A 144,179-nucleotide genomic window follows, 5' to 3' on the forward strand; every position below is an offset into this window, starting at 1 on the left:
TATTTTAAGTGAATTGGGCAGCACATGATATAAACTAAATTAAATCCACTTGATTTTCTACAGTAACGGCTGAAGCCTGAATTTTGGGGTCAGTGAAAGTACTTACTACTAACAGCAAAGTCCAATGGCCAAAGATAGTACCTATGACAACAAATTAAAAAGGATTAAGACAAAAGTGCCACGTGTCCCCTTTTTAAATAAACAAGGAACGTATTTTATTTGGCAATTATATTTAATTAATGCATTTTATTTACATAAATCATAAACCATCTCCTTTTAGCATGAAATACAGACCAAATATAAACAGAAACCTGTACTTCAATTACATGCTAAACAAAATAGATAAAATATTTTTTTTTATGGGACAATGCCTAACACATAAAGAAATAAATTAACACTTGCATATACTGCCTGTTGAAAAGTGCATCATGATTCCTGAAAATTAGAAGATTTTTTTTGTAAAGTTTAGTCTAGAAATTCCACTTAAATCAGCCAATAGTGCAACTGAGATTAAAGATTTCCTCTAGTCAGGAAAATATTACCTTGAACAATTGTGCAGATTGTGCTCTTTTTGAATGTGTATCTTCCCACCTGCTTTCAATTCTGTTTTTCAAAACCACATTACTTTGGTTCTGACAATGGGTAAAATCCTGATTGGCAATTAAAAAGAACACACAAAAAAACCCATAGTGAAATCTACATGATAGATACCAACATATTAAGGACTCAGCCAGTCTTAGGGCTTCTGAAGTGGCCATAATGCTCAATTGCTGTAAGGCAAATGTGGTTAGAGTTGACTTTTAAAAAATATATTTCTCCTGCAGGGAAAAAAGGCTTTTAACTATTCTCTGAATATGAAAAACATGGTATAGGATGTTAACTGTATTTTTTTTTCTGCTACTAATGATTTTTGCTACTGAAACCATGTAAGCTGAGCATGCAAATCCATAGGGAATTTAATTTTGTAATGGACCAGACATTTAATTTCTTCTATTAGCCAAGGAACCCGTCCATACTTTTTTTTTCTTAAATACTCATCTCGCCAGCTTTTGGAATTCTCTCCATTTTTAAATAAAGACTTCTATTATGTACAAAACTTTTTACATGAATGTAGAGTGTTCAATCTTGGCAACCTCTTGGCTACAGATCATGTCCTCTTCATCAGCCAAACACTCTGCAGTTTCCTGGGTGGTAGGAACATTGTGCATGAATGACCAAAGATCTTACGGTAGAAGAATTCATTGTTGCTTCTCTGCGGTGGCAGTGCAGTAGCAAAAAGAGGGATTGTTCTTAGGAAGGACCTTATGTTGAAGAAAAGGGGGGGTATAATCCCCGGTGCTTAAGTACGCCGCGGCTCAAGACGGTGTGACATCTGCGATAAAGTCCTCTGGTTATCAATCACATTTAATTGACGGACATAACCCCGGAGATCCTGATGGTTCTTATTTGCTTGAGATGCATCAGGACCTGATGAAACAGGAATGAAGACCTATTGGTATGCTTAGTCAAAGTCAAATGTAAGCCATTTACTACAGGTAGTCCTCTACTTCCAACCATTCATCTAGGAACAGCTCAAAGTTACGACGGCACTGAAAAATGTGACTTATGACTGTTTTTCACACTTACGACCTTTGCAGCAAGGGTGGGCTGCTGGGGGTTCACAGGGATTCGGGAGAACCTCTAGCTAAATTTCTGTGCAGTTCGGAGAACCCCCAAATCCCACTCCTGGCTGGCCCCGCCCATCCCTCCCCTCCCAGGAGTCCCCACGTGGAATATTTTGGATGCAGGTAAGTACAAGGCACGCGCGGAAGCTCAGGGAGAGTGAAAAACGGGCCTACCGGAGATTTGGGAGGTTTTTGGCCTCTAGAGGGTTTCCAAAGCCTGGGAAGGCTGTTTTCACCCTACCGGAGGCTCGAGGAAAGCCCCCGGAGGTCGGGGGGGGGGCAAAAACAGCCCCCTCATGGTGCAGGAAGCCGACTAGGCCATGCCCACCATGGCCACACCCACCCAGCAACTGGGCAGAGAACCCCTTGCTAAAATTTTTGAAGCCCACCCCTGCTTTGCAGCAGGAATCATGTGACTAAAATTCAGATGCTTGGCAACTAGTTCATATTTATGACCATTGCTGTGTCACGAGGCTATGTGATCACTTTTTGTGATCTTCTGACAAGCAAAGTCAATGGGGAAGCAGATTCACTTAACAACTGGGTTACGAACTTATTAACTGCTGTGATTCATCTAACGACTGTGGCAAGAAAGCTCGTAAATTAGGGCAAAATTTACTTAACAAATGTCTCACTTAAGTACAGAAACCTTGGGGTCAACTGCGGTCTTAAATTGAGAACTACCTATGTTACTATTTATCAGACTTATATTTCCACTGAGACTCAAGGCAGTGAGTTACTTTATCTTAAAATTACATTAAAAATTTACACATTTAACATTATTTTGACTGATACTGAAGAATTATGCCTTATTATTTTATTAGCAGAGATAATATTTATGATCTGACAAAATGACCCCATAATTTGAAAGCTACCTTCCTTTCTCTTCTAAAAACCTAGAAAAGCTTATTTCAGTAACATTTGATTCTACTTCTAGTTTTTACTCATTGTTTCCAATCTATGACACTATACACTGATGAAAAATTGTCATTACGACAACAGAAGTATTGCAATACTTACTGAAAGGCAGGCTCCGACAAAATCTCACTGTCTTAATAGTATTTGAAATCATGCGCTGAAAATAGAGAGGGGGAAAGTTATGAAAAGAAAAAAAATGAAGCATCAATTCTATGACATCCTGGATTCCTAAACTGGAGCTCATTGGCACCAATGTGTTTGTGGACATTTCCACTGTTATCTATCACTCTCTTTGCTCCACTTGATACCTACCCAAAAGAAAAATCCCAAAGATTAAACTAGGGATAAACAATAAGAAATGTGGGGGACAACAAGCATGTACAAAAGCCATTTCGTATCTTGTATTCTGATATAACAATTTTGAAATTAGTCCAATTTCCCAAGGTAACTATTTTGAAAAGCACGTACTACATCTTTTCAAAAGTCCGTGTACTCATCACCAGCTCCAAATGTCTGGGAACTTTCCTTGATAAGGAAGACATTATTCATGGGAGATATCATTAATCTACGCTTTCTCTAATAGGTTCAGTTCTTTATGTGCAATTCTCTTAATGGGTCCATCATTCTTGAATGCATATACAGTATACAGTATGTAATATCCTCTTCTTAAGTGTTCTCTTCAGTGGTGGGTTTCAATTTTTTTTAGAACCTCTTCTGTAGGTGTGGCCTGCTTTGAGGGGGGGGCTTGCTGGCCATGTGATCTGGTGGGAGTGGTTTGCCAGGCATGTCACTGGGTGGGCATGGCCAACTTGTAAAATGTGGTGAAGGCTCACTTAAAAATGCTCTTGCTTAGCAACCAAAATGTTGACTCAGAAACTCTGGCATTTGAAGCACGCAAGTCTTAAAGCTGTCAAGTTACAAGACCCTTGCACCCCTAACACTTTAGAAAAAAAACCCCAGGGATGTTCAAACGTGACAGCTTTAAGACTTTAAGGTTTAGATAGGACTCTTAGAGACGGGCAGGGCGATTGGTGAGCCAACCAATCAGTGAGCGGTGGGCGAGGCAAGCGTGGTGCGGACGGGCGGGGGGAGGGAGGGAGCTGGAACCGGTTCTAAACAGCACGGTAGATTTGTGGAACCTCTTCTATAGAAGAGCTTAGAACTGGCAGGAACTCACTCCTGGTTCTCTTCATTCTAAATTCAAATTAGAATGCAGAATGCTGGTCAAAATTTATTTCTAGGAATATTTTTAAAATCTTTTGGATGGACCAGAGCAGGGGTCGGCAAAGTTAAACACTCAAAGAGCCATTTGGACCTGTTTCCCACAGAAAAGAAAACACCAGGAGCCACAAAGGTCCTAACCGGAAGCCCGCTATTCAATTCTGGAGCTGACCAGAAGTTCTGTTCCCCCACCATAGAGTCTCCTCCTAGTGCGACGTACTTTTTCTCCTACCTGTCATAACCGAAAGCCCTATCAATTGTGGAGACAACTGGAAAACAGTCCCCTTGCCATAGAGTTTTTTCCTGGAGCACTGTGTTTCTCCCCCCCCCCTCAGCGGAAGCTCCTCTCAAAATTGTGGTGCCGACAGGTGACAGAGCCACAGCAGAGGGAGGAAAGAGCCACATGCGGCTCCAGAGCCGCACTTTGCTGACCCCTGGACCAGAGCAAGTCCATTTTACCCAGCATTACCCTATAATGATAGCTAGGCCAATGTTTCTGGAAATTCATGGGTATGAAAATAAAAGGTTTTGCTCTGTCCTAAACATTCGATGGCTAAGAAGAAGAACAATATGGTGTTTATAGTCCGTGAGCTGATCAGGTTGACCTACATGTAATGAGGCAATTCCTTTCAAAGCACAGGAAGGGACTAATTTAGGAGCACTCCACAGGCCATGAATACTCATAATTTATTGGTAACAGTCTCTGCCACCCTTAGTAACTGATAGGCAAATATGCAGAATATCCTATGTCCCTGTTAGCGAAACTATGGCATGCGTGCTAGAGGTGGCATGCAGAGCCCTCTATGTGAGCACACGTGCTTTCGCCCCAGCACAGTATGCCATAGGGTGGGCGGGTGTTGGCAAGCCATGGGCTCTTTAGTCCCTCCGCTGCATCTCCTTGTGGGGTGGAGAGAGAGGGGGGGGAGGGAGGGAGGGGGAGGGGAGAGGGAGGAGGAGAGGGAGGGAAGGGGAGGGGGAGAGGGAAAGAGGGGGAGAGAGGGAGGGGGAAGGGAGAGAGAGAGAGAGAGAGAAAGTGTGTGAGAGAGAGACTCGTTTTCCACAGAAAAGAAAACACTGGGAGCCAGGTAGGTGTGGCTGGGGTGTGTGTGTCATATGACTGGGTGAGAGTGAGTGACATTGAGTTGTCACTCAGGTTTCATGACTACCGCCCAGGTTTCGTGGCTCCTGGTGTTTTCTTTTCTGTGGGAAATGGGTCCAAATAGCTCTTTGAGTGTTTAAGGTTGCAGACCCCTGCCATAGGGTTTCCTGCCTGAGAAGAGGTTGGACTAGAAGACCTCCAAGATCTCTTACAACTTTGTTATTCTCACTATTACGGGCGACGTGCTCCCAAGTCAACACGTAATAATGGCAATTAATCATTTCTATGACCCCCTCAGCAAAGTGACTAACACGCCACTTCTATGCTTGGTTGCCCTGCTCACCTCCTTTTCCCGGTTAAATTGCTGTTTTGGCACTTTGTGATAAATAATTGGGTTTTGGGTTGCAGTTTGTGCACGCAGTGTGTAAAAGGTTCGCCATCAATGTCCTATGCTATCAAAGCAAAATGGGCATTCTTCCATGAATACCTTCAGTGAAATGCTTTCTTTACCTCAATACTGAACAGGTTTCTTATTCCCATCTTAGCCCAAGGCAGAGAGCCAAGGTGGCGCAGTGGCTAGAGTGCAGCACTGCAGGCTACTTCAGCTGACTGCAGTTCTGCAGTTCGGCTGTTCAAATCTCACCGGCTCAAGGTTGACTCAGCCTTCCAGCCTTCCGAGGTGGGTAAAATGAGGACCCAGATTGTTGGGGGCAATATGCTGACTCTGTAAACCGCTTAGAGAGGGCTGAAAGCCCTATGAAGCGGTATATAAGTCTAACTGCTATTGCTATAGTTCTGAAAACTATGCTGAATTCAAGTAAACATATGAACAACCTTCTTATAAGCATCTAATAGGAGGCAAATTGCTTTAAATCCAGATTTAGTTATCCTTGCGGTAAATCCATTTAAATCTATGGAATTTAAATGTATTGTCATTTCACTTGCCTTCCTCCTCAGTTAAGTTATCCTTAACATCAAGGAAGAATTTTGATAATTCCTTCCTATCAGTAAAGCAACTTAAGCAAAGGTTAACTTTAAGAAAGCCGAATTCACACATCTGTTGCACGCCATAACAAATAGAGCGGTGCCTCTCAACTCTATTTTAATTATAAGGCTGCTTCTGAAACAGTAATTTGAAGTTGCAGGGGTAGTTCTTGGTATTGATTTATACTGAAGTGATAGTGGGTCTTATGATATCCTATAAGGGACAAGATAATAATAATGGAGGGATTTCTGAAAGAGCAGACAAGTACAGCATTGTATATCCACTGAACATCCATTCACTTTTATGCAGTGTTTTTTGGAAGTCGTATAAGGGAAAACTGAAGATCTAGATTCCTCTAAAACAGAACGGATAGATTAAAGCCATGGTGACTCTGGGTTTGCTTCCCCCTCCAATCATCTCCTACATCTAGCCCTCCACCCACTGTTCCAGTCCAAATCTACAGCCTAGAATCATGGCAACAGGCCAGCCACATTACCTGCTAATCCGTTTCTGGACCAGGCTCCAATATTGTTATAAATATTCATACATATCATACAAAAACTGCTGTTTAAGTCACACTTTTTGCATAATCTCTTATGTTCCAAAAATGAAAGCATGCTTGCCCCTTCCTTTCCCCCCTATAAGGATCAGTATGTGAATTCCTTTTGTTCAGATCCATAAAGCCTGAACACTAATATGCGCACATTCACTAATCCTCATTTCACACCTCAAGGGTGAAGGGCCCCAGTAAATAGGAGAACCAGCAGTTGATGGCACCATTCTGAATTGCCAGTCGGAGGAATTTCGGCACTAAAAGTGCCCTGGGATGGCTTCTGGCTGTTTTCTGCAAAGGAGTATGGCACAGTTTTGGGGGAAGCCCTGAACTGAGACAAACGGTGTCAGCTGGAGAGGAATTTGGGGAACAATTTGGAGAACATACTTCAGCTTCAACCTCAATAATACACGGGCAAACAATAGATACAAACTCAAGGTAAACCACTCCAAACTCAATTGCAGAAAATACGACTTCAGCAACAGAGTGGTCAATGCCTGGAATGCTCTACCTGACTCCATTGTTACAGCCTCAAACCCCCATAGCTTCAACCTTAAACTGTTTACCGTGGACCTCACCCCATTCCTAAGAGGTCTGTAAAGGGGGCGTGCACCAGCATGCCTAAAGTCCTTGTCCTACAGTCCCCATTTATTTGTACTCATTTCCTTTGTTCATGTCCATGTTTATACTTATACCTGTTGTCTTGTACATGTTTGACAAATCAAATCAATAAATAAATTTGAGCCCCTTTTCTGTCACCTCAAGATGTCCATCACTGTTCCAGCCATTTCTAAACATGTCGTTTCTCCTTTCATCTCTGCTGCTGCCTAGGGATATCTGGATTACCCAGTCCATTGAAGTGGCACAAATTTGAACTGCATTTATTTTCCCACTGAGTCAAAAAGATTTGTTGGTGTGCTTTTGCATATCTGTCAAGAATCACAAGAATCTCCTCTGCCTTAAAACAGCATCATTCTTCCTGCAGTGTCTGCCTTTGACAAGTATGGTCTTAAGTCAAAGAAAGCTCACAGTATTTAATCATTTGATCAATTGAAAACTACCTTATGATTTAAGTGCGGCAGAGTCTCCCAATATACAAACACACCACAGATGTAACACAATGCACAGGGCTGTCAAACCTGGAAGCCATCTTTTACACTGGGCCTTCAGGCCTGCCATATTTTCTACTGTGGGAAAATGGGAGGGGGGATTATATGGGGTATGGGTGATATATAGTCAAAATAACGTTCCTTTCTCAGAAAGTCAAGGACACCTTGCCCTGCAGCTGCGATGGTATGACTGGGAGGCATCTCCAGTTTTGGATGGTGCCTGATTGGATCCTGTGATGGACATGTGGGTGCTGGGCAGGGACTTGGACTTTCTTTTGGGTGGGGAAAACCTGGAAACTTTCAGATTTGGGTTTTCCCAGATGTGCCAATATGACATCTTTAATAAAATGGAATTTTGAGGAAACTGAAGCATCGGAGTCTTCTTTCTTTCTTTGGGGGTGTTACTTGGAACCCTGACAAGGGCTTTGATACAAGACACACTACAATAGAGGGCATCAGGTTTTGACATAAGAAATAATACAAGACATTGCATAAAATCTAACCATGGTCAACAACAGCAATGCAGTAAACCTATGCTTGAATATTTTCAGACTATAATAGTGAAGATGAAAATTATTTTATGCGATACTCTCTCTCAGAATTTGCCATATAGGCTAATTTCAAAAAATTCTTCATTAACATTTAGTGAGATCTAGAATGTGTTTTATGTCTTGAATTTTTTTTAAAAAAACAGTAATCGGAAAAAAATTTAGTCATCAGCATTATGAAGTGGTACAGCCTTGAACATTTGCTGCTTTTGAAAAAGATGGAACCTACAACACTCTGGTTAAATCTTGGACACAAATTGGTGACAGAGGAAAATTAAGAGTGATGCCTAATCATGGAAGGGAAATTGCCTCGGCTTCATTCAATGAATAAAGCTAACCTGCAAGAGGAAATGAAGTGTCAAAAAGACATTATTCTGGATCCGTTGAACTAAAATTACTGGTTGATTGATAATGAGAAAGTTTTCTTGGCAATGGGATCTTTTTCAACTTTGAATTAATTTAACATCAGACAGCTTCTTGCTCCAATGCCTGCCCGCTAAGGCTCTTTTTCAACAGCAATAGAAACCCATTTCTATTTGCAACACATTCCAAAATCAAAGCTATTATTTTTCCATTGATTTCAGCACAATAAGGATGTCACTCATCAAAACATTTGCTTTGGGAATATGCATTACCTACCATTTTTTCAAAGTTCACCAGATTGTCAATAAAGGTCTTGTTACCTTCATACGTAAATGTCATGTCTGCAATATAAAAAAATCCATATAAACAGCAGAAATTTAATTTAGGGAATATATATATATATATATATATATATATATATATATATATATTAATTACATATTACATATTACATATTACACCTACTTGAAATATTTTCTTGTAAAAAAACAGTACTGTTTAACATATTTTCATAAATCCTATTTGCTAGATAAGTTAATGTTTAGATATATGGAGATATTTTTCCATCTTTATGAATTGGGAAACTACAGAGACAGGATCACATGTCTAATTTAAAATATCTCATTTTTAAAATTCATCTTTTCTTAACCTTTAGCTCGTTACCTTTGATGAGTAGAGGCATAAAGGGAATAATAGGGGGTTCCAGTTTAGCTACTGTCAGTCTGTAGGCCCTATGGTTTCTTGAAGGGTCCTAAAAAAAAAACAAAAGACAGAAAGAGGTATTGGACAAATTCAAATACATGTAAATTGCAGCCACCTTTTCTAAAAGGAGGTTTAGATTCTGAACTACGTTTTTATTTATTTAAAAAAAAGGGCTAACCATCTACCTGCAGCAAAAGTGGCCCTGTGGGGGTAAAATGTAACATGCTTAATTCTCTCATTTTTTCCCCATTCTTCTTTGTGCATTTGCTGATTCATCTCCATAAGCTATAAAACTAGGGTTCTGTAAAAATAGCGCATGAACAAATTTAAAGTTGGTATATCTAAAGAAGATGAAGTTTTTTAGATTTCCCAGATCGGCTGCAAGTAGGACAGACATTTTCTCAGAACAGGTTCCCTGAGAGTGTAATTTATTAGTCATATATGCTTGTTTTATCAGCACTGTTAACGGGATCATAAATTCTTTAAAGTCACACAAGGACACATCAAATGTAGAAAGTAGAGGGATTTAGAATCAAGTCCGGAAATCAAATGTATCCAGAATGTGCCATGCATAGAATTAAATCTGTATTGCCATTTACCATTAAGCTTTCAAACTCTGCATAGATCTTCTTGAACTTGCTTGGAAGTTTCTGCCAAGTAAAAAACAAAGAAAACATGGAATCCTGTTTCAAATATAGATTGCTTGATTTTTCTGAAAGCACAAAGACAGTTCAGTTGCCAGTTCATATTGTCTATGCCGACACAAAAGCATACCGTCCACCAGACCTGTTTGTAGGTGAGCAGAGTGACTCTGCCCATCTTCACATGAAGGAGCAGAGTGATTTGTTCCCAGTTCTCTAACAGGTCTGAGAGACTGAGATGGCAGAAAATCTTGTTCTTCCATCGCTCATTTACAACAAAGCAGCAGTGAAAAATACAGCAAGTTTCCTAGCAACCAGATTATAAATAGAGAACTCTGAAGCTTGGAGCAGATTTAGTTGCAGACCCCAAAATATCCTGGGAAATGGAGAGCGTTTTGCTCCTTAGTTCACAGAAGTTAAACAGCCGCAAAGGAAATTAAATTCCAGTCTGGATTTTCCCATCAGCCTTCTAAGGAAAGAGCCTCTTTTCCACATTCTTGTCGCTCCCATTTTTAACCACATCCCCACGTACAATAAATCTAGCAACATCGTTTCACAGATCTTCTTGGCAATGTTTACAGGCCTACTGTTTACCACACGGTTGCACATGGTTTCTAGAGATGCTGCAGAGTGCAAGCCTAACTCACGTAATACTCAGATTTATGTTACTACCTAAATGGTGTCACTTTCCAATAATAAGTTCTACAGTAATGTAGAGCGACTAATTTGGAATATGGGATGAAAGTGCCAGCCAAGCAATCAGGAGAGTATGAATGCTAATCCTGGCTTAAGTCAGAAGGTTTACTTTGGGCCTGGAATCATCTTTCAGCCCTAGAAAATGGCAGGGACATGTCCTGACAGTCACCAGAAGTCAAGACTGACTCAAAGGCAATAAAAAACAATCACCACCACCATATAACACACCCACACTCATGTCCCATGCTGACAGAACAGTATTGAACAGCGTTCTAGGTATTTCTCTTGTTGGTTGATTATTTGCGATTAAGAAAATGGTTTCGAAGAAGTCATAGGAAAACAAGACAAGTTACCACTAAATGGCATTGACACTTTCATGCTTGTCAGAATGTAAACCTCAAGGAGGGATGAAGGCAGTGGTGCAATTCAGCCGGTTCTATCCGGTTCAGGCGAACCGATAGTGGCGGCAGTGGGAAGCTCCGCCCACCCACCTGGATGTCATCACGTCTGGTTTTTGACGCTCTGCGCATGCGTGGAAGGTTCCGTTTTTGACACTTTGCGCATGCGCGCTCACGTTTGCGAAGCAGTAACGAAGGTAAGTGAATACCGCCCCTGGATGAAGGGTTAAGGAAAGGTAGATAAAGGAGAGACCGCCTCCTGCTGATTACCTCCCTCAGATCGATTAGATCTCACAGGTTAGGTCTCCTCCGGATTCCATCTGCCAGCCAACGTCGGCTGGCGACCCCCCGGCGGAGAGCCTTCTCTGTTGCAACTCCAGCCCTCTGGAATGATCTCCCTGTCGAGATCCGGACCCTTACTACCCTCCCGGCCTTCCGCAAAGCCACCAAGTCCTGGCTGCTCCAGCTGGCCGGGGGTCCTGTGAAATATCCAGCCCCACGGAAATTGTGAATGTTGTGGTTTTGTTTTTAAAGTGTTGTCTTTGTCTAGTTTTCCCCCTTTCCCTTGTCTATTGTGAGCCACCCGGAGTCCTTCGGGAGTGGGCGGCATACAAGACAAATCAAATCAAATCAAAATCTATGCAGGTTTTACTCTGCTACTCATAGCCGATTTTGGGGTGGTGGTATTCAGCTCTGTTCCTTTAAGCCATTGAGCCAATGCTCCATGATCATGTGACCAGCCTGAGACCACGTCACAGCGCATAGCATGCAGAGAAACATAGCATACTGTCACCTGCCCACCAAAGTGGTAACTATTTATCTACTTGCATTTACATACTTTCAAGCTGCTAGGTTAGCAGGAACGTGCAAGTTATAAATAAATGCCTGATTAATTAAGCTCCCTGAGAGGACTTTAGAACTAACTTCTAAAGAGACACGCAGAGAACAGGAACAGACCACCTAGAAAGGAATTTAGATTTATTTTTACAAGGGACAGTCCTTTGCCTGGCCTCATGGAAATTTGTTTTTGATACTGAGGGGCTTGGCAAAGACTGCCAATTTATGTGGGAGAAAAAGTCCAACATCTAACCCAGAAAAAGTCCCTGGATTTGAGATCTGAATAGGCTGGAGTGATTTTGATTTTTCCCCACTGAAACATCAAGACTCACGGTTAGGATGATCTTATACCAAAGGCACCTGCAGAGAAATCACTCTCAATGATGACAAATGTCATTCATTTGGATACGTGGGAAGAGAAGAATCATTTTGATGCTGTTTGAAACTGCAAATTAGATCTCTTGAATGATCCACTGAAAATATCCAAAGATCCACAAGCAGACTCAAACCTACTGTACCTTTTCTCTAACACCATAAGTATAAAGTACCTATCCTGCCAGCCTCGTCTCCTTTGCTATTCTAAAGAAACAGTAACACACAAGACAGATGAAGAAATTAAATCCTTGTAGAACTGCACTCACCTCCCAGGTCATTGTGAGGCGACTCACTGCAACGTTGCTTAGTCCCATAATCAAAGCAAGGAAAGAATTCAAGTTTTTATATTCCTTACAGCTGAAAGAAAAGAAGAACGCAATTTGAGAAAAGAAAGAATTTGATATGGAAAAAGATAATAGGAAGCCTTACTTCTGTTCTGCAAATGTGTTTGATTTTGGATTGTGTTCTTCTACATCTATCTTAATAATGTACATACATAAACATACTTGAACTCAGTCTGAGAATATAAAGCACTTTTGTTATTGCAACAATAAATAGTTGTCATTGCAGTTTATTAAATTAGGTTGCAATTCCAAGCATATTTACACAGAAGCAAAGGCCGTTTGGAATTGCCAGGAAATAACAATTTAAATTAGACCTTTTGGTGTAAGCAAGTTCTTCAAATTAAACAGCCAGAAATCCTGAACGAAGAAAGGTTCTAGCAATGCAGACACATTTTTTATTTGTATTCTGATGATTTAGTCATTCTGTTTCAGTCAATAACGATCCTTCTGTTATATTATTAAAAACTCAGTCTAGAACTACCAATCACACAGATTCTCATTTGGAAAAAAGGTTCTGTTTTCAATTAAGGATATTTTAGACAATAGCCTAATATGAACATTACTTTTTAGGTATGGCGCTCATATCTCCCTGTCTGCATCAGAACTGGGATGGGTAATTTGTTGCACACGTTGTTTAGCAACACAATTTTTGTTTTGTTTCATTTTAATAAAGGTAGAAATGGATGCAGGATGATTTGGGAGTCAAACATTCCCCTTTCTGGCTTAAAATCAATCTCCACCCTCCTCAAGCATTTGAACCTTTGCTGCCAAATCTGGGCAAGTTTTGAAAATGTTTATGTATGGAAATAAAAATAGTTTGCCTCCAGAGGGGATGTCCCACTACTATTTTCATCCTCAAAAATCTAGAGAAGACCAATAATGGAGTAAAAAAATAATTCACCCCTAGGATGTTGCCTTCCTTCCGGGACCTTCAACTACCTGCAGACCTATCACACCATCTCCCTCCAACCTCTTCCAATTTGTGCCAGGGGATTCCCAAGATAAACCCCATACCCCAAGCTCCTTTCTCTCAATGTTTAAGCACCTAGGCTAGGGTTCGGCAACATGACATGCTCTGGAGCCACATGTGGCTCTTTCATCCCTCTGCTGCAGCTCCCTGTCGCTCAAAATATGTGTCACAACTGCCAATATACAACACCCGCCAGCACATGATTTAGTGAGCTTTTCAACCCCCGGTAGGTTCTGTGGCTCCCGCTGTTTTCTTTTCTGTGGGAAACAGATCCAAAAGGCTCTCTGAGTGTTTAAGGTTGCCGACCCCTGATCTAGTCAGAGAGCAAACAGATTCCCAGAGTGGATTTCCTGTTCTCTCTCCTCATCTTCACTGCAGCTGCCTTAGCATTGTTGGAGTGCATTTAGCACAATGGGTCAGGATGTCACTTCCCTGAGGCATCTTGTTCGCACATCAGATGCTAGATTCCATTGGCTTTGAGTCTAATCCTGCAGGATTCTTCTTAACATCCCGAAGTGAACAAGCCTGTATTTTACTTGCCCCTTATTGCTTATATAGGACGCCACTGCTCCTCTAAGCTTAAGAGATTACATTTACTACATCAATCGCGTAGTAGAAAATAACCTTTACAATTTGAATATGAACAATGCAGGCCTAAATGAGAAAAGAGAAGGGGTTTGCCAGTGTACCTAGTCAACCTAATGAGCAAATGATGAGGGTCTTGAATATATTACCATGCTTTATGAAATAAGACAATCTTACAGCTGTGCAATTTACGAAAGAGTCATCCGATCAGGGCATTTAGACACCTAGATTGAGCCAAACCGGCTTGCCTGTGTGGTACAATCTCAGACTGGGGAAGCTGAAATGGAGGTGAAGAAGAACCTATGGCTATGTCTCCTCACATTTAGGTAGGAGAGAGGCTGAAATGGCAGCCTATCAACTTTGGCCTTGTCTTTCCCTTCATCCCACTCTGTGAAAGAACCTAGGAGCTGACCCAGAACTCTAGGAATGTGCTTTTGTGAGTGCAGGAACTTCTGGGGGCAGAGCATTTGAGCTACTCAATTTGCCAAGGCAAATATATTTTTAAAAAAACATAGAAGCAAACAGAAAGTTGAATTCCAAGACACCAACACAAATAGACTAACTATAGCTCATTGTCTCAATAATAATAATGTATTTTCTATTATTTTTTTCTTATTAAAACACACAGATATATCGGCAGATGGAAGTTGTACCAACGGTTCAGTTGTATAACATTTTCTCCGCGAATTATTAAGAAAAGGAATTCACTTTTCTTCTTTTCGGTATACACTACTGCCCTCTACTGGATATAATAGAGAACAAAAAAAAATCAAGATGTATACAGTAAAAAAAGGTGGCGCAGTGGTTAAATGCAGCACTGCAGGCTACTGCTAGATCAGCAGGTCAGCGGTTCAAATCTCACCGGCTCAGGGTTGACTCAGCCTTCCATCCTTCCGAGGTGGGTAAAATGAGGACCCAGATTGTTGGGGGCAATATGCTGACTCTCTGTAAACCGCTTAGAGAGACCTGAAAGGCCTATGAAGCGGTATATAAGTCCACTGCTATTGCTATTGCTATTGTTTCTATTGTGTTAGCTCTCCGTGCTGAGAAGGACTAAAGACACCTTCTGGCATGTTGGATATGTATTCATTATGTATAGATTTGAACAGAATTGAGAGCCAGCCTGCCACAGTTATGATCAACACATGAACCAATGAAACTAACGTCCAATTGAGAATTTAGAAACTTACCTTTTGTGATTTACTTAAACCACTGTTAATTTAAATTTAAAAGGACATGTGCCGCTATACACATTCCATCCCAAATTATTAAGATAACTAAGGCCAAGCTAATGACTAGTGCAATTTTTCTCAATCTTTCCAACGTTAAGATGTGTGGACTTCAACACCCAGGCTTCCATTTCTATGTATACAGCCTGACAAATTCTGGGAGTTGGACCACACATCTTAAAGTTGCAAAGATTGAGACACGCTGTACCCCTGCAACCTTCCTCATCTTAATATCTCCAGATGTGTTCTCCCACTGATCATCAATCCAAGTCCCTTAAATTGTTAGCTATGGATAATGAGATGTGTAGCCCAATTCATCTAGAACACGGGTTTCAAACTTGCCACATCACATTATGGTCACATGACATATTGCGAATTTCCCCTCCCCTTTGCTAAACCAGGTGTGGGTGTGGCCAGTATGTGACACATTCAGCCAGTGGGCCACAAGTTTGACACCCCTGATCTAGAAGATACAAGGTTGAGAAGAGTGTTCTAGAACATTTAGATATATAAAGTTGAAGCACAGAGTTGTGTAAAACATTTGTGTAATAAAATAAAAGAGCCGAGGTGGCGCAGTGGTTAGAGTGCTGTACTGCAGCCACTTCAGCTGACTGTTATCTGAAGTTCGGCGGTTCAAATCTCACTGACTCAGCCTTCCATCCTTCCGAGGTGGGTAAAATGAGGACCCAGACTGTGGGGCGATATGCTGACTCTGTAAACCGCTTAGAGAGGGCTGAAAGCCCTATGAAGCGGTATATAAGTCTAACTGCTACTGCTATTGCTATAATTAATGTTCTGGGCAAATCCATCCTAACCTCAAACCAGTTCATAGGTTAGGAAGACATTTTCCCTCAAGTAGATTTAGCTTAATAGCTTCATACAAAAGAAAAATAATCCATGCTTGCCAAATTTATTGTGCTTTGATGTCCTTTTTATGGTGAAGGCTCTACTGTCATCCTTGTGAGAGAGTTACCAGGCCTACTGCAATCTATTGGAGTTGGATTATACTCACTGGGCTGCTATTTTAATAAATTTCTTCAGGAGTTGAACCCGTTTGCTGAGCTGGGAGCAAAGACAAATCTCGGTCACAACCCAGAACTGGATTTCATTAAATCTCCGTAAAAATAAATCCAGATTGGCAGTTGTCTTTTTAAAATTGTGCCGCCCAAACGTATGGTAAATCAGTTCCAGCTAGAAAACAGAAAGGAAGGGGAAAACGGAAGTCATTAAAAACTTAAAAAAAAAAAAAAGCAATAGTTAACTTTCAAAATGTTGTGTTTTGGCTGAAAATGGCTGAATTGAATATCTTTTGGTTTGTCTTCCTTCTGGAAGGTTTTGATTCCTTCCTTCTTGATTTGAAATAAATAGGGTTTACCATTATGATTGAACTGGACAAACCTCAATTAGCAAAATTGTATTCAAACCATGATTTGAAACCACGACTTCAAATTAAGGTGTGGACTGCATTTTGGTTTACATTAATTACTGATATGGATGTTAAAACAAATTATAGTTATTTCATACTGTGTGAGTTGCAAAGTGTAGCTTCTGCTATAAAATATAGGTTAGCTTGGAATTTCGTCTTTATTCCCTCACTCTCACATTCTCAATCAAGATGGATATGCCATAACTTAATAAGCTGTACTAGTTTCTCCCCATAACACAAGATAAATGTGCGACTATTGTTTAAATAAAGTAAAATTCCTATATTCAAAAACTTGCAGCATAATACAAGCTTAGCTTCTTCTCTGTACATGATTTTTATGATTAAAAAAGGCATGAAGTCAATTACATTTGAAGATAAATGATTTGCATAATCATTTCACTTGTGAGTTTTTCCCATAGATCCCCCCCCCCCCCAGCTTCATAATTGGCAGAAAATGTACAGATCTTCAATCTATCCTACCACTTTTTGGTATAAATGTAGACAGTTCAAAAGCATATGGACGTTCACTCTTTTTACCTCATGAACGCAGTTGAAAAGTTCCCACTCAAAAATGGTCATTTGGTATGCTAGATCTTTAGAGCTCATGAGTTCAAAAGTTCCCATTGTCCCCGTCGATGGGCCTTCTTGTTCCTGTAGTGGTATCTAGGACAAATAAGAATATAATCCTAAGAACTACAGAACTTTGCTGTTCATCGGAATTCATGCTCCTTTTGAGATTCCCAGTTTAATATGTGACCATCCGTCACAACATCCAAGAACTGAAATGAAAGATTCTCTTCAGAGGAAATAATTTCTTCAAACATGGCAGAAAAAGCATGACCATACTACAATAGAGAAATGCACAACTTATTTTGCTGCATTATCATGTCTGTCTGTCTGTCTGTCTGTCTGTCTGTCTGTCTGTCTGTCTGTCTGTCTGTCTGTCTGTCTGTCTGTCTCTATCTATCTATCTATCTATCTATCTATCTATCTATCTATCTATCTATCTATCTATCTATTCATTCATATACACCAGGGGTGGGTTTCTCGCCCCGTTCCAACTGGTTCAGTTGGAACGGGGCCGGCGGCGTCCTTGTGCACGCGCGCAGCGCACGCATGCGTACTAGCGTCTGTGCGATGCTCCAGCTGCTCCTGGAGGATCGCGCAGGCGCTGTATGCGTCCTGCGCATGCGTGGAAGCACAGAACTCGTCAAAACCGGGTAAGGAGCGCGGGCGGGCGGGTGGGCCAGTCACCGTTCCCCGAAGTTACTTACTTCTGGGTTCGCCGACCAACCGGTTCGCAGGGACCGCCGCGAACCGGTTGAAACCCACCCCTGATATACACAATATAACATACATTTACATTTAGGGGCATGCATATATACAGTACAACAAAAGCATACACATACTTTTAGATACACAACATTTTCATACATCAGTAAGAAAGAAATCTATTTCTATTTGCTACCTAAGTTTAAAACAATATATTTAAAGCAATTAGCTAATGGAAGCATTGTTGAAAGCATTGCCAGTGCTCATGGGAATGAACATAAATCAATACCTTCCGCTTAGTTTTTAAACCATTAGACTGATTGAGGAATGCCACTTCAGCCTCAATTCTCTCTTTAATAGAGGGAAAACATTGCACACTGCTGTTGCAAGGATTACAGAGCTCAATGCATGAAAAATTAAAAACAAACTAAAATCTGTCTTTAATTTCCCTCCAGATCTTCCTCCTCTGCAAAGAAGGCTTCTATTTTCCCATGTCATTCTCAGCACTTCTTGAAACACTTCTTTTTGTTGATGTCTTAAGGCAGAAGGTAGTGCTTCCCCCCCCCCCACCTCCTTCTCCCTTCTTTTATTTTTCTATTGCTCCGCTACCTTTCTGGCTGCTTCTGATTCTTAATTTGAAAAGATTCCTTTGGGGTTTAACAGAAACATAGGAAGCCAAGGACTGCTGGAGAACGATGATTATAGAATGAAAAAAGGAGGCACATCACACGGATTCTCAGCTCCTTTGTAATTAAACCAAATGTAAGAATCAACATCTCGACCTTGAAAATATTTCCAAAATGATCTTACCCATTGGAAAAAGGAAAGAAAATGCAATTTCTTGACAAATGTTAGAAAACAAGAAATGCAATAGCAATAGCAATAGCAGTTAGGCTTATATACCGCTTCATAGGGCTTTCAGCCCTCTCTAAGCGGTTTACAGAGTCAGCATATTGCCCCCAACAACAATCTGGGTCCTCATTTTACCCACCTCGGAAGGATGGAAGGCTGAGTCAACCCTGAGCGGGTGAGATTTGAACCGCTGAGCTGCTGATCTAGCAGTCAGCTGAAGTAGCCTGCAGTGCTGCATTTAACCACTGCGCCACCTCGGCTCAGGTGCACACGAAATGTTTGCCATTTCAGTCTGCAAGCCTTTTTTGGTCTATAAAAGACTGCACACATACTAAATATTCCTATTGAGAGGTCCTTGGTGCTTTCTGAGCTTGGTTGTTTTCTTGCAGACGTTTCATTACCAACCTATTTAACATTATCAGTGCTAGTAAGGAGTGTGATTTGCTGTCAGTTTATATTCTAGTAGCTTTCCCTCACAGTGTTGGTGGGGGTGGTCTTAGAGATTCGTTGGGTGGCCTGTTTACTGTTGGCGTTTCCTTGATTGGGGTATTGTTTACTTGATTGTTGGTCTGATGATAACCTTGGAGTTAATCTATGCTGATTTGGGTGCTGATTGCTGGGTGGAGAGGTGATTGGGTCAGCTGGTTGGTTGTGTCTTCTGCATAGTCTATCGTTGTTAATGTCCATGCGTCTATTGATGGCTAATTTGTCAGACTGCCCAGGCTTCTAGAAATTCCCTGGCTAGTTTTTTGGACTTGGCTTGGTCTACGATTGTCACATTTTCCCAACTGAAACGATAGTTAAGTCTGTCTACATGTTGTGAAATTGAAGAGTTTTCATTGTGTCTTCTGGTGGTTGGTGTTCATGGATGCCACTCTTCTGCCTGTTTGTCCTTCATAGCGGTTGTTGCAGTCATTACATTGTATATTGTATATGACTCCTGTTTTTCTTCTTCTGGGGTTGCTAGATCTTTTAGTTTGCTTAGAATGCTTAAAAAGGCTTCAGTTGGCTTGTCCCAAAGATGCTTTTTCAAGAGGCAACTGGACTTTCTGGCTTTTCTTTGAAGACTTTTCACTTCTCATCCAAGAAGCTTCCTTTGGGACAACCATGACCTGGATGACTGAGAATCTCCATAGACCTTTAGTTATGTGCTATGCTGACTCCATGTGGTTATAGTAGTCGGTTGGTGATTTCTGAGATTTTCTTGATATATGTCAGCGTAATCCTTTTTAAGGTTTATGTTGGCTGTGCTGTATTGGGTTGACTGGTCAGGGACTTTTTGATAAAGATGTGTGGATATCAATTTTCTTGGAATATGTTATATAGATGTATATAAATTTTGGCCCTGGACAATCTGGAATGGCACCGCATGCGGTAGGATCTAAGCATTGTACACAAAATTGTCTGCTACAACGTCCTACCTGTCAATGACCGTGGCACGACAAAACCGCGCTCGACTAAAGCGCGCCCGATTAAACCGCGTCGCTGACGTCATCAACAGGGCGACAACAGCGAGCGCGGAGAAAGAAGGGTGCTTTAAATAGCGCTTTGAAAGCAAGCCGATTCAAGTTAAGGTAAGGGTTAGGTTTAGGGTTAGGTTAAGGGTTAGGGTTAGGTTTAGGGTTAGGTTAAGGGTTAGGGTTAGGTTTAGGATTAGGTTAAGGGTTAGGATTAGGTTTAGCGTTAGGTTAAGGGTTAGGTTTAGGGTTAGGTTAAGGGTTAGGGTTAGGTTTAGGATTAGGTTTAGGGGGGGTTAGGTTTAGGTTTAGGGGTTAATTTTAGGTTTAGCGTTTACAGCGTGCTTTTTTATCCGCGCTGTTGTCGCGCTGTGATGACGTCAGCTACGCGGTTTCGTCGAGCGCCCTTTAGTCGAACGCGGTTTTGTGGTGGAACCGTCAATGACTACTTCAGCTTTAACCACAATAATACACGATCAAACGATAGATACAAATGCAAGATAAACCACTCCAAACTCGATTGCAGAAAATGCAACTTCAGCAACAGAGTGGTCAATGCCTGGAATGCTCTACCTGACTCCATTGTTACAGCCTCAAACCCTCACAGCTTCAACCTTAAACTGTTTACCGTGGACCTCACCCCATTCCTAAGAGGTCCGTAAAGGGGCGTGCATAAGCGCATCAGCGTCCCTACCATCCCTGTCCTACTGTCCCCATTTATTTGTATTCATTTCTTTGGTTGATATCCATGTTCATACTTATACATGCTATCTTGTCCATGTTTGACAAATAAATAATAAATAATAATATAATAAATAAAATTCATTTTTTCTATTGCTTACTATTGCTTTTGCTTACAATAGCAACAGATGATGAGAAGCAGCATTTCTGATTCTTTTTGACTTATGAATTGCACACAGTCACATGACAGCACTTTATATCTAAGTACACTGACCATATTTCTTGGAAAAATAAAGGGCAACCTGAAATCTGAACAAGCTTCCCGAGGATAAAAAACAAGGATAGCTTTCCAAAATAAAGGCCCTTCTTTTATAATAAAAAGATGTACTTATAAGGGATTTCTGAAGGAAAAGGAAGGAAGATGGAAGTTGATATTTCATGTTTCTGTGACTAACATGATTAAAACATTACAATAAAGGTAAAGGTTCCCCTCGCACATATGTGCTCGTCGTTCCCGACTCCAGTGGGTGGTGCTCATCTCCGTTTCAAAGCCAAAGAGCCAGCGCTGTCCGAAAACGTCTCCGTGGTCATGTGGCCGGCATGATTAAACGTTGAAGGTGCACTGAACACTGTTACCTTCCCACCAAAGGTAGTTCCTATTTTTCTACTTGCATTTTTTTACATGCTAGGTTGGCAGAAGTTGGGACAAGTAACGGGAGCTCACTCCATTACATGGTGCTAGGGATTCAAACCACCAAATTGCTGACCTTATGATCGACATAAAAAAACATTAAACAAGTCTGAAAGGGTAATTTATTGCTGACACTTAACAGTAGTTTTAAAATAGGAAGGCTTACAGTTTTACTTTTCTGGGATTATGTTTCTTCCAGAATGATTTTCCTTTTGAAAGTGAACGTAAAAATCGTTCTGTACTCTTATCGTTTTTACTTTTATTTCAATAGTTTCACTTAGTTGGTCAATTCCAGAGGCAGCTACATGTCCAGTTTCTTTTTATTCCACCAGAGGGCAGTGCAATCCATTCACATTTGTTTTCTTCCTCTTCTTCATGTTACTTTAAACAAGCATTGAAATATGGGCTGTTACTATCCAGACGCTCAGTAGAAACAATCCTAGAATATATTTGGAAGAATGGAACCAAACGCTGGCTCAGACCAGACTGCATTTCTTCTCTCCTCTCTTTTCCTAGCTGTGTCATAGAGAAAAGATTGGAAACTTCTTGTTTCTATCTAAGGAGCTTCTCATTCAAGTTTTAAAGAGGCAACTGGACTTCCTTGTTTTTCTCTGAAGACGCTTCTCATCCAAGAAGCTTCTTCAGCTCTGACTGGATCAGTGGTGGGATTTAGCCAGTTTGCAACTATTCTGGAGAACCGGTTGGTAACTTTCTAAGTAGTTCAGAGAACCAGTTGTTGGAAGAAATCTCCTTTTGTTTTTTTCCACTTTACAGGGCTAATCTTGTAAGGAAGGCAGGAAGGAAACATTCTAGTGTTGTTTCTAGCCTAATCTTTATTGACCTGTTTACAGAAACTGCCTCTCTGGTTAATCCTTATTACATTAGAGCTAAGGCGAAGTGCTCATTGACCTGAGTGATCTTGAGTTGGCCACACCCACCCAGTCACATGACCACCGAACCCCACCTACTCAGATGGTCATTAGGGCAGAGAACCGGTTGTTAAATTATTTGAATCCCACCACTGGACTGGATGGAGGGGAATGGAAGGATTTATACACCTTGGAGACAGCTGGTCATTTGCATTCTTTTAGAGAATCATTAAGGCCACTTGGAAGTTTATCTATGTCCTCAGGGTCATCTGAGTAGTGCAAATGGCTGTGAAGCCTTTTTGGAACTGTTGAAAGGTCTGTGTTGTCGACTGGAGATAGATGATCTCCTATCCCTCCTCCCTCTGTGGAGAGAGGGCGGTTCAATTTTGACATAGGATAGCCCCTTTGACCCCTCTTTCAAACCAGTGGTCCCCTCTGTCCAAAATGTGGACTTTGTTGTCTTCAAAAGAGTGGACTTTGTCTTTTAAATGCCGATGGACTGCTGAATCTTGTCCTGATGTGTTTGTTCTCCTATGCTGTGCCCTGCGTTTATGAAGTGGTTGTTTTGTTTCTCCAATGTACAGATCTGCACATGTCTCACTGCATTGTACTGCATATGCTACGTTGCTTAGTTTGTGCCTGGGTGTTTTATCCTTGGGTGGGCAAGCTTCTACCTGCGTGTACTCTTGGGTATAAAGCGTGCACTTATGTTGTGTTGGCTGAAGATCCTCCTGAGCTTTTCAGATATTCTTGTTTGTATTTCTAGTTTAAAACTAAATGGAGTACCTTGAATTATTTAGACAATAAACACTGGGGATGTACCACACTTTAAGTTCCAAGGGGAAAAGGTACTTTGGTGTCTGTAAGAAACTGACACAGCACCCATCTGCAACTCCTTAAACCAGCCACATCTCTTCTCAGAATTGTATTCAAACCTGCAGTGCTATTCTGTCTAAAGATGTTCTTGGGATCAAGAGCCATAGGCAGATACTACTACAGCCACTTGGGTACTGCAAAGAACTGTCTTACCTTTGAATTCAATAGTGCACAGCCCGAGGAAATATATACCATATACTGTATTGCATCTCATGTTACTACTCTATTTTCTAAGGACAAAGTATTAGACAGCCCTCGCAAAGGTAGGGTAGAGAGGAACGCTTGTGGCCCATTCATTGCTATCAGGTGCCCAGAGGAGTAGGCAGAATAATAGGCAATTATTTTGTTCAATACTTCATTTCAATAGAATATTGGGATGAGCCCACCACCTTCCCAGCAGGGTGGTTTTACTTAGGTAGAGGCAGAGATGAGCAAATAGAGCTGAAAACTGCCTTCTCGTACAGGTAGTCCTTGTTTAGTGACTATTTGGTTTAGGAATCATTCACAGTTATGATGGTGGATGAAAAAGTAACTTTGCATTGTGCAAGGTCTGTTGAAATAGGCTCATAAGCATAGCCACAGTTTCACTTAGTGGTCTCTTTGTTTAATGACTGATTTGCCAGTCTCAGTTATGGTCGCTAAACAAGGATCATCTCTACTATCTTCACAGTGCCTGCTTTCAGCCTGACTGCTCAAAGCAAATGGCCCAGTTAAGGTGGGAAGGCCATGACTATGCCTCAAAGTAAGCAGATGTAATAATAGAAAATAAAAACTCTAGCCATTAATGCCAATTATTCCTTCTAAACTGAAAAACTCTATGAATACACTCAAGTTTGGTTTTTCTTAAACTATAGTCATATCTGTTCAGATGATTTCTCTTATATCTTTAAAATTTATACTGTTTCATTTGTTTCCTAGTATGATTTGATTGCTTATTAGTAACCTATGACTATCACTAAGTGCTGTATCTTATGATTCTTTCATTTTTTTCATTTATTTGACATTTATAGGCCGCCCTTTTCCCTGAGGGGACTCAGGGCGGCTTACAATTTGTAGGAAGGGAGTGCAAGACAAAACACAAAAAGAAAATGTGGAATATAATAAAATAAAACAATAAAACACAACATTCATTCAGCATTCGGGTGGGGCGAGATTAGGGTCTTATCCCCAGGCCTGACGGGATAGCCAGATCTTGAGGGCTGTGCGGAAGGTCTGGACGGTGGTGAGGGTACGAATCTCCACGGGGAGATCGTTCCAAAGCGTCGGAGCTGCTACTGAGAAGGCTCTCCTCCGCGTAGTCGCCAGTCGGCACTGACTGGCGGATGGAATTCGGAGGAGGCCTACTCTATGCGATCTGATGGGACGAAGGGAGGTAATCGGCAGAAGGCGGTCTCTCAAATAGTCAGATCCACTACCATGGAGGGCTTTATGAATGGTAAGTAGCACCTTGATGGATGATTATATTCTATTTTATTTTTCTTTAGGTACACTGAGAACATATGCACCAAAGACAAATTCCTTAGTGTCCAATCACACTTTGCCAATAAAGAATTCTATTCTATTATTCTATTCTATTCTATTCTATTCTATTCTATTCTATTCTATTCTATTTTTTAAAAAAAATACTTAGATTGTCTTCTGCTCACTCAAAAATCCTTAAATGCTGATGGAAGATAACATACTGTACATACCTCAAAACTCTCCTTAGAAATATTAGAATCTTTTATATCATACGGAGCTAGTCAGAAATGGATACAACTAAAAAAGATATCTCAAATGTGGTCAACTTTAATAATAAGCCCTATGGTACTATTTCAAAATATTTATTTATTGTATTCCTACAGTTTATTAGAATCCAGGCTATACGGTACTGCTTAAGTCATAACGAACATACATTTTTACAATTATTATACGACCAAAATAATTTTTGTATAGTAAATGTAAAATTATATCTCACTGTCATATTTTCTGCCTTTATCAAATCAAGTCAATCTTTAGTGTAAATCACTAACTAATCACATACTGTTGCCATGTATTCATAGAAAACAGGTTTGGATAGCTAATATGAAACCAGTAAATATTTATAATCTACTTACTTTTTAAAAAATCTGCTCTCCTTTTGCACAGATACAGTTTCTTCAAAGCCTCAAATGATATTTTATTGCAAAGCTACAGCCAGGAGGGGGCTGCTACAGGTTTGGCCGGGTTTGGGAGAATCCGTAGCTAACGTTACGGCCAGTTCGGAGAACCTCCAAATCCTACCCGGCACTGGCCCTGCCCAACCCTTCCCTCCCAGGAGCCTCCACACGGCCCATTTTGGATGAGAGCAGAGGTGGGTTCCTACAGGTTCGCACCAGTTCGGTAGAACTGGTTCATCAAATCTACCGAACCGGTTAGAAGAGGTTCCACCAGTGGACCTGGAAAGCAGGCCACACCTACAGAAGAGGTTCCAAAAATTTTTGAAACCCACCACTGGATGGGAGGTAAGTGTAGGGACTGCAAAGAGGCTCAGGGAGGGGGAAAAATGGGCCTCCCAGAAGGCCTCTGGAGCCTGGGGAAGGCAAAAACCCACGCCCACTCAGTAACTGGGCAGAGAACCCATTTTTTGAAGCCCACCCCTGGCTACACAGAATTGGAGATGCTTATCTTATTTAGCGTAAAGGTAACATGAAAGAATTGTCTCTCATCTGAGAGATGTTTGGAACTGACTGAGCAAAGATACATACCAGGGAGTCAAATTGGTCACGAGGACAAGCAAAGAGACGTCCATTAACACTGAGTGTTGTAAACACTGAAACATTGTGAGGTTTGAGAACCGCCTTCTCTGTAAAAATGAAAAGCAGAAGAAAATTAAACTAGCAGGTATGTTACCAGAACATTACAGAATGGATTTCTCTCCACTGAAATCAACTCTTTTGGGTAAACAAGTGAGCAATCTAGTATTGTGAACAGACCAAACGTGAATAGTGAATAAAAGTGAATAAAACATCCCTGACTTCACCAGCATACTTTATGCTTGCAACAAAGAGCCAGTTTGATGTAGTGGTTAAGGCACAGAGGTGGGTCCTGCCAGTTTGCACCAGTTGGGTAGAACCGGTTCGTCAAATCTACCGAACCGGTTAGAAGAGGTTCTACCAGTGGACCCGGAAAGCAGGCCACACCTACAGAAGAGGTTCCAAAAAATTTTGAAACCCACCACTGACACACACAGACACACACAGACAGACTCACACACAGAGAGAAAGAGAAAGAAAGGAAGAAATAAATAAAGAAAAAAGAAAGAAAAAGTGAGAGAGGGATGAAAGAAAAAAAGGACAGAGAGACAAAAGAAAGGAGAGAGAGAGAGAGAGAGAGAGAGAGAGAGAGAGAGAAAACACATGACCGGCAGGCCACTCCCACAAAGGAGGCCACACCCACAAAGTAGGTTCGAATTTTTTTTGAAACCCACCACTGTTAAGGCACCAGGTTAAAAACCAGGTGACAGGGAGTCTAGTATTACCTTAGTCATGAAGTCAGCTAGGTGATTTTGGGACAGTCCCTCACTATCAAGCCTAGAAGGCAGAAGCAAACTACTTCTGAAAATCTTACCAAGAAAACTACAGGGCCTAGCCCAGGCAGTTGTCAAAGAGTCAACACTGATTTGAAGGCATAAAACACAAAAAGAAAAAATGCATCAAATTCTCTTAATATGTTGCACATGTGTAGAACATGAACAGGAACACACACACACACACACACACACACAAAAACACACATGCTCTTCCCAAGTTGAATTGATATAAAATCTTTTATCACAGATAACAAGATCTGATGTCTATTTGGCAAACTTAAATTCACAGATCAAGGATAAGAAAATCACAGATACAAGGGCGGTCCCTTCAAATGTGGAGAAGAGCTCAAATTATAACAAGAAACTTAATTGGGTAACAGATTCCCATTTTAAAGAACGGATTATAACATTACGGATATGTTTTGGGTGTGGAATTTTAATAGGGAAACAGAATACTAATGTAACAGAAGTAAAGTAACGTAATATATAATTGATAGCAGGTGGAGTCACCTGCTATTTGAGTCTAACTGAACACAAAAAGCTAAGGCGGGTCAGACTTGATGAAAATATGAATGGGAGACATTGGAAATCCTGTGGTTTCAGGCAAATTGGATAGCTGGAAAATCATCACGGTGACAATAAAACGATCAGCCTTTCCTTTAACGCTAAGAAATCTGCCTGGATGTGTCCATATTGCCTCAAGGAATTAGCTCCTCAGCGAAGTTTTATCTTTTATTTAGGAGCTGTAATGGCACAGTGGTTAGACTGCAGTACTGCAGGCTACTTCTGGTTGTCTGCAATTTGGCAGTTCAAATCTCACCAGGCCCAAGGTTGACTCAGCCTTCCATCCTTCCGAGGTGGGTAAAATGAGGACCCAGATTGTTGGGGGAAATAGGCTGACTCTATAAACTACTTAGAGAGGCTATAAAACACTGTGAAGTGGTGTATAAGTCTAAGTGCTATTGCTATTTAACAGATATCACTTAAGGTTGCTTCTTTCATGTTTTCTATGCCTATTTTGACAAGAGCAACCAGCAGATACCATATAGGCCTTAAAAAGGACTAATATATACTTGGTCACACCTTTACTAATAGATCAACTTTTAAGGTGAGCCTTTCCTTGGTGCCTTCAGAGATAATGGACAGCAATTCCTGTTATTTTCAATTTGAGAAATATTGGGAAAATCAGTATATTCATTCCACCATGATTTGCCACCTCAGGATATATTCAGGCAAGTTATCCTGCTGCCTTACCTCCTGCTGAGCTCATCTTGACCAATATCAAGCCATCTCCAGAGCCCAGTTTGTCGGCTATTGCAGAGAGGACTTCTTTAACAGATGACAAAACTGGAATGCGGATGGTGGTGTACGTGTGATCCACACAGTATACCTTGAATAAAACTTGAGACAAAAATAACACATTATGAAAGAGCCCCTAAAAACCTGCCTCATTCTGTGGAACAAGATACTGTTAAGATGCAGTACAGGGGTAAAATGCTCTGAAGTCTGCTATCTATTTGCTTCGCGTGCATGTGTGCCAAATATGCGCTTTGCGCACATACGCACCGCAGGTACTACTGTGCAGTGCTAAAAATTGAGAAATAAGAATCCCTTTCTGAGTCTGCAAAGGTAAGAAGAACAGCGAGGGGGGGACACAGATGTGCCGTGGGATTTAGATTAGCTAGGAAGCAGGATTTCCTGCTTTCTAGCAAATATAAATCACACGGCACAGCTGATTGTTGCACAGCTGATTGTTGGAGCTAACGGTTCACCTGAACTGGTAGGAAAAAAATGCTACCGGAGGATCAGCTGTGTGACAATCAGCTATGCTGCACAATTTCTAATCCCGCGGCACAGCTCATTGTCGCACAGTTCATTGTCGGAACTACCGGTTCGTTCGAACCAGTAGCATTTTTTAACTACCAGTTCAGGCGAACCGGTAGAATTTTTTACTACTAATTCGAGCAAACCGGTCCAAACCAGTAGCATTTCATCCCTGATGCAGTATCATTGTATAATAATTGCCCTCTCATTAAGAATAACAGAGTTGGAAGGGACTTTGGAGGTCCTCTAGCCCAACCCCATGCTCAGGCAGGAAACTCTACAGCATTTCAGACAAATGGTTGTCCAAACTTTTCTTAACAACTTCCAGCGCTGGAGCACCCACACCTTCTGGAGGCAAGTCATTCCACCAATTAATTATTCCAACTGTTAGGAAATTACTCATTACTTCTATGACTAATTTTAAATCTAGGTCTAATATCTAAATTCGAATTAATACCTTAGTTCTAATAGCAATAGCAGTTAGACTTATATACCGCTTCATATGGCTTTCAGCCCTCTCTAAGCGGTTTACAGAGTCAGCATATTGCCCCCAACAATCCGGGTCCTCATTTTACCCACCTCGGAAGGATGGAAGGCTGAGTCAACCCTGAGCCGGTGAGATTTGAACAGCCGAACTGCTGAACTGCAGTCAGCTGAAGTAGCCTGCAGTGCTGCATTTAACCACTGCGCCACCTCGGCTCTATAATATCTTTAGGTATTATATCCACGCTAGCAGTGACAGTTCTTTAGAATGATGGATAGTAGGCCAAAATGCTCTCCTCAGGCTTACTCATTTTTTCATCTTCCCCCTTAACGTGATTAATTTGTTTCTGTCTTTGTGTGCATAGAAGGGTGTCCACAGGAAAGGTGGGTAGTTATTAACTGAGTCATGATATCATCATGCAAATGACATTAATTATGCAACTGGCCTAATTCAAGTCATTAGTAAGGGTATTGTGACATCATTGTGGTTTCTACTGTAGGCCTGCCTTAATGGCCCTGAGTTCTTAAGAGCGTGGATAAGAAAAGAAGATACCAACTTTGAAACCTAAAACAATATGAGCTTACAGTTCTGGATTGTTAATAGGGATTGACATCACTGAGAATTGGGACATGGAATGTTTAGGTCTCAATTCTCAGTTTAAGTCTATCTACTCATATCACATCTACATGTCAACAGCCATCTCTCCACTATTGTTTTTAAGTGCCTTCCTAGACACCGTTGACATGTTTCCATTACAGTTAATGTGTGTCATGACCCCATTGGAGCCTGGTTTGGAAGAGGAGAAGTTGGAATGGGGATCATCTGATGGGGGTGGTACATCTCCCTTGGCATATTTGGAGAGGACGATGCTGCCCCGAGCCCCTCAGGCATTGGGGGAGGTGGTGGACCAGACAGAGAGCTGCCTGCCCTCACAGACACAGGGGAGGATCGGTTGCTGACATGCAGTGGTGTTGATAGCCAGCAGACCCCCTCTGATGAGGAACAGCTGCCTCCCCCACTTGATCCAAGGGCACCGAGAGCGGAGTGTAGGCAAACCCAGAGAATGGCTGCAAGGCTACACGAGAGGAGATCACCCTACCCCTCCTCACAAGGAAAACCTGGAGTACAGTCATTTAAGTGGAAGCCATGGGGAGTTAGTCTTTGCCAAGAACAATTGTTTGCTTTGCCTTACACTCCCCTGGCCTTGATTCGTGCCTGTTGCAGTTTGCCTTGCCTCACTTGGAAGACTGGTCTTTGCCTTCTGTCTTGTCTTGCCCTTAGCCCTTCTCTTCTGGTCCGCTTTTGGACTTTGCTTCTCTGTGCCTTTGGAACTGTTTCTTGTCTTGGATTTTTTTCAACCTGAAGACTGCCATTGTCTTGTGACTGGATTCTGCCTTGTGGACTGGCCTTGGAACCCTGGACCTTGCCCTATGAGCGTGTCCTTACTCTGGGGACGTTATTTGTACTATAGGGGCTGTTTTTTGGGGGGGAGGACTGCGGATGGCTGCCTTTGAGGTAGCATGGTGGAGCCTTACTGGTCTTCAGAGGGACGTTTGCTGGAACATTTGTTGAGAGAAATAAAGGACTTTCTAGAGCAGGGGTCAGCAACCCGTGGCTTTGGAGCTACATGTGGCCCTTTCATCCCTCTGCTGCGGCTCCCTGTCACCAGTTGGTGCCACTATTGATAGGGCTTTCGGTTTGGACAGGTAGTGGAAAAAGGACTTTGCGCTAGGAGGAGACTCTATGATGGGGGAACTGAACTTCTGGTCGGCTCCAGAATTGAACGGGGAGCTTTTGTTTAGGACCTCTGTGGCTCTTTTAAGGTTTTAAGGTTGCCGATCCCTGCTCTAGAGGCCTGCCTTGCCCTGACCACCTGGGTCATAACAACGTGTTTGGGAGATGCTGTATGTCACTAGTGAAGCATTTACTTCTCCCAGCCTAGTTTAGCTATATTTTTTGGCTGTGTTGTGGACGAATAAGATTCCTACTTTTACCATTCTTGTAATCTCTCCTTTGATGACCTGAAAACTTTATTTCTTCCCACCTGGTCCCCCTCCCTAAATGTGCCTGTAATGGGTTTACAATAAATGTTGGGAAACCAGCAAGACAAACAAATTGTTGAAAATCTTTACAGGTTTAAAATTTTTGGATATGAATATACTGTAGTTGACATTGACAGTGTCATAATGCATCTTAATAAAAAAAAGGTCTCTGTTCTTTGGAAGGAATTTCTTAACATATGATAGTTTATCAAGATGTCTCTATTTTAGTATTATAGCTAGTCATCAACTTGCAATTATTCATATAGAGACTGTTCAAAGTTACAACAGCACTGAAAAAAAAGTGACTTTTTTGTGACCGGTCTTCGCACTTACAACCGTCACAGAATTCCAACAGTCACATGAATCAAATTTGGAAGCTGGGCAACAATCAGCCTGTATTTGCAACAGTTGCTGTGAGGCCATTTTCAATCTACCCAGCTGGTTTGTGACAAGCAACGTCAATTGGGGAGGAAGCCAGATTCATGGAACAACTGCATGTTTCCCTTAACAACTGCACTGATTCACTTAACAACCAGCAAAATAAGGGTGTACAATCAGGTGAGACTCACTTAACAACCACCTTGATTAGCAATGAAAATTCTGGTTCCAATTGTGGTTGTAAGTCAAGGGCTTACCTTTACATTACAACCAGGCTGAGAAGTTACTGAACTGTGAAGTACCATATTTTTCTGTGTATAAGATGACACTTTTTCTTTAAAATATTTACCTAAAAATGGAGGATTGTCTTATACATGGGGGGGGGGACTGAGAGGAGAACCGCGGTTGTGAAACTGCCAATATCTTGGTTGCCCCCTTGCACATATATGCTGGTCGCTCCTGACTCTAGGGGGCAGTACTCATCTCCTTTTCAAAGCTGAAGAGCCAGCGCTGTCCGAAGATGTCTTCAAGGGGCTGCCCTTGAAGAGCATTCGGCGACTTCAGCTAGTCCAGAATGCGGCCGCGCGAGCGATTGTGGGTGCACCTCGCTTCACCCACGTAACACCTATCCTCCGCGAGCTGCACTGGCTACCTGTTGATCTCCGGGTGCGCTTCAAGGTGCTACTTATCACCTATAAAGCCCTTCATGGTAGTGGGCCTGGGTACTTGAGAGACCGCCTACTGCCAATTACCTCCACTAGACCGATACGATCACATCGATTAGGCCTCCTCCGAATTCCATCTTCCAGCCAGTGCAGACTGGCAACTACCCGGAGGAGAGCCTTCTCGGTGGCTGCTCCAACCCTTTGGAATGAACTCCCCGTGGAGATTCGGACCCTCACCACCCTCCAGTCCTTCCGCGCCGCTTTAAAGATCTGGCTGTCCCGGCTGGCCTGGGGTTAAGATTGTAGCCCCACCCGAACTGTGTGACTGTTGTGCTCTTTTTTAACATGTTGTTAAAGACTGTTTGTCTTCCCCCCCCCTTTTTTGAATTGTGAGCCGCCCTGAGTCCCCCCAGGGAAAAGGGCGGCATACAAATAAAGGAAACTAAAAAACTAAAAAAAAAAAAAAAAACTCTCCGTGGTCATGTGGCCGGCATGACTAAATGCCGAAGGCGCATGGAACGCTGCTACCTTCCCACCAAAGGTGGTCCCTATTTTTCTACTTGCATTTTTTACATGCTTTTGAACTGCTAAGTTAGCAACTGGCCGATACCTTATCTTGCAAAGTAGCCTCACGAGCAAAACCCCCGATTGCAGAGACAAACTAACAGGTACATAACCTTATGTAACTGATGTCATCTGAGGCTGCGGAGACGTGTAGCCAGTGCCCAGATGCAACAGGGAGTGCTAATGTCGGAGCATTCTGAGCCCATGAAAATGACAGAAATAAAAAATACCACTACCAGTAAGCGAATGTCTTACTCTGCAAAATAAATGTCTTCTATTTAATGTTTAAAGTACTGATTTCTGAATTTTGGGTAAGAAAAGGGAGTTCCACCACAAAACCGTGCTTGACTAAACCGCGCCCGACTAAACCGCGTCGCTGATGTCATCAACAGGGCGACAACAGCGCGGAGACAGAAGCACGCTGTAAATCCTAAACCTAAAATTAACCCCTAAACCTAAACCTAACCCCCCTAAATCTAATCCTAACCCTAAACCTAACCCTTAACCTAACCCTAAACCTAACCCTAAACCTAACCCTTAACCTAATCCTAAACCTAATCCTAATCCTAGCCCTTAACCTAACCCTAAACCTAACCCTAACCCTTAACTAACCCTAAACCTAACCCTAACTCTTAACCTAACCCTAAAGCTAACCCTAAAGCTAACCCCTAAACCTAACCCTTACCTTAAGGTGAATCGGCTTGCTTTCAAAGCGCTATTTAAAGCGCCCTTCTTTCTCCGCGCTGGCTGTTGTCGCCCTGTTGATGATGTTAGCGACGCGGTTTAATTGGGCGCGGTTTAGTCGAGCACGGTTTTGACGGGTCACGAGAAAAGGGTGGGGGGGGAATATGGTAATTATTTTAGTGTGTGAACCTTTGTTTTTTTTTCGGCAGTGAAACTCGGGTGGTCCAGTGCACTGACTTACTTTCATCACTTCCCCTGATGGGCTGGCGTTTTTGCGTTCTTTCATCACTCATGTTAAAGTGCTGCAAAAGGACTTTGTGCTGGGGGAAGAAAAAAAAACCCTTCATAATCACAGATACAAGAGAAAAACAAATTCTCCAATTTATGATCTACTATTAAAAGCAGTCGAATTCAGAAGAAGAAGAAAAAACCTCTAAAGTTAATTATGTACTTTGAAAATATTTCATGGTATCCATCTGCTATTATGACTTTGGAGACCTAAATCCGCAAGTACTATCTTTTGTAAATTTTTAACATATGGCATCTTGATAGCGTCTGAATACAAAGCCATTTTTTGACTGCAGGCAAATGTCTTACCTGAAATTTATATGATATGGGTACATGGACGAGAATTAATAAGGGAAATATGGTAATAAGTACAATGGAAACATGGTAGTATGTAACCGGAGTGGGCTTCAAAAATTTCAGCAATGGGTTCTCTGCCTGGTTGCTGGGTGGGCATGGCCTAGTTGGCCTCCTGCACCACGGTGGGCGGATTGTTTTCACCGTCCCCAGGCTCAGGAGGCTTTTATTGAGCCTCCGGGAGGGTGAAAACTGCCTCCCCCAGGCTCCAGAGGCTGGAAACCGGTCCATTTCCGGCCTTCTGGAACTTCCAAGAGGCCCATTTTTACCCATCTGCATCCAAAACAGGTTGCATGGAGACTCCTAGGAGGGGTGGGGCAGGAAGGGCCAGCCAGGGGTGGGATTTGGAGGTTCTTCGAACTGGCCATATTGTTAGTTATGGATCCTCCCGAACCCGTAGCAGTCTACTCATGTATGTAGCATAGAATATTTGTAAATAACTTATTTTTGTGGCATACGTATCCAAAATATTTACCTTTTTCTGAGGTCCTTTAGCTTCTTCTGATCTATCAAATGCAAATGAAACAATATTTTTTGTTACGTACTGTATGCTAAATTAACAAAAATATAAATGCATATGAAGAATTTTTAAAATAAACTTATATTTTAGAGATTTTACTATAAATACTTTTAGGCCCTTAAGCAATACAGAATTGAGCTTTTGATTCTGTAAATAAATCCTAGTCTGGCAACCATATTTGTTAGACTTGACTTAGTTTTATTATTCCAACCCAGCTTGTTCGTTCATGAATACATTGAGTAGTTTATGTTTAAAGCAATATGTTAACAAACATGGCAAATTAACCCTATTCCAGTGGTGGGTTCCTACTGGTTTGGGCCGGTTTGGCTGAACTGGTAGTGGTTTGGCAGCCTGGGTCGGTGGAACCGGCAGCGATCCAGGCCTGCCACACCCACAAACTGGTTCTCCTGGTGGCGCCTACAGTGGCACCATCTTGTTTTTGCGCATGCTCAGAACAATTTTAATTTCACTGCGCATGTACGCACAGCCTGCATCAAGCATGTGTGTGATGCACACATGAGTGGCACGCACACAAGCAAATCAGCAGTAGTGCCTACCAGAACCCATCTCTGCCCTATTCCTCATATAAATACAATGCCCACTAAAAACAAAAGTACACGATATATGCTGTTGCATTGCTTGTAACAATGAATATCCTGGAAATTGGCTTTCAGGCAATCAAAGATCATGAACCAGAAGCTTTTTGAAACAAAATATATATCACTCAATATTTACAGTACCCCAAACCATTGGGAACACACTTTGCTATGCTGATGACCATCCTGGCTGGGCCTGTTGACTAATAGAATAACAGAATTGGAAGGGACCTTGGTTTCCTAGGCAGGAAACCTTACACCACTTCAAACAAATGGTTATCCAACATCTTCTTAAAAACTTCCAGTGTTGGAGCATTCACAACTTCTGGAGGCAAGTTGTTCCACTGATTAATTGTTCCAACTCTCAGGGAATCTCTCCTTAGTTCTAAGTAGCTTCTCTCCTTGATTAGTTTCCACCCATTGCTTCTTGTTCTGCCCTCAGGTGCTTTGGAGAATGGGTTGACCCAGTGCCTAGAATCTATGAGGAATTGGATGGGTCAAAACAAGCTCAGGTTGCACAATGAAGTTGCTCTTTTGCTTGATTCTAATTCCAAGACTGAGTTCCAACAAGGTCACACTCACCTGAAGAAGCAAATGCCACAAACAGTTAAGGCTGGAGTGCCTTTTGCACAGCTTTTCTGCTTAAGATTAGTCTAACAATGATAATGCTTTAGATATACTATAATGCTAGGCATTGACAGAGATCAGTCTGGTGCAATGAGCTTGATCTGATACTTACATTTGTTTCACAGTCTTCTCTAGCTCTGGGAGTTGCTCTTTGAGCACTGTAATGACCCTTGCATCATCCGATACAGATACATAAAATTCCTGTTAAATGATAAACACACTCTTCAAATGGTATAAAAAGTCCAGCTGGTTTGACAAAATCTGTATCATATCTATGCTGGTTTCAAATAAGGATACTTTATGTGCATAATAAATAGTATTAGTTACAATTTTACTCCAAATCGCGCCCAGCCGCCCCAAAAATGGTCCAGCTATTCCATTTCTCAGTCTGGGGGGTGAAATTATACGCCCCTCAGAAAGGGTCTGCAATTTGGGAGTCCTCCTGGATCCACAGCTGACGCTAGAACATCATTTGTCGGCTGTGACCGGGGGGGCCTTTGCCCAGGTTCGCCTGGTGCACCAATTGCGACCCTATCTGGACTGGGAGGCCCTTTGGATAGTCACTCATGCCCTCGTCACCTCAAGACTGGATTACTGTAATGCGCTCTACATGGGGCTGCCCTTGAAGAGTGTCCGAAGAATCCAGTTAGTCCAGAACGCAGCCGCACGAGCGATTGCGGGTGTACCTAGGTACACCCACGTCACACCTATCCTCCACGAGCTGCACTGGCTTCCCATTGGTCTCCGGACACGCTTCAAAGTGCTAGTCGTTACTTTTAAAGCCCTACATGGTATCGGACCTGGCTACTTAAGAGACCGCCTCCTGCCAATTACCTCCCTAAGGCCTATAAGATCGCACAGATTAGGCCTCCTCCGGATTCCATCTGCCGGTCAATACTGGTGACTCCCCGGGGGAGGGCCTTCTCTGTTGCTGCTCCGACCCTCTGGAACGATCTCCCCGTTGAGATCCAGACCCTCACTACCCTTCCAGCCTTCCGCAAAGCGACCAAGACCTGGCTGTTGAATCGTCTAGCCCCACCCTCAGTTGTGAATGTTGTGTTTTTTAACGTTGTCTTGTTTTTGTATGTCCTTCCCTCCCCCTTTTTTATTGTAAGCCGCCCCGAGTCTCTTTGAGAGCGGGCGGCATACAAATTAAATCAATCAATCAATCAATCAAATATTTGAGATGTGGATAAACCCTTGAACTTCACTCTGAGAGTAATATATTTCCCTCATTACGATACTGAAAATTGTGGCCTGTTTTTGGTTTATTTTAATTTATTTATTTTAGGTTCCTTTCATATTTTTCTATCTCAACTGATGTTTTTCTTTTTTTAAAAAATGCAGCGTTTCAATTCCGTTTTAATTATCAAACAAAAGAAAAACAATCTATCACCAGCAATAATAAAATAGCTTTTCAAATGTTTTCCTTGTTTGATGCTCAAAAGGAACATTGAGATTAGCTGTGCCAAGTGACACAGCGAGATGGCCATCTCAGGTATTATAAAAAGTGAATCCCATGATTATTATAAAGCTTAACTAATGGACCATCCCAGAGGTGGTATTCTACCAGTTCGGACCGGCTCACCCAAACCAGTAGCAAAAACCACAGGTGGCTCCACCCACCCGAAACTAGCTCTGTAACATCCCATTTAGGCCCTTTTTTTGCCAAAAGTGCATGCGCGGAAGGATCTGCACATGCACGGAGGTGGCACGTGCGTATTCACACTTGCAAACCAATAGGGAAGGTAAGTGTATACCAAAGGTGAGTTACTTCCGGTTTGGCTGAACCGGTAGTGGAATTCAGGCCTGGGTCACAGAACCGGCAGCGACCCAGGCCTGTCACGCCCCCCGAACCAGTTCCCTCACCACAGCTGGGCCACTACCATTTTGGTTTTTAGTGACTGCACATGCGCAGTTCACTGTAAATTGTTCTGTGCATGCGCGAAGAACAAAGTACATTGAACAGCACACGTGCGTGTTGTGAACCGTTAGTAAACCGGCAGCAACCCACACCTGGTGTAAACCACCCCTGGACCCTCCCTAAAATTATGTGGAGGAGAAACCACAGAAGACATTTTTTCATGAAAGCCTGAAATATCACCATGGGTCTTTTTGTAACATCCTTGGAAGACTGAAAACAGGCTTTGCCCATGTTACAATGAATACTCTCACTGCAAAGAGACAACGGTTGTTGTAATAATAATGGGCCTTACCTCCAGGAACGCCACTGCTGCTTCCTCTTCTGGCAAAACATCACCATAAAAAGCAGCCCACAGTAGAACTAAACGGACAACTCGCCTTTTATTATTCAGCGCATAATCCAGTTTTTCTTGCTCTGTGCCTTGAGAAGGCTGGGCATGGTAAGTGCCAGGATGTCAAGGTAAACAGTCCTTTTGCCATTTCCCCATCACTATCACTCCTCTGAATTCCCTATCACTTCCTCATAACTGTGGACTTTCTGGAAATTGACTTTCTTGGCCACAAGGCCAGTCCAGCAGGGCTTTCAAGTTCAAGTTCAGAATTGTATTTCGTGAGTTTCCAGTTTAAAAGATTATCATGACACTTGATCACTTGACATGAGTAGCAGGAAAGGAAAGGATTTCCCAATAAAACAGGATAGTTTGTGTTACATGTGAGCATAGTGGAATTTTCTTTGTACTGTAAAAGAAATGGAGCATGTAGTTTTCCCATACACTAAGTTTGGATTTCAAGGCCTTGGTCAAATCCTCAGAAAGTGAAACATCAGGGCATGGGGATAATAGCTGTGCTTTTATTTCAAGGCAAAGATGGACTTAGACGTAACAAGAAAAACAGGCTAAGATACTACACTATTTCTTTTGCTCCTTATAATTGCACCATACATTTCTAAAATCCCATTCTAATAGTAGTAGTGCTTGTGATTTGCACTACTTTTGAACCGAACATAAAGTTTCTGAATCAGCAAAGAAAACTGCTAGCCTGTGGATCCAGCAGATCAATCCCATGGAAGATTCTTTTTTTCCCTATCACCAATGTCACCGTAATGGACCAGGGTACCCTCTTAGATCCATTAGCCAGTTTAGCGAAGGAAGTACTGCACTGCTAAGATTAAGTTCATCGATTCATTTCCAATCCATCCACTCAATTCCATATGCTTTTACCACAACAAATTACTGCAATCCCACTTCTTTTAAGAGTTATTCTGTTTGTTTCAGCATGTTTCTCTTCCCTCCTCCTCTCTTTTCCTAAGTTGAACCAATGCTTTATTTAAACTGTGCTTACTTTTTTTGCATCTTACAATTTCAATTTATCTATTTTTAAATATATTACAGAAGAATTTATTGCTGGCAGAGTTTATTTGGTGTTTCACTCTGTATTTCCACCCTGCATTTTCACAACAATAAAGGGATTTTGTTTGCGAAGGATGTAGTTTGTCTCAACGTACCAAACTTTTGTGATTTGCTTCCTGCCATCGCATGAAACATGACAGCATGTGAAGGCACTTATGTTTTTGTGGGTAAGGCAAACCAGAACTGTTCTTAGATATTACGTAGAGTGAAGCACCGAAAGGCCTAATCTGGTGGTAGTAGAGTGGGACTTTAAATACTGCTGGATTTTGTGCTGCTTTCTCTCAGGGAAGTAAATCTCCATAAGGCAGGCAAGCAGTATTCTTTTCAGTTAACAGAATATAAACCATTTTGTATTGATTGGCTCTCTTCCTTGCAGAAAACCAGCAAGTGCATCTCTACACAATAGCACAGACTTAAATACCGCTTCATAGTGCCTTTACAGCCCCCTCTAAGTGGTTTACAGAGTCAGCCTATTGCCCCCAACAATCCGGGTCCTCATTTTACCCACCTCGGAAGGATGGAAGGCAGAGTCAACCTTGAGCTGGAGAGATGTGAACTGCCGAACTGCAGCTAGCAGTCAGCTGAAATAGCCTACAGTGCTGCATTCTAACCACTGCGTCACTCGGCTGTACTCTAACCACTGTGCCATTAAAGACTCAGGCCTGCCTCAACCCCCTCTTCATGAAACCTTTACTTCCATTTCATTAGCTAACCATCAACCAAGCACCAGGCATAACCAAATGGAACACTAAGTAATGAGCCAGGATTCAATTGGCTTGAATTCTAAAATTCTGCTTAGTCCTGCCTTGTCAGGATATATAGGGATAGTTAGATTTGACAGTCAGACAGCTAGACAGCAACAGATGTTCACAGAAGAAGACCAAGGTGAAACTAATAGCCTAGATTATCCTCTGCAAATGACAGTTCTGTCAATCAAGAAGACGTGAAGGCAATTCTTAAAATAAATTGTTTTCTTTAAATCAAAACCTTTATAGTGCAGTCTCTGATATAAGTCAAAAACTTTTAAGTTCCTCACCAGGAAATATTCTATTTTTTTCTCCTCAAGATACAGCCATGTGTACATGAAATAATTAAGGGGTGATTTAAAGGGTGATGAATTCCTCATACAGCCACCATTTCCTTGCAGTTTAAATGAAACTTTGGAAATGGCTACTGAAGTTTGACAGCTGGCATTTGGAGCAGTGGTGGGATTCAAAAAATTTTACTACCGGTTCTGTGGGTGTGGCTTGGTGGGCGTGGCGGCTTGGTGGGCGTAGCAGGGGAAGGATACTGTAAAATCCCTGTTTCCTCCCCACTCCAGGGGAAAGTTACTGCAAAATCTCCATTTCCTCCCAATCAGCTGGGACTCGGGAGGCAGCAAATAGATGGAGGTGGGGCCAGTCAGAGGTGGTATTTACCGATTCTCCGAACTATTCAAAATTTCTACGGTTCTCCAGAACTGGTCAGAATCTGCTGAATACCACCTCTGATTTGGAGCACTGAATGTACTGAATCAAGACCAGAAGTTAAGAAGTTGTTTCTTAGTAAGGGAACCCGGGGAAGAAATTTGACAGTGCAGGCATTGGTCCCTATAGCCTTTCAAAATCAAACAACGTTTTACTGAGTTTCTTCTGCCTTCCCATGCCGCTGCTTCTGTGCAAGCCCTGTAATTATTCAATATCCTTTTACCTGCTGATTAAGTGACTCACCACAGGCACTAGCAATTTCTTTTCCATTTTTCCATTGCTCATCTCCTTATTTTTAATTCTGCTAATAATTCCTCCCATGCAAATTCTATCGTAGGAAAAGGTGGAGCCCACCCTTCTTAAATTTCATGCTGCATATCTATCAGAATAATAGTGTTATGTATAAATAATATTCTAGAGAGGCTATAATTTCTAAAGTATTAATCAACAATGATGTGACTGAATACTGATTTCATATTTTGAGCTTTAAGAAATGTTACTAACTATGCAGTCTATTCTACTCTCTGTATAATCACTGATTTATTTCCTTTCAGATGCTTAAATCCAACCTCAGTATTCATTTGGGGAGAAGGGAAATACAGAGATTCATGTAAAATGTTAATAATACAGCAGTGATAATAATACTCAGCACTTATGTGCAAGTATGCAAAGCTTCACAGCTATCTGAAGGTTCTGATCCTTTTTAATGACTCTGTAAAAAGTGTCAAGGGACGCAGTGGCTCAGTGGCTAAGATGCTGAGCTTGTCAATCAGAAAGAGCGGCAGTTCAGCAGTTTGAATCCCTAGTGGTGTGTAATGGAGTGAGCTCCCCTTACTTGTCCCAGCTTCTGCCAACCTAACAGTTCGAAAGCACATAAAAAATGGAAATAGAAAAATAGGAACCACCTTTGGTGGGAAGGTAACTGTGTTCCTTGTGCCTTTGATGTTGTGTCATGCTGGCCACATGACCACAGAGATGTCGTTGGACAGTGCTGGCTCTTTGGCTTAGAAACAGAGATGAGCATCGCTCCTAAACAACTAGCAAGCATGTTACCTTTTTTACCTAAAAAGGGTGAATACTACTTGCCATTTTAATTGCGAACTCAAATTTGGGAGAACTAATAAAAATGAAATTAAAATAGCAGATCTTTAGTTTTTGGCAGAAAAAAAGGATTTTATTCCAGTCTGTACTGGAATACACTTTACTGTATAAAGTGAGTTGGAATGCACTTAAATAGGATCCCTCATTTTGCTTATTAACATTTATCAATCTTTAAAAATAGTATTTGCTTATTATAGTAGCAGAACAGTACCCAGTCCAAGCTCACTTATGTTTATATATGCTGAAATAAAAATTTGATAATAGGTGGGAAAACAATATATCTGTATTATTTTAAATGATAAAAATTTGACTTTCCAGTAAAAAAAAAAAAGGATACACCGGAGTAGAGTTAGAATTGGAGGAGAAGCAAAGAATAACAGTTTGAAATAGTTGCAAAATAGTTTGAAGAATCCTTGGGTTTACAAGCTACAGATAGCCCTCAATTATGACCATTTGTTTAACAACCATTCAAAATTACAAATGAAGGCAAATAAATGTGTCCCAGGGTAATGTTGCGGGATCCAATCTGAGTCAGTCACCAGGACCAGAAGTTTAGTTTTCCGAGCTTTTGGACTCTTGCTGAAGCCCAACTACTTCTCTCTCATCAGAATGTAGGTCCTGATGAGAGGACACATTTGCTATCTCACACATTCTGGTGACAGAGAAGTTCCCTGAGGATGGGCTCCAGCAAGAGTCCGAAAGCTCAGAAGACTCAACCTCTGGTCCCAGTGACCGATCCAGATTGGATCTCACATTCAAAGGTAGGATGGTGCTGAAAAAAAATGACTTAGTGTGTCTGTGGTGTATATGACTTTAAAAAAAGGATATTGAGCCATCAGAGCGGGACAAAGTTGATTATTTGGCATGAATACACAGTGCATTGTAACGAAATCATTCACACCGGCATCTATGAAAATAAAATCAAGAACAGAAGCAAGATAAATTAAAATAGCACAAAACAACAGACATATTTTTCAGTAATTGGATATTACCATATAATATCAAAATTTGACACTATAATGATAGGATCTTGGGGCCTTCACTTTTTGCTGGATATCTTACTGTCCCTGTGTCAGAATGCCTCTGCTGCAGTGGTGGGTTCCTACCGGTTTGGCTGAACCGGTAGTGGTTTGGCAGCCTGGGTTGCTGGAACCGGCAGCGACCACACTCCTGAACCAGTTCTCTTACAGCAGCGCCATCTTGATTCTTGGTTCTGCGCATGCCAGAATGATTTTCATTGCAAAACAATGTTTTCCCAATTTTTTAATATTTTGCGCATAATATTTAATATTATGCGCAGACCTATTTATGTGCAAATGTGCATGTGCGCCGAACAAAATATTTGCACGCACCGACCCGGAAGTAATGCCGGCTACAACCCACCCCTGCTCTGCTGGTAATCAAGCCAGCACAGGAACAGTAATCAAAGCTTCAAAGATGGAAGGAAACCCAGATCTTCTATTCTATAGGCAGAAGAGCTTTAATTGCACTTTATAAAGTTTTATCATGCAAATTGTATATGCAAGGTCTGACTACCCGGAGCAGCAGGTTTTAATTATCAATTTCTATTGACATTATATGAAAGCATCGGGATTGCATGACCTTCAGTAGCCATCCATTAAAAGTTGTAAAAGCATGCTGCTTTAAACAATTTTAAAAAATAACTCTTGAAATCTTGTTTTCCATGAACGAGAAATATGCCACTCTGGACACAATGAGGCTTCATTCCATGCAGTAGATTTTGCTGTAAATAAATTAATTTCCATAGCAAGATAAAAATTTGAAGTGTGCCGTTGCTCACAGTATCACTTCCTTGGGGATCTTAAATTTCTTTTTATGTTTTCAGAACAATTTTCTAATCCTTTTGATGATTCAGAATTTGCCAATGTGATAGGTTTGCAAATGTGTGGGCAGTGCCAGAATAACAAGTCTGATTATCACAAGTTGGAACCCAACGTTCTGAAAAATTTTTATCTACTGACATGAGAAGCAGTAAAGGAACAAATTATGAAAATTTAAGCCATGAAAAGTCCTAATTTATACAGATTACATTCAACATGTAAGGCAGAACTTGGTAACTGTGTGTATTCTCGCTTTCTTCAATGTAGAAGCTATTTTCTATTTAATAGGGGATTAAAATGCTTTCTAGAGAAAACTAGAGCCTTAGATTTGAATAATTAATGTTAAGAAATTCCATAGAAATGCAGGGCTCTAAGGCAGCTAGGCCGCGGCAAAGGTCCCCCTGATTACAGATAAAGTGGCTGTGTATGTGAAAATCTGCATACAACAGAATCAAAATCAGAGAAAGAACAAAAGTTGGTGGGCGAAATTTGTGGTCAGAAAGGGCCACAATCATTGAATATTTAAAGGGCAAGAATGCAGCCCTGTTTGACTCCTCTGTGGAGAGGGATGGGAATAGTTAGATCCCTAGTAAAATTGCCTTTAACCAGCATTGTAGTATTCTGATGCCACAACATTATCATCTTGAGAAGACAACAATGAATGGATGTTGCAGCTAATTTCCTTCATAGTCTGTCACAGATAATTGAGCTGAAAGCTCCCTTTAAATCAATAAAGGCAACATAATGGACATCTTTGGTAAGGCTAGAATATTGTTCAGTTAAATGGAATAAAATTACACATCGATCCAAGGTGGAACATCCTCATCTAAAACCTGCTTGTTCGGAAGCCAGAATATTCTCTAAATACTTCTAATCTAAAAGTTTAAGGTACAAAAATTGGGCATAAGTTTGCAGGATTTTACTTATTGTCTTTCTTTTATATTGAGAGAGAGAGAGTAGTAAACCACACTTTGCAGTGCAATGAAGGGCAATGAAGTTATTTATGACAGTGTCCCATCAGCCATGATGCATTTTTAATAATTTGGGCAAAATTGTATCTTTATCTGGGGCTTTAAGAAACTAGTCTGAGGATTTATGGTTTTAAAACCTGAAGGCAAGTTGGGGCCAGATAAAGAGGGACCTAACAAAATCATCACCAAAAGGAACATTTAATAAATGGCCAAAATATCAGGGTCAGGACTCTAAAGAAATAAAATCATGCAAATGCGAGTAGATTAATAGGTACCACTTCAGTGGGAAGGTAAGTGTGTTCTGTGCTCCTTTGGCATATAGCCATGCTGGCCACATGACCATGGGAAATGTCATTGGACAATGCTAGCTCTCTTGGCCAAGTAACAAGATGAGTACCGTGCCTTAGAGTCAGACTCGCTTGGACAGGGAAACCTTTTACCTTCCTGCTTGTTAGAGCTTTGCCAATTCACTAGTGAATGAATAGCTTTGCTTTTTCTCCCTCAAACGCTTTTTTGTACTCCTTTTTTAAATAAGTGAAAGGAGGAATCGTTATAAAACTGGGTACTTCTTTTGCCTTTAAAGACCATTGCTAACTTTGGAGACTGGGTCATTAGATTGAAAAGTTAGCACACGTTTAAAGAAAAGAGAAGAATTTCAAATAAATGTAAATGCAGAATTTTCCATTTAGAGCCTCCTCCTGTGATATTCCAGGACAGCAAATATATATCAGGAGCTACTAACCCTCCTACTACTAGAATAACTGAGTGAGATTTCTCAGAGGCCTCGGGTGAAATTTTTCCATCTCACATTTTGGTTGTAGCGAATCTAGTGGGGGGGGGGAGCCTCTAATTCACTTCACCATACCTGACAGATTTTCCTCATCCCTAAGAATTGATGTGGCACATTGTGCACTCTTGGTAAAATTGCCATCTGGTCCAGATAAAATCTCAATGAAAATTAAACAAAAGATTTGGAATTTGGACCTACCAAAACACACACAGACACACAGATGAGAAATTCTAACTCTAGAAATTACAATTTTTCTTCGGCAAGACCTAATTAAGATAACCACTATAAAAGTTGCAAAGTTTCTAGCAATAGCTATGATTTGCAGAAGCCAGACGATACTCTTTTCTCACCATTAATTGCTTGAGAAATGATTTTTCTGTATTTTAAATTTTGTACTCATGTTTGATTGGTCTGTGACTGTAAATAAGAAATGAAAAATCAGAGCATTTTCACTGGGTTTGTCTTGCAGCAAATAAATGGCAGTGACATTTGCAGTTTTTATTCTGATTTACTAACTTGGATGAAATCCCATAGAAGTGATATTCTGACATCCCAAGCAATTTACAAGACAGAAGATATCTTAATTAATGCTAAACATATAGGGTATATACATCTATAATCATGAATAGAAAGGCAATTGAAGTTCAAATATTTTAACTTAAGCTATTAAAATTATGTCAGATGACCCAGTTAAACTTTTGAAATGTATTTAATAATCTATTAGACAGGATCGTTAAATAAATGGGCAGGAAGGCTTATATACCCATATTTTTTGCAGTATAAGATGCACCAGAGTATAAGACGCACCAAGATTTTGAAGAGGCAAATTTAAAAAAAATGCTTTTGCATTCTCGCGAAAACAGGCCCTTTTTTGTCAAAAAAGGGCATGCACTACCTTTAGGAGGCTTATAGAATGCTCCTGGAAGGGGGGCAGAAACAAGCAAAAAATGGCCCATTTTCCACTCATTTTTGCCCTCCTCAGCCCCCAGAAGCACTCTGGAAGCCTCCTAAAGGCTATGCATGGCCATTTTTGCAAAGGGGGCAGGGTTTCAGGAGGCCACAAATGCTGTATTCAGTGTATAAGATGCACCCAGATTTTCACCCTCTTTTTTTGAGGGGAAAAGGTGTGTCTTATACTCCAAAAATATGGTAAGTTACCAGAGAATATCAACAAATATTTTAGAACCAATATCAAGGTCATTTGCTATTTTTCTTTTGCTTTGTCATATTGAAGATTTTATTTCTTAGATAAATTGAAGTTACAAATAGAGTTGGATTAAACCGGCCTACCCATTCCTTCATTTAGCGTTGATTCTAGTCGCATCGTTTCTAGAAAGTGTTCTAAAATTTTTTCTGGAGTTCCCGACATTACAATATATCTGAGGAAGAAAAAAAAAAAGAAACAAATTTGTGTCTGCACCACCCAAAGGGATGATGTCCTTGGAACTCAATGTAGTGATTGACATGATCACTGCAATACAATAATGTTAAAAAGCCAGAACTAAAGCAATTTAAATTCACATGCTGGAAAAGGACTTTGCCTGAGGCTTTCACGTATAGAGTGAACTCACTAGATAGGTGATGTCAAGTGCTGGGGAAATCGTGAGATTCAGGGCGTTCAAATGAGTTTAAAAATCTTTTGCAAGTTTACACTCTCTGCAAGAATCAGACCAACTAGCGGTCAAGGGAAATGAGTGGGAGATAAGAAAGGCATTCAAGGTGGGCTGGACTTAGATCTCTTGTGGGCATGCAGGGACTTGTGACTTATGACTTGTTTGACCCCTCCCTCAGGCTCAGTCTGGTGATCTCCTACAGGTGATATTCCATAGGTGAAAGGGGGACCAGCTCTACCAAGAACACATTTCCCCCAGGAGCCACTTGTTGCATTACTGCATTGCTTAGGCTCTTTTTCAGATTCAGCACAAATATATTCAGAGATAAAAAGGCAACAAATCCAGATTGTTACAAAAGAGGTAAAGTGAAAGGGAGGAAAAGAACTGAGCTGTCACAATTTCAATGTGGTGCTGAGGAAAGTAAGATTGATGAGATACAACAAATAAGCATCTGTCATCAGAAATTTCTAAAAGGAATTATTATATTAACAACACTTCACTAGGCAATATAACTCATGGGTCAATTGGGATGTGAAACATTTATTCTTCTAAGCATATTAAATTCAGCACTCTTTTATTCAAGCTTCTGAATGCTCAAGGGCGGCTACATACAGAGTAGGGTGCCGCGGATTCAAAAGAGAACTGGCTAAGGTGTGAGTGACTATGATGTAAAGATTAAATTCAAGTATTAGTAGACTAAGAAGAAAAGGGACACAGTGGCTCAGAGGCTAAGACACTGAGCTTGTCAATCAGAAGGTCGGCAGTTCAGCAATTCGAATCCCGCGTAACGGATTGAGCTCCTGTTACTTGTCCCAGCTTCTGCCAACCTAGCAGTTTGAAAGCATGTAAAAATGCAAGTAGAAAAATAGGGACCACCTTTGGTGAGAAGGTAACAACGTTTTGTGCACCTTAGGCATTTAGTCATGCCAGCCACATGAGACATCTTCGGATAGCACTGGCTCTTTGGCTTTGAAACGGAGATGAGCAGCGCTCCCTAGAGTCAGGAATGATTAGCATGTATGTGCGAGGGGAACCTTTATCTTTAGGCTAAGAAGGAATACAGCATCCATTTTCTGTGAACATAACATATTCTTATTTCTATTGTATGACAAATTGATTCCAATCTGAATACCTAGGTACAATACATTACACACATGCACATAATCCAACTCTCATGAGACTGGAATCAATGCTATTAAGGTTTTATCAAAATATGAATATCAGGAACCATGGACAACCCATCATAAATCACTAAATGTGAGTGTGAAATTATACACTCTATCCATATCAATAAATCTGTCCTAATTTTAAAATCATGTCCATGAGAAGATTGAACAACTTTCCTGGTAATATCCTTGCAGTAGTTGGCATGCAGAAAGCTCATGTAACATGTTTTGAAGTAATATATGTTTTCGCGTATATTGCTAATTGAAAAGAAAATCCAACTTTTCAGATGGGTTCATTATAGAATGATTTTTCAGAATTGTTGAGATTTATGTATCTTCCTCGAAGTCAAATATCTTTTGTCTGATTTCTGTCACATTTGCAATTCTTCCTCCTGTTCCTTAAGATTGTTCTTACAATCAATTTTAGCTTTATTCAGTTTCAGGGTTTTTTAAAATTACCACTTAAATGTCATCATTTGTTATGGTTAAGGACTTTTTTTTGTTGATCAATACATTTTATAAGGGATGCTTTATTCTGATATTCTCCCATGTCTTCCAGATGAGATTCTGTTAGACACATAATCTGGAACAGAGGTGGGTTCCTACCAGTTCAAACCAGTTCAGCCAAATAGGTAGTAACTTGGTGGCCTGGGTTGCTGGAATCAGTAGCGACCCAGGCCTGCCACGCCCCTGAACTGGTTCTCCTATGGTGGCGGCATCTTGATTTTTGGTTCTGTGCATGCACAAAAAATTCTGCACGCTGAACCAGCAGTAATACCGGCAACAACCCATCCTCTGATCTGGAATAATATTTAAGAAATTGCTCCATCATCTGTTTCCTTGTAGAAGTATGTTTATTTCACCCCAGTCCTGTTCCTTTCACAACTGTTAAACCAGCAATTAACCTGATTTACTGCCTTTTAAATATTTTTTTCTGTTTAAGAAAATTCAACTTATTGTAAGTCTTGCTTATTTCAATTAAATCTAGTCAGTTTCATATTGCTTTTATCTTTTTTCCAAATCCAAAACTGTTTATGCCTTGATTCTAGTTGTTTCAGATCCCTAAACCATATACTCTTCTGATTTTGCAACGTTTTCTTTCTGTTTGATGCCAGAGAGATAAAACAAACCTCTCAGAAATCTTGCAGACAAAGAGATAAAGGCTAAATTGATTTGGCAAAAAGCGTTCCTGATAATACTGCAGTTTAATATCCTCTTGTAATCATAAAAGTTCATTGAATCGCTGCCTTTTTGATCAATAACTTCCTCTATTTAGTTTTACAATTATTGGATTATGAGCTGTATAACTAGAAGCTGTGGCTTCCACGTCTATAAGCTTGGATAACAATGAGTCAGAAAACCAGCACAAGTCTATGAGTTTTATGAATTGAAGAGTGTTGTCATATAACTCCTTGTGTAGGTGTGGCGGTCACCCATGGCCCAGTGCATAACAGGGCATGCGCAGCCACGCTGAACCACACAGGAAAAAACAAACTCCTAAAAGACATAACATCCTGACAGTTCACTCTAGATGTGCCTTACCCAATGACGCCCAGGATTTGACCATATATAGACAGAACTTCCCTGAGCAGTAGATTAGCAATTGTAGTTTGACAGGCTGTCTTAAATCACATGCTGATTGCTCCTCCTGCCTTTGTCCTATCTCAATAAAAGGGGCTCCTAGACCCCAATCTGTGTCGCCTCATCCCGAGAAAGCTCGTGTCCGTGTCTTTTCTCAACATTGGCCTCATGGGCGAACCACGGGTACTTCACAGAAGAGTACTACTGTAAGTTTTCACACTGTGTAGGATGCTTGTATCTCCATGCATCCAAGAGAAAAAAAAAGTAATATAGTAATTTGTGGGGAGAGTTCATGATATTTCTTTTGGTTAAACAGTTTTATTGATATGTGGGGGAAACCTCATTTATTTTACCAAGTAAGTAAGTAAAATCTTTATTACGGTCAAAGACCAGCAATACACATTAGTTTTTACACTATATTAAAAAAATACTAACATTAAAATATAATTAAAAAGTATTGACATTAAAAGTGGATAATAACATAATGGTCCAAAGATTGTTAGAGATATGTCCAGATAATTGGTACAAGATGGTACTATATACTTCTGTAGCCAATTTTTTTTTAATGGACATTGCAGCAGCACTTTATTTCGCCAAGAATTAAGATATGTCCTTTTATGATTTCAAGAGGTAATTGAAAAAATATTTCACAGTTTTATTTTATCATTCAGAGCTTAAATAGGGAAGGTGTTATTTTTCCAGATTCAGTGTAAAAATGTAATATTATTTTATATGTGTTCATTCAATGTTAATATTAATTAATATTAAAATGTAATATTAAAACTGTAAAATGAAGTGCTCCTGTATGAGATGACCAGGGTAAGCCTGATGGAGGGGTCAAACACACCATCAGTTTGGGGTAGCTATGCTCCCTTAAGAGATCTAAATCCAGCCTCCCTTGTACTCTCTTGACTCTCATCTAGTGCCAATTTGTCTGGATCATGAGTAGATCAGATTCCCCCACCCCAGTTTTAGAGTAGTTTCATTTCATTTTGTTTCAGTATTGTGTCTTTAATTGTTATGCAAATTTACCAGTATATCCCTTTGTAATTTCCCCTCTCACGTTTCTCAAGATTTTATTCTGAAGATTTCCTGAATTTCATCCAGATGCAGATGTCTTTAAGTCTTAAGTGGGTTTTCTATTTCTCTTTATATACCTTCTCTGCTCAAGTATACCTCAGAACTTGGTTATTTTAATGCCGTTCTGTTTCTGCTAGTTCTAATTTAAATTCATTCTTGTTCAGTTCTGTTTGATGAAACTTCTGAAAACAGTTCCAGATGTCATGTTTGCCATTCTTTTGTCATTATGTCTATGGAGATTCTCAGTCATCCTGGTAATGATTGTCTCAAAGGTGTTTGTCCAATTGTCTTTTAAAAAAGCACCTTTGAGACGATTCTTCTATCTCCTTATTCTGATGCTGTACTTGTTCATTTGTTAAATCTGTCATTAATGCCAACCTTCATGCTCATTACGTCTCTTGAGTTCAATTTTGCTTCCATAACTTCTTGTCTTTACTGAATAATTTAGAATGATGATATTCCATTGTACACAACTCACCTATTAGAAATCATTTAAACTGAGGAAAACAAACAGAAGAATCAGCTGGGTTACTTCCCGTTTGGTTTCTTGTCTAAATTTTGCTTATTTTGTTGCTAAATTTTGCTTATTTTGTTTTCAGAATTTCTATTCATTAAACTTATCCCTGGCAAATTATAACAGTAAGACTAAAATATCAAATAAAAGAAAATTCAGTCATTATTGATAACAAGATATATAAATGACCATTAAGAGAGGGAATTGCATAAGTGAATAATGTATGCATGTAAAGCTGTAACTCATATTGAACACTGACGTCATATATTAGAAATTTGTTTTGCTGGTTCTATAGAGAAATGGCAGAGAAGCTAATGGGGAGATATTCACATTTTGTCCCAAGATCTACTCTAGAGGAGAGTTTTAAATAAGTGTCAAAGCCCAATCAAAAAGACCAGAAACGGAAAAAAGAGCATATTGAAAGATATCTTCAGGCGATGAGCAGGATGAGCCTAAGGGAGGGGTCAAATGCATCATTAGCCTCGAGTCGCTTCATGCCCACAAGAGATCTGAGTCCAGCCCACCTTGAGTTCCACTGACACTTATCTACCACCAATCTGCTTTGACCATTAGTAGTTAAGATGGTTGTAGAGAGCATGAGCTTGCAATAAACCTTTATGTTTATTTTAAACTACTTCGGCTTCCTGCACTTGACAGGAAACTGGGCAGGAGAAAAGCTGAACTACAGGGAAAATAAAGCAGCAGCTAAATGGTGTCACACGCTTATCATCTAAGTCACAATGAAAAGAATGTAGGACGTAGAGCAAGGGAGAGGATCAATGCAAGTTTGTGGCCCAAGCAGAAGTAGCAATATAAGCACAAACAAGAATAATAATGGCCTAACAATTTGAAGTGAGATAAGGACATATAAAATAACATTAGAAATGAAAAACCAGTAATTAAAATCTTTGTAATAACTTTCCTTATGGTTTGTATTTTTTTTTTTTAAAAAAAAGAGTATTCACACCGAGAACTGCATAGAATGGTTTTGGAAAATTAAGGGTCTCAACTAGCATGCTTGGGCAATGATAAATCATGATTAAGGGAACAGCTGATTATTTCTTTTGAAATGTGGCACAACTCATTCCTTCATTAGAGTTGGAATTATTAAACATAACGTGATGTTGACAATCATGAATGAAAACATACTTGTGCTGAAGAGGCTGTGGGTTTCCTTGATTAAAAGGCCTGTTTCCCGCTGGGACCTTCTCTAACACCAGGACATCTTGGCCATGTTCCTTCAATCTTACTGTGTTTGCTTCAACATCCTGAAAAAGTATTCGAATTGTCAACATGGTAAGTGCTAAATGTCAAAAGAGTCACTTGGATCCTAGTACCAATTCTCTATATAGACAGATCCAGCAGACGTTTTATAGGAAGAAGAGAAAGAGAAAGCAACATTCCCCCATTCCCCCTCAGCTTTCTCCACCATTCTATTATGAGCTGTCAGTTTGGAGTTGGTTGGTCCCTAAATTAACCTAAATAAAATAAAAGAATCTCTCTCTATATATAAATGTGTGTGTGTGTTCCATCATAACTCTGGAACACCTCGAGCAACTTCAACCAAACTTGTTACACAGATGACTTACCCTCTGGAGAAAAATACTCTGGGGGCAAGACACCCCTAAAACCTCTCGGGGGATTTGTTCTGTTAAGATACAGTCTGTTATGCCTTAAAATGGCTTCGACTGTACTGCCATAAAATGATTTCTACTGTACAGCACAGTGGAGTTGCCATGGTAATGGCTTCACTGTACTCCACAAGGGGGCTCCCTCTGGTAAGGGGGGAAATCCAACATTAGAAATTACATTTGGTCTGGACATTTCCCCCCTATAAATAAATATCCAGGCAACACCGGGGTATCAGCTAGTAAGTAAGTAAGTAAGTAAGTAAGTAAGTAAGTAAGTAAGTAAGTAAGTAAATAGCCTCCATTTTCCATAGTAGAAAACCCAAATTCTGATACCAGAATAGAACTGGAAAGGGAAAAATGGACTGACTGAAGTGTTCCTGATAACTATTTTAAAGTTCAGTTTCTCTTGGCTTGTAAGAAGTAACACCCCTGCAGCCTCTAGCTCACCTGGCTGATTTCTGAAGCTAACCAGGAGTAAGTAGTTACCCAGAGATTCACCTGGGGATTCCAGGACTGTTAGTTAAATTGGGAAATTGAAAAATCATACTGGGGGAAGAAAATAGAAATCTATTGCCAAAAGAAACTGTGTGGCTGAAGCTCACAAAAACCTAAGAGTGAGTTTATGTTTTATGTTAGTTGTAATACAATTTACGACCACAATTGAGGCCAAATTTCTGTTGCTAAGTGAGACAGCTGTTAAGTAATTTTTTCTCCATTTTAGGACTTTCCTACCACAGTAGTTAAGTGAAGCATTGCAATTGTTAAGTTAGTAAAATGGTTGTTCAATGAATCTAGCTGCCCCATTGACTTTGCTTGTCAGAAGGTTGCAAAAGGTGACCGCATGACCCTGGGACATGACAACTGTCATAAATAGGAGTCAGTTGTCAACCGTCTAAATTTTGATCATTTGACCATGGGGATGTTGCTATGGTCATAAGTGTGAAAAACTATCGCAAGTCCCTTTTATTCAATGGTGTTGTTAAGTTTGAACGGTCACTAAACAACCTGTTGTATGTCGAGGACTACCTGAAGTAGTTTGCTCTCATGATCAATTCACTCATGATAAAACATAAACATGATGTCATTGCAACATTCAGTACAGCTACTCACTCAGAGAGATGACACTAAAAAACGAATAGGATAGGAAAGGATACGATAGGATGGGATAGAATTCCTTATTGGCCAAGTGTGGTTGGACCCACAAGGAATTTGCCTTTGATGCAAATGCTCTCAGTGTACAGAAAGAAAAACAAAATACATTCATCAAGAATCATAAGATACAACACAGTGATAGTCATAGGTTATTAATAAGCAATCAAAAACTTCTAAAAACCTCTAGACCACATGGTTTCTGCCATGCATAAATAAATGCAAGAAACCTCAACATGCAAAGGCTTGGGAGAAATGATATTTAATATTTTTAGCATTCAAAAACAACCGCTTATTAAGGATAAATGAATCAAAGTTATTTTCTGCACACTCACCCGGAGTATCCTATTAAAATCTTCTTTATCTACTCTCAAGAAGTGGCAGTTCTCTTCCCGTAAAACGATGGAAGCTGCTCTGGGAGCATCATTCACTAATGCTAACTTGCCAAAATCATCACCTTCATGTAGAGTACACACCACACCCTAAAGAAGACAACAGAAATAGCAACGAAAATACATTCACAAGGAAAAATACCATAATTTTCATCTTACTCTATTGACACTTCATATACACACAATGGATTTCTACCCCAAATACTATAACAAATGGATCTGGCATAAAATCAACAGCCAATATACTGGCAGGGAACAAAGCATGGCAGCTGGTCATTAAGAATACTGGAAAGAAAGGGACAAAATAATAATAATATGGAGTTTATCCTCTGAAACTGGGTTCAGAAATAAACAGACTTCTAGCTCTATAAACTGAAGCCAAGTTTGCATTTTGTCTTTCTTTGTAAAGTTTGGCTCTCTGTCCTTATAAAATACAATAACAGAGTTGGAAGGGACCTTGGAGGTCTTCTAGTTATCCTCAAGATTGAGTAGAAACTCAAAAGCCCAATTGATAAATCACATATTTCAGAAAATATATTTCACTTTCAGTTCCTTTGGCCCATTTAAAAAGACTTGCAATCAGAATAGTTTATAATCGACAAGCAATAGCGTACAATTGTATGATGTGATTACAAATATTTTATTTTTCTAAATGGAAATAGAATATTGTCTCCATTGAACATATGAAATAATAGGCCATATAGATGGGATTTGAAACCCAACACATCTAAAATACACCTGTTTGCCCTTCCCTGACTCAAATCAGTACTCTTTCTTCTGGCTAGCATGGACTCCCAATGGGTCATTTACACAATTTGATGCTCGTTATTTTAGCTGGGGATGCCAGAAGGTGATTCAAATATGTGCATGTGCTCCACCAATTCAAGTAAAATTTCTCATGTCTATATCCAGGGCCCATTTATGGAACAGGTTATGGGAGACGGGGTGAGCAGGGTCTACTTGTGCAAAAATGGAAGAATCACAGGTATTGTGGAAGACACAGCAACTACAAACCCAGACTTTGTATTCATATCACATTAGTTATTCGTTCATCTATTTCTATTCATATATAGTTTAAAGGGCAATTTTCAGTAAAATTTAGAAGCTCCCTTTTTCTTTTGCTGGAATCAGGATCTATAAAGATACCATCAGTTGCACCCAATGGTAATGAAGCCATGTGACACTAGAAGTTCATTTTAGAACACAATTTTCACTGGCTTCCTCATATCCACTGTAGCCTTGCAGGATTCACAAAAACAATACAGGACCATGATGGTGAACCTATGGCATACGTGCCAGAGGTGACACGCAGTGCCCTCTCTGATAGCACATGAGCCATCACCCCAGTTCAGCTCTGATCTGCTGCGCATGCGTGTGCGCCTTCTGCCGGCCAGCTGGCATTCAAGTCTCTGCCACACAGAGAGACAGCTGGGCAGCATGCGCAAAGGGCAGGGTGTGTATTGGGAAGTCATATGTGCATGCGCATGGCAAGTGTGTGTGGGGGGGTTACACATGCATATGTGGGGGGTGGGGTGCTGGGAGGATCGCACACACATGCGCTGGGGGCACATTTCATTTGGGGGTTCGTGCGCTTTGGGCACTCACTCCAGAAAAGGTTAGCCATCACTGATATAGGACATTAGGGGAGGAATTGGTGAAAACCCTGTGACGTTTTTAGTACCAACCAAATTGATTTTTCCATCAATGACCCCAATGGACTTAGCCTATTGCTTCCACAACAGAAAAGAGACAGCTTTTCTGTTGTGGAAGCAGCACACATACACACATGGATACACATATGTAGAAAATAAAATAAGATTAAGAAATTGTACAAGACAATACCTTTCCATAAATTACTACGTTGACTGAACCCTTCAGAATAATATACCAAGACGTCCCCTCTTCTCCCTGATTAAATACTGCAAAAGAAAGAAAAAGTAGTTAGAGCAAAGCAACTTTTAATTGTCCAAGATCTTGCAAATCCTACACTAAAAACTATTGGATTATTGACATTACTGTGACTGGATGCACCTGAAGCAAAAGTGCCAATCTGCATCTCATTAGAGATGCAGAAGAGATGTAGAGTGCTTAAGACCAGTCATGCTATTTTGCTATTGCTAGTAAATCTACAGCTAACTTTTTTCACTCATTAGCAAAAATGCAATGAGAGTAAATCAAATAACTGACAACTTCCTGCCTCTTCATGACACCCAGAATCAGCTGGCTTGAAGCAATTATCTCTTTCTCCACTGGCCTGGTTTTGGCTTTTTTAATGTAACTATCTTGCAAAAGGCAATCATTTAAAATTTTAGAATCAAACGTCCAATGTGTACTTGTATGTGAAGTATATGAAAGGAAGCTTCTGTTGTTGCTTTTAACAATTACAGTAGAACTAAAATCCCACCTAAAGCTCAACTGAATAAGTTGCAAAATGAGACTGCAGAGTCCTGAGACTGAAAGCAAACAAAATCTATTTGACTATGAGTAAAATCACATTTTAATGTTTTTACACATGGCAAAATTTATTGCAAGAAAACCAGCAGAGTTTATTTAGCAACATTAGAATTGTAGCATTATAGCAATTATTATTTTTTTCCCCCTTTATAATAATTATTATTCTTATCCATGAACAGTTGTCAGAATTAATTTTGGCTGGTTTTCTTCTTCATGATTCAAGCCCTACCCAAGGGCTTGGAAATCTGATGATCTAATTATTCATGATGTGCCCAGCAGTGCTAGTGTTTGTAGCTGAACCGATGTATTCCAAATTTAGGCAATCTGAATTCTAAGTCCTCGTTAAATGGTACTTAAGGCTCAAATGAACGATTGGTACCCCTTTGACAACTTCTTCCATATTTTTGCAATCTCTATTGTAAATCACAATATTTTGCAATCTTTTGTAATTCCTCATCTTCTATGTTACTATCTCTTGGAATGGCTACATAAGTGCATAAACTACAAACTACAACGTGTATAAGCGCATCAGTGTGCCTACTGTTCCTGTCCTACTGTCCCCATTTATTTGTATTCATTTCTTTCATTCATGTCCATGTTTATATTTATACCTGCTATCTTGTACATGTTTGACAAACTAATAAAGACAAATGCAAATACAAATAACCCAAACACGGTTCTTTGCAATGGGGTCTGGTGGTCATTGAGTAGTCAGAATTTCAGATCCCATTAAAGTTTTGCTTTGTCATTTTCAACAATTTTATCTGCGATTTTATATTTCTACTAATGGTTGTTGTTTTTTTTTACAATAAACCATTACTTTTTCATCCCTCCCAATGTAATATGGGATGAAGATGAGAGGTTCTTAAATATGACAAAATAAAAAAAAAATGTATTTGATCCTGCCTTTCTATGGTAATCCGTCTATGGGGTGTTTTTTTTACATGATTACCAGTTTCATTTTCAGTTCAGGATAACTGACATTCTCTAGCCAAAATGGGTAGAGTATTGGGTATTTTTTTGTTGTTGTTGTTATTTTGCCTTGATGGCTTGGTATGTAGCACATGTTCTACGAGGCAACACAACTGTATATTCCTTTTGCCATATTCTGACAACATTGTCATTGTCATTAACACTAATCAACTTTGGCTTCACATGATAATCAATTCAACTGACTCCAGATTCCACAACTATATTCTGCTATAACAAATTATCTGTCAAATTTATTTTGAGAGATCATTGGAGCTTACGACCAAATAAGTAGAATTACAAAATGTATAAAGTTATGAAAATTAGATATTATACTCCAATCCTCTTAGGGCTAATCATTGCCTAGATTAAAATCCAAGTTTCAGTTTCTCCAATTTCCTCCTAATAAAAATAGTTCAGTACATTTTGTGCATTTACATTCTGGGGATTTTCAAATTGCACAGAAAATACAATTTGTTCAACTGCAGATAAGCCTAAAACTATCATTAAAAAAAGCTTTACTTACAAACTGTCCCTGCTTTGGGATGTGATTCAAACACCAGAAAGCCTGATAGTTCTCGTTTTACCTTGAAGAAATATACATAAGTATTACACATAAATTTTTGATATCCTTGAACTGCATGGCTATCCGTAAACTCAAATGGGGAAGGGAGTGGGAAGAGAGGAAAGGAAGGAAGGAAGGAAGGAAGGAAGGAAGGAAGGAAGGAAGGAAGGAAGGAAGGGGAAGGGAAGAAGCACCAAAATATTTCAAAAGATGTTAGGCAAAATTATCATTTCAATCAGGTTTTTGTGCACTGGTTCTTATAGTTAAATACCAAAACTGAACATGCCCTGCCAAGCATACATACAGGTGAAAGATTTAAATCAGGATCTCAAAATCAATAATCTATTAACCATCTTACGGCTTCCTAAGAATCATCCTCATATGAGCATCCGGTCCAATCTGAGCAAGCAGGAGGATGGTGTCTTGTAGCTCTTCGTCACATTCCTTCTTTTCCTCCTCAGTTGGCATCACTGGGGCATCTTCATGCTTCATGAAGTAACACCCCTGCAGCCTCTAGCTCACCTGGCTGATTTCTGAAGCTAACCAGGAGTAAGTAGTTACCCAAAATTGAAAAATCATACTGGGGGAAATTGAAAAATCATACTGGGGGAAGAAAATAGAAATCTATTGCCAAAAGAAACTGTGTGGCTGAAGCTCACAAAAACCTAAGAGTGAGTTTATGTTTTATGTTAGTTGTAATACAATTTACGACCACAATTGAGGCCAAATTTCTGTTGCTAAGTGAGACAGCTGTTAAGTAATTTTTTCTCCATTTTAGGACTTTCCTACCACAGTAGTTAAGTGAAGCATTGCAATTGTTAAGTTAGTAAAATGGTTGTTCAATCGTTTTACCTTGAAGAAATATACATAAGTATTACACATAAATTTTTGATATCCTTGAACTGCATGGCTATCCGTAAACTCAAATGGGGAAGGGAGTGGGAAGAGAGGAAAGGAAGGAAGGAAGGAAGGAAGGAAGGAAGGAAGGAAGGAAGGAAGGAAGGAAGGAAGGGGAAGGGAAGAAGCACCAAAATATTTCAAAAGATGTTAGGCAAAACTCTCATGTCTCCTGAAATTGGCAAAAGAGAGTCCTAAATTCATGATGTAAAGCTCTTCTCACAGACAAGGCTAGAATTGCATGACAAGGAAATACATTCATTCATATAATCCATAATATGTGCCATTGTATTCACATGCCACACCAAACTCGATTTCATTGAGGGCTGCATCAGGGTTGTGTTTGACCTGGGGGGGGGGCGAGTGGGCATGGCCAGGGTTGGGCATGGCCAGCTTGAAGTCACTTGTTCGGGGGCGCCTGTGGTGGCCCCAAGCGCTCTGCCAGAGAAAATTACTCCCGAACTCCCAAACTCCATTTTTGGCTGCAACCCTCTGCTGATGAAAACGGAGCTTGGGAGGGCTCCCGGGCCTTGAGTTTGACACCCATGTGCTAGACAATCCTTCTTTATTGTTTAGAGGTTATGGCAGCCATACCATAATTGACAGGTTGACAAGCTTTGAGCCAGTGGGAGAGCGAGAACAAAACCTATATCCAGTTATATTTCAAATAATTCATGTTCTTTTACAATGCTGCCTCCTAAGAAGACAAGCCTTGAGCTATACTTTCTCACTCTTCCTGAAGAAAGCTGTATGTTTTACATTCTCTGCATTCCTGCTATCTTGTCTAATGTTTCCCACAAGTCAGACTGTAGTATACCATACCTGCTACCAACAGGACTCTGACACTTCACTATATTTATTGTGGACTGAAGGAGAAAAAATTATACAGAATGCACAAGGGTCTGAAAAAAATCCCAGATTGAATGTTTGATGGTAGTAATCTATGACAATTCATCGGTACCATCATATATTAGAACAGCAGACATAATCACTTGCACTGATGAAAAATACAAGAGCACAAAATATATTCACATTCAACGAGTATTATGAACGCCTGTGTTCTCACAGTCTTTTCTCCCATGTGAGAAAGAACAGTGGAATGATTGAGCCTATTACTTGTTTCTTCCCTGTCCAAAACAGCCATGGAATATCTGTATGTATTGGCCAACAATGTTGGGCGGAACAAGATGAACATGTATGTATCTTGCTTTAGGGAGGAAGTTCCCTCCCGAAAGGTATTTTCTATAAGTGGAACTGCTGAGTCTAAGTAGAAGTCTTAACAATTAAATCCATCTGAAACAAGAGTCTTCAACAGCCTGGAACTGGACCAGAGAATGAGCAAGCCTGTAGCTCTAATGCTTATCATTTCCCCCCAGAGATTTCGATATAATGAACAATAACCCTTTCCAAATCTTCATTTCTATTCATCTATATGGAGTTCACACTTTTACGGCCATCTTAAAGAAGTAGAAGGCAAGGGAAATATTGGGATGTTACTATACGCAGCCCATACTTATAAATAGCTAGTCACTAATCAGCCTTAGACTACCTGCCTGCCTGTCTACCTTAAGTTAATGAAATATTTTTAAAACTCACTGTTGTTGAAAGATGAGATAAAGCTTTAATGTGCAAAAGTTCTTCGTAAATAATTTCGAGATCATCCACAGTTCTCTGGCCAGGTCTATTATAAAAGATAAATACACACTCATTACGTTACATTATAAATGGTTTGATTCTCAGTCATATTGGTGGTTCAAGAAATTATATAAATGATCTCAACTCAAAGTGCTACCATAGACAATATTCTGCAATCTACCGTAGTACTAACAGGGGGACTTCCTTTGGGCCTTGTCAATTAACAGAGACCCAGGAGGTCTCTGTCACTCTCCCAATCCCTTTGGAACCGTCTCCCCCCCCCCAAGTGCTGTAGCCCCCCCCACATGCCCAGCTTCAAACAATTTCAAAAAACCCCTTGTTTTTCCCTAAGCCTTGGGACAGGATGGTTCTGATTAACCTCTTTTAATTGGGCCCAAGTATGTTGAATGTTGTTCCCTAAGACAACTGTTCCTTTCAACTTTGGGAAACTGCACAGGATCCTTTTGGAGCTGGGCTGCCTAGGAATTTCATACATAAATATATAAAGTCTGCAAGTGTGATTGTTCAGGGTTTCACAGCACACCTGATTTTTATACTTGTCTCATGCAGCATATATATGTTTCATTTACTATTAGAACCGATGCACAGTCATATGGTAAACAGTAGAAACAGGCACAAACAATGTAGATAGAACATATGGCTTCCCTCCTTTGATCTTCCCTGATGTTTCCTATCCTTCTAACTGGATCTGGGAGTCCCCTAACTTTTCAAAGTAAATTCCAGGAGTTCATGGAAGCAATTCCAGCTGCAGAAAAACTAAATGGATTCCACTTACTCTGTTTCTCTGAAAATAAGACCTCCCCGGATAATAAGCCCAATAAGGCTTTTGAGCGCATGGACTAAAATAAGCCCTCCTCCGAATGTAAGCCCTCCCCAAAAATATTGCAACACAACAGCAGCCATGAAGTGACCACGCTCGCTGCTTCCTGCACATCAAAAATAATAAGACCTCCTCCAAAATAAGGCCAAGCACTTATTTCGGGGATAAAAAGAAAATAAGACCCTGTCTTATTTTCGGGAAAACACAGTAGTATTTATCTATTTGTACTTTTAACCTCCAGAATACAGTAAAATAATAAGTTAATGTGTTTTAACTTGTTAATGTGCCATTTCTCTCCCCTTTTCTATAGACATTTTATGACATCTATCGTGAATAATTGTTTTTAATTAAATTGAATTTATTTGGAATTCATTAATTTATTTCAGTATATGGAACTGATCAATAATACTTCATCTGACTGGGTAGCAACCCTAACAATAAGTAAAGCATTATTTTCGTGAGCCAAATAGTAGCAGATTGAGCATCTATCAGATTTGAGTTAGCCAAGAAAAAATACTTCCCACTATCACTATAGTTCTCAAAGCTACTCTGACAGCCTTTGCTCATAAAGCAATAGCAATAGCAATAGCAGTTAGACTTATATACCGCTTCATAGGGCTTTCAGCCCTCTCTAAGCAGTTTACAGAGTCAGCATATTGCCCCCAACAACAATCTGGGTCCTCACATCAAAAAGATGTAAGTAGTCTTACATCTTCCAATTTTGAAAGAGATGCAGGAGCGCATTCATCCTATGGACATAGGAAAAGAATGTCTTTTCTTGAGAAAAAAAAATCTAGAAAAAAATCTTGGAGATCTTTCAGCCTAATATGAACCAGACCCAATCTTGCTTCACGTCATATCCAAATAAGATTGACCGGGTTCAGCAACTTGCTAAGCCAGAAAAGATCTCTAAGGAATGCTAAGACTGTATGCTAAGCTAGGGGAAAAAATCTGAGAAGAAGGCAATGACAAACCTCTTCCAGGGAACTGCATAGCCGTGATAACAAAGTCACTAGGAAGAAAGCAAAGGTTGCAGGAGACTAAAAATGTTCATCTGCTAAATTAAATTCCAATTCAATCCGATAATAAGCAACACTTTCTTTTGTACAGTCACAAAATAAATGTGCAAAAACTGCTTTGCCTTCCAAACCACAAATTCTAAGTTATGTTCATTATATACAATATACACATAATATACATGCGAGGCATATCTCACTTGATGGCGTGACATTCAGGGATATACTTGGGAAGAATAATTCCTTAGATATGAAGCCATTTGAATAATTTTGGAGTATTCGTTTCAGTCTTTTCTGGGAAATGTCCAGCCATGCAGGAAGAAAGAACCAAGTAGGGAAGTAGCCTTGAATTGTTGTGCAGGTACAAGAGATCCAGGACTGACCTTCCCCCCCCTCCCCCAAGCTCCCTGGAACCTTATCTATCTTTCCCAATGAAAGGCTAGCAGCCCTGGGGAAATTCCTGTACTGTAGGCAGTAGTAAGTAGTTAGCTTGAACTCTGTACACTTGGATCTGGTTGCTTGCCCTGACAACCTTAGGAAGATGGCCAAACCATTTCTGAAAAACGTTGCCAAGAAAACAGCACAGACCTGTGTATGTAATATGTAGTCACTAGGAATCGGGGTTGACTCAAAGGATGTAACACGCCCATACATAATCAGGCTTCACACCAGACATAGCTTACAAATATGGTGAAACTGTGTTCAGAACAGGGTTCTCTGAGCTGAGCAGCTTTTCCTGGACACAGAATTAAAAACGTTCCTTCCTTCATACGCCGCTTGCCATAGATTTATTTATTTGAGAATCACAGATGATAGTGTTTGGAGAAAGTAGGGCTGCTCTCTAAAATTCAGGAGTTACTTGTTGCACACCCTCTATCTCTCCACACAGTTCTCTTGAGATAGCCATCTTGACATTCGTACAATGGACACTCCCTCCCCCAAATAATCTGAATCAGATCCATAACTCTCACATAAGTGTGTGTCAATGGGATGGGGAGGTGAAGGAGACATGACGTCAAGATATCATCATGCAAAAGCCATGGGTTATGTATTTGCATCAGGCTTTGGGATGTAATTACGAAATGGCAACATACTGTATGTGTGATGACATCACCACGCGTGTGCTGTTCTTCTGGCATACTGTGTGTTTGGCATGAATGTCACTGTTCAGAATGACTATTTGTAATTTAAGAACAAATAAACCACCACAGATACGGTGACATTCTAGCTTGGCTCTTAGAAAATCAAATGGGTAGCAAGCGAGGTAGAAGCCATCATCATACAACAACTGCATGTTTCAATTACACTTTCAAATTAAATGCCTTATTTGATTTATACGTCTAACAGGTTCCAGTGAACCAACATTTTTTGCTAAACAGCTAAATCAAATACATATTTTAAAAAAAATTAAAATCCATTTTGGTTGTCACTTCTGAATCGCACCATAATTTTTAAAATAGAAGTCACATCTTTCAAACAGGTTTTCAGTGCATGTAACAGATTTGTATTTCTTAATACATACATCATTAGAACCAGGCAACTTTGTTTGTAGCACTTTTTTTTTTTTAAAAAAAGCTAATTTTATATTTAGAGCAATGTATGTTTTTTTAATAAAAAGGAGGGGCCACCCCTACTAATAATAGCAACCGGAGTCTGCCAATTTTCTCCTTCCCGTTTTTATTCTATTTTTTTTTAACACTGCAGACATTCTTTCATCATTTGACAGTTAAAATGTTGCAGTGTAATAAATAAAGAATTTTTAAAGTTCCCTGTCAAAACAAGTGACACATTTTGCAAGTGAGTTTCAAATTGAAAACAATAGAAAGCACCTTTTAAAGCTGCAGCGCCATTATACAATCAAATGCTCAAAAGTAATCTTTTCAGCATTTTTTAAAAATAAAAAAATACATTATTTCTTTCTTGGTAATTATATGAATTTTGCAACCTCTTGAAGAATTGCAAGTCAAAGGCAGCAGCTGTGGCAATTTACAAGCAGAGGATATTTTTCAAATCAACCCAGAGCCAATATCCTACACTTCCTGTGAACTTTAATAATAGGATCATGATAAGTGGGATAATAAATATGTATCTGGACTACTCCACAGACTGAAAATCACTGCTAACTTGATGGAAAACTTTTTGCACCTGGAATGTTAGTATTCAATACAGATTAGACTAGACTCTTTCTGCCTTAAAAAAAAAAAAAATTATCCAGAGAATATTTTATACAGCAGAAATTTTCATCACATTACTATAGGGCATGTTAAAAGGTACGGTGTAATTATAGATTCTTGGCAACTAAGCTCATGAAAATACCTGATTTAATTTAGGTGTTTTGCTTTAGTCTATCAAAGAAATCATATCTGAATTATCATTTCAATCAGGTTTTTGTGCACTGGTTCTTATAGTTAAATACCAAAACTGAACATGCCCTGCCAAGCATACATACAGGTGAAAGATTTAAATCAGGATCTCAAAATCAATAATCTATTAACCATCTTACGGCTTCCTAAGAATCATCCTCATATGAGCATCCGGTCCAATCTGAGCAAGCAGGAGGATGGTGTCTTGTAGCTCTTCGTCACATTCCTTCTTTTCCTCCTCAGTTGGCATCACTGGGGCATCTTCATGCTCATCGTCCAAAAATCGATAAAATAAATATTTGTCCTGGAAGTACTGCTCCTGGTCCACTAAAAGCAGCAATAGGATATAAAAGATTGATGGTAGAAGGCTTTATTATCTTCAACACCATTAAATGATACAGATCTGCAGTTCTCAGCAGGCAAGGCAGGGCTCTTTATGGAAGTCCAGCCAGTTGCCAGAAGACTCCTGGACTTCTCCTAGATCTCTGCCAATAATGGCTTGCCTGCGCCAGAAGAGAATGTCAGTGCTGGTGATTCAATACATTAACAGACAACATGCTCATTACTTTGTGTTGGATGTCAGTCATGAAATATCTATGACTCTGTCTCGTATCTGACTCTACCACATCTCTACTATGTCAACTTTAAATAACTCTCTTGTACTGCAAGATTTTTCGGAAATGACTAGATTACTGACATGCTATTTGCATGAAAGATCAGTTTTTAGTTTAATCCAAATTTTAAATTCAGCATCCACACCAACCAAATTTCTATTAAAAGTGTTCATGTTCAAGCAGGATTTACAAACAGGTGTATGGCTTCTTCGCTGGAAGTTTTAGAAGAGCCATTTTTGCAATTTAGCACTGTTCACCCAAATGTGTTTTTTTTAAAGAGGCAACTGGACTTTCTTGTTTTTCTTTGAAGACATTTTGCTTCTCATCCAAGAATCTTCTTCAGCTCTGGCTCGATCAGTGCTTTTTTAAAATCCAATTTGAGTACGTGAAGGCTCTCTAAGAATATGATCTGATGTAGAAGTGTCTCTGTGGTGGAACCACCAAATGAAGAGGAGAGGCCCTGCTAGAAGAAGTAAAAAGACACTCCAACTGAAGAGTCCATTTGGAGGAGAAAGCATCTTAAGTCTGACTTTTGGTCTCTCTTTAATGTGCTTATCCTCTATTGACAGTGATTTTTCTAGGAACAAACTGTATCCATGGACACTGGAATAATTATATCTCTCAAGCACCATAATTTAAAGTATAGTTTATTTACTTCAATAGATTTCCATTGTCTCCTCTTAGAATTACTGTACTAAGGAGCATATGTTCTGGATTTCCCAATTCTAAGTTCCTCTTACCATGATTGAGAACACCTTCCTCCAGCAATACTTGCCACATGCCCACAGCCTGAGTCCGTAAATGAACACAGGAACTCTGCTGCATTATCCAGTCTACCAGTTCTGTTCCTACACAGCATTGTCTGAAAGATGGAAACAATATCAGTAGTTTCAAGCACAAAATATTTAGCTAACTTTGTTGTCACTACTGTTGTTGATAGATTTATAGACTGACATTTTTTTGAAGAGTGCCAGACAGCTATCGCCATTCAGAAATGGATAAAACCTACTACAGCTAGTCCCTGACTCAATGAATGTTCAAAAGTTATGACGGACGCTCCCAAACATCTGACAGCTGCCCCACACCCAGGGTCATGTGACTGCATTTCAGGCATTCAACAACCAGCCCACATTTATGGCTTTTTGCAGCATCCACTTGTTACATAATTGCATTATGACATTTCCCCCCAATAGTTTACTTTTGGTTTTTGACAAAAACACCCCCTTAGCCAACAGTGGTTTTGCTTTGGAACCACTGCATTCACTTAAAAACCGCTGCAAAAAAATTCATAAATGTTCGTTACCCAATAACCTGTTTTGTAACCATCACAATTTATGATTGTAATGCAGAGAGTCCATACAGGTCTCAATAAGAGATTTTACATATATGAATTGAATTCATCCTATACTTAAAGATCTTTGTTTGCCCAACAGAGTGACTACCTGCCACTCAATTCTTCTTCCTATCTCATAGGAAGGGTTTCACATAGCTCAATTTCATAGGATTAGACTGTGATTTATTTCCTATTTGGAAAAAGCCCTTGATTCAGTTTTGTTGAAATGCTGCCTTTGTAGGGTTTGTTGAACATGTTTCACATAGTTTGCAACTTATACCACCTGACAGGGTTTTCTTCTGCTGTGCAGATTTCATATCATAATAAACAAAATGTGTTGAGATTTCTGAATCTGGTTGTTACAAGTTTTAAACGTTAATCTTCCATGCACCCACCCACAGAAGTCTGTGGAGGAGACTGTCTTTCAAACTGTCAAATATATATAAATACAGGCAGATAAACACATGGACAATAGATATATGAGGATGCTAGAAACTAATTTGCCTCTCGTTTTTATGAAAGGATGGTGAAAGGATGTTTATTAATTTAAAATATCCAGTTTCACGCTAGAACATGTACCTCAAATTAAGTCTGTAGTCTTGGGTTTAACCTCTAGGCCTTCTCTTTCCCTTTTTTCAAATGAATGGAAATTTGGGTGATTTGATTATGGCCTTGAGATCAAGAGGCACCCACAAAAAGGTGAACTATTGGTTCTGATTGGGCTTAAAACTGTTGGTTTCAATCTTATCAACTTCACTCCTTGCACAAGAAGCACTAGAAACATTTAAGACAGGATATTCAATGACTGGGTAGCTTGAAACCAAAAAGATGACCAGTGATTGGCTGGTGTTCTCTCCACTTTGCTCTTAGAATACCAGATGGAACAATGATTGATCAGTGATGTCTATGAGTTCCAGACTCAGAAACATATAGTTAGTTCTTGCTTAACAACTGGACTGGAAACTCTGTTGCTAAGCGATAAACAATCATTATATCCTCTTTTCGCCCCATTTGTTCCCCTTTTCAATTGTTCTTGTCCTTCTTTGCCTATGTGGTAACGCTACCTGAGAACCTTTGAAGTTGGAAGACAATGAGGATCATGTAAAGACATCGTGGGCTGTTATAACTGTGGGCACTGTGAATGACAAACCAACAGAAAGTTTTGTACAGGCCTCAGCATATGCTTGACTGCAGAGATCCAAGATGTCATGGCCTAACCCCCAAAAGCCCTCCTCAGATGAGGACTGGAAAGGCCCCAAACAGACCCTGTGCTGATGATAGGTATCAGCAATCTAAGATCAACAACTGTCTCACCATTCCTGCCCTGGGCCCAATAGACCCTGTCTAGATTAGGAGCCTTCTGAGAATGTTGATTTTTGAAGAAAAGCGAGAAATATATCTATCAACAGAATACGCTTTTATAATTTTAAACAGCAGCAGTTATTCCTTCCTTGCTGAGGGCTGCAGCTGATTTTTTTGTAGGGGTGTGAATAAGCACACCCGCGTGCCTAATGTCCTTGTCCTACTTTCCCCGTTTATTTGTACCCATTTCCTGTGTTCTTATTCATGTTTATTCTTATTCCTGTTATCTTGTACATGAGTGACAAACTAAATAAAATAAAATAAAAACGTACTAAAGATGGGAGCCTAAACAGTGAATGCACTGGAATCTAGGGATGAAGATAAAAAAGCCAGAGATGGAGGCCATGCGTCCATCCTGGTTCTCCTTGACCTCTCAGCGGCTTTCGATACCATCGACCATGGTATCCTTCTGCGACGACTGCGGGAGGTGGGGGTGGGCGGCACTGTTCTGCAGTGGTTCTCCTCCTACCTCTCGGACAGGTCGCAGTCGGTGTTGGTGGGGGGGCAGAGATCGTCCCCGAGGCCCCTAACTTATGGGGTGCCGCAGGGCTCGGTCTTATCCCCCCTACTATTCAACATATACATGAAACCGCTGGGCGAGATCATTCGGAGGCACGGGATAAAATACCATCAATACGCGGACGATACACAGTTGTATCTGTCCGCCCCATGCCAACTCAATGAAGCGGTGGACGTGATGAACCGGGGCCTTGAGGCTGTTAAAGACTGGATGAGAGCTAACAAACTGGTACTCAACCCGGAAAAGACCGAGTGGCTGTTGTGTTTTCCTCCCAACAATTTGGCTAATGTCCCATCAATCAGGCTGGGGGGGCAAAATTTATACCCCTCAGACAGGGTCCGCAACTTGGGAGTCCTCCTGGACCCACAGCTGAGTTTTGACCATCACTTGTCAGCTGTGACCAGGGGGGCATTTGCCCAGGTTCGCCTGGTGCGCCAGTTGTGGCCCTACCTGAATCGGGAGGCCCTCACAACAGTCACTCGAGCCCTTGTGATCTCTAGGCTGGAATACTGCAATGTGCTCTACATGGGGCTGCCCTTGAAGAGCATCCGGCGACTTCAGCTAGTCCAGAATGCGGCCGCGCGAGTGATCGTGGGCGCACTGCGGTTCGCCCACATAACACCGATCCTCCGTGAGCTGCGCTGGCTACCTGTTGATCTCCGGGTGCACTTCAAGGTCCTACTTACCATCCATAAAGCGCTCCATGGTAGTGGATCTGGCTATTTGAGAGACCGCCTTCTGCCAATTACCTCCCTGCGTCCCATCAGATCGCACAGGGTAGGCCTCCTCCGAATTCCATCCGCCAGTCAGTGCCGACTGGCGACTACGCGGAGGAGAGCCTTCTCAGTTGCAGCTCCGACGCTATGGAACAATCTCCCCGTGGAGATCCACACCCTCACCACCGTCCAGGCCTTCCGCATGGCCCTCAAGATCTGGCTATCCCGTCAGGCCTGGGGATAGGACTTTACTCTCTCCCCGCCCGAATGCTGAGTGAATGTTGTGCTTTTATTGTTAATTATTTTTTACTCACATTTTCTTTTATGTCTTGTCTTGCACTCCCCTCCCTCATTATTGTAAGCCGCCCTGAGTCCCCTCAGGGAAAAGGGCGGCCTATAAGTGTTCAATAAAACTCTAAAACTCTAAAAAAGGGAAAGTTATGGCAATGTAACTGAAGCCCACCCTTTTGTGAATATCACTTCAGTGAAGATTTAAAAAAAGGGTGGAGCTTTGATCACGCTGCCACAACCACTGTTTTGCCTTTTTGCCTATTCCCCTGGATACCAGTGAGTGGATTTATCCAAGGAAAAATGCATTTATTTTTATTTTAACTTCATTAAGGTTCTAAAAGTTATTGAAAAGTTCAAGGAGATGCATTAAAAACTTGGGTGAGGGGAACTTCACCTGGCCTTGCTTGGGCAGTAAAATTTTGATTTAAAACCATGTCATATGATACAAATATATTAGAATATCTTGTTAATATTCTAGGCTCTTTTCAGAAAAATGTAACACAAAAACCTGGTTAATATAACTTCTAAGGAAAAACAACTTTCCTATTTATAAACATCCGTTGTCCCAGGAAACTAGAGGTTTTGTTTACTTAATCCAAACCTGACAGAGTTTCAAAAGGATTGTGATTCATTGCTATGTATAGGGAAAGTGAGCTTATTTAACAATGCAAATATAATCATCTTGTTTCTCAGACAATAGCCTCATCACATGTAATCTACCATTTCAGTGAGAGAGACAAAGAAAATAAGAATATGTTGACATTGCTGAAATGACATGGCAACCGAAGCCTGTATTTCAATTTATGAAAACATACCCAAGAATTAAAATAAAACCAAATGCTTTCTGCAAGCTTCACTATAGGTAGTCCTTGATTTCTGACCACATTGGGACTGGAACTTCCATTACTAAACAATGCAATTGTTAAGTGAATCATCACGTGACCTCGTCCAATTTTATGATCATTTTTGCTGTGGTTGTTAATCAAATCACATGGTTGTTAAAGCAAATCTAGCTTCCTCTACTGACTTTGTTTGTTGAAAGCCTCTTGGGAAGGTTGCAAATCATGGTCACATGACTTCAGGGACACTTTTGATAGTTGTATTGTGAGAGCCAGTCATGTCTTTTCCCGTCAGTTAGAACAATTAATCAGTGGAAGGACTTGCCCCCAAAAGTTGTAGGTGATCCAACATTGGAGGATTTTAAGAAGAGATTGAACAATCACTTGTCTGAAATGGTATAAGGTTTCCTGCATGAACAGGGAGTTGGACTAGATTGACATCCAAGGTCTCTTTCAACTCTGTTATTCTGTTATTCTATTACTTTTAAGTGTTGTCATAACTTTAAACAGTCACTAAATGAATTATCATAAATCAAAGATTACCTGTAATCTCTTGGAAAAACAATGAATTTGTTCAGCAGTTTTGATACAGCCATTAATGATCAAATGAAGGTGATCTTTACTTATTTTTAAATATGGAAAACATTTTAGAGAGAGAATGTGACTGATACGTTGCAAGAGCTTATTAAAAAATGCAGGCATAGAGAATACAACACACAATGCTTGATGACCAGTCACTTCCAGTCTGCTATTCTGATTATATTCACATGTTGAATAAAACAAAATCCAGATTGTGTAAAAAAACAAAACTCTGACAATAACTTCTAAAATGTATTTACTCTCCAAAGTTAAAAAAAGAACCCAAATAATATTTATTTCAGTTTTTGGTGCTCTGAGAAAGTTAGAAGTCACTAGTTTTAGTAGAAGGATAGAAATCTGTTGCCAAAAATAAACTTTTTAGCAAGGCACTGCTGCCACCAGCAGGATCCATAAAAGAATAATGTTACATATGCAGAGTTGCTCAAGTACCCAACAGGCAGTAAAAATATTGCCCTTCACATGTTTAATATGTACAATGCATGTGTTTTACATTGTTATCTGTATGGAAATATACACAAAATACTGACAATGCAACTCTACATTGCGTCTATTCAAAAGTAACCCCACCAAGTTAAAATGACTCTCCCAATAACAACTTGGGAACTGGTGCCCTTCCACATATTGTTGGACATTACTTCCCATTATCTCCACCCATTAGCAATTCTCGTTGGACATCCTGCCTTGGTAATTAGGATTGTAGTTTGGGGCTAAGTTTGAAAAGAAAGGCCCAATTTAAAGATAGATTACTTGGTTTAAGGAAAGTACACATAGGTGGCACTTCAGACAACCACAGTCTTCTTTGACTCAAGATGTCTGAATGATATTTGTAGCATGAAATCTTCAAACAGCCTAGAATCAGAGGTAGGTTGCTCCTGGTTTGGCCAAATCAGTAGTGGAATTCAGGCCAGGGTCACAGAACCGGCAGCGACCCAGGCCTGCCACGCCCCCGAACCAGTTCTCTAGCCACCGGCGGGCTGCTGCCATTTTGGCTTTTAGTGACTATGTGTGCGCAGTTCACTGTAAATTGTTCTGTGCATACGCAAAGAATAATTTACTTTGAACAGAGCACACACGCACAGCAGGGGTTACGAACCGGTAGTAAAACCGGCAGCAACCCACCCCTGCCCAGAATTCAATGGGCTGTAAGCCACAGGTTTCAAATGGCTAAAGCATGCTTGAGTTCTACAATATTGCCAATAATTCCAATATTTGGAAACCTGAAAGGACCCCAAATTATTATTAAAAATCACAAGATGATACTCAAGCAAAAAAAATGAATGTGATATTTCCCTTATGGTACCTGTAGGTCTTCAGGTGGTACTTCCGGTCTCTTATCATGTGAGGAGCACGGGAGAGGATCGTATTCCGTAATACTTTTCCAGCTCGGAGGATTTTTTCTGATGGTACCTGAAGGATGAGGAAGATAGAAGGCAGTAAAGCTATTGCGCATCATCTTGAAAAACATTAACAACCCTTCCGCTTTTACATAGGAGGAACCTAGCAATGTGACAAAGAAACATAATAAATATAAGCTTTATTACCATAAAAACATATGTTTTAATATGGAGCAAATAAATCCGCACCTAAAAATTTCCTTGGAACCAGAGTGCATGGCTCTCTACTGTTCTAGATATTCACCTGCAGGTGCATTTTCATAAAACCATTACACTTCCAAGTTTCCATCAAGAGTATAAATATTCAAATGAACGAAGCCATTCTGGATGGCAATTCTGGAACAAAATGCTGAAACAGAGACCCCACCCCACCTTTCACCAACTATGTTGATTTAGAGCAACTTCTACCATTCAGATGTAACTGTAGTCCAGCACATGCTGAATGACATGAAGTTTGGGAAGTCTACTTTAAAAACAGTTTGAAGCTTCTCCTCCATTAGTCATACTTGAAATTTAACCTGGCTCTGAGCATGCTGGGGTGTGTTACATCAGAGTTCCAAGGCATTCTTTTCTGCCCACCCAATAACTGTCCAATTATACAAATGCAACAGTGGTAGGTTTCTAATTTTTTTCCTATCGGTTCATTCATGTGCGTGCTCATGCAGTGCTTATGCACAGAAGTGTCCGGGCGGGTGGGTGGAGCCTCCCGCCGCTGCTACTACCGGTTCACCTGATCCGGGCCGAACTGGGAGCAACCCACCTCTGAAATGCAAATTATAAAGTATCCTTTAAGTCAAGTTTGTCTTTTTTTTCTTAATGGAAATTTTATTGAGGTAAAAAAAATGAGGTATTGACAACAAAAATGGGGAGTTATAAACAGGGCTGACCAGGGTTCATGATCTTTTTTTATAAGCCATCGAAACATTTTGATGGCAATACAACAAGTTTAATAGAACAGCTATGATTTCATGAATGATATCTGTATTTTATTGTTAGATGTCCAGTATATGAAACTTAGCAAAATAAAAGGATGTAAAACAAATAATGATGATAACTTAATGCAATACTCAGGAGTTCCTTAGGAACTCAGGCAAAAAATAGAACACTGCATTCATTTAAGAAGAACAAATTAAACATTATTTCTATTTTAGCGACCCCAGTTAATTCAGGTTGCTATTGGGAAAAAAAGTATTCTTAACATTTTATATAGTGCAATAGTTAAAGCCAATGTAGCTCAAAGCACAATGTCAGATGCACATTATTTAGCATTTTACAGTGGGTTGCTTTAAACTACAAGCATCTTTCCAGAAACACACACATTGCCCTGCCACAAAATGACCAAGCTATTACCAAAACGACACATTACTGCCAATGTCAGTAGTAATTCTTTGCCAAGAGAAAGAAAAGGAATGTGAACCAGAAAAGGGTCTGCACACAAACACACAGTGAACAAGCGGAACGCAACTAATGATGCCTCATTTTCCTGTCATTTTTCTGCTCTTCCAACTACCGCGAACAGGTGCTTTAACTGCTTTGCATGAATTGAATAAATTGCTTCAAAAGGCAACACTAACTAGCATGTGTATAGTTCAATCTAAGTCTGCCGTTGCCGTGGTCATTCTCAGTTGGAAGAAAGAAATTGCTTGCCATGAATGTTTTCATCTAAGAAAGAGAGGTGAATTGGCAACCTCTTTAGCTGGAATAAAACATCCCTATTTAAATAATTTTGATGTAAGAAAATCAAGAAGGGGGGGGGAACTGAAGGGAAAATATATTTGCGATAGTCAGACACAAAATAATGTGCTTGGCTCAGAGTGCTATTTGCTCATCCTGATTTCCTGAGGTGACTCAGCAGGCGCTCTCTCCCTCCCTCCCTCCCTCCCTTCCTCTCCCTCCATCCCTTCCTCTCTCTCTCTCTCTCTCTCTCTCCCTCCCTCCCTCTCTCCTTCTGAGAAATAAAGGTATTTGGAAGTTGCATTTGATTTTCAGGTTGCTACCATGTTCCCCTGAAAATAAGACAGGATCTTATTTTCTTTTGACCCCCCTTCCCCAAATAAGTGCTTGGCCTTATTTTTGGGGAGGTCTTATTATTATTATTATTATTATTATTATTATTATTATTATTATTTTATAAAATATATTTTATTCATTTTTCACATTCCATTTGCAATCACTTATATACAGGGTATTTACTATAAGAAAAGGAAAAAAAAAAGGAGATAAAACGAACAAAAAAAGGAAACACAACTCATCATTCACAACCCCACCTAACTCTTCCATCCTCCATACACCCCATCTACCCCCTCCAACTTTCCTTTCTCCCTCTAACACTCCCCTCCTACTTCCCTTTCCCCTCAAGCCTTCCTTCTCCCCTTACTCCCCACACACCCTCCTTACATTCCCCTTACTCCTTCCTTACTCCTCCCTCTTCTTTCCCTCTACCTCCCTCCTTGGTGTATGCCTTTATTCGAGTGTTGTTTTATCTGATAAAAGTAAAATGAACCAAAGGAAAAAAAAATAAAAGAAAAAAAAGAACCACCGTATATAAATACATTCTTGTAAGACTATGTTAACACCCCCCCACCCCCCCCCCCCCACAAATCCCCATCCCTAATCCTCCCGACTTCCCAGGGCCCACACCTGGCACTACCTTCTGTCTAAAATATCTTGTATACATATGGATTAAAAAATAAAAGTAATATGTCAAAAGAAAGAAAAACAGAAAAAAAGAAGAGAGAAAAGAAAAGAGAAAAGAAAAAAAGAAAAAAAAAAGAAACCACTCTTTGTGTTGATCTCAGCCCCCCATCTTTATCTATGCTTAAATAGTATAAATCATTCTATCTATATTTTATTCTCGTCTCTTACTTCTTTGCTATTTACCCCAACCTTCTGTAGACTCTCCCGTTCCTCTTCCTAAACCTTATGATCCCTTCCGATAAAATTTAAGCAACGTGGTTCATGCCACATATTCAAATTACTTTGCAGAAGAGTAATCAAGCTTTCCCTTCTAGTAAAATTTAAACAGCGTAAATGATCTTTCTTAACCTCCTTTTCAAACAGTAATTCAAAATAATCTAGCCAAGCTTCCCCTTCTTAGTAAAGTTAAGCAGCGTAGATCAAATATTACTTTACACAGAAATCAACTTCTATCTTAAGATAATTCCAACCGACTTTCTCTTCTAATAGGATTTAAATAACGTAGTTCATTCCACATGCATTTTACCCTCATCCCTTACTTGTCTGATATTTACCACTATCAAATTTATGCTAACATTTGTTTGAAATCTAACTCAAAGCAATTTCAACCAACTTTCCCTTCTAATAAAAGTTAAATAGCATGGATCATTCCACATATTCAAATAATACTTTCAGCAAGAGTCAGTTAACCTTCTGTTTTAAAATAGTCCCTTCTAACAAAGTTTAAACAACATAAATCATTCCGCATTCTTTTTACACCTATCTTAAGATAATCCCAACCGGCTTTCTGTTCTAATAAGCTTTAAACAACGTAAATCATTCCACATATATTTTACCCTCATCCCTTGCTTGTCTAATGTTTACCACTATCAAATTTATGCTAACGTTAATTTAAAATCTAGCTCAAAGTAGTTTCACCCAGCTTTCCCTTCTGATAAGAATTAGTCCGCTTTTTCTACCGGAGAGAGGTCTCAAACCCCCATTCAGTCCTTAACTTTGGCGAATATTTTGAAATGTCTAAATTCTCGATCTCCGTTTTTCTGCTTCTTCGAGGGAGGAAAGGCTACCCCCACCATCTTGCAGCCACATGGCCTGCCGCTTGCCTTCTCCTTCCACTTGTCTCTCCTCTCTTCCAAGTGAGTCAGGAAGTCCCGCCTTCAAAGTCCTACAGTAGAAATCTTGAGCCTCCGAAACAGGTCTTATTATTTTTGAGGTGCAGGAGACAGCGAGCATGGTAACCTCAGGGCTGCTGCTGTGTTGCAATATTTTCAGGGAGGGCTTATTATCCAGGGAGGGCTTATTTTCAGGGATACAGGGTACTCCGTTGAATTTTATAGGAGAGAAAGAAAGCACAGTGGGTTTTTCTTAATTTATTCCCCAAGAGACCATCATGCAATAGAGGCAGTTAAAAAAATAGCTAAAAGGATATTTGGGAGAATTTTAGAGAATACCTAAATATGCTGCTTGCTAAAATCATAGCTGGCTTGCCACCAACGTAATTAAGTTGTAAATCTTTGCATGGATAAATACAGGTGAAACTCGAAAAATTAGAATATCGTGCAAAAGTTCATTTATTTCAGTAATGCAACTTAAAAGATGAAACTAAAATATGAGATAGATTCATTACATGCAAAGCAAGATAGTTCAAGTCGTGATTTGTCATAATTGTGATGATTGTGGCTTACAACTCATGAAAACCCCAAATCCACAATCACAGAAAATTAGAATATTACAAGCAATCAATAAAACAAGGATTGTACATAGAACAATATCGGACCTCTGAAAAGTATAAGCATGCATATGTACTCAGTACTTGGTTTGGACCCCTTTTGCAGCAATTACTGCCTTAATGCGGTGTGGCATGGAAACTATCAGCCTGTGGCACTGCTGAGGTGTTATGGAAGACCAGGATGCTTCAATAGTAGCCTTCAGCTCTTCTGCATTGTTCGGTCTCATGTCTCTCATCTTCCTCTTGGCAATGCCCCATAGATTCAGGCGAGTTTGCTGGCCAATCAAGCACAGTAATCCCACGGCCATTGAACCAGGTTTTGGTGCTTTTGGCAGTGTGGGCAGGTGTCAGGTCCTGCTGAAAAATGAAGTCAGCATCCCCATAAACCTCATCTGTGGAAGGAAGCATAAAGTGCTCCAAAATCTCCTGGTAGACGGCTGCGTTGACCCTGGACTTAATGAAGCACAGTGTACCAACACCAGCAGACGACATGGCTCCCCAAATCAACACAGACTGGAAACTTCACACTGGACTTCAAGCATCTTGCAGTGTGTGCCTCTCCATTCTTCCTCCATACTCTGGGTCCTTGGTTTCCAAATGAGATACAAAAGTTGCTCTCATCAGAAAACAGGACTTTGGACCACTGAGCAACAGACCAGGTCTGTTTTTCTTTAGCCCAGGTAAGATGCTTCTGATGTTTGTTGTTCAGGAGCGGCTTGACAAGAGGAATACGACATTTGAAGCCCATGTCCAGGATCTGTCTGTGTGTGGTGGCTCTTGATGAATTGACTCCAGCCTCAGTCCACTCCTTGTGAAAATCCCTAACACTTTTGAATGGCCTTTTCCTGACGATCCTCTCCAGGCTGCAGTCATCCCTGCTGCGTGTGCACCTTTTTCTTCCACACAACTTTCTATTAATGTGCTTTGATACAGCACTTTGGGAACATCCAACTTCTTTTGCAAGGTCGGGGATTATGCGAAGCTCCGGGGGCAGCTCATTCCAGAGGGAAGGCGCTTCCACAGAGAAGGCTCTCCCCCTAGGGGTCACTAGCTGACACTGTCTGGCCAACGGCACCCAGAGGAGGCCAACTCTGTGGGATCGCACTGGATGGTGAGAGGCTACTTGTGGCAGTAGGTGGTCTTGTAGGTACCCTAAGCCATGGAGTGCTTTAAAGGTCACAATTAGTACCTTGAATCGCACCCGGAAGACAATCGGCAACCAGTGCAGGCCGCCTAAAAGGGGTGTAACATGGGACCACCTAGGTACCCCCATGATAACCTGCGCGGCCGCATTCTAGACCAGCTGAAGCCTCCGGGTGCTCTTCAAGGGCAGCCCCATGTAGAGAGCGTTGCAGTAGTCCAGGCAAGAAAGGACGAGGGCATGAGTGACTGTGCACAGAGCATCCCGATCTAGAAAGGGCACAACTGACGTATCAGGCAAAGGCTACTTGTGGCAGTAGGTGGTAAAAGGCCCCCCGTGTCACGGCGGTGAGGTGTTCTTCTAAACTAAGCCGCGTATCCAGAAGGACTCTCAGATTGCGGGCCGTCTCTGAGGGGAGTAAAGTTTCTACCCCTATCATCAAAGATGGAACAAGTTGCACAAATCGGGATGACGGAAACCACAGCCACTCAGTCTTAGAGGGATTGAGCTTGAGCCTGTTCCTCCCCATCCAGATCCGCACAGCCTCCAGGCATCGGGACATCACGTTGAGGGCATCTTTGGGGGGTTTGGGGTAGAGATGAAAAGTTGGGTATCATCAGCATATCGATGATACTGTACCCCAAAACCACGGATGATCTCGCCCAGCCGTTTCATATATATGTTGAACAGGAGGGGTGAGAGAACTGACCCCTTGGGCACCCCACAAGTGACATGCCTCGGGGTCGATCCTGTCCGCCAGTCAACACGAACTGCAACCGATCTGACAGGTAGGAGGAGAACCACCGCAAAACGGTGCCCCCCACTCCCAACCCCCCAAGTCGTCACAGTAGGATACCATGGTCAATGGTATCGAAAGCTGCTGAGAGGTCTAAAAGGACCAGAACAGAGGCCTGTCCCGGGCCCGCCAGAGATCATCAACCAACGCGACCAATGCCGTCTCCGTGCTGTATCCGGGCCTGAAACCCGACTGAAATGGATCCAGGTAGGCAGCTTTATCCAGGTACTGGGGAAGCTGATGTGCTACCACACTCTCGACAACCTTATCTACAAAGCGAAGGTTGGAGACCGGGCGATAGTTGGCTAAAGAAGCTGGGTCCAGGGAAGGCTTCTTAAGGAGGGGCCTCACCACTGCTTCCTTCAAGGCGGTGGGAAAGAACCCCTCTCTCAATGAAGCGTTGGTAATCGCCTGGAGCCAGCCCCATGTCACCTCCCGGGAAGCTGAAACTAACCAAGAGGGACACGGGTCCAGCACACAAGTGGCAGCACCGAGTCTCCCCATAATCCTGTCCATGCCCTCGGGGGTCACAGGGTCAAACTTATCCCAGAGAGTCTCCACAAGATTCATCCCCGTCGACTTGCTCAAATCTACCCAGTCAGAGTCCAAGCCTGTCCGAATCTGAGCGAATTTATCCTGCAGATACTGAACAAATTCTTCAGCCCTACCCTGCAAGGAGTCATTCCCAGTTCCTTGGTTAAGTAAGGAGTGGGTCACCCTAAACAGGGCAGCTGGGCAGTTATCTGCGGAAGCGATAAGAGCAGGAAAATGTCGCTTTGCTGCTTTTATCGCCACTAAGTAGGATTTAATATGAATTCTTACTAGTGTTCGATCGGAGTCGGACCGGCTGGCCCTCCAACCACTCTCTAGGCGTCTTTTCCAGCATTTCACCTGTAGAACGAGTGGCAAGCACCCTGTTCTATGAAGGTTATATACAGCCTTTTTAAATATTTAAATTGGTAACCTGATAAGGTAATAAGCAATCTGATCCACTCAATCCAGAAGTGTAAAAACAAATTGATCCTCCAGCCCCTAAACTCATGGACTTTAGATGCAAATAATTGGCTTAACAGGAGGACATTAAGCAAGAGAATAATTGTGTACTGGAGTAAGTTTTCCTGAACTCCATGGAACTTGCTTCAGATTCTTTTTAAAAGTAATAAATCATGTGTGTTTATATAATTGTTCAATATTTTTATATTACAATACAAATAATGGGATCATTTTCTACAGGAGGCTTGGAAATGCAATTTTTACAGCTCAGGAATACCAGTTGTTGACTAGAAAATCTTTCCGAAGTGGAAAATGAGTAAACTAAATTACAATTATATTAAACATCTGTTCCAAATAGATTATTAGGTGGACAGCAAATCATTTTATCTTTATCAATTCCTTTTTCTTTAAATTCTGATAGCAGTGGCACCATCGTTGTCTTTCCGACATTAAAAAAGGGCTTCCAGAGTTGTTCTATGCTTTTACTTATTATTCCATTACCTTCATGTTATGTTTTCATAATATAACACCAATGTCTAGAATTATTTGAAAGACAGTTAGTCACAATTCATTTAATACAAATTTACATTTAACAAGTCTTCCAAAACTGAATCATTGTAAGATTCAGAGGCATGTTTCAAATACAGATGCTAAATGCATTGATTGCATGAAGTACTAGCATTGAAAAAAGCAATATTACATTTTACTGTTATTATTTTCCTACCCTAAAAACACTTTTAAAAACTAAGAGAACAGGCACCGATAGAACAAATTGTATGAGAACAAGAGGACAAGATCCTTCCCTCAGACCCTTCCTCCCTCTCATTATAATCTTCCTTCCTTCTTTCCTTCCTTTTTCCTTCCCTCTTCCATTGTGCTTTCTTTTTCCTTCACCTCTTTCCTTCTTTTCCCTTCCTTGCTCTCTTCACATCTTTCCTTCTTTTTCTCTGTCTTTCCTCTTTCCCTTTCTCCTTTCCTGTCCCTTCTCGGATGCTCAAATGCAAAAGGGGAAACATTTCTCCTTTTATTTTGTTTTTAGTTTGTTTTGATAGCTCTCTGCCAGCGAAAACGGAGCCCACAGGGCGTGTGCAGCCCCCCCCCCCTGCCAGGCTCAATTTTTGCTGACAGAAGGCTGCAGGAGGCTGTTGCAGCCAAAAATGGAGCTTTGGATGGTTGGCAGAGACATCCTGGGTGGGTCCTTCGCTGTTTCCAGGGCAGCCCTGTGAGCCGGATCCCACCTGCGGGCCTTGAGTTTGACACCCCTGCCATAACCCATCTGATGGGATCTTTTTTGTGGGTTTTGTATTCTGCCTCTTGCTTATTAGTAGAAGTCGCTGCACAATAACCATCCTAGTCATCTCAAAAAGAAAACATGTACAATTCATTCTAAACTGCCATTCCCATTTTGATATCTCTTGTTCTGCAAATCACATTTCTTAAAACATAGCATGTCACACTTAAAAAATAAGTAATAGAGCCTTCCGGCGCAAGTATAACATACTGATGACTATGACAAAGACTAAGGAACCGGTGAGTAGACCAGTTCCTTGGAACCTTTTCGGTGGAGATTGGATGGAAAGTCTTCTCACTTGTGCTTTGGATGGCTGCTCCTCGTGAGGAGACTACAGGTAATACTTTTCCATGGACTTGAGATGCAGGAGATGATGATGAGTTTGCAAAATTCAGTTTCTAATTATTTTCAGACATTGATAATTCTAAACCTATTACAAACTTTAGGACATATTTGGAAAATCTTGAGTGGATTTATATTCAACTTGATTTTTTTTAAAAAAATTACAAACTTAAGAACCTATAAAATTTGAAATAAGCAGCAAAAAGCTAAATAGGTTTTTGTCTAAGAAGAATATAAATAGATTAAGAGTCCAGATAAACTTGGAATATTGTATTGACTTTTACTATAAGATTTTGGAATTAATTATAAAAACAACCTTGTGGGAAGCAGACTACTTTGGTTATCCTGATAACTGCAAGTCAGAACAGAAGATAAGTGATGAATTTAGAAACTGGACAGTAAACAGGACTAAAGATTTTAAGCAGAAGAAAAAAAATACAAATCAGATGTTAATAAATATTGGGATTATAGAAGGACACAAAACTTTACAACCAATAAACTCCTGAATCTACATCAGCTTTCTCTAACTCTTTAGGCTTTCCTGAAATAAACAAGTTTTTGCCAATTTTCTAGAGATTAGAGCAGAGCTGGTTTGTTGAGAATCTATGGCAATAGATATTTTGCTGGGCAAAAGCTTAAGAACAAATCATCAAGGTTATTTTACTAGCATGTTCGGCTTTCCTCTTGTCTTCAACATCCCTAAGTAGAATCTGAACAAATTCCTGAGTTGTTTTCGTAGATTTTCATGGGGGTACAGGTATGCAGGTCTTGGCGTATTCGGGTCTTTTCCCGTGTAAGATTGAGAGTATCTTGGTGGCGTTTCGACGAGGTCCCACTCGCCATCTTCAGGCTGGTGCCTTCGGCTTCATGCTTGTGCGAGCATAGCATGATTGGAGCTGCTGTCTTTCTATAAATATTGGTGTGTGTGTGTGGAGTGGTGGCTTTGTTGTTGTAAGCGGGTTGGTTGGCTGTGTTGTTACACCTTGGTTAGTTGATAGAGTTGATGTATGCAGATTAGTTGGCTGTTTCGTAACATCGTGTGCAGCTGAGGTACTAGCTGTGTGCCCATTAGTCTTTTGTGTTGTAACGACCTGGGTAATGGGCTGTGTGATGACATCCTGAGCTCTAGTGTAGTGATATCCTGAGTCCTGGGAGGTTGGCTGCATTGTAACATCCTGAGCCTTTGTGCTGTAACCTCCTGAGTTCTGTGATGTAATGTCCTGAGCAGATGGCTGTGATGTAACATCCCGGGCTTTGGTTTGGCTCCGAGTTTGCGGTCTGGCCATGTGTTCATGGCGTGTGTCAGTTTGCTTTGTGTGGAGGTCGGAGGGGGCTGCAGCAGTTGGTGATGCCGCTGTGGTTTGGCTTCTGGATGGTGGTTGCATTTCGTCTATGGGATGGGTTTGGGTTTGAGTCTAGTGAGGGTGATTGGTGGTGGCGTCCTGTGTTGTTCTGGGTCTGGTGTTGATTTTCGTGGCTGGGACTCGTTTGGTGACTAGGGCTAGTTTCCAGATGTCTGGTAGTCGGGAGGTATCATCACATTTATTCATGTTGTGGGGATGTTTCTCTATTTCGATGGCTTCCATAATTATTCTCTTGTTCAAGTGTTCAGTTTTGGAGATTAATTTGGTTCCTTCAAAATCAATTTCATGTCCTGTTGCTTTAAGGTGTTGGAAAAGGGAGGAAGTTTTTTCTTCTTTTCTTACTGTGTTCTTGTGTTCTACGATGCGTGCATTTATTCTCCTATTAGTTTGTCCAATGTATGTGGCTGGGCAGATTTTGCATGGTATTTCATAGACTCCTTGGTTTTCTAGCTGGATCGTGTTTTGGGGCTTTCTTAAGATGTTGGCTATTTTTTGGTCAGTGCCAAAGGCTGTCTCGATATTGTGTTTGTGGATAATTTTGGTGATTTTATCTGTGGTGCCTTTGGTGTAAGGGAGGAAGGCGATGCCGTTGTCCTGCTCTGTGTTTCGTTCTTGGGGGGGGTGTCTCCTTTTGGATTAGTCTTTTGGATTACATACCCCTCTGAGCCAGACAGATTTCAATAATATATGCTCTGTCGGCCCTCTCATCCATGGCCAGATATAGATGAGGATGATCTTATTACAAATTGACCTGGCATTCAATAGCAACAATTCAAAACCTGGGTCCTTGAAGTCTGCTGACCAGGACACAGGGTGAGATCAGTAATCTGGAACAGATCACAGGAACAATATACCAAGAAACAACCTCCAAATTCATGTTGCTGAGATTTCCCCTACTCATAACTATATTTTATTTGTTATTCTATCTTTTCTTTATGATTCGTAACACTTAACTTTTTTGAAAGAAAATTTCTACTCTTGTAAATGTAATGCTATGAATCAACCAAAGGATTATACTATTTTTTAAAAAATCTCCAGATTTTAAATGTCACAGCACCAAAGAGAGTTTATTAGTTACATATTTTGAAGGAAGAAAAATATTATACTTAAAAAAAACACCATTCAGTGACAAATGTTGCACTCCAAAAGATTAGCAATCATATTTCTAATGTGAGCAGAATTCAGAAGTTATTTACTGTACATACTGTGGCCTAATTGGATTCTTTGTGCTATTTTGGCATTTGGATGAGAGTAATTTCAGTACAGTATTTTCATATGTGCATTGCTGGAGAAAATAAGAATATCAACTTGAATCTGCTCAATATCTCAGCTAATATATACCTAAACAAGTTCTGTTGCTTTGCACCAATGTGTCCAAACGTTGAAACTCTGTATTAAACGATAAATTTGGATTACCTCAAATCACCACACCTATTGGATATGTTCATGAAAGAATGATACAAATGGCAATGTGATGCGTTTCACAAACATAGGTTGTATAACAGCTTGTATACAACCAACATGTTTCAGTACTTCAACTTATATAAGGGAACTGACAAACTGATTATCTGAACATAATATCAAAATAAAGTGATCACAAAGCTGTCTGGCACATACTCTTCCACTCACTGCTCCCCAGAGTGACATGCTCTTTTATTCTTCCTTATACAATGTGATTCAGTCCCAGGCACTCAAGATATTTCTAATATTTTCAGGCAGAGACATTTTTGTTATAATAGGTAATCTTACAATCACAATTAGGACCGGAACTTCTGTTAAGTGAGGCAGTTGTTAAGTGAATTGCACCCAATTTTACAACCTTTTTGTTGCGGTTGTTAAGCATATCACCATAGTTGTTCAGTGAATTACATAGTTATTAAGTCAATTTGGCTTCCTCCTTTGACTTCCTTGTCAGAAGCTGGTTAGCAATAGCAATAGCAGTTAGACTTATATACTGCTTCATAGGGCTTTCAGGCCTCTCTAAGCGGTTTACAAAGTTAGCATATTGCCCCCACAGGCTGGGTCCTCATTTTACCCACCTTGGAAGGATGGAAGGCTGAGTCAACCTTGAGCCGGTGAGATTTGAACCGCCGAACTGCAGCTAACAGTCAGCTGAAGTGGCTGCAGTACTGCACTCTAACCACTGCGCCACCTCGGTTTTTGGGCTCTTTCTTAGGAAAGTCACAAATGATGATCACATGACCCCAAGACACACAACCATCATAAATAAAGGTCAGTTGCCAAGTGTCCTCATTTTGATTTCCATTAGAAGGCTGGGACAGTCTTAAGTGCAAGGACCAATTTATAAGTCACTTTTTGCCACTGTGATTTGGAACAGTCACTAAACAAATGATTGTTTGGTGGATGTCACCTATAAATATTCACTCTGATGGCAGCAAAAGACACATAAAAATAAATCAAATCCCATGAAATTAAAACAAGGTCAAACCAAGTTATATATGAAATATATGTAAAAGTGGTGAAATCTATTTTTTTTTGGCCACCAGTTCTGTGGGCGTGGCTTGCTGGTGGTGGTCCATGTGACTGGATGGGCAAGGCCAACTTTTTTTCACTTCTTAAAGCATTTTTTTCCTGCCGATTCGGGTGAATAGGCAGCAAAAAATGTTTTAAAAAGCGGGGGAAAAGCTTCCAACAATCGTGCAGCTCACAGCTGAGCCACGCAATCCTCAGAAGCTTTTTTTTTTTTTACTACTGGTTCACAGAACCAATGACAATTGTCTCTACCAGTTCAGCCGAACTGGGCTGAACCCAGAGGATTTCACCCCTGATATGTAATCAACAGAAAATGAAATGTAGTGAATCATAAAAAGGGATGCAAAACATCTATTGGCTATGGGATAGAAAATAGGCAGAGAGAAAAAAGCAGAACTCAATTCCTGTTCATTCACAGTTCAGTGACCCCCATGGGAAACAAGGGATAGCATGAAGAAAACAACATTGGGCCATTGCAACACAAGGCCCACCTTTTCTGTACTTGTGTCATGGTATCACACCCACCTACAGAAAGGGTGGAACTTGCAGCAGGCTCTTGTAGCTGCCAATGCTCAGGTCTATCATGCAGCCACAAGAGATAATCAAAGCACATGATACAACTCCTCTTAGAGCCAAATAATGCTCCCTTGAAACAGTAAGCTAGGATCTGGTGAACCTTGGTTCACTGAACCACACAATCATTTATCTCTTGCTTGACTTCTTTGACTAAGCAAAACAGAAATCATTTGCTAACCACATCATCTGAATCCTGCCCTTTGGCTGTTAAACTCTTGAGCAAGTCAATAGCTGTAACCCAAGATCAACTGCTGGTTTCCAAAATTTGGTTTGTTGGAAAGGAACAAATCAGGGTTCATGATTTGGAAAACTCTCTATACAATCTGTAGTCTGTCTAGCCAAATGCAAGAACTAAATGGAAGCGAAAGAAAAATGCACAATTGCAGAGTCCCTTCCATGAAAACAAAGCTATAAAGTGATATAATCTGAGAATTACTCATCTCTTTCCCTTTCTCTTTTTTGAACGGCTCACAAAGAATATGTAATTAACAGCATTACCTACGCATCATATCTGGAATGGTATCAGGATGTAGAGTATTGCTAGTTTCCTTACATACAACTTGAAGATCTCTTGAGTCATTGGAAAAATCCAGAACTGAAATCTGGCCTGATCTTTCTATTTAATGGTCTACCAACAATCAAAGTAGAAATCAGTAAGCCATTGTGGGCTTTGAAAAACAACCATCATATCCTTTCCTCTGAAAACGCTGGAATGAAGGAAGAGACAATCCAAAAATAGTTTCTTCTGATATACAAGAAAAAATGGCTTGCTCAAAAAAGTGATGCAGTCGAATCTAAAAATATTTGTAACATTCCGTTTCCTGCATTCCTGAGAGTCAGTATGCTGGACCTTTTTTTTCACCCTGTTCTGCAAGTGCATCCTGATACAAAATGATAACCCTGCCAAAAACATCAATTTTGAAAAATCATGAAATGCTTTTTGACACTGATGTAGAAAGAAACCAGACCAAACCCAAAACATTGTCCCCACTAGCTATGGTCAACTTTTACGGTTCTTTTTCCTACCATCCTCTCTAATATCTAACATGGATATTCATACTAGTAAAGTGCTAGCATAAAATCCTTTTCTCATTACTATGGTTATGTCGTATATTATAAATTGTTATTCAACTTTTTTATTTTTCTTTAAAAAAAAAAAAAAAACACAAATATGTCATCATTTGTCAATCATTAAGACATTAAAGTACAATTTTTTTTTTTGTTGTGTGTATCCCTCCCTCCCTCCACCCCCCCACCCCCCCCTCCTCCTTCCCCCCCCCCCCCGACTTCCCAGAACCCGTACACGGTATGGATTTTTAACTAACACAGTCTAAAATCTATTGAGAAAAAAGAAATAAAGAAATTAATGACATTCTAGATTGACCTTAGCTTCTTCTTACTGAACTGACTTTTAACAGTTTAAATCATTTCTGATCTTAAGCATAGGCTAACTGGAATTTCTTAGTCCCGTATTTATTTTGTATATAGTCAATCCATTTTTTCCAGTCTCGTTTATATCTCTCATTTGAATGATCTTTGAGATATGCCGATATTTTAGCCATTTCAGCTAAGTTTGTTACTTTCAATGTCCATTCTTGGATTGTAGGCAAGTCTTCCTTCTTCCAATATTGCGCCACCAACAGTCTTGCTGCAGTTATCAGGTGCAGAGTCAAGTTGGTCTCTACCACTGTAAAATCAGTACATATACCTAGTAAAAATAACTGAGGACTAAACTTTATCCTTCTTTTAAAAACATTTTGCATGACCCACCATATTTTTATCCAAAATGCCTTAACCTTTTGGCAGGTCCACCATATATGATAATATGTAGCATCGAGAGAACCACACCTCCAACATTTAGGCTGTACATTCGGATACATAGAAGCCAACTTTTTAGGATCTAAATGCCATCTATAGAACATCTTGTAAAAATTTTCTCTCAGATTTTGAGCTTGTGTAAATTTCACATTTCTTACCCAGATTCTTTCCCATGTATCCAACATTATTGGTTCCTCAATATTTTGAGCCCATTTTATCATACAATCTTTAACTAATTCTGTTTCCGAATCCATCTGTATTAATACATTATATATCCTCTTTATATGCATTAAGCTTTGATCTCTTATTTGTTTAAACAGATTATCCTCAACTTGAATAAAACCAATTTTTTGATCTATTTTCCACCTAGCCTGTAATTGCCCATACTGGAACCATGTTTGAACTACCTTCTCCTCTTTTAATACCTCTAAACATTTTAATTGTAATACCCCCCTTTCCGAGGTAAGAAGCTGTCTGTAAGTAATTCTGTCCTGTCTTTGTGCTGTATTCATATTTTCAATTGCGTGTCTAGGAATTGCCCACATGGGTATCTTGTCATTTAATTTATATTGATATTTCTTCCAGACCCGCAATAAAGCATTTCTTAAAATATGACTTTTAAAGGTCTTATCCAATTTTTTGTTGAATAACAGGTAAGCATGCCAACCAAATACCAGATCGTGTCCCTCAATGTTCAATATTCTATCATTGGTTAAATGAATCCAATCACTAATTGCAGATAATGCCACTGCATCATAATATAGTTTTAAATTAGGTAGTTTCAATCCTCCTCTCTCACGTACATCTTGCATTATTTTCATCTTTACCCTCGGCTTCTTTCCTGCCCACACAAATTTGTTGATACCCTTCTGCCATTCTAAAAGGTTCGCATCTTTTTTAAGTATAGGTAACATTTGGAAGAGAAATAAAAATTTTGGTAAAATGTTCATTTTCACTGCCGCTATCCTACCCAACAAAGATAAGTGCAATTTCTCCCATTTTTTCATCTCTGTCTGTATGCTATGCCAAAGTGGTTCATAATTATGCTTATATAATTTCCCATTTGAAGTTAAAATGTTAACTCCAAGATATTTGACTTTTTTAACTACCTCACATCCTAGCATCACTCCTAATTCTTCCTTTTGTTTAATATTCATATTTATAGCTAATATTTTGGTTTTTCCTAAGTTTATTTTAAAGCCCGACACTTGACCATATTGATTAATCATATTCATTAAAACCATACTGGATTCCTGCGGTTGTTCCAATATTATGACCAAATCATCCGCAAAAGCGCGGACTCTATATTCTTGCTGCCTAATCTTGATCCCTTTTAAACCATCCAAGCCCCGTATTTTATTCAACAATACTTCCAAAGTTATAATAAACAATAATGGGGACAAAGGACAGCCCTGTCTTGTACCTTTTCCAATTTGAAAAGAGTCTGTTAGACTTCCATTGACTATGATTTGTGCTGTTTGCTGTTGGTATATTGCTTTAATTGACTGTAAAAAATTATCTCCTATCTGCATTTTTTGCAGTATCTTCAACAGAAATTGCCAATTAACTCGATCAAAGGCCTTCTCAGCATCCAAAAATATAAACGCAGCAGGGATCTGGTTGTTCTTTCCCAAATATTCTAATGCATTAATAATTAATCTAACATTACTTTTCATCTGTCTCCCTTGTATAAAACCTGTTTGGTCCGTATGTATCAATTGTTGAATGACCAACATTAACCTATTTGCTAATATTTTAGTAAAAATTTTATAATCTACATTCAGTAATGAAATGGGTCTATAATTTTTGGGTTGAGTAGTATCTTGATCTTCTTTGGGTATCAAAGATATAAACGCTGTCTTCCAAGATGGAGGGACTTTACCTTCCGTTTGAATCATATTAAATAATTCTCTAAGAGGTTCTACCATTTCTAACTGTAAGTTTTTGTAGTAAACCGCTGTCAAGCCATCTGTACCTGGTGCTTTCCCTGGCTTTAATTGCTTAATTACCTGCAGGATTTCCCCCGAGGTTATTGGTTGATTCAATTTTTGCCTGTGTTCTTCTCTAACTGAAGGTATTTTCTCCTTGTCTAAATATTTGTCTATGTCTAAACCATTAATTTTATCCCCTTTATACAGTTCTGTAAAAAATTCCCAGAAAGCCTTTTGAATCTCTTCCTGTTGGAACACCTCCTTCCCTCTGTAAATCAGTTTAGATATATTTCGAGTTTTCCTTTTTTTCCTAATCTGATAAGCTAACCATCTGCCAGGTTTGTTTGCATTACAAAAAGTATTGTGTTTTGCATATAATAAATTAGTAGCTACCTGGTCAGAGATCAACATGTCAAATTGAGATTTTAATATGTTAATAGCTTCCTTAACCTTTGTATCGTCTGGTTTCCTTGTTAACTCCAGCTCTTTTCTCTTAATTTCCTCTTCCAGTTCTGTTCGTTTTAACCCTTGCTTATTTCTATGTGTTTTATTTATATTCATCAAAACTCCTCTCATATACGCTTTGCTTGCATCCCATACAAATTCCATAGATGTACCCTTATTCATATTCAAAACAAAATATTCAGATAGTAATTTTTTACAATCATTAATATAGTTTTCATATCTAAATAAATTTTCATTCAGTCTCCAAAACCTTCTTGCCTGCACTACCCTTCCCAACTCCATCCAAACTGGGTTATGGTCCGAAAGGACTCTAGCTGCAATCTTTGTTTTCTTGACCCTAGAAAGCAAATCATTAGTGATTAGAATAAAATCAATCCTTGAAAGGGATTGATGCCTGTCCGAGAAGAAAGTGAAGTCATATTCCTCTGCATTTCTTTCTCGCCAGATATCTCTCAATTCAAAATCATCCATAATGTCAAAGAAAGATTTGGGTAACTTTGCTCGCATCTTGGTATTTAAGCGGGAAATCTTCTTATCTCTCTTAGTGTCTATCACTCCATTCCAGTCACCCAATAGTATACAGGAACTATAGTCCCACTGTACTAATTTAGCATGAAGATTTCTATAGAATCTATCTTGCTGTTGATTGGGAGCATAAATTCCCAAAAGTAATGTCTTTTTCCCTTCTAAGATTAAGTCTAAAGCAATATATCTTCCGAAGGGATCTGCTTCTATTAATTCAGCTTTCATATCTTTTCTTAAGTATACAACTATACCATTCTTCTTTTCCATAGCAGAAGCTGCAAAATGTTGACCAAGTTTTGAGTTGATCAGATATTTTTGATCAGTTGACTTAATATGAGTTTCTTGCAAACAAATTACATCGTTCTTAAACTGTTTAAGATAATGAAATATTTTCTTCCTCTTCTGTGGAGAGTTCAGTCCGTTGACATTCCATGTTAAGATCTTAGTTGTCATCTTTGGTTGGTTGAAGCATTTTTAGAGCTTCCTGCATGGCCTGTTTGACCTTAGGTCTAGCTCCTCCCACTGCTTCCAGATTTGTTGTTGTAGTTCCTTGATCGATGGCCGGTGATTGTTGACGCTGTTGCTTCTTAGCTTGTTTCTCCATACGTCTAGTAGTCATGCGGCTAGGTCTTGGTTCCATAGCACCTTGCACTTCTAGAGAAGAGAGATGCTCCATCTTGTCTGGTGGTTGTATAGTTTGCTGTCTATCCTGTCCTTCTTGTGGTCTTTCTCTAGGTCCAGATGGTGCAGGGTGTCCGGCCTTCAATATATTATAATAAAAATCTCGGGCTTTCCATACAGAGTTGAGGCGGTACCTTTGCTTATCAAATGTAAATATGATGCCGAATGGTGCATCCCATCTATACTGTATCTGACGATTTCTGAGTTCTTCGACCAAAAAAGCGTAATCTCTTCTGGCTCTTAACATTTGAGGTGGTATCTCTTTCAAAACAGCCAGGTCTTTACCGCCAATTTGAAGCTTAGTGTTATAAGACGCTTGCAGTACCATATTTCTGAACTCTCTTGTAGTAAAATATATAACGATGTCTCGAGGAAGCTGCTTCTGCTTTGCCAGCCAGGAGTTAACGCGGTAAGCTTTGTCAATTTGCCAGCCTTGGTTGGTCCCTGGTCTTCCCATCAGGCGGTCAAAAGCTTCCGATAGGATCTGTTTCAGGTTCTCCTGTTTCTCCTCACGCAGCCCCCTTACTCTTAATGCGAACTCCATTTGTCGGTACTGTATCATAATAATTTCTTTTTCAGCATTTTCCACTTTTTGTTCCACCACCTCTGTTTTCAATGTCAAGTTAGCATTGGCATCATTAAGAACCTCTAGAGTATCTTCCACTCCAGAAATATGTTCTGTTAATACAGTTACAAGACTCAGCATGTCATCTCTAATTTTATCAACCTTAGCCTCAAATTTCTCATACAACTCCTGTTTAAGTCCTTTTATTTCACTTTTAATTTCACTTTTAATTTCTTCTTTCATTTCTTTTATTTCCTCTTTTCTCTCCTCTCTATTATCTCTAAATTTATCTTCCATTTTAATTGTCTGTGCATTAAGAGCCTCGCTTAGATTACTCAGAAAAAATTCTTTCGTTAACACATCCCCAGCAGGGGGCGTAGGAGGCGGAGGCTGCAGCTTTGTGCCAGGCACTGAGGATGTGCCCCTGGAAGTAGAGGGTGACGACTTCAAGTTAATATTTGGTTTTGAGGCCATTTCAAAATTTGTCTGCCTGCAGTTAATAAAACTCTATTGCCAAATATGCAGCTTTAAGTAAGGAGGCTTTTATTTTGAAGTTTAAGGCTTGGCAAAAATTTCAGTGAGTAAACATTGTAACAAGACCGTTCAACAGATTCATCACCATTTAACTTCCAAATAAGCAAAGTTAATGAAGGAGTAAAATTCTTCTATTGTGAAACCAAAACATGTGATAAGCTATCTCTTTTGTTTTGAATTCTTTTCAAGAATTCTTTTCAATTCTTTTGAAGTCTTGTGAGAATTAGCAAAAAGTGTTCGTTATTACCGGAGAAACCAGCCTGCTCGGCGCCATTTTAAAAGCCTCTGAGTAAATAATTTTTCGGAGGAGAAAAAGAGAAGAAGCTAAAATGTTGATAAGCAATTATTGTCCTCGCAGTAAACGGATTCTGCTCGTGATAAGATTAAATCAAACAAAACTTAGAGCAGAGTGGGAGAGACCTACTTTGTCCTGCACAAGGCAGTTTGAAATTCCCAGCACGGACAGCCGTTCTGCCATGGGCTAGCCCCCCTTTCCTTGCAAGCACAAAAGCTGCAAAAATCGAAGAGCATTTGCCAGCAAAACAGTTTCTTCTTTCCCTCTTGCCTGAAGGATAAGAAAACCTGATAAGACGTCAGATGGAAGATCCTCTAAACAGGTACGTAGCCAGGAATTCGGAGGCAGCTGATTTTTTGCTGCCTTCACCAGTAGGCTCCTCCCAGGAAGTCGTCGTATATTATAAATTAAGCAGTTCCAGATTTCACAATTCCAGATGTGCTACATCACAATTCTGTTCATTTCCCTTCTAGCTTTGCCAGTTGTAGTTTGTGGAAGTTGTAATCCCCTCAATATACACACATAATATACACAGTATACCCAAAACTATACTAGATCAGGGTAGAATGGGCTAAAAAATGATTATTATTTTGGCTGAAAATGATATGATCACCTTCAAGATAATTCCCAAAGGTACTTTTTCAAAAGGCAACTGGCCTTTCTTTGTTTTTCATTTCACTTCTCATCCAAGAAGCTTCTTCAATTCGGACTGAATGGTGGAGGATGAAAAGAGGGTAGTCGGTGATTCAGTGGTGGGATTCAGCCAGTTTGCACCTATTCAGGAGAACCAGTTAGTAACTTTCTAAATAGTTCAGAGAACCGATTGTTGGAAGAAATCTCCTTTTGTTTTTTTCCACTTTACAGGGCTAATCCTATAAGGAAGGCAGGAAGGAAACATTCTAGTGTTGTTTCTAGCCTAATCTTTATTGACCTGCTTACAGAAACTGCCTCTCCGGTTAACCCTTATTACATTGTAACAGCTAAGGCGAAGCATCCATCGATCTGAGTGACCTTGAGTTGGCCACGCCCACCCAGTCACATGACCACGGAGCCCCACCTACCCAGATGGTCATTAGGGCAGAGAACCGGTTGTTAAATTATTTGAATCCCACCACTGCAGTGATTGGTGTGTATCTTCCTGATTTGAGCTCTTAGACTAGGTTTGTTAGGCACCATACCCCTCATAGTGTCAGTCCTGGAAGCCATCTTTTGCATTGGGCCTTCAGGACTGCCACATTTAATGCTGTGGGAAAAGAGGGTTAGGGTTAGGCCAGCTTTAAAAAAGAATCCATATACTGTATATTTTGTGTGCCAGAAATTAGAGAATATACTTAGCATATTTCATCTGTTTTACTAGTGACACAACACCAAACTCTAATCATTGATGATCCTATTCCAGAATACCAAGAATCTAATAACTGAAAAGAAAATTATTTCAGCCTTCCAATATACCATTGTGACTCTAATCAGCATTGAAGCAAAATCAGCGATAGCTAAACACCTCCAATGTTAACCTTGGCATGGAACAATATGGCTGGGACCCCAATTCCATTCCCTCAGTACAGCAAAGCTTCCACTCCCATGCATTCTGCATCTTGAGGCCATCATGTTTGTTTGTTTGTTTGTTTGTTTATTTTATACTAGCTGATAAGCCGACGCTGCCGGGGTATTTATTTATCCCAACCCTCATTCCATGAACGTCACCGCAATTTCTAATGTTGGATTTTCCTCCTTACCAGAAGAGGGCCCTTGTGGAGTACTGTGAAGCCATTACCATGGCAACTCCACAGCGCTGTACAGTAGAAGCCATTTTAAGGCACAACAGGCTCTTAACAGAACACATACTTCAAGGAGTGTTAGGGGTATCTTACCCCCACAGTATATGCTCGAGGAATTCCAGAGTTATGCTGGAACATACAGACACACACAGCCATTTTCATATATATAGATGCACCATTACTCAACCTCCTGCCTCCAGTGCATTCATAACTTCATCACCTTTCATCCTTTCAATAGGTCATCTTGTCTAAATTTCTTATTGCCATCATCTTATGTATGAATTTGTTTCCTATTCTACTGATTTGTTTTTTAGAATTATTCAATAATATTTCACTAACTGCCCTGTTGCTGCTAGAAAAGCATTAACCTCTTTTTATATTGAATTCATGTAATAACAATAGCAATAGGAGTTAGAGTTATATACCATTTCATAGGGCTTTCAGCCCTCTCTAAGCTGTTTACAGAGTCAGCATATTGCCCCCAACAACAATCCGGGTCCTCATTTTACCCACCTTGGAAGGATGGAAGGCTGAGTCAACCCTGAGCCAGTGAGATTTGAACAGCCGAACTGCAGAACTGCAGTCAGCTGAAGTAGCCTGCAGTGCTGCATTTAACCACTGTGTCACCTCGGTTCTGTAGTTCGCTGTTGTCCTTTTCTCAAAGGATGTAATAAAAATATACTTACAATGCAATTCTAAGCATGCATGCTTAGGAAAAAAGTCACAATGATTCCAGTAGAATTTATTCTAAACTAAATTTACTTTTGTTCCCCACCTCCCCCATATGTTTAGGATGCTATAAGTTTCCTAAGGAACCTCCCATCCTGGATTTAAAGAAATATTTGGGGGCGCTGATCTTTTTTCCTCTGTTATAACAATGGAAATCGCTATCAACGTGTCACATGTTCATTCCACCCAAAAGTGTTTATTTTTATGCAGGATGAGAGTAAGGCGGGAAGTACATTCTAAGACAGAAGGAAAAGCAAGGAGATGCAACAATGTTAGCAAAGATATTAAAGATTTAAAAGATGTTTTAAAACTGTCTGTCTAAGGAAACAGAAGAGACAGGAAACGGTGGATTTGAATATGAAGAAAAATGTTTGTGTGTATTTATATTTAATGGAACAGTTATTGTCTCTTGATTATCTTGTACCTAAACCATTCTTTCTTGAGATCTGTTAATTCTTTAATCTTAGGAAATAAAAATAGATGCACTTTAAAAAAAGCCGCTACAATACAGTATCTTTAGGTATAAATAAAAATGAACCCAGTTTTATTGGGCTGTTTTCTAATTTCAGTTTTAATGGGGTCATGTCATTCTATGGAAAGGAGCAGGTCTAACAATCAAGTAATATCCCAAGGGGATGAAATATTTTGAATTTTTTTTTTACAACTTTTAAGGAAGGGAAGGGAAGGCTCTAAATGGATGCGTTCTGCAAGGCTTAACACATAAATTTTCACTTTTGGGGTTAAAGTAGCAAAACATTATGCTACCAAATTCATCATTTTATCATTAAATTCAGAATACCAAAAAGTAGGGCCCATGATTTTTCCACGATGATGAAGACATTTATTTATTTGTTCAACCATTTATTCAGACAGACAGACATTTTAACAGCTGGCAGTCTGGCTCTAAAAGATTCTGGGTAGCTTACATTACAATAAAAGAAGCAAAATAATTAGTGCCTCAGAGATAAATGTATTAACCCCTCCCCTTCTCAAAAAAAATCCATCCAGCAGAAACCCGGTGTTCATTCTAACCCAGGATCTGGAATAATAGCTAGTCTTTCATAGCATCCCGAAAACCATCCATGTGGGAGCTATCTGGATCTTTTCAACAATATTATTCTAGAGGCAGGCACTGCAACGAAAAACATCACATATAGACCTAACTCTGGCTCAACTACAGATGTCTTTCAATATAAAATAGAAAGTGAAATATTATCCTCAGGATGGTTAGCATACAGATTTCTATGGCCACTGCACTTCAATGGTGGTTATTGATTAATTTAAAATCCCATGCTTTTTTTAAAAGTGAAATTACTCCATAATTTTTTTGCAGATGTTTGGTTGTGTTTTGGGGGGTTTACCCCCCTTTAAATCCCATTTAGATGTTTTTTGGAATAGCCTATCTCCATGATGGTGAACCTATGGCACGCTTGCCACAGGTGGCATGCAGAGCCTTCTCTATAGGCACATGAGCTGTCGCCCCAGCTAAGTTCCACCGCGCATGCGCGTGCGCCTCCCACCAGTCAGCTGGCTTTTGGGTCTCTGCCACGAATGTGTGGGGGGAAGGGGGGTCACACAGTATGTGCAGGGATCACATGTGCATGCGCAGGGGAGCGCAGGGGTCACACATGCATGCACAGGGGTGTGTAGTGCACTTGCCCATTGCATTATCGCTTTTAGCACACAACAACAAAAAGGGTAGCCATCACTGGCCTAGCTGTTTATTGCAATCCTTACATCAGGGTTTTTCAAATGGTGTTCAATGGAACTCTAGCATTCCTTAAGAACCTGTGAGAGAGAAAATGAGGGCTTGGGTGGAGGGAGGTGGGAAACGTTCAATTGAACAGAGCCATTTTTCTATCAGATGATCAGAATTTCCAGGATTTTTTTAAAACTAAAGTTTCCACAGTTGAAACAAGTTTCAAACTCCCAGCTCCACTCTGCTTCCACCAATACTTACAATTTCTATCCATGCAGTTGCAGTACCCAGTGTGATTACAGGTGGCATTCTGTCTGTTTGTCAATTTGATGGAGGTATAAGCTCACAAAGATGCTGAACAACATGGATATATTACCACTGGAGTGATACGGAACCAGGCTCGTTAGCTGAGTTAGACCAAATAATATAAACCGAATCTTAAAGTGCAAGTCTAATTTGAAATATTTCACTGCCTGAGCTGAAAGGCATATTGGTCTCTTCCCAATATGTTCTATATCTAAAAGCCAATTGGACATCAATGGAGTTAAGAAGCACAATGGCTCGTGTGCAGTGGTGGGTTTCCGTTTTTTTTACTACCAGTTCGCTCATGCACGCGTGATTGCGCACATGCACATCCGGGTGGGTGGGCGGAGTCTCCCGCTGCCATTAGTACCAGTTTGCCTGATCTGGGATGAACAGGGAGCAACCCATCTCTGCTCGTGTGGTTAGGATGCTGGGTAGGAGGTTAGCAAGCCCATGTTTGAAACCTGAGTGGTGCAGTGGGGCAGGGTTGAGCTCCTGTCTTTTGCTCTAGCTCCTGCCGGGTCATGAAAGGAACCCCCAAATGGGTGTCCCCTGGGCAATGGTGATGTCACCAGCTAATCCTCTCGATTTGGTAATACCTTGTTGCTTCTGACATGAGTGCTATGCTATCAATTCAGGTTTTACTTAATATTGGTTAAAAAAAAAAAGGAATCCACAACCATACTTAGCAGTAGCAATAGCAGTTAGACTTATATACCGCTTCATAGGGCTTTCAGCCCTCTCTAAGCGGTTTACAGAATCAGCATATTGACCCCAACAACAATCCGGGTCCTCATTTTACCCACCTCGGAAGGATGGAAGGCTGAGTCAATCCTGAGCCGGTGAGATTTGAACAGCCGAACTGCAGAACTGCAGTCAGCTGAAGTAGCCTGCAGTGCTGCATTTAACCACTGCGCCACCTCGGCTCTCATGCTTGAGGGCAAAGACCAGTTTAATGGAGCAGGACAGTTTTCTTCCAGTATCAATGTTTTTCCTTGGCCATCAATTCTGCTGTCTGATGTGGTCATCACCTCCTCCTCTTCTTCTTTCTTCTTCTTCCTAGCATATTCCCACAAGTGCAGGGTCTGCTTTTCGGATCATTGAACGCCACTTTGCATGGTCAGCTGCGTCTCCAGGGCGCAGGCCTGCAGCTTGCATATCTTTGTTGATGGTTCCTTGCCATCTCTGTTTTGGGTCAGAGAAGTCAGCCATTGACTTCTAATTGGTTTGCAGTCTTGGCAATGGTGGAAGGTGCTGCTCTCAGGACATGTCCATTCCAGTGAAGCTGACCTTCTCTCATCTTCTCTATAATTGGTGCCACACCAAAATGTTGTTGAATGGTGTCATTTCTGAAGTGGTCAAGAAGGGAGATGCCCAATATCCAATGGAGCATTTGCATTTCCACGGCATGGAAATAGCTTTTGGTCTCTGTTGTTGCTGCCCAGCATTCAGTGCCATACCGTGCAATAGGGTGGATAGTTGTCATGTGGTTATCATCTCTCTTATCCAATAATAGGGCTGGATTTCTATCTAATAATAGGGCTGGATTTCTATCTAATAATAGGGCTGGATTTCTAGATAAGTGCCCTGTTGCTATTGTTTTTAATACAAGAGGGATTGGGTATTTAGACATGTTAAGCTTATCAGTTTCGGAACCTTCTGAACTAAACATGAATCAATTTATGTTTTTTATCAGCAAATATCTTATTTCCACAGAATAAGGAAGTTGCTTATCCTGTCAAAATTAATCATCACTGGCTTGGTTGTATTTTTCCAATCAATTGTATATAAAGAGAATACTCCTGCAAGTTCAGAAATGAGTATTTTCCTCTTTGTCTATTTTTATTCTCCACATTAACCATAGTGACATTGGTATTTCCTGTGTTTTGATGTATTTATTCTGCCATGGGTGAAAATGTGTAGACCTTTTTCTTATTAAAATATACAAATCTTGACAAATATCAGTTGATGCATTTCTATGCTTTTATTAGAGGTAGTCCTTGACTTACGACCACAATTGAGCCCAAAATTTCTGTTGCTAAGTGAGACATTTGTTAAGTGAATTTTGTCCCATTTGACAACCATATTTGTTAAGTGAATCACTTCAGTTGTTAACTTAGTAACACGGTTGTTAAGTGAATCTGGCTTCCCCATTGATTTGGCTTGCCAGAAGATCGCAAAACGTGATCCCATGACCCCGGGACACTGCAGTTGTCACAACTCTGAGTCAGTTGCCAAGCAGCTGAATTTTGATCATATGACCATGGGAATGCCGAATGGTCTTAAGTGTGGAAAATGGTAGTCAATCACTCTTTTCAGTGACATTGTAACTTCAAACAGTCACTAAACATTCTGTTGTAAATTGAGGACTACCTGAATTGTTTTCTCAAGAAATAAATTTAGTTAGATGCATAGTGATGCCTAGCGTTTCTTCTCTCCCCCCCAACAACAAAATGAACAAAATTATTTACCTTATTGCTGTTCTTAGAGATTGAACAGAGGCTACTATTAGACATATTCTCCTTGTCAGGCATCCCTGTGAAAATAGGAAATATATTAAAATGTATTTCTTATGGATTAACAATTCCTACTCTGGTTGAGAGTATCTGTTCATTTATACCATGAAACTTAGTTAAACATAAAAATGTCCTTACAGCATAGGTTGTTTATTGAAGCTAAAGATCCTGTCCAATTGCTCCAGCAGTTGAAATACTGCATATCCTTAAGTCTTTTACTTTTTCAAGGAAAAACCATGGGATATGTTTCAAATAAAGGTAGATTCCCCTCACACATATGTGCTAGTCATTCCCGACTCTAAGTGGCAAACCGAAGAGCCAGTGACCTTTCTGATCGACAAGCTCAGCATCTTAGCCACTGAGCCACCACGTCCCTACAGGATCATGGTAGGATCTATATAAATAAACTTTATTAAATCATTGAAAATCCCCATGACTGCTGAATAAATGGCTGAGAAATACAGTGATTAATATGTGATGTTGGCCTTAAAAAAAGACAATGGAACCAGATTGGTAGACTTTGGAAAAAATCAAATAAATGGGAGTAGGTGGGACTAGATTAAACATTTTAAAAACATGTTTCTTGAGGCTATACAAAAACCTTATTCTTGAATGATCAAAGTAAACATGAAGTCTCATTTGAATTAATTTTGACTCCTGGTCGCTTCATATCCATGTCTGTGTATTTTATTGGTAAGAAGACAGGGGTAATTTGCCTCTGTCTTCCTGTGAGATGCTTTTTCAATTTCCCAATTTAGATTACAATTCTGGTATTTCCCAGAAGTCTCTCCCATTCAACAAAGTACAGGAATTCTTTTGCTAAATTAAAAACAAATGACCCTGTCTGGAAGCAGGATAATATCTCCCCAATAATATCCAGTGCTTGTAGCAATTGTGAAAAAGAACATTATAATGAGTCACAATGGGAAGTTCTATCTGATATTCCACACAAAACTGAAGAAAGTCAACTGAATCTTTCTGAGGTTGATGAGTAACAAATTATACCTTCTTTTGTGGTCATAGGCTCTTAAGAGGCGGCCACTTGCCCAAGATCATTTATTTCAATCAAGGTAAGAAAAGCGGATGTTTTGCCTAACCTTTTATACCCTAGAACTGTACCCAATGCTTGTCTGAATGCTGCCTATCAGGGTACTGATTTGGCAGAAGTGATGGTAAGGGTCCTTATTCCTTTTAACCACCCACACGTTTCTACTCTGAGAATTAGATTCTTATTTTCTCTGGGTGTGAAAAGTAAAGGAATCAGAAGGAAGAGAAAGTGTGAGGAACTTTAGTGCCTCAGAGATAAATATACTAACTCCTCCCCTTCTAAAAAAAACCCAATCCAGCAGAAGCTCGGTATTCATTCAGTCCCCTCACGGAGTCCTCTTTACTTCTGTGTAAAGACTGTAAGAGGCATTTGCAGTTCTTTCACTGCAGGTGTTTTCTGTGCTGAATATACTGTATATGTTGCAAAGTAAGATATACTCCCAATTTAAGACACATATGCAAGTAACTTTTCACTGTGATGTTTTGGGGTGGGGGATTATAGTTTATAGTTTAGTTTTTATTGATTTTGTATGCCGCCCAATCCCGAAGAACTCCGGGCGGCTTACAATAAAACAAGGGAGGGGGGGATAATACACAAAACAACATATTAAAATATACAACAGTCACAATTTCCGAGGGGCTGGATATTTCGAGAGCCCCCCGGCCTGCTGGAGCAGCCAGGACTTAACGGCTTTGCGGAAGGCCGGGAGGGTAGTAAGGGTCCGGATCTCCATGGGGAGATCGTTCCAGAGGGCTGGAGCTGCGACAGAGAAGGCTCTCCCCCGGGGAGTCACCAGCCGACATTGGCTGGCAGATGGAATCCGGAGGAGACCTAACCTGTGTGATCTAATCGGTCTATGGGAGGTGATCAGCAGGAGGCGGTCTCTCAGGTACCCAGGTCTGATGCCATGAAGGGCTTTATCGGTAACGACCAGCACCTTGAAGCGGATCCGGAGACTAATGGGTAACCAGTGCAGCTCGCGGAGGATAGGTGTGACGTGGGTGTACCTGGGTGCACCCACGATCGCTCGCGTGGCTGCATTCTAGACCAGCTGGAGTCTTCGAACACTCTTCAAGGGCAGCCCTTTGATTCACTTACCTTCCCTATCAATTCATAAATGTGAGCGCACTCACTCACGTGCTTGCTTCGCTTGCATGGGCCTCATCTGTGCATATATTTTTATATTCTTTTACCATGAATGTTTTATTATATTATTGATGTATATGAACCATTGAGAGTAATTTTGATGGCAGTGGAGTACAAATAAAATCAATAAATAAACACAGAAAATATCAAGGCTTTGTATGGCTGAAGCAGTAAACAGTGTTTACTCCTAATTGGTATCCAAGATATATTCAATATCTACAGCTAGTCAACTTATTTCTACATGATACACAAAAACCACAAACACTCTTGCCCCTCCATGGCAAGAACAATTATTATTAATTTTAATTGTTTAATACAATTATTAAGTAATTAATTTGTGGCCTTTTCATGACACCTCAGAGGAGCTGCCTGAAAGAACCACTTCAATCTGCATAATGGTAGGGATTGCCCTGATCAATGATCCTCTTCTTAAAAATGAATAACATGGGTTTCACGGATTTCTAAAGGTTTTAGCATGAATGATAATCACTCATCATGAATTAAACTGATAATTCATCTATCTATCTATCTATCTATCTATCTATCTATCTATCTATCTATCTAATAGGTGGTATTCTGCTGGTTTGCACCGGTTCAGGTGAACCGGTAGTGGTGGTGGTGTGAGGCTCCGCCCACCCACTCAGATGTCATCATGGACCTTCTGCACATGGGCAGAAGGTTCTGTGCATGGCCACAGTCTGCGCGCTCCCGCTAACGAACCAGTAGTGAAGAGAATACCATTACTGATCTATCTATCTATCTATCTATCTATCTATCTATCTATCTATCTATCTATCCATCCATCCATCCATCCATCCATCCATCCATCCATCCATCCATCCATATATCATCTACCCAGTTTCACTATAATTAACAGAGATTATATATACGATTAGCCAAGTAAAATCTGCAGGGTGTTATTTTCCTTTATTGTCAAATATAGTCACTGGAATGAATGACACAAATAGATTTTTATGTTTGCATTTCTTGTAGCTTTTGTGTACTTACTATCATTGTTGGAGCCAGTTTCCATAGCACCATATGGAGGAGCCAGAAGTCCAGACATATACTGTCGATATTTCTGGGGGAGAAAATACATGATAACATTAGTTTAATTGAAATATTTATAACCACATGTTAATTTTTTTAAAAAAACCTAATTTCTGGAGTTACACAATATGTTCATGTGCTCTTTCTTTTTTTCACACTAAGTTCACTGAAAAAAACAGAGATATTAAACCCCCAGATAAATGACACTGTACATAAAGACTTATATTTGCGAAGAGGTCACTTAGAATTAATCATAATTTTATTGATAACCAGATTATTAAGATTTCATGAAGTTATTCTAGAACATGCAGCTTTCTCATCTATTAGATGTTGGTTTTTATGTTGGTCCAGTTAGATGACCTGCCATTTACAGTATTCTGCAAAGGGTTTAAAGCGCTCGCTCTATCTATCTATCTATCTATCTATCTATCTATCTATCTATCTATCTATCTATCCATCCATCCATCCATCCATCCATCCATCCATCCATCCATCCATCCATCCATCCATCACAAATGCTTTTTTTTTCCTGCCACACAAACTTAGATGTATCCTTTTGCCCTGTTTAAAACATTATTTTAGGCAAGATATCGTATTATGAAAATCCTCCCTACCATATCAGTTTAAATCATTGCTTTATTAAGCTTTATACTATGGCTTTTGAAAATTCTGATGTTATGATTTCATGCCTACAAGCCATGATGAATTAATGGTATAAAAATGAAATAAATAATAATGCTTCATCAATTAATAGAATCAGGGCCAGACATTGTTCATTTTGCGTCTTTGTACCCCTCCAAAGCTACCACCACCATTTTAAATCACTGAAAATAATGTTGATTTCATTCATTTATTTTAAATGCAAATAAAATGTAATTAAATTAAATTATTCTCCTGGCTCCACCTATCTGTTGGAGTGCAGTCCCCAAGAGGTCTTTCTGAGACTAAATCTAGACTTCTTTTTTAAAAAAAAATTTCAAACATTTAAATGAACCAGAAGATAGATGTTGCAACCATTTTCTTCCAAAGTTATGCCAATCTTTGTTCCCCTTTGATATAGTGCTAGAAGAGTAGAAGTAGTGGGAAAAGACCAAGAATGTGAGATCTACTGTCCATGTAAGATTATTGCGAAAGTGTACACTAGTCAAAAATCCATTAACTGATAGCATCTTTTCCAATTAATGAACCAATATCAAAGGTCTAAGCTCTCATTAATTGAAGTAAGAAAAATTGTTTTATTTGGAAAAGATGCTATTAGACTCCTTATGATCTTAATTCAAATAAGAACAAACTATAGTTTAACGTTTAGGCCAGACTGTAATTTGGAATGGTTAAAATGTCTGCAGCATACTTTATTTTATTTTTATTTAAAAAATTTAATTTTTAATTTAAAACAAATACAACATCCTTCTTTACATGCTATAGAAAGTTTATCAGTTGGTTACAAATAGACTTTTGCGCATCTCTTCCACAGTCAACAAACATAGTTCATGTTAACTCGAGCATTTTAACTCAAATGCAGCATACTTTATTGATTGATTTCATGTGCAATGGCCGCCCATTCCAAAAGACTCTTCCAAATTTCAGTCAATATTTAATACAACTATTCAGTTAGAGATTAGCTTCTGCCTTTAATGTTCATAAGTAAGGAATTAGGAGATGCCCGAAACAGGAATGTGGGGCTGCTTTGGGCGAGAATGAGAATGTGTCATTGTCACAAGCTGTCAGATCTGGAAGCCATGTTTTGACTTTGGGACTTCAGGCCTGCCACATTTTCGACTGTGGGAAAATGGGACAGGGGATTATACAGAGTGTGGGGTGCTATGTAGCCATAACAACATTCTTTCTCAGGAAGTCAAGGCCATCTTGCCCTGCAGCTGCCACAAGAAGACTGGGGGGCATCTCCTGTTTTGGGTAGTACCTCATTGGGTCATGTGACAGACATGATCCAATGCTGGGCAGGGACTTGAACTTTCTTTTTGGTGGGGGAAACCTGGAAACCTTTCAGATTCGGGTTTTCCCAGATGTGTCAACATGACATCTTTAATAAATGGAACTTTGAAGAAACTCGGGCCTCAGAGTCTTCTTTCACTGGGGGTGTTACTTGGATCCCTGACACAGGCAGTTGATCAGCAAACTTGCATTGGCTTCCAACAATGCTAATGTTACTATAGCTACCTACAATCCATAATTCCCAAATAATTTTTAAAAGGTGCAAATACAAAAGATTACATCATTTGAAAAGAAGTATAGTTTGTGTCTAATGAAAATATTATATTCAACAAATCTTTCCATTTTATTCTAATATGCCAACCTGAGTTTGATCTGACAATATTTATGCATGCTCTGTTGTCTCTTGCTAGAACACTAATGTATAATAGAAAAGAACCCTCCACACGGAGTTATTAAAACAATCCCGCTGATTAACACTTTGCATATTTATAAAGGTGATTTTCAAACTCTGCACTTATGCCAAACCGTCAATCACCAAGAGCATGTACATTATAGGCAGCCCCTAAAAAAGTGTAAATCTGGCATGTCAGCAGGTATTAAAGCCACAGTCGGGAACCTATCACTTTCATTTAAAATACAATAAATCCCACTTACAGCCTGAATGAAAGAGAATAGCTGGGTTGCTTTAAAAAGCAATTTATTTATGTTTTAAAATGCATATATATATTTGTAACATATTACAAAATATCTGAAGCTTTTTTAGTTGCAGTCCCCGCCCTTTGTAATGATCTCCATCTGCTCCTGGCCGCTGTTATCCTTCAGGAAAAGTTTACAAATTTGACTTTTCCCTGGGCATTGAGCTGGGAAAATAGATAAGCCATTTTATGGAGGTCAATGGTCATCTATTCTATACCACTGATGGGCCCCTGTTGCCTTTTGCTACTGAGTTCAATTATGGATTTCAATTTTTTGTAGCTATTGTAGGATTTTTATTTCTAACATGGCTTGTTGGGATTATTTAATGTCTGCCACCCAGCGTCTGGTTATAAATCTTCTAAATAAATAAACTTCGCTGACAATGATGATTTAAGAAACATATATGGTAATTATATGAGCCACGATGGCACAGTGGTCAGAGTGCAGTACTGCAGGCTACTTCTGCTGACTGGCGGCTGACTGCAATTTGGCAGTTCAAATCTCACCAGGCTCAAGGTTGACTCAGCATTCCATCCTTCCGAGGTGGGTAAAATGAGGATCCAGATTGTTGGGGAAAATAGGCTGACACTGTAAACTACTTAGAGGGGGCTTTAAAGCACTGTAAAGCATTGTAAAGTGGTATATAAGTCTAAGTGCTAGTACTATTGCTACCCAACACCCAACAACCCTGGTAGATATTGCAGTCAGTTCTCATTTTATCCCAACAATTGGAATTCAGCTGGGAGAGAGGGAGGGAGGGAGGGAGGGAGAGAGAGAGAAAGAGAGACAGACAGACAGACAGAGAGAGAGAGACACACTGAGAATGGTTCTCACAGCTCTGTGATGGGATTATCATTAAAGCAACTTAAGAAAGGAGAACAATGATGAGAATTTTTTCCCCACAACTAAATACACCACCAACTTTAAAAAAAAAACTAATAATGATAAAAAGTAATATTAAGTGTATTCAACCAACCTGCACAGACCAGTGTTGTTATGTCAAATTGGTATGACATAAGCACAGGGTACAGAAATCATGATGGCCATCCTTTCTGTTCTTTGTTAAACATGAACGTTCTCCCCTCCCCCCCAAAAAAATTTAGTGGACCATATTTGGAATTTTGAACAAACTGGACAACCAATGCTCTTCCTAATTAAAAACTGTCCTTCAATCTCTGGGAAAAATGAAACTTAAACCTCCCTACTTCAGTCCTAGCCTAACCCCTGAATCACAATGACCCTCTAACCGAAAGATACAACTGTCCTATTCAATTCTTCTGTTGAAAAAGCTGAAACGGTCCATGCATTGGCTTCCAGATTGTGCACTGGGCTCACTTTCTGCAACATCACCAACTAATGCTTGTGAAGAGTTCCAGTGTGCAAAAATGGTTACTGAAGGCTTTTTATCAATACATTTATTGCTTACTGCAAGTTTCAGAAGCAGCAGCTTATAGCATATTTGCATTAATAAAATATTATGTTCCTAGATCTGTAAAAGACTTACTGATACTATTCTAATTTAAGATACTGTCTGCTCAGTATGTCAGAGTCATTAGTAAGCACTTCTTGAAGGCTTATTCAGATTGGATGTGGGGTGCGGGGCTGAAAGGACTATACACAATAAATGTACTATCGATATATGGAAGTTGATTGTCAACTGAATGTGATTAAAAAAACCTGCCTTCTGGATTCAATGGATGGTAAAACCTAAATTGGAATTGGAACAAAAACGCTGTAGAAATTAATCACTTACATTTTTTAACTCTCCATTAAAAAAAATCCTCTTCAATAAGAAGCTTAGTGGATATTTATTAATACCATTTTTGATACCAAATAAGTTCCATATCTTATTTTCTGAAGCTTTTACAAGGAAATATAAAATGGGATAATAGCAAAAATATTAAGCTATGAAATCTTAAAAATAGTGAAATGAATATGATGAATTGGGACAAATATAATGGAGGATGAGAAGGTGGAAAATAGCTGCCGTGGCAGTACTGAAAATACAGTTACCAAATTCTATGTCACATCTGGAAGCCATCTTTTACTTTGGGCCTTCAGGCCAGGCACATTTTCTACTGTGGGAAAATGGGAGAGGGGATTATATAGAGCGTGGGTGATATATAGTCAAAATAACATTTTTTTTCAATGAGTCAAGGACATCTTGCCCCGCAGCTGCGATGGTGTGACTGGGAGGCATCTCCAGTTTTGGATGGTGCTTGATTGGGCCATGTGACGGACATGTGGGTGCTGGGGAGGGGCTTCGACTTTCATTTGGGTGGGGAAAACCTGGAAACTTTCAGATTTGGGTTTTCCCAGATGTGCCAATATGACATTTCTAATAAAATGGAGCTTTGAGGAAGCTCGAGCTTCTGAGCCTTCTTTCATTAGGGTGCTCCTTGGAACCCTGACATTCTGGTTTTCATCTTATTTCACCGTATTTTGTTGTTCACTTTATTATAATGTTTATATTAATGCATCTTCCCATAATAGTACAAGCTGGCATAAATGATTAGCAGATTATATATAGAGAGGAGGGTCACCAGTTAAACTATGACCTGTCTTTTTGGAAGACATTAAAAGCCTTTTCTGCTGCTTCTGCTTAACTTTGATTCAGGGGATACTGAAAGTTATAATAATAACTTTTACTGAAGTCACATTCAAGTTGCAGTTACTAAACCTGATTAATTGAAACCTTCAACCACAAAATTAAAGTGTTTAAACAACCAAATTAATCACAATTCTGGGTTGGTATGAGTCAGCAAAAGCCAGTTTGGGGTAGTAGTTAAGGCAACCAGAGTAGAAATCGTGAGTCTTAGTACTAACTGTGTAGAAAACTCAAGAGATTGTTTGGGGCGATATGCAAATAATTGCATATAATTTTTCTACATTATAAACCGTCCAGAGATTACTGTAAAGAGGTGCAGGGCAGTATAGAAGTCTAAAATGCTAATGCTAATACATCCAAGAAAATGCTACTCTTTATACAAAGTATAATATCAATTCTTCCTTAAGATTTTTTTTTAAACCAGACTTAGATTTAGACTTCGAATTACTTTATTGTCAGCCTTTATGCTATAAACCACAGCTGTCAAACTCATGTGCCATGGGCTGGAAGCGTCACACACTAGCCACACCCACACCCAGTTTAGCGAAGGGGGGAAAAGTTGTGATACATCATGTGATGATGCCGTGATGACACGAGTGTGACATCCCTGCTATTATTCTGACCTAGGCTTCCTCCAAAAGCACAAGGCAGAGTCCTGGTCCCAATAAAACCCCTTTTATTAAACGAATGTGAATTCCTCTCATTCACATTCAGCAAGGCCTGGCAAGCAATCTTTCAAAGGAATATTTATGACTACAGACCTTATCTGTCTTGGAAAGCTGCCATGTAAATATTTTCCAAATGAGGTGCTGTGCAAGGAAAGACTAGGCACAGAGTCTCTGAGATTCACGGACAGATCTTCACTCTCCTGAAATGAATCTAACGACTGAACGAATTGTTTCCTGCAAAAGCCCATTTACCTTTTGCTCCTGTTTTATTTCCTTTGGGAGGGGCCAATCACCTTCCACCTGTGACTTTACTCCTAAGTGTACCCTGATTTCTGAGTTGTTCTTTTCTTCTGGCAGTTCTGCATATGCACACACTGGGAACAGGCTCTAGCTGTTCCTCTGCCTCACTGCTGCTCTGTAGGCATCTGATCACTGCCAGATGGCCTCGGCCCTATCTCTGCCTGACACAGAGCCCTTGTCCGAGCCTTCCCCAGCCTCCCGGACTGGCCCATGCTTCTCCCCAACCTCCACATTGTCCGACTCTGCTGCCAGCTCCACTGGCTGCTGGCTGCTCACAACAACTATAGATTCTTTTCCCAATGACCAGGTTCCTCTTTCTGAAATTATCATGTCCTAATAATTTGCATTGAACAGCATTTACAGTGCTTCTTATCAACATAATTGATATGATCAATTGCCACAAGAGATTTCCTACACATTTGTGAGAGACCGCCTGCTGCCAATTACCTCCAATAGACTGATCAGATCCCACAGATTAGGCCTCCTCCGAATTCCATCCGCTGGCCAATGCCGACTGGCGACTACCCGGAGGAGAGCCTTCTCTGTGGCTGCTCCGACCCTCTGGAACGAGCTCCCCGTGGAGATTCGAACCCTCACCACCCTCCAGGCCTTCCGCAAAGCCCTTAAAACCTGGCTGTTCCGACAGGCCTGGGGCTAAAGAGTTTTTGCCCCCCTTCTCGAATGGTATGGTTGTTGTGTGTTTTTAAATTTTGTATTGTTATGTCTCGTCTTTTTTATCCCCCTGTCTGTACCTCCTTCTCTGATTGAATTGTGAGCCGCCCCGAGTCCCCTTTGGAGAAAAGGGCGGCATATAAATGTAATCAATCAATCAATCAATCAATCAAAATCAATTTGGGTGAATACATTTACCAACTAGGTGATTCTTCTTTGAATTTTTTTTTTAAATCCAAAAATTGTCTTACTATCTGAGCAAGTTTATTTTTAATGCATTTAATAACCGGGAAGAGCAAGATTAATTATATGGAGGGTCCCTGATTGTTCTCCTGCATATATGCAGGTTTCCTTCAGCCAGTGTTTTGATCACAGAGCCTCTGTCATGGGAATACTTTACCCTCCTTATGAGAAATGCAAAAATTCTTCAAAGCTTGATATAGCATTGGTTGCACTAAGAACTATAGCAGTCAGATAATACAATATAAGCCCTCAACCTTATGACTGCAATTGAGCCCAAAATTTACGTTGTTAAGTGAGAACTTTGTTGAGTGAGTTTTGCCCCATTTTACGACCTTTCTTGCCCCATTTGTTAAGTGAATCACTGCAGTTGTTAAATTAGTAACCAGGTTGTTAAGTGAATCTGGTTTCTCCATTGACTTTGCTTGTCAGAAGGTTGCCAAAGGGACCACATGACTCCGGGACACTGCAACCCATGGGTGAAGTTCAGCAGGTTCTGACAGGTTCTAGAGAACCGGTAGCAGAAATTTGGAGTGGTTTGGAAAACCGGCAAATACCACCTCTGACTGGCCCCAGAATGAGGAGGGAATGGAGATTGTGCAATATCCTTCTCCTGCCACGCCCACCAAGCCACGGCCACAGAACCGGTAGGAAAAAAAAAGAATTTTACTACTGCTGCAACCGTCATAAATACGAGTCAGTTGTCAAGCATCCGAATGTAAACCACGTGACCATGGGGAACCTGTAACGGTTGCAAATGTGAAAAATGGTCATAGTCACTTTTTTCAGTGCTGTTTTAAGTTTGAATGGTCACTAAGCAAACTGTTTTAAGTTGAGGACTACTTGAAATCCTACTCACAGACAAAACCTAGCTATGTGGTTGGTAAGAATCAAAACTCACTTGATTGCATCTAATCAATCAACCTATATAGCTTGAACAGCCAGAGCTATGTGCTACTTTGGGCAAAATAAACAACAGCATCCACCAAGGGTTGCTGAATGCCAAGACGTACCATCGGTTTCCAAGATCACATAAAATAATGGTGGATCTATTTTTGTGGCCCCTGAAATTCTCCCAAAATGTGCCACTGAAATTCAGTAGCATGTTTCTGATAAGGATCTTTTCCTTACCTTGAAAGACTGCCAGTCTGTATGAAAGAATGCTACAAAGAATAGTATTTCACCAAGCAATAGAACATATTGTACTGGGATAACAAGAAGAAAGCATAATGTGATTTTTTTTTCCTGAAACGACCTATCATCTATTTACTACGAGATATTGGACTTAACATACTTTGCTCGAGATAGTGCTAAGAAAAATGTGGAATGTGATACAACAACTTTTCTAAACGTTTTTTCAGGTTAAATCTTTATTGTGGACCAGAGCTTTGTACTCAACACCACAGTGTCCTTTTGTAGAACCTTTTGTAAGAACCCAAATTTGAAATCAAGAGAGTGTTAGCTGGAGATTAAGAAGCCCAAGCAACTGTTTCTCTGGCTTGTCGAGAATGCCTAAACAACATGCTGGAATAAACGATGGCATCATCTACTGAAATCCTTGTACCCCGATATCATAAACAGCTCATCTTGGAACAAGCCTCTCTAGGTTAGAGAATCAGATGAGACTTATGAATAGATAGATGTTCAAGAGAATTTGAGGGGGAGGGTTAATCCAATGAAAAACAGTGATAAATTTGATAAGATTTTATCAAAGATAGAAGTACCCCCATTACAGATAATCACCATGGGAAAATCCAAATACAAGTGACCAATATTTAGCTTGACCTTCCTATGCTGTTTTTAGTATACTTGAAAAAAAGAACCATTCAAAGAGTATAGAATCTCACCCAACTACCACCACGCCCATGCTCCTCCCCCCCAAAAAACCCATAACAATTCATGCTTTGTTCAATGAAATTATGCCAAATGAGACAGGGTCTTTCCCAGGGAGACATGATTGCTAGCAGAAAAGTGCAGGTTCTATAAAAGCATCTCCAAGGGAATGAATGCATGAATAATAAGACAACAACAAATTCTCTTGCATTATTCTGCTTCATTTAATTTATGGCTGAAATCAGTCATGTAGTCCTCTAGCTCAAAATTCAGGAAGAATCTCACAGAGTTTCCTAGAAGCGCCTACTCAGGAGATACATTTAATAGTTGGGTAATATTAATACTCAGAAGAGAATAAAACAGAGAGAAATGGTAAGTATTGGGGAAAGTGAGCCATCTGTAGTATTTGATTTTTTTTTTTAAATTCTATATTAAGACTGATTCATTCCAATGCAAATTGTAAAATCCAAGACTTATTTCTTTAGGCCCAGAGTTAAGTTAGAAAAACATGTACTATTAAAACCACATTAGGAAGTTGCTGTCTTTTTGTTCTATCATATGAATTATGATAAACGATCTAAGTGACTATCCTGAAAATGAACTCAAAACCTCAGAAGTCAAGCTGAGCGCTTTCTGCTTCTCCATTATCTCTGTTGCAGAGATTCTGCAATCATAAAATAGCAGGAAATTGTGGGGATGATATAAACAGCAGGAGAATATGCTTCTGGTGCTTCTTCAAGCTATCACGCAATTGCAAAACTGTTTCGCAGTGTTGTTGACTTGAAAATATACAGAGAGCGAAGCCGTTGGGTTGATGCATGCACAAGCATAAATATGTGTGAGGATTGCTTAGAGATTGCTTAGATCTTGCATTAATAGAAGGACATAGCATCAATAATGAAAACATTACAAGAAGCAGCATTTTTTCACACTGAGAGCATTTCAGAGCATTTATTTTCCCTAACAAAGGATATACTATATGCAGGCTGTGCTAAATGTGGTTTAGCCTTAATCAGGATTTTTGAGAATCACCAATAGTCCCCAAATGACAAAAGTGCTTTGGTTTACTCAGTCTCTCAACAATTAACTAATCAACACTATATGTTGTAGCACTAAATTTAATTCAGCGTTTTTTTTATGCACACAGACTACGGAAAAATAATAAAGTGATCAAAATTGTAAAGAAGTAGTATCAAGAATTTTTGCTGCCTGTAAGTTTGACTTGTGTTGTTTTAGTCTATGGAAAGAAATTGAACTTGAAAGATGATGATGAAGGAGATTATGTGTCGTAAGACTCAATGTTTGTTTTTTTTAAATTAATATTTATAGGCCGCCCTTTTCCCCGCGGGGACTCAGGGCGGCTTACATAAAATAGGGAGGGGGGGTATAAACAATAAACATAAAACAATACATAAGAGTAAAATAGTACACAACATTCATTCTTCATTCGGGTGGGGACAGATTGTGATCTTATCCCCAGGCCTGATGGGATAGCCAGGTCTTGAGGGCTGTGCAGAAGGTCTGGACGGTGGTGAGGGTACGAATCTCCACGGGGAGATCGTTCCAAAGGGTCGGAGCTGCTACTGAAAAGGCCCTCCTCCATGTAGTTGCCAGTCGACGCTGACTGGCGGATGGTATTCGGAGGAGGCCCAATCTATGTGATCTTATAGGTCGCAGGGAGGTAATTGGCAGGAGGCGGTCTCTCAAGTACGCAGATCCACTACCATGGAGGGCTTTATAGGTGGTGAGTAGCACCTTGAAGCGCACCCGGAGATCAACAGGTAGCCAGCGCAGCTCGCGGAGGATAGGTGTTATGTGGGCGAACCGAGGTGCGCCCACAATCACTCGCGCGGCCGCATTCTGGACTAGCTGAAGTCGCCGGATGCTCTTCAAGGGCAGCCCCATGTAGAGCACATTGCAGTATTCCAGCCTAGAGGTCACAAGGGCCCGAGTGACTGTTGTGAGAGCCTCCCGGTTCAGGTAGGGTCGCAACTGGCGTACCAGGCGAACCTGGGCAAATGCCCCCCTGGTCACAGCCGTCAGATGGTGGTCGAAAGTCAGCTGTGGATCCAGGAGGACTGTTATAAATGTTATAAAAAAAACAATAGCTTGGGGCCCTTTGAGATAATTAAACATGAGTGATATTCCATATGTCATTGGCCCCCAACCTTTTGGGCACCACCAGGGACCAGTTCTGTGGAGAGGTTTTTCTGTGGCCCAGAGGGGGCGTGGTTTCATATCCTGCCTGCATCCCGCGGATGGGGCTTCGCTTGTTTGTGCGATTCAGTTTCTAGCATGCCGGTCCATGGACCGGGGATTGAGGACCCTTGCCTTATGTGATAAAACCACGAGTATTACCTAGTAGATCCATCTGGTTTGTGCAAATGGACTATTAATTTTTTGCAGATGCTTTTGAGAAGCATCACCAAGGTTCCTGGTGCTACATATGCCCACCGGCTCCTGGAAAGCCAAACAGTGTGCCTCCTACACTGCTTTTTGCAGAAGGATAATCCATAACAACAAGCCAGTGTTCTGTGGAACTTTGAGTAGTTCTGCTGTATTCGCTTGCTGGGGGGGGGGGGTGCAGTTCCACTAGATACTGTGGGAAAAACTAAGCACTATTGCTGGTCTTGTCTGCTTCAGGTTGAGATGAACAAGAAGGGGAGGGGGCTGACTTTGTTTAATGATGTATGTGAGTGCAAGCATTAGGGAAGGGGAAGAAGGATTGTTGCCTAATTTATATAATACTTCCACATTTGACAGAAGCAGACTGAGGCCAATTGCTTCCCCAAAAATCATAAGCAGATATGATTTTTCTGCACAGTACTTATCAGGGATCCATTAGCACAGAATGATAACTTGTGGGAATTATTTAGTTAGTATAGCAGGAATAAGGAGAACAGAGACATGCTACTATTCCCCCCCTCCCAAAAAAAATCAGGAAAAATAAAAAAGGAACTATATCCCACCCACCACTGTGCCCTTAAAAAGAGATGGTACTATGAAGGAGTGGAAATAAGACTGATTCATATTCCATGACATATTCCATGTCATTCTCCTGCCCACCCAAAGACTGCCAACTTCTTCATATGACTACCCTGTCCTGTATATAAATCAAAAAATGTCTCCATCTCATATTTGAAAGAAGCCTAATGGATCTTGAATATGTATAAGCTTTAGACACACTCACATAAAATTACAAGTACTAGTAAATGCATATTTGTTTCTTCGTTTACAATAAAGTGGACCCCAAACCTTTGGGCATCAGGGATCGATTCCATGGAGAATGGTTCTTCTGCGGACCAGAGAGGACATGGTTTTGCATGCTGCCTTCATACCGCATATGGGGCTTCGCTTATTTGCACGGCCCGGTTGCTGGCAAGCCGCAGTCCTGTGCCGATCCACGGACTGGGGGCTCGGGATCCCTGGTTTATAGAATTCATTTGGCCACCCAACTACAACAATGTGATTCTGGTGGTGTACTTTAAACCAAAGAAGAAAAATAGAAAAATAAAACACACGGAACAATCATTAGTTGGCAATCCGATCTCTGATTTATTGCACTCCTCCAGAAGAGAATTATCAGTCAACCTAGACTAAACACTCTAAATTTATTAATTTATATTCTGCCATTCCTTCTTTCAATTTTCCGCCCAATAAAACAGGCCGGGGCAAAAAAGACAAGTGAGTGAAAGTCACCCAATGAGGGAGGATGGACTTGATTTTAGGTCTCCCTACCAACTGCTCTCTCTCTGCAGAAGTGCTGATTAACCCATAAAGACACAGGTATGTGTCTTTTATTAGCACAGGTATGGGGGAATCCAGTACTTTACTACTAGCCACAGATTATTGTTTATGAAATATTGTTATGGGATTACAAATACATTCAATATAATTCATTGTACCATTAAAGAGAAAAATGTTGCAGAGCCATGCCAAAAGTTCTCTAAACTCTAAAAGTTTAGTTTACTTTATTGTCATTGCACCTTGTTCAACTAAATTAAATGTGATCTTCAGAGTACAATGACAGTTCAGGTTGTGGTGGTTAAGGAATCATGTGCAGTCATTAAGCACAACATCAAGTGGTGGCTGGTTTCCTCATTGACTTGACTTATTGGAAGCTGGCAGTGAAGATTCCAAGTGGTGATGATGTGACTGTGGGAAGCGGTGACCATTGTAACTGTGTGCCGGTTGCCAAGTGCCCCAATCATGATCCTGTGACTGTGGGGACACTGCGACAGCCACAACTGTATGTGTAACCACATACAGATCTACTTTAATGTAGCCTCAATGAGTTTAGTAAGGCTTACCCCCAAATAAATGGGTAAACTATTACAATTCAAATCATATAAATCCTTAAAACACTGGTCTTACTGGGGCTCAAATTCTGCTAATTTTTTTTAAAAAGTCGAGTACTTGCCTTCAGATTATTACTTATCAAACAAGCTTAAAGAACTCTAGCCTGAAACTCCTATTCCCATAACTTAATTGAAATTTATCTGAAAGGAAATTGAATCTCTAAACCCTTCTCTTTGAAACTGCTGACAATTCCTGAATTCATCAGGCCTTGTGTTGTCCTCACATGATACTTCTCAAAAAAGCTGTTTGCCAAAAGAACCCGGGATGCCTTTTTAATATTCTATCAGTTCTTTTGATGGCTAATCCCTCAAAGAGAACCCAGTTTCCGTTATGATTAAATTCAAAACAAAGCCCCTTCCTTTTGTTAACTCTCTGTCAAAAGAAGAGTTTTGTTGTTGTGTATTTAACCAAAGCATATAGTTCAGTTTCCAGCATCTTAAAAGCAATTGTTAAACAAAGAAATTGTGGATTTTGAAACAGATGAAGAATCAATCACCTACAGTATATCACAGAAGTGAATAACACCCCCTCACATTTTGTAAATATTTAAGTATATCTTTTCATGTGCCAACACTGAAGAAATGACACGTGGCTACAATGTAAAGTAGTGAGTATATAGCTTGTATAACAGTGTAAATGTGCTGTCCCCTCAAAATAACGCATTAAACATCCTCAAATTCTACTTTTCTTAGAGGAAAATTACTCAAACCACTGAAAACAAATTGTACGTTTCCCAAGTGAGTCCCACTCCACCCCAATGGACAACAGGCAGAGTTTTACACTACTCCACAAAGCCACAGTTATAGCAATAAACACAACCAGTGTTGGCAGGGAGGGGAATTTACCCTGGCACTATATATCCCATCCGTGTGTCAGCTGCCTCATTCTGGGAGGCCATTCTGTCTTAAAAATCATTTTTTTTCCCTGCCTGCTTTCAAGATAGTTCTTTAGGGCAATTTTGGCTTCCTTTCCTAAGTACAATATGTTTCAGTGTGGCAGCAACTCTTATCATTTTGATTTATGACACTAGGAAGGGAAAGTGCAAGATATTTAGAGAAGCAGGGGGGGAGGAAATAAAGCAAGATGATTTTTTAATCTTGTCTCGAACTAGGAAAGCATGAAGAAGACGATAAAAGGGAACAGATTCCTCAAAACCCTGGTAATCTAAATAGGGTTAAAACGGGGGTCTGCAACCTTGGCAACTTTATGACTTGTGGACTTCAACTCCCAGAATTCAATTCTGGGAGTTGCACTCCACAAGTTGTAAAATTGCCAAGGTTGCAGGCCCTTGGGTTAAAACAATGTGGTAGCATATGCTTAAGAGGGAAGAGGAGGATGAGGAAGAGGAGATTATGTTATAAACCAAAAATTAATAAGGACCTAGGTTGCATACTGACAAAAAGGAAGAAGTACTGAAATGAATGGGGCTTAAATGAGTGAAATCTGATTATTTCAATGAATCTGAAATCTGGCAGAATTTGGATTCAATCCATTATCTCTTTTTAGCCATGTTATTTCCAAACACATTGCAAAGTCATCTGCAAATGAAGTTATCTGATGCAACAGGACAGAAAATCAGAATAGATTTCTTTCATGGTATATTATATAACTCCTCGTATGGATCATCCTTCCATCGCCTTCTGATAAGGCAATCTTGTTACTCATGACAATCTGCTAAGATATTTTCAGATAAGCAGGTGGCCCAGGGCAGTAAGGGAAGCTGTTAAAATGTGTTAAGGAAAATGTCAAAACTATATTTAAAACAGAACAGTGTGACAGTTCAACAAACAATTATATTTTAAACAGTTGTGAAGAGGAAAATGAATAATAATGAACAGAAATGGCAACATTGGTTTTGATTAGTCTAGCTGCATGTGTTGAGGACATAAATATTTTGTTGCACAGAAAGATTGTGATGGTCTTCAACTTAATAAGTATAAAATAATCATTTTCTTCAACTTATGCCATCTCCATACAGATTAAAAAACAATAGATTAAAGAAAGATAAAAAAGACAGAACACTGTTCTTATACTGTACATCAAAAGAAGACAGCAAATATTTAAAAAAATCCTTAGGGAGCTATTCAAACATCCCTATTTCTGCCACTTTTCTTTCCTAAAGTATGGTACAGTTATGGCTAACCTTTTCCTAAAGGTTTGCCAAAACTGTATACGGAGACTTTCCTGAAGCCTGGGGAGGGAGAAAATGGCCTCCCCCGGCCCACCAGCCTCCAGGGGAGGCCATTCCTCCCCCCCGGCTTCAGGAAAGCCCCCGGAGCCTGAGGCGGGTGAAAAACAGGCCCAAGGAGTCAACCGGAGGTTCATTTCCAAACTTCCAGTTTGCCCGTTGGGCTGTTTTTCGCCCTCCCCAGGCTTCAGGAAAGCCTCCGGAGCCTAGGGAGGGTGAAAAATGGCCCAACGGGTTGGCTCTTTTTCACCCTCTCTAGGCTCTGGAGGCTTTTCTGAAGACTGGGGAGGGCGAAAAAGGCCTCCCCCAGCCCTCCGGAAGGCCAAAAATCAGCTGTCTGGCACCCGCATGGGCACCAGACCTGAGGGCTGCCATGCTGACCAATATGGTTCTGTGTGCCACTTGTGGCATGTGTGCCATAGGTTCGCCATCATTGGTATAGTCTGAACATGCTCCTCTATACATTTCCTTGAATACAAAGAGCAAGATAAATATTCTAGTTGTGTGAACTTCCAACCTGTGATTAAGGAAGAATATGTAGAAGCCCAATAAAGGGGAATATTTGCAGCTCAGGGTTGAAATGAGGGGTCCTTGATGTTCTATGGTTGGTTCTTTATTTGCAGACTTTTCATTGCCCAAACTACATAACGTAATCAGTCTAGTAAGGGATGGGGTTTGCTCTCATATACATGAGCATAGATTAACGCCAAGTTTAACATCAGACCAACAATCAAGAAATAAACAAGACAAGAAACTGCCAAGCAAGCCAACAGTTAACAGACCAACCAAAGAATCTCAGACCACCTTCACTACTATGGACAAGGCAAGCCACTAGAATATAAACTGAGAGCAAACTCCACTCCATACTAGCACTGATGGCGTTACCTAAGTTGTGTAATAAAATGTCTGTAAGAAAACAACCAAGCAAGGATCTCTCAATAGAAGCACCTTTTAGATTCGAACTTCCAATGTTACGTGTAGAAGTCAGAGACTGTTATTGACATAGATAATGCCTGCAACAGACTAGATTACTGTAGATAAGATATAAATGATATTAAGCAAGCTAATTCAAATGCATGTTCCTTGTTAAGACTGCAAACTTTAAAATAATTAAGAACAGGACACATGCTGGCACTTTTTGAGAATAAAACTATAAAATACAAAAATCATATTATTGGCCCTGTGGATGTTCTTTATTTGCAGTATTTATCATCTGGTCCCATTCCAAAGAACTCTGGCTAGTATACAACAGAAAAATAATGTTTGAAGTGTTTTATTGGCACTGACATTCCTCAATAAAGTCGCATCACTTTAAAAAGATTCTGCTTCTTACAATCTGAAGCCCAAGATAAACATGAAGTATTTTGTACCTGAAGGGGAATCCCTTTCATTTTCTTAGATATATATTTCCGAGAGGTGATTTAGTACTCTCTGCATGTGTTCAGGCTACAGCTTCCACTTTTCCTAACCAGCAATATCTACGTTTATTGGAGATTTGGGGAATTGTCAACTAGCAGCTGAAGGACACCATGTAAATTAGAAAGAGAGAGGAACCTCACAGAGAAAGCATTATTCTCTTTGTTGCTACTTCTTTGTACTAGGTGATGTAAAGGATACATAAGAATAAATACTGACCAGAGGTTGTATTCTGCTGGTTCGGACCGGTTCGCTCAAATCGGTAGCAGGAATCGTGGCTGGCCCCGCCCTCCCACCCCGGCTCTATGGCATCCCATTTAGGCACTTTTTTTAGCCAAAGCGCATACGCAGAAGGCTAAGCACATGTGTGGACAGGTAGGGAAGGTAAGTAAATACCACCCCTGGCACTGACCATTTATTAAAGGAGTGTCTTAATATAAATTGTGGTTCTTTGTAATAAATGCTTTTCTTTTTAGTGCAAAGATGTATTCATAAACTTCTACTCCCTTCAGCTCTACTCAGCAGGGCCAAAGGTTGTTGGAAAAACCAATCCAAAAATATCTGGAGGGGTACCAGTTACTCTTATTTCTTAGACTAGACATTAATAACAGTTTGATTCAAGAACTGAAAAAAGGCCATTTTTAAAAAGAGGTTGAAGTAAAATTCACAACAAAATGATTCATATTTGAAGAGCATTGCCTTTGTTCCTATAATGAGGTACAAGGAACATCAGATGACCTACATGTGGCAAGATGCATCAGAGACTTCTAAGAGATTCCAAGACCGTCTTTAATGAATGCTTGATTAAGAGCCTTTAGTTTTAAAATACGGTGTTACACACTGCATGGTATTTTCTTTTGATTCCATAAAGATTTGAGAGAGGGGGTTGAGTCTTGAGAAATAATTTTCACTTTTTTCCCCAAACTTTTTCCAGCTCATTTGACGCATCATGTCCTTTGTTTGCATTAAGAGAATCTTCAGGCATTGTGCTTTGTCCAGTTTGTCACAGGACAGCAATAGCAATAGCACTTAGACTTATATACTGCTTCACAGTGCTTTTACAGCCCTCTCTAAGCGGTTTACAGAGTCAACCTATTGCCCCCAACAATCTGGGTCCTCATTTTATCCACCTCGGAAGGATGGAATGCTGAGTCAACCTTGAGCCTGGTGAGATTCGATCTGCCAAACTGCTGGCAGCCAGTGATCAGCAGAAGTAGCCTGCAGTACTGGACTTTAACTGTGCCACCGCAGTTCATAGTATTTTCAAAATTTTACATAAGTACAGTTCCTAATTTTATAATGCACTTGAAAAGTTTTAAAACTTTGAACGCTTTAGTTTTAAATGCCTTTTTAATTTGCCGAATTAAAAATAAAAAAATCAGACGGTCAAAGCAAATGATTAAAAAAAAAAAAAAAAAAAAATTGGAAGTTCTGCACATAAAAGCATATAAAGTATATGATATTAAGGAGAAATAAAAACATTTCAAATATGCTTATTAAATATTATTTCCATGGTATTTGAGCAAAGATGATTAATTAGGAAAATAATACTAACATAATTAATAAATTGTAACTAAATTTGAATAAAAATGTACTTTTCAATTGTAATAGTTTTTCAAAGCTTTTGATTTTTTTTTCCAGCTGGAGTATGGATCCAGTGGAACATGTCTCTTTGTTTTGTAATGTTTTGCAAAAACATATTTCACTGCTCATGGCATGAATTCAAGTGATTTCTTATATTTCACAATTTATATCCCTTAGAAAGCATGGACAACAAAACCATATCAACATTCCTTCTGAGAAAGTGATAACAATTTCTCAAAAAGCTTAAACCAAAATGACTAATTGATTTTTACATCTAAAGTTGATGTGTCAATTTGCATGATACAACCCTGCCAATACAATCCAGAAAAACTAGAGTTTACACTGCAATTTTAGTGAAATGCTACCAACAGATTGTCTTCACAGTGCTTTTTTTGCTGACAATATTATGCCTCAAAGAGTTCCAATTAGATTATAAATCTAATCAGATCCCAAACCATTCCCTCAGGGATGGTAGTATGAATACATCTCGATATAAGCTGAAAATAATTGTTATTTTCAGCCAGTCCTTTTAAAAACTATTGAGTAGAAACCTGAGAAGGGAGGATTTTTATAACAATAATACATATATATTACAATAAAAGTAACATACTTTAATATACTTTTAAATATATTATTCTATATAATACAATATCAATAATATAGAACAATATCAGCTCCAAAGAACCAAAGCTATATAATAAATGGTGCTCATCATGAATTTTCAAGTGAAGCAGGTTTTTGTTAAAAAACACTTAACTAAGAATTGATTAGCTCTGCTTGGTTACCTCTTAGCATTTTGCCATCTTCACTAAACAACCAGCACAATCAGTCTTTATTTTTGTTTTTATATTTAATATATATAAATAAACCATTTTGTTATTCTTAACAACCTTTACCAACTTCAGATCAGCCTCTGCTTTCCTGACATCATAATTCCAGTTCTAGATCATCTGCTTTCACTTTTCCCTTGCGGCTATCTTTCCCTTTCCTCCATGGGTCATCTTTTACAGATTTAGAGAGAGGGGAGGGCACATTCATTCTCAGTCAAAAGACATTATATAGCCATGTTCTGGTAAGAAAAAAAAAGCAAAGGACTCAATGAAAGGAATGCAGGGAAGTTGCGTAGAAGTTGCAGCCTAAATTAAAATAGCGTAAAAGAGACAAAATGATTAATAAGAGCCTCATTCAAAGTATTCTTAAGTTTTAGGAGATAAAAATGACAATTAACATTTATTGGCCTCAAAAGAGTACCGAGAATACCAATACTGTATTGCAAGGAAGATCAGCTAGAACTCAATTATCAGAAAATCAAAATCATGATACTTGCCAAAAGGCCCCAAAACTACTCCTGGACGATAGATGGCCACAAGAGTGAGCAGGAATATTGTTTCAAATATCTGGGAGGAGTCCTACATTCTGTGAACAGGAGAAAACCCTATGGGACTAGGTCACTGAACATACACAAAAGAGCTCATCTGCCATCCTTAAATTTCTCCAGACAAGACGTGGCTACTACATTCCTGCAGCACTCAAATTATTTGAAACCAAGCCAGTTTATGGTGCCCAGCTGGGACCTTTCTTCAATGTTGCACCATTAGAACCTGTTCAGTCTAAACTTCTAAGATTGGCACTGCTCAACTACTGGCTCAGACTACCCGTCTTTCCCCTTGGCCTTGAGCCACCAACTGTGAGAGATTCCTTTCAGTCCACATGGGGAAAAAACTATGACAACTAAAATCTGAACCTTGGGCTTTTCTCCAGTCTTCTACTCAGCATGGGATATGATGACAACCTGAAGGTCTTTACTATGGCATTATGCCATGTCCTTGGATGAGAAGCGAAACATCTTCAAAGAAAAACCAGAAAGTCCAGTTGCCTCTTGAAATAACACCTTTGGGATATCCATTTTGCTGGTAAAGATTTTGATCTTTTAGTATGCACAGAGAGTTAAGAGAAAGGATTGGAATACTAGCTTCCAAGCCAAAGCATTCTTTTTGCACATGTTTCCACTATTTAATAAGGGGATCCGAGAGGTCAATTAAGCCTAGAAAAAAACAAGGGGTGATTTGGGTACATACACAAACATGTTGACACTTCTTGGGATCTGTCCAGGGTGCTGAAAAAATCAGTCCTTATTCTAGTTATCCAATTCATTATTTTCAATGTTTAGCTATTAAAATACTTTTGAAGTGTTTCCTGTGAGACATGTATGAAAAATTCCCCATAAACGAGCTATGTCTTTTACCAGGCTTGCACAGCTGCTTCCTAAATTTCTCATGACCATCTCCACATGTGCATATCCACACATTTCCGCTGCACAATACTAAAGGATGTGCAATCCTTCCCATTTATTTTCTGTTCTTACCAGCTTCTTCAAAATAACCTTCTTCAACTATACACATTAATATGTTCAAATTCTAACGTTATGAAATGAAATGTAGTCTGCTTTGGTGTCATAAAGTCAGACATAAATGGATAGAGGAATCAATGAACCCATTTTCTGCTGCTAGGTGACATAAATCTACACAAAGCTATGAATATGTCCACATCTTGACATGAAAGATCACTTTCCTGTTTGTAGTGCTTACAACATTGACAACATGCAATTATATCAGTGATGGGGTTCAATTTTTTTTACTACTGGTTCTGTGGGTGTGGCTTGGTGGGCGTGGCATGCCTTGGTGGGTGTGGCAGGGGAAGGATACTGTAAAATTTCCATTCCCTCCCCACTCCAGGGAAAGGTTACTGCAAAATCCCCATTCCCTCCTGATCAACTCAGGAAGCAGAGAATAGATGGGGGCGGGGCGAGTCAGAGGTGGTATTTACCAGTTCTCCGAACTACTCAAAATTTCCGCTACTGGTTCTCCAGAACTGGTCAGAACCTGCTGAATACCACCTCTGGATTTGCTCCCTGTTTATACAGTAACTTACCCTGTCAGGGTTGACAGAAGTATGTTTTTTCTCCTTTGTAATTCCTTGATAAGGATATTGTTTTCTGCTTGATTGTTTGTCTGGTAGTAATCCCTGCCAATCTGGATGTCGATTGCTGGAGGAATGTGTTCTAGACTTTTTGATTCCTAGTTTTTTTATTGTCTCCTTTAGAAATGATGTGTAAATGTGGTTCCCCATGTGTCTGTTGATGGTGATGATTAATATTAAATTATGCTATCTGGATTCAAAGGAAAAGGCAGAGAATAGATGGGGGTGGAGCAGTCACAGGTGGTATTTACCAGTTCTCGGAACTACTCAAAATTTCCACTACCGGTTCTCCATAACTGGTCAGAACATGCTGAATACCACCTCTGAGTTATATGTACAATAGAATCATTGCTGACCCACATCTTCATACACAGAGACTGGGTCTGTGTGATGGTTTATAACTTCCTTTCAAAATTTCCCTGTATTAATGTGGCAAGAAAGTTCCTACAGCCATGTATGGATTGAACCTTACAGAGAAAAAGAAATGAAAGGATGATAATCTTCCAGGAGGAGAAAGGATAAAGTACTGGGCTCAGTTGGTGTAAATTTCTTTCCAGAGCTATCAATGTTTCGGTTCCAGATAATGCCTGTTTTGACAATTCATTTGGCACCATTTAAACAACGGCAGAAGTGTATATCTAAATTTATGTGGCAAGGTTAAAAAAAAAACCTATGACAAAAACATAAAGTTTTACAAGATGCAAAGGAAAGGGAGGATTGGATGTGCCTAACTTGAAATTGCGTTTTGCAGCTTTTTGTTCGGCTTGGATGAAAGAATGGATGTTGGTGAGAAACAGAAGTAGTTAGAAGGATCCAACCCGAGATGGGGTGCCATGAATATTTATGGCAGGATAAAGTCAAGGTTAATGTAGAATTTTAAAAACATTGTGTTAGACATGCCATATTGAGAATACAGAATTGATGCAAACCTAGGTTGTGCCCAAAAACACATTTGTGGATCTCAGCATAAGAAGCATTTTATAGACAAGGAACAATAGACAAACAGAAATGGTTAACTTATCATGAGATATTAAATTTTTGTCACGGAGAATGTAAAATAAAATCAGGAGGAGACTAGTGGCAGAGGGATACAGCTGTCAATGGTTCTCTTATTTACAATCATTAGAAAGATTTAAGGTAGACAAAAGAAATGCATGGTTTTGAACATTGCAAGACTGAATTTGAAATAGAACTGTGTATAAATGATAAACATGCAATTGCTACAATGTACAAACTTTTATTGAAATTTGAACCAGCAGAAGAGCAAGTAAAAGAATGTATGATAAATTTTAGTTTATAATATACACATGGGACAATGGGAAAATATGTGGTTGAAAGGATTGATTTACATTAAGCTATCATTTTAAACTTTTATAAAATGATGTACCGTTGGTACAAATTTCCAGAGCAATTTTCTAGAATGTAAAAGGGACTTCAAATTTACGTTGGAAATGTGAACAACAAGGGACATTTTATCATGTTTGGTGAATGTGTAAAAAAGCTAGAATAGTTTGAATTGAAATACATATACTGAGTCAGAAGATTTTAAAGATTAACGCACAATTGAAATCAGATATATTTCTTTTGGGCATTGATCAAAAAAAGTTGGAAAAAAGTCACAGAACGTTGTCTTTATACATGATAACTGCAGCGGTATAATTGTATGCAAAAAGATAGAAATATTTGATACTATCCATAACGAAGAAATAATTGGTGAGGATGACATAACTTGTTGAAATGGCTAAATTGACTTTTTGGATCAGAGAAAAGGCAAAGTCTACATTCATTACTATCTGGAAACTCCTTTATAGTCTTTTTTTTGTGGAACCCAAAAAACAAACTTATGGTTTATGGTTTTGATTAAATAGAATAGATTATAGAAAGAAGAGAGTTATGTTGTTATCCTTGAGTAAGAGCTAAATTTATGATTGTATTTATAATTTTTGTAAAGAAGACTGCAAGTTACTTCTTTGTACCTTTCTTCTTTTCTTTTCTTTTTTTGCTTTCTTGCGTTTTTATCTTACTCTTCAATCTTTTTTCTTTTTTTTTTCTTTATATTAGTTTGTATTTCCTTTAAAAAAAATAACTTTAATAAAATTACATATATAAACATTCCTTTCCAGAGCTCTCACCAATTTAAAGAGTGTGCTTTCTTACAAAATGCAGTAATAATTAAGATTTAAGTACATAAAATTGATACATATTATTTCCCCCCAAAATACATATGTAACATGTAGATTGAAAATATCTGTGAAAAGAAATTGAAAATCCAACTATGTAATTGTACATTTTCCCAATGAAACTGGAAAACATATTCTACATTTCATTGGAAACACATTCTACACTATTGTTGAAGCTCCAAAATTTGGGAAAGCTTGTTGTTGTTAGTTGCGAAGTTGTGCCCGACCCATCACAAACCCATGGACAACGTTCCTCCAGGCCTTCCTGTACTCTACCATCCACCAGAGTCCATTTAATCTCACGCCTATTGCTTCAGTGACTCCAGCCAGCCACCTCATTCTCTGTTGTCCCCTTCTTCTTTTTCCCTCAGTCTTTCCCAGCATTACCGGTAGGTGAGTCCTACAGTGAGTTCTTCTTTCTAATTAGTGGCCAAAGGGAAAGATATAGTTCTGCAAATCAGATGTAAAACCCATTGGTTGTAGTTCATCCCTAAATCTTCTTTTTCTACAGTAGATTTTTCTGAAAATGATGGATGGCCTAACTGCAAAATCCCCATTCCCTTCCCACTCCAGGGGAAAGGATACTGCAAAACTCCATTTCCACCCCACTACAGGGGAAGGATGCTGCAAAATCCCCTTTCCCTCCCCACCCCACCAACCTGCTTTCCAGCTCTGTTCTCCTGCGCAGGGGAACAAAAGAAGATCCAGCTGATCAGCTGGGACTTGGGAGGGAACAAATAGATTGAGGACGGGGCCAGTCAGAGGTGGTATTTGCCAGTTGTATGCTGCACTTTGTCTTAATGACTAGACAGGAAAATTGGCAATGGGAATTAATTCCCAATAATTAGTTAATTAATTAACTAATGGGAATTCCTAAAGTAGATTCAGGAACTCCCTGGACAGCTTCTTTCTGCAGCCCAGGGAGCCCTCACCGCCAAGCAGATTACCAAAATCTAGCTAAAAAGATGAACAAAAGTGGCTTTAAGAAAACCAAATGGGGAAACAGATTAAGCCCAAATTCCCTCTCTTTCAGATGACATTATATTGCCAGATGTAATTAAACTACTGCTTCCAGAAGTATCAGTCAGTCACGGCCATCAACAATATTTGCAGATGCTAAAGGTTTCTTATTCCTGAAGCACTGTTTGTTTATACATTAAGAAGTTTAAGAGTAAGTTAAAAACTGTTCTGCATTTAGATTCACTAAAAGAGGAGCTTACAAAGCTATACAGAGTATCAACTTTAATATTCCCACCAGTTTTAATCAGACCCAGACTTAAAAAAAAGGAAAAACAAGCAGAAGAGAGACTCAACTTTGACAAAATCATTGGCAATTTTGATTTTAATGTGTTGACATTCTGAATAAGTAAAAAGCAAGGCTCCAGTAGCTTTTGAGACAAATTTTATCAACTGAACAAACTTCAGAATATACAAACAGAGTTTACGCAGCACAGAATCAAAAGTACAATATTGTCAAATTTAGGCATAATTAGCAAAGAAAAGCAGGTTATCCACTGGCACAACCGCCTTCAGGCTAAGAGAATGCAAAAGTTCAATGTCTCCTCGCAACAGAAGTCCCATAACGAATTGTGTTTTGTTCTAATTTTGGAATCTGTAAGAAACAAACATGAGGAAGGAAACTTTTTAAATATATACATAATCTATATTTCTGAAACAGATAATTCTTTTTAAGAAAAATCACTACTACAAATTATTTATCAAAAAAATACTAAAGCAATTCTATGTTTTAATACTATAAATATGAGGATTAATAGTTATTCTCTGTTATTTGGCTGCTGAACTAGATATGATTTGTGATGCATATTGTATACAGACATGACTGGTATCAATCATCATGTTTGTCTGTGGTGTCAGATCAATGAAATGTGTATTTGTTCATATTATTGTGAAAAGGAGAAAAGGGAGGGACAAATTCAAGAATACTGACTATTTAATGAGTCTTACCTTCAGTTGGCTACTATTTCTGCAATTTTAGGAAAGCCTCATTTATACATTCTACCATCGCTGTAGGACACTGCTTGAAGAATTCTTTCATAGGTCAGTGCACATGATCTATGGCTACAGATGTAGATTAGGAGGATCACTGTAGCCCACTTTAGCGGATGATGAAAATGGTGCACAAGCTATGTTACTGCAAAGCAAAAGCATGATACACAGACTACACAAATTTGCTCCCCATTTCCAACTTGCAAACAAAGTTGCTGGAATCAATCCTCGTTCGCTAAGAGACCTGCAGCCAGTGGTGGAACAGAGTAGGAATAAAATATTAAAGTGTTATTTAGTTTGGATCCTGAGGGATATGAGCAAAGCACAAAGCTGTCAAGATGAATGAGAAAATATAGATATAAATTTTGTAAGTAAAAAAATAAAACCTGCAAGTATTTGGAGAACCGAAGCACATCCAAAACAGAATGGCTTGCAATCATAGAATTTTTTTTTCCCCAAACAAACCAGGAGTTGGCTTAAGCGTTCATTGAGGCCAAAATGACTGCCAAACCGATTTAAGTGAAAAATCAAAAGAAACTAAAAATAATAAAACAATTTTAATGGGCAGAACAGTATAAGAATATCAAACTGTGCAAGGTTTTAATGAAGTAGCACACGATCTTGTGAGATTTCGGGACCATAACTGAAAATATTGCTGACCTTCAGGTGAAATGTTATTGTTCTGTTAAATTTATGTCAAACATTGTGACTTCATTTGTGCCTGAAACATAAAGCATGGCAAAAAAAAAAAAAAAAAAACAATGTACAACTCTCTGAACTAGATATATTTTTCTTGTATTTCATATTTCAGAAACACGTCTTGGGAATAATGACAGATACTGATCCTCAGTATCTTCTCAGCATCCATCATCCAAAATTCAAAAAGTTGATTTCACATTTCTATGATGGCTTTCAGTTCAGTAATAATCAAAATATGACCTGCTTGTCAAATCTTCTACCTGTACTGTGAGAGGAAATGAAAAACAAAAGAACTTATTTGCTCAGCGAGACCACCGAGATTTTAATCCCAAAAAGTGTCAAATACCAAAATCAATTTTGCCTAGGGAACTGTGGAAATTATAGTCCGAAACACTTGGAATGTGCCAGGTATAGGAGGTGGAAGCCATGCTAGCTTTCCTGACAGCAGGAAGCTCACTTGAGCAATGATTAGTAAAACAGGTTTATAACTATAACACAAAGGAGATCTATTTCCGGAATCACATCAGAGGGACAGGCAAAGCCAAGCACCTTCCTAGGTACAACCTAGCAGAAGAAGAATCAAAGAACATGTGGTCTGGGCAAGCTAGCCTGAGAAGAAAAGCAACAGATTACCCAACCTTTTAGACAAAGAGGAGCCAAATGTCAAAGAGAGAATACAAACTCCTTCATTCTCTATTTGCACCCTCAAAAATCAGGGCATTGAAGAAGCCTGAAATAGAGAGCCAATGCATTACGTATTTGGCCCTGAAGGCAAATGTTAAAGAAGGAATCCTAGCCGCAAACATACCAAACAGCAAAACCCACTGAATTCATTGTTTTCTCCTAGTAAGTACTCATAGGAAGCCTTCAACTTGCAGCTAATGTATTACTTTAACTTCAGATTGGTGCATTTTATTTATCTGATTTCATAATTGTGCTGCTTGCATAAGGGGAAGTTAAGGTTGTTTGGGGCTAACGTTTGCATATCTTATTATTTTTTAAGAAAATATCCAGTTATCCCTTCAAAGGAAAATAAATATGCTATATAGCAGTGTTGGCAAAACTTTTCGGCACTGAGTGCTGAAACAGGAGTGAACACACCCGTGTGCTGGAAACCAGAAGTGCATGCTGGGAAAATGAACTTCTGGTTTCCGGTGCATGCATGTGCACCAGCCACCTGATCTTCTGGTTTCTGGTGTGCATGCGCATGCAATGACCAGCTGGCCGGTCACATGTGCATGCCGGAAACCAGAAGAACAGCTGTCTGGCGCGCCGGAAACCAGAAGAGCAACAGGCGACGGCTCGTGTGCCCAGCAAGATGGCTCTGCATGCCACTTCCGGCATGTGTGTCCTAGGTTCGCCATCACGGCTTTATAGGATCTCCCAACATGGAAGTTATTACCCCTAAAGAATGAGGAACTAAATGTATCTCATGTTTTATTGTTAGGTTTCTACATAAATTTCAAATTAAGCCCAGAGGATCAGAGAACAAAAGTATTCAAAAGAACATTCTGATATTCTTTTTAAAAAAAATATTTTTATTTTTGAATAAACATAAACAAACAAGACATAACAAACACCATAAAAATATATTCCATTACAAATTATAAAAAGTGTGTCAATTGGTTACAAAGAACTTTTGTGTATCCCTTCCACAGCCATCACCTATAATCCATATCAAATTATATATTTTACATCAAATACATTTATATATATTACTATCATCACACCTTATCCTTCATATGACTATAGTTGTTTTAACATCCCTTTATAACAAATATTCCAAAATTCAAAGCAAACCACATAATGGCATTCCATTATCTATTTTCAATACCATCCAACAACATTCTATCTTTGTGAAACATTCTAAATATAAATTATGTTTGATAACAAAGTTTCTAAACCTCCTTTCTTAATCACTGTTTACAATTTATATCCAATTTCAATATTATAGGCTTTCATACATAACTAAGTTTCAAAACTTCCTTTCATGGTCACTATTTAAAATTTATACCAAATTTCCTCTTGTCGAACCAATATATATGTATACATTATATCATTATCAATTATTTATCTAACTATATCCATGATCAAGCCAATTTCAATATTATAGGCTTTCATACATAACAAAATTTCTAAACTTCCTGTCATGGTCACCATTTAAAAATTTACCCCAAATTTTCTCTTGTCAAACCAATACATATGTATATATTATATCATTATCAATTATCTATCTAGCTATATCCATTAACACTTCCTTTTTAACATAATGCTCTAATTTTAACTATTTAGCTAGTATTTTGTTAATAGTTTTCATATCTCAACCTGTGTGTTTCCAGTAGTAGTACAATCTTATTTCTTTTGCCTTATGTGGGATTAATCTTCTGGTTATTTCCTTAATCAACTTTGTGTGGACTTCTCTTCATACCTTGTTGCTTGTTCCATATCTTATAAATTCTCGAAACCCTCCATCAGTTTCTTTAATCCACTTATCTTTGGTTATCAGTAGTGCTTTTGTCAAAGTTCCTCTCCTTAAATCCATCAATTCTTCTCTTTTTTCTCCTTCTATACCTTGAAATCTGGGGTAGAGCTCCTTTCCATCTCTCTTCCCTTTCCATGTTCCATTCTTTCCGTTTCCAACCACGCTCAGATCACTGTCAATATCCACAGTTATCTTGCCTCTTTGTTCATTTTTCCCTTGGGTTTTTGAGAGTCTAACCTCCACTTTTCCCATTAGCTGGCTATCTTCAATTCATCAAATTTTGCTATATTACCATCTATAATTTCCAATTTCTTCTCAATTCTCTCTGATGTTTCTAATAATTTTTGAATTTCAAACATAATCTGTTGTAATGTTATGGTTTCTTCTTGGTATTGTGTCATTGCCCAATTTATAAACACTGCCACTCTAGTTGGAAAACAAAGCTTTGTTTTTCACTTCTCTCTCTCTGCCAAAGAGACATCCAAAGGGCGCCTGCATAAACAACCCATCTTATCTCTTTGCAAGTTAAAACCTTTGAAGTGCAAGGTCAAAATGATCGAAGAAAAGAGAGAGAAAAATATTCCCAGAACTCAGCCTCCAACCTCCAAGTGGCAGTGTAACTTCTTTTCCTTCTGATATTACTGCTCTCTTTATATTCCTTTTTATATTCCAAGTTTAAAAGAAACAAGGCTCTTAAATGGAACAAAAGAAAAAGAAAAAAAACCCATCCAAACCAGTATTGTGAAAGTAAAAAACAAGATTTAATCCATAGGTAAAAAAAAAAGTAGAAGAAGAAAAGTCAATATTTTCACTTTAAAAAGTAGGAAGTGTTTGCAAAACTTCCATCCATGGAACATGATTTAAAAAAAAGGATAACACACTGTCCAAAATAGCTTACATTCGCCGCTTATTTTCTCTTCTTTTCTTTACAAGTTTAATTTGGTTTTAATCTTTTTTGGGCAGTCGCTTTTGTAAAAATAAAATTTCCTCACCAGATGGACACACTTTCTCTTTCCGCTTTCCTCCAGTTGCGGAGCTGTCCCGACTTCAGCAGCTTGGGGCTGCGCTTCTATCGCCGGCTAGAAGAGATTCTCTTGGATCAATCAGGGACTTTGCGATGTCTCTGAGATCAACAAGACGTACTCTTCCCACCGTCTCTTTGGGACGGTTTATGTCCAGATGGACCACCCAGCAGTAAAAGTATCGGCTGCGATCTCGGAGCTCCGAGATTGCACGTCCGTATTGTCACAACATCAGCTCCAGGTTTCTGCATAAATTTCAAATTAAGCCCAGAGGATCAGAGAACAAAAGTATTCAAAAGAACGTTCTGATATTCTTTATATCAGAATATTCAAAAGTCATGTTTCTGATTGACGCACAGCAGTACAAAGTACTGAGGAAAGTGACAGACGTCTTCTGCTATAAGCATTGAATCAACCCAAGATTGGAACCACACATCTATGGTATGAAGCTTATCCAATTCAAAGTGTTGTGGTGATGTTGTGCCATCATTCTTCAGTCTTCCCAAGTGGCTTTGCTATTTGTCTTACACAGTGGCTAATTAGGAGTTGATTCTGTTTATTTTTCCTCATCCAAAAATAGAATAGAATAGAATAACAGAGTTGGAAGGGACCTTGGAGGTCTTCTAGTCCAACCCCCTGCCTAGACAGAAAATCCTATACCATTTCAGACAAATGGTTATCCAACATCTTCTTAAAGACTTCCAGTGTTGGAACATTCACAACTTATGGAGGCAAGTTGTTCCACTGATGAATTGTTGTAACTGAGGAAATTTCTCCTCAGTTCTAAATTGCTTCTCTCCTTGATTAGTTTCCACTCATTGCTTCTTGTCCGACCCTCGGGTGCTTTGGAGAATAGTTTGACTCCCTCTTCTTTGTGGCAACCCCTGAGATATTGGTATCATGTTTCCCATAGTCCTTCTTTTCCTCAGCATTTAAAAATGCTGAGGAAAAACAACAGCTAGTGGGGTGTTAGCTGATTGTTGTTTGTTCACCTTCCTATGGTCAATTCACTGGGAAGATGGAGGAGAGGAATGAGGAGACTTGAGCAATGGATGTTAAAGTAGATGCAGAGTTTATGAGGGGGAAAACTCCAGTAAAGCATAAAGAATAACCCTGCATCTTTATTTGCTATAAAAATGCTTATTGATATAAAATATGCTCCAAGAAATACAGGTGGTCCCCATTTAGGGACCCACTACAATTGGGATCAGCAACTCAATAATTAAGCAAAGTTCTAATAAGTTCAGTTTTCCTTTGTTTTACAGTCCTGTGAAGGTTGTAGATGCAACTTTACTTTTTTCATTACTGTCATAACTGTAAATATTATGTTATGTAAAGCATTGGTGTAGTATATGTGCGGATCTGAGCATTGTAACCTTTTGCCCTTTTATAAATGACAGATGGAAATTTCATCAACGGACATATTTCTTAATTATTAGCCAAGATGTTTTAGTAATGGTACCCAATGTGCTGATAACCACTGGGACCACATTACTACTACGTGTGGGCAATCTACTATTTGATTCATAGTCTAAGACTGGTGGAAACTAAGTGATTCAAGAATTACTAAGGTACCATTTAAGAATATATGGGCAGTTCCTAGTAAGGTGGAATTTTTTTGTAAAATTAGGTGTTCAAATCTGGTAAATTCAATGTTTCCAGATATGCAGGAAGCTCTTTATGTATTGTTCCAAGAACTCCAATCACAATAGGTATAAAAACATTTCTTTTTTCATAAGTGTTCAACTTTGATCTGCAAATCCCTGCAAATTATTTCATCATTTTTTCTAATTGTTTTTCCTCAATCCAAGCATTACTCAGAATAACAACACCAATGAACCAGATTTTCTTCATTTCAGTAACTGTTATATCAGATGTGTCATGAATAAAATGCCTATCTGTTTGGATCTAAAAACTTTTAATTTTCCAAAATCTTCCCAATTAGATAGTCCCAGTAATTTTTGCTTTAAACCTCTGGCAAATTTTGAAATGAATAATTCTGGAGTTACAGGTTATGAATTTTGCTGCAGCCATTGATCAAATGGTTAATTATTTCATTCTTTTCACTGCAATGGCAACATTTAATGTTGTTTGTTACATGTTGAGTTTTTGCTTTCATGCAATTACTTGGTAAAGCTTGTTCTTGAGCTGCTAAAATAAAGCCTTCAGTTTCTTTCTTTTTCTAACACATCTGATTTAAAAACTCCATGTCAGCTTATCAGTATTAATATTAGTTTAGCTTTCAAAAAAAAATCTCAGAATGGTTGGGTGTTGCACAATTGAAAAGAATAACTGTGTCGGGAGACAAAGTTCATTAGGAATATACAATCTCAAGATTAAAAGAGGTCAGTTAGCCTTTGAAATGCAAACGGTACTTTTATGTAAGACACCATTCAACTCACTCACATGCTTACCAGATCTATCCAGCTTTTTCATTTTGACTGTCACAACACAGCTAGAATAATAGCCAATTCTCAGCAGGCCTCCTTTTGTTTGTAATTACCCACCATATAGGATTATTCTATCCTTCCCCAAAAGAAGTAAATTATAGGAACCAGCAGCCTGCGTGTGAATCTTTCTACGCTAAAGGCCTGTGTCATACATAATTCCCATCATTCAAGCAAATGAGTGATTTTCTTATTCAAAAAGACCTTGAATAAGCTACCAGAACTTAATCTTGATGTTATTAGCACAAATTCTGCTAGCTGTCCTTAGCTATTTACAGTGCAAGGGCCTAAATGGGATACTCTAGAGCAGTGGTTCCCAAACTTGGCAACTTTAAGACTTGTGGACTTCAACTCCCAGAATTCTCCAGCCAGCTGGAGAATTCTGGGAGTTGAAGTCCACAAGTCTTAAAGTTGCCAAGTTTGGGAACCACTGCTCTAGAGCCAAGCATGGGTGGGCAGAGCCACCTGCGATTTCCGCTACCAGTTCAGGCGATCTGGTCTGAACTGGTAGAATACCACCTCCGGTTAAATCTAAGGATAATTGTGAAGTCATGCTGGCTACTAAAGAAATCCTGCTCTAATTCCTCTAAACCAGTGGTTCTCAACCTGTGAGTCTGGACCCCTTTGGGGGTCAAACGACCCTTTCACAGGGGTTGCCTAAGACCATCGGAAAACACATATGTTTGAAAAAATATGGAAAACAAAATAATTTTATGGTTGGGGGTCACCACATGAGGAACTGTCTTAAAGGGTCGCGGCATGAGGAAGGTTGAGATCCACTGATCTAAACTTTTAAAATGGGATTTATTGCTAAAATTCCCTTTGCTGCACAATTATAAATGATGTTGGAGCTCTATTCCTTTTTCACTTAGCTATCCTAACAAAATTACACACCGGGCATTGTTTACATTCATTCAGGTTGATCAAATTCAGAGTTTCAACATTTTGTTTTTGTTGTTACTCATAACTAATTCCACAGACCTACCACACTTGAAAAACTGGTCTCTACCTTTCACTGCTCTTCCAAAGAAAAGCATGAGGGAGAAGGAAGGCTGCCCTGTTTAATTTTCAATTGTTCTTTAACTATTATGTAATAATTCTCTTGTTCAGATAGTCACCACATAAAATACCAGGAGGAATTAAGCAGAGAAAAAGAATCTCTTCGAGCTTTCTGGTATAGTTCATCTCTACAGGGAAAGGAGGAATAAATGTTGAATGTAGAACTGCCCTGGATGAACTAGAGGCCTCAAATATTTCCTCATGAAAATATAAGAAATCTCAGAGACAGTAAAAGTAAGTATTCATGACTACTACAGAAAAGTTAGGAAGTACATCTAGTATAACTGTTAAGGTATTGAGATTGAAGAGCTGGCCAGCTGTAACACTGATGCAACTGTAAAGCTGATGAAATGCACAGCTGATGCAACGAAGATGAATCAGCATTGGCATAGCCAGTTGAAGACTATGAAGGGGTCCACAAAAGTCTTTACCACTTTAAGAGGTGTTTATATAAGGCAGCCAGGAGAAGGCATATTTTTCTCTCCTTGTGCCCGGTATCCATTGCTAAGTTCTCGTATAGAGTTAAGAAGAAGATTGATTACTTGTCAGGTATTTGCTACCATGTATATTTCTGTATATGTTGTATATAAACCACTGTTAAATGTCTAAGTCTCTGTGTGCTGTGTTTTGCTCCTGGGTTGTCTCCTAATAGTAGTCACGCTGCAAACACTCTGACAATAACTTTTTATTTATTTGTTTGTTTGTTTGTTTGTTAAATTTCTAGGCCGCCCAATCCCGGAGGACTCCGGGCGGCTTTTTGAGAAAGATGTGGTTAATTATGCAGACATACAAATAAATCACATTTAATTAAGATTGAAGGTTTAACTACCGTATTTTTCGGAGTATAAGACGCACCTTTTTCCCTCAAAAAAGAGGGTGAAATCTGGGTGCATCTTATACTCTGAATACAGCATTTTTGCCTCCCGAAACCCCACCCCCTTCACCAAAATGGCTGTGCATAGCTTGTAGGACGCTTTCAGAGAGCCCCTGGGGGCTGGGGAGAGCAGAAATGAGGGAAGAACAAGTCAATTTTTGCTCAATTTCCCCCCCCCCGCCCTGCAGCCCCCAGGAGCACTCTATAAGCCTCCTAAAGGCTATCTGTGCCCTTTTTTGGACAAAAACCATTTTTGCAAAAAACGGGCCATTTTGCTCATGGGGGGGGTACTCCCCCCTCCCCAGGAGCACTCTACAAATCTCCTAAGAGGTATTCATGCCCTTTTTTTGAAAAAAAAACAGGCCCATTTTTGTAAAAAATGGGCGGTTTTGTGGAGGTTTGCAGAGTGCAAAAACTTTTTTTAAAAATTTTCCTCTTCAAAACCTTACTGCGTCTTATACTCCAGTGCATCTTATACTCCGAAAAAGGTTTCATGGGAAAGGTTTCATGGTTGGAAAGTTCTAGCAGGTGACTTGGATTCCAGTCCATCTCAACCATGCAAGCTCACAAGGTGATTTTGGCCCATTCATTGTCAGGCCAACCTATCTTAGAGAACTGTAGTTGTGGGGATGATGAAGTGCAAAGAGGGAATGCATGCATGCTGTCTTAGCTCCTGGATGAAAACCACGATAGCATATAAATAAATCTGAGTCAGATTTCCTGATTATTTTATTTGATAACAAATTGCTACGGGATTTTCCATTATAATAGCAATAGCAATAGCAGTTAGACTTATATACCGCTTCATAGGGCTTTCAGCCCTCTCTAAGCGGTTTACAGAGTCAACATATCGCCCCCACAGTCTGGGTCCTCATTTCACCAACCTTGGAAGGATGGAAGGCTGAGTCAACCTTGAGCCGGTGAGATTAGAACCGCTGAACTGCAGATAACAGTCAGCTGAAGTGGCCTGCAGTACTGCACCCTAACCACTGCGCCACCTCGGCTCTAAAACAGTCTAAAGACCGAGGTGACAAAGTCACATATTTTTCACAGCTAGCCATCTTTGCAACACACTATTTTGACCAACTGTCAGCCTTACCAGGTAGACCAGACAGGAAACAGATGAGCTGATTCTAGTTTATTATAAAACTACATAACCAAATTTTGCAATTCTGAAAGTAGCAACAGCACTTAGACTTATATACAGCTTCATCATAGTGCTTTACAGCCCCCCCCCCCTTTGAGCAGTTTACAGAGTCAGTGTATTGCCCCCAACAATCTGGGTCCTCAATTTACTGACCTCAGAAGGACAGAAGGCTGAGTCAACCTTGACCTTGTTAGGATTGCACTCCTGGAGTGAACAGTGAGTTAGTCTGCAGTACTGCATTCTAATCATTGTACCACCACGGCTCTTTGACATCTCTTACAAATCTCTCACCATCTCCTTTACAACCCAAGAAACTAGGGAGGGTCCTTTCTAAGCCTGTTGCTCCGTCCACTATGGAGCAAACAAAAGATCCCTGTTTTTAGGAGAGAAGCAAAGAAGGGTTCAGGAACTGTTAAGGGCCAATGCTGCTTATCTACAGAAGACTCATTTAATGAAATTGGATGAATCTCTATTAATAAAGGAGTAAGTAGGATAGATTTACTTCACAGATACTTCAATGAAAGCTTTTGGGGTGGCATTTTGGTTCAAAAAGAATTCCCAATTGGTTTATATTGGTTACTACTGATGTAAATGAGCATTATTTCATTTCATGTGATAAAATAGCAGGAACTGCAGTAGCTATGGTTAATGTTTATGGACCTGATTAAACAACTCTAGCAAACTCCCACGGGAACACAGGAGCTTTGGCTTAGCAATTTGTGGCTGCAGATTGTGGCAAATTCTGCCCCAGTCATTGCATTAGTTGTTATCATGGCATTCTGCAAATTGGTCATCTGTGCATCCACTTGCTGCTGGTATTGCAGCAACGCTGCTGCCAGGTGCTCAGCAGGTAGCAGGAGAATTCCTTGAGGATCAGTGTCCATTCCTGAAATTCCTCTCCTTGGAAGAGAATATGAGACTTGCTAGATTGATATTAGCCTTATCAGGTAGCACAGACAGGAAACACGACCAGATAAGCTAATTCTACTTTACTGTAAAGTTACATTAACAGCATATTGCAAGTTTGAAAATACAATTCTCCTCTCCATGATCTCATTTGCAGCCTAAAAAGCTGGAAAGAGTCCCTTCATAAAGTCTTCACCGGGCACTATTCCGCTGCAGACTATGCTCTCCCTTATCTGAACATTCCCTAATCAGCATCTCTTCCCCTCAACTCCTAAGGCAGTGATGGCGAACCTTTTAGACACCGAATGCGCAAACTGCGGCACGCGCACATGCCCAAACTGAAAAGTCCACATCAGTGGTGGGTTTCAAATTTTTTTAGAATCTCTTCTGTAGGTATGGCCTGCTTTGTGGGAGTGGCTTGCCAGCCATGTGACTGCATGGGAGTGGCCTGCTGGCCATGTGACTGGGTGGGAGTGGCTTGCCAGCCATGTGACTGGGTGGGAGTGGCTTGCCAGCCATGTGACCGGGTGGGAGTGGCTTGCCGGCCATGTGACCAGGTGGGAGTGGCTTGGCAGTCATGTGACTGGGTGGGCATGGCCAACTTGTAAAATGTGGTGAAACTCATTTAACAATGCTCTTGCTTAGCAACCAAAATGTTGACTCGGAAACTCTGGCATTTGAAGCACACAAGTATTAAAGCTGTTACAAGACCCTTGCACCCCTAAACCTTTAGAAAAAGAAAAACCCAGGGATGTTCAAACTTGACAGCTTTAAGACTTGTGGACTTCAACTCTCAGAATTCCTCCTCTCGCTCTTCATCTTGATGATGTGCAGACGGGTGGGAGGGAGGGAGCTGGAACCAGTTCTAAATGGCACAGTAGATTTGTGGAACCTCTTCTATAGAAGAGGTTAGAACTGGCAGGAACCCATCCCTGGTCCACATGCACCGACAAATACATGCGTGCAAGCATGGATACGTCCGCACGCAGACGCCCATGCGCAGCAGAGTCCCAAAGACCAGCTGGTCAGCAGGAGGAGGGGCATCCCAACACTGGCAGCAATGCAAGAGGTAAGATCTTTTTCTTTCGTGAGCTTCTGTTTCGTCATTTGCAGGGAAACAGAAGCTCACAAAAGAAACACCATGGAGATCTCACCTGGGGCAATGGCACATGTGCCAGCAGAGAGGGCTCTCCATGCCACCTCTGGCATGGGTGCCATAGGTTCGCCAATATGATCCTAAGATCTTTCCCAATACCATTATATTAACAGATAGAAAACTGAACTCTGAGATAATCAATGCCCAGACTCATAGTGAGTTACAACTGTCTATATTTCTTGCCATCATGTGTTTGGCCAGATTTTTGTTGGCTGCTCTAACTAATAACTATGGTGAAATTGGTACTCCTTTCTTCTAAATGCACACTTTTTAAAACCTCTTTCCTACTTCCACAAAAGCCACGTTCCCCTTTGAATTCCCTCCTCTAAGTTCAATAACAAAACATTGTGTGTTGCCTTTTCCAACTGTGCACATATTACTAAAGCATTTTGTTCTGAGCAACTCTATTAGGCTCTTGAAGCAAGCATTAAGGCAGCATTGTACTATTACTCAGGAAAACAGTTTTTGAGACGTTTAAAATACACTTATTTCCCCCTAAACTACTGAGTGATTGAGACTGTAATTCTAAGCACAATTACTTAAGGGTAAGTTCCATTGAATTAAGTAGAATTTGCTTCTGGGTAGATCGGCACAAAAGTTGCATGTGGGTGCAGGTGTTAATCTTACTTGGAGCTGTGCTGCCAAATTATATGCTGTTTTTTCTAAATCCTTTCTTTCGGAGACGCCGAAGCAATATTACATTCAACAACTGCTCAATTTTTCTAATGTCAGGAAAATTACCATCGCTATTCAATTCCTTTAACCTAAACTATTAAAACATATTTCTTATTCTTTGTGTTTTCTAACTCAGAATAAAATAATTACAATCTTTGCCGAGCCAAATAAGTACACAGAGATATGTTTTTGATCTTCGAGAATTCTTTTCTTCATTTGAAGCATAACAAACTAAGAAAGCTAATGCAAAACACCCTGACTCTTACACTAAACTACACACAAATGTTAAAAAGGAGAATTGCCATTAATTAGTGGTATCACTATAATCATACAGGGCGTGAATTCAAGCATATCTCCTGTTTCCAACCCCACCCCACCCCCCTGAAAAGTAAAAATAGTAATATGCATTAAAAAGAAGAAGAAACATCATCTCCAGGCATGGAATAGCATGTTTAAAAGCTTTTAAAACTCACAGTGCTGGATTCTCGTCAGTCTAAGCCAGCAAACAGCCGCACGAGTCTGTTTTACATTTTTTATCCATCCTGCGTTCTTCTTAGCAATGTGACCACTCAGGCACATGGTCAAGTTGTACTCAGCTTCTCCTTAGTGATGTAGGAAAGAGGCGAACTCTGCTGATTTATCTGTGCTCTTTGCAGCTGTAGAGGACTAATGTTTCTGCATCTGCATCCTAACTGAACAGCCTCTGCCTTATCGCTGGCAATCCAAATTAACAGCGAAAGAAAGACCGATAATCTTTCCACCTGCACGCACACACAGACGCACACAAATGAAACAACTGCTAGGCAGCTTGCTGCCCCTACAAGAAATAACATTGTTTACATATATCGACTCCCTTCTCTAATTTCTTTGCTGGGAAGAATAGCTAAGATAAGTAACTGTCTGCAAATTCCAACTGCTGTTCAAAGGTCTATTTGCCATTCATTTCTCTTGAAATGTATTTTGCCAGGGCAAACAAACTACACACTGAAAATCAGGAATGTTCACTACCTGTATCCCACAACAAGCATGTGTATGTTAATTTACTATTATATTTCCTTGGCATAATAATGGTTTTGAGAAACCAAATGCAAAGCCAGCAGGCTGTAATGCATTTAAGATCCATTAGCGACCATAAACCCCTTCTCGTAAATAAGCATTATTTAATTACATTATCACATGGACATAGGTTACACCCTAGTTCGCTGATTCATTTATCCTTTTTCTGCTCTGCTAGGAATGCTTTACATCTGGGAACATTTGTCAATCACTCCTCTTAGGGGGTTGTTTTCAGATGTAACATTTTGCAAATTGAAAACATAAAAAAAAACACTTTGTTCTATCCATTTGGAAAGATTAAAAAGTGAAGCTCCTTCCATCTATTATTTTAGGCTTTTTGATAATCAAGCAATATCTTAGTAATAAGAAACCATATTATTCATTAGGTTTTCAGACCAAGACACCATGATATCTTTTTTTTAAAAAAAACTTTAAATTTTCATAAGCACTCGAGAAATGGAATATGGCCTGGAGCATTAATTCGTTAAAAATGAGAAGAGCCTGACAAGGTTTCCCAGTCATGCTTCTGCCAATGTGATACCCTCAAACCTCCTCCTCTTGACTGACAACTGTTATTAGCTTTAATCCTAGGAAATAAACCTCTTGGTTGAATACAGTAATGTCCAGCTGACATAATAATTAAGCCTCGTAAGTATTGGAAACAGATTCATAGATGTTGTACAACTGACAATATTTTTTTTTTACAAATAGAAATTGATATAAAATAGCTACTACGTGCAGATTTACTAATTGGAAGCATCTTCTGCAGGCTTATTTATATATTCTTAAATTCAATTGTGTCCAATTCTGAGAGACTGCCTGAACAAGTCCCTGTAGTTTTTTGGACAAGGTTTTCCAGAGGTTGTTTGCAATTGCCTCCTTCCTAAGGCTGAGAAAGAGCTACTGACCCAAGGTCACCCAGCAGGCTTTGTGCCTTAGCAATAGCACTTAGACTTATATACCGCTTCATAGTGCTTTAAAGCCCTCTCTAAGAGGTATATTGCCCCCAACAATCTGGGTCCTCATTTTGCCCACCTTGGAAGGATGGAAGGCAGAGTCAACCTTGAGCCTGGTGAGATTCAAGCTATTGGCAGTGGGTAGAGTTAGCCTGTAATACTGCACTCTAACCAGAAGGAAGGACAGAAAGAAGGAAGGAAGGAAAGAAGGAAAGAAGGAAAGAAGGAAAGAAGGAAAGAAGGAAAGAAGGAAAGAAGGAAAGAAGGAAAGAAGGAAAGAAGGAAAGAAGGAAGAAGGAAAATAGCAATAGCACTTAGACCTATACACCACTTCACAGTATTTTACAAACCCTTCTTAGCGGTTTTTAAAGTCCTCATATTGCCCCTAACAATCTGGGTCCTCACTTTGCCCATCTCGGAAGGATGGAAAGCTGAGTCAGCCGGTCAGGATCAAACTATCAGCAGAATTAGCATGCAGTACTGGATTCTATTTAACCATGGTGCCACCATGGCTCTGGCGCAGTGGTTAGTTAGAATGC

General features: G+C 39.8%; 1 protein-coding gene across 1 annotated transcript; it reads right to left on the reverse strand.

Moving 5' to 3' along the window:
- Positions 1–276: 276 nt before the first annotated feature.
- Positions 277–73,001, reverse strand: LOC116521906 (rap guanine nucleotide exchange factor 4). Its single transcript, XM_032236561.1, has 24 exons — positions 72,880–73,001; positions 66,659–66,780; positions 65,445–65,631; positions 61,046–61,130; positions 58,514–58,574; positions 56,407–56,483; positions 54,508–54,654; positions 52,542–52,660; positions 46,729–46,817; positions 42,665–42,743; positions 38,154–38,304; positions 36,050–36,138; positions 34,670–34,700; positions 33,794–33,872; positions 28,166–28,312; positions 26,088–26,185; positions 17,201–17,326; positions 16,250–16,428; positions 12,376–12,466; positions 9,762–9,812; positions 9,124–9,211; positions 8,737–8,801; positions 2,685–2,739; positions 277–1,467 (listed from the first exon to the last, which is right to left on the reverse strand). Exons 1-24 carry the CDS (start codon positions 72,915–72,917, stop codon positions 1,340–1,342), a joined length of 2,382 nt encoding a protein of 793 aa, XP_032092452.1. The 5' UTR covers positions 72,918–73,001; the 3' UTR covers positions 277–1,339.
- Positions 73,002–144,179: the final 71,178 nt, after the last annotated feature.

The sequence above is a fragment of the Thamnophis elegans genome, chromosome 1 (assembly GCF_009769535.1).
Source record: "Thamnophis elegans isolate rThaEle1 chromosome 1, rThaEle1.pri, whole genome shotgun sequence".
In the NCBI taxonomy this organism is placed as follows: Eukaryota; Metazoa; Chordata; class Lepidosauria; order Squamata; family Colubridae; genus Thamnophis; species Thamnophis elegans.

What these genes read in the sequence shown, in the direction of transcription:
- LOC116521906 (XM_032236561.1), bottom strand. Translation starts at nt 72,917, where the DNA reads ATGATAAGAGACCGGAAGTACCACCTGAAGACCTACAG. An exon ending in TTTATTAAAATAGCAGCCCA is followed by an intron (nt 12,467 to 16,249) that starts GTGAGTATAATC and finishes CTTTTCTTTCAG; the next exon opens with CTGTAAGGAATATAAAAACT. An exon ending in TGGTGAACTTTGAAAAAATG is followed by an intron (nt 2,740 to 8,736) that starts GTAGGTAATGCA and finishes CTCTATTTTCAG; the next exon opens with CGCATGATTTCAAATACTAT.